This window comes from Oryctolagus cuniculus, chromosome 3, assembly GCF_051225735.1.
Source record: "Oryctolagus cuniculus isolate XC-2025 breed Fujian yellow rabbit chromosome 3, ASM5122573v1, whole genome shotgun sequence".
Classification (NCBI taxonomy): domain Eukaryota; kingdom Metazoa; phylum Chordata; class Mammalia; order Lagomorpha; family Leporidae; genus Oryctolagus; species Oryctolagus cuniculus.
Genome location: NC_142869.1, coordinates 47784081 through 47905976, shown reverse-complemented (window position 1 = coordinate 47905976; position 121896 = coordinate 47784081). Strand labels below are relative to the sequence as shown.

Below are 121896 nucleotides of genomic sequence, written 5' to 3'. Positions count from 1 at the left end.
CTGCCATGTAGTATTTTATTTGTACATATATTTAAATTTATACATGCATTTTTATGTAGATTAATCTATGTACTTTTTTTTGACAGGCAGAGTGGACAGTGAGAGAGAGAGACAGAGATAAAGGTCTTCCTTTTCCATTGGTTCATCCCCCCCAAATGGCCGCTGCGGCCGGTGTGCTGAAGCCAGTGTGCTGAGGCCTGCTCATTACGCTGATCCAAAGCCAGGAGCCGGGTGCTTCTCCTGGTCTCCCATGGGGTGCAGGGCCCAAGCACTTGGGCCATCCTCTACTGCACTCCCAGGCCACAGCAGACAGCTGGACTGGAAGAGGAGCAACTGGGACAGAATCCAGCGCCCTGACCGGGACTAGAACCTGGGGTGCCGGCGTTGCAGGTGGAGGATTAGCCTATTGAGCCGCGGCGCCTGCCAATGTATGTACATTTTACATAAAGACCAAAGTATATCTATAATTGGTATCATACTTTTTATCATCTGTATTTTAAGATGGTTTTACATGTTAATTAAAAAGTCTTCTTGATTATAAATTTAATCACCAGATTATTTTTATTTATGTACTATATTGTCCTTAAGAAATGCTCTGATGACAGAATTTATTTTCTTCCAATTTTTCCCCAAAAAGGGTAACATACTGAATATGATCACAAATGTTTTCTTTAATGCTTCATTTTTTGTTATAGAATTATTTTTTTTTTATTTGACAGGTAGAGTTAGACAGTGAGAGAGAGAGAGAGAGACAGAGAGAAAGGTCTTCCTTCTGTTGGTTCACTCCCCAAAAGGCAGCTCCGGTTAGCGCTGCGCCTATCCAAAGCCAGGAGCCAGGTGTCTCTTCCTGGTCTCCCACGCGGGTGCAGGGGCCCAAGCACCTGGGCCATCCTCCACTGCCCTCCTGGGCCACAGCAGAGAGCTGGACTGGAAGAGCAGCAACCGGGACTAGAACCTGGCGCCCATCTGGGATGCTGGTGCCGCAGGCGGAGGATTAGCCATGAGCCATAGCGCCGGCCCGACATTATGTTCTTTAAGGTATTTTACTACTCATTGCAAATTGACTTTATGAGATTGAACAAAATTTTATTTCTACCATTTCTACATAAAAATGGGTTTGTATAAGCTATCTCATAATTGAATGTTGAAAAAATACGCAAACAAAATGTTGCTTGAGGCCGGCACAGTGGCACAGGGGGTTAACGCCCTGGCCTGAGTCACTGGCATCCCATATGCGCACCGGTTTGAGACCCAGCTGCTCTACTTCCCATCCAGCTTTCAACTATGGCCTAGGAAAGCAGTAGAAGATGGCCCAAGAAGATGGTACCTGCACCCCTGTGGGATACCTGGAAAAAGCTCCTGGCTCCAGGCTTCAGATTGGCACAGCTCCGGCTGTTGTGGCCATTTGGGGAGTGAACCATCAGATGGAAGACCTCTCTTTCTCTCTCTCTGCCTCTTCCCTCTCTGTATAATTCTGACTTTCGAATAAATAAATAAATCTTTTAAAAAATAAATTCCCCGGATCAAAACTAGTAATTAAAAAAAGTTTTTGTTAGACAAAATTTGCATTTGATTGTTAATTTCATTTGCATTAGTAAAATGACCAACATTTTTAAACTTGTTTCTTCTGTTTTGTAATATGTCTGTAAATATAATTTGTCCATTTAGTCCTTCTGCTTTCTTCCTTTTTTAAGGAACAGGCAGGACTACTTATTCTTCAGTGGCTCATTCGATCACACAGATGGTGCCAACCATAAAATGGTTTGTTTTCTTGAGCTGAATTGATTACTTTCCCATGAAAGAACTCAGGGAAATGAATTCTAAGTGATGCGACTCGTCCAATTCCCAGAAGCATAATGATTTTAGTAGGATGAGTTATTTTTGGTGATGAATTTTTCAGAAGAAAATATTTATATAACTCTGGAAAGTCAGTTTTCACATGCAAATTTACTCTTCTATGTTGTATGGAGTCCAGTTGTGAATTGCTTCATATTTTTTCCATCACTGACATTTCATCCTTTTATTTCTTTTTAGTTTCTTTTTCTGCTCTACTCAGCTTATGCAAACCAACAAACATTGGACTGGGACCAAATTTCTAAAGATATTTACTTACCACCTTTCTCCTCTAATAGATGAATATAAGAATTGCTTTCAAAACCCCAGCTATGTAAGTTGGCTCTTAGCATTAACATTCATGACACTCACTTTCCTAATGAGTTCTCTGATATTCCTACATGTTTTAAACTACTCCCATTTCTACTTAATGAGTGCAATAAATTTTATTTAATTATACTTCATTTTATTGAAAATATTCATTAACAAATAGAGATTTTTAAGCATGTTCAAAAAGGTTATAAACTTCAATATTTTACTGACATTTAGTTCAAGGACATTGGAGTCAAACTATCTTGGATTGACATCACATTTCTGCCACCTTTGTGCCATCTATTAACTCCTATATAACACTGGGAACATCTGTGAGGTTCAGCATTGTGAGGATTAAATGAAATAATTTTAAAAAGAGTTTATTACAATAGATAGCAAAGAGAGAAAACCCACTGACTGGTTTCTATCATAAGTCATCTAAATACTTTTAGTATCCTGTTGGCTATATTTGGGAAAGGGTACCAAAACACATTTTAGAAAAGGAAAAAACTTAGAAAGTGAATATCAAATCGTTGGTTTAATAAAATATGTACAAATTCTAGTTGCTGTATTGGTAGTTACTTTCTGTATACTTATATTTTTTTCAATATTATTTGGGATCAACCCCCAGCAATGGTGTCTAAGCTGTTTTCAAGTTCTGAAGATTCTTTAAAGTGGGTAGATTCAGTATCTGCTCTGTCAGAGCAGCTTCACTTTTAATGTGCAAAACATATTTTGTTTCTAAAAGAAGGTTTCCACTTTGCTAGCAGGTAAAACTTCTGACAATACAGGTATTTTGTGCAGGGTCCCTTGTTCCAAAATTACTAGGAATTTCAAGACAGTGAGAAGAGGTCATTAAACTACCCCTAATGGAACTGCACAGGTTGCCAGCCTAGAAGCCAGCCCTGGAGACAGGCCAGGAAAAGCCCTCTGTGGACATTTCTTTGTAAGATTCTACTGCTGGGGCTTGGCAAAGGGCCATAGGGAGGGAGGTGGCCTGTGGCCAAGTGCACATCATCAGCAGCAGGTGTCTCCTCCCCACTTCTGCTACTGTGCTGCTGAGGTTCTCAGTCATTAACTAGCACGCTGGCATTGTTTGCTGAATCATACCACTGTAGCCCTGTTCTGATGGAAAGCGAAGAGACTGGAAGTCAGCTCCAATATCACCTCAAACCAGGAGAAATGGAAAGTATTGGAATAGCTGTTTAGGTGTAGGTTACACATATTCTTAAAATGTTCTCCACCTCACTAAAAAAATGAATTAGATACCTTATAACACATAGAGCGACTTGACTCTGGGTGGTATTCATCCCCTAGAAGAGTCACAGTTGAACGGGAGAGTGTCCAATAAACTGCTGCTCCGTGTTTTAGTGTTTTTTTTTTTTTCCTATTTTTTTTTAAATGCAGGCATAGCTCTTAGTCTGTGTATTGCATGCAATTGATAGTCCAGCAATGTCAAAGCTGCAGCCCTAATGAACCAGAGCATCCACGATGATGTGAAAGCTTTGATCATGTGTCTCTGCCTCAATTTGGGATAAAAGCTCTCAAGGCAAAACAAAATGGATAAACATAAAATAGTTTTTTTCAAGGATTCGTTTTTTCGGTCTCTTTCCCTGGTGTCCACTTCAAGGATGCAATAGCTGAGCGATTTTCAGGTTCCACTATCTATAAGCTTCGATTTAGGAGGCGTTTCTCTCAGGGATATCAGGCTGCCAAATGTCAGGTGCCTTCAGATTTCCCTTTCTTTCACGATTTCCCTGCAGTGTGAAAGCTGTGTTGCAAGGGATCAAGTTTGTCGAAGGACTGTCGTAAAAACAGCACACATTCGGAGAGCAGTTGCTTGAAGTGAGAACGCTACAGTACAGTAATGTCCGCCACAAGACCCAAAGCCCCTGTGTATTTATCTGGACGTTGTGTAGCTCTGCCTCCGTCTCCGCTCCAGACTCAGGCAGTTGCTCGCCAGCTGTTGAGAAGGATGCCAGCTCCAGGCTTGCAGCCCATTTCCTCTCTGTGAACTGCCGTGGGCTACAGCAGCCTTTCCCAGGGCAGCCTGACTGGGGGGGGGGGGGGGTGTCTGTCAGACACAGGATTAAAGGCCTGATCCTCTCGCTCCAACTGGGAACACCTTTGAGGGCTCTCTATGCCAGTTTGAATTTCCTGTGGAGTTGGCCCAGGCCTCTGTTGTCGCTCTAGCACAGACTTCTCTCTGAGCCTAACTCTGCTTTCTTCCCTTTCTCCATAGGTGTTAATTACAACAGCAGGAGTGGCTACATGATTTGAGGGACCCAATGCAAAATGAAAATGCAGGTCCTTCGTTCAAGAATCAGAGAAAAAGTGTCCCTAAAAAGTACTAAAATACAAAGCTTTACCTTTCTAACATGGTATCTCCTTTGATTTGTTCGAATGTTTTAAAATTTAATTTTATTTTGTGTTAGAAGCAAAGACACAGGCAGATGGAGAGAGAGAGCTGCCATCTGTTGCTTCACTACCCAAATGTGAAAGACGGCAGGAGATGGGCCAGGTCAAAGCCAGGCGCTGAAGGCTCAATCCAAGTTTCCCATGTGGGTGTCAAAAACCCCATTAGTTGAGTTGTCACCAGTAGCTCCCAGGGTCTGTACTTTCAGGATCAGGAGCTGGAGGTGGGTGCGGAATCCCTGCACTCAGATACGGGAAAGGGGTATCTTTACTGTTTGGCTAATTGCTTGTTTTTGGGTGTGTGTGTGTGTGTGTAAATTTGCTACTTGATGGCACTCAAAGTAGTGAAAATAAAACATTTATATTACTAACATGGACAGTACTGTTACTCTTTATGCTGGACAATGCCTGTTTTCAGTTGGCATACAAGAAGGTTTAATTCATGTTCGGAATCACTGTGATTATACAATTCAGTTTACTATGATCTAGATGCTTAAATCATCTCCAGATTCACATGTTGTGGGGGAGGGCATTTGGCAGTGGTTCAGATATCACTTGGGATTCCCACATCCCATATTGCAGTGCCTGCAAATCCCAGCTCTGTTTTCAATTCCACTTTTCTGTTGACGGGTACCCTGGGAGCCAACAGGTTATGGCATGAGCACTTGGGTCTCTTCTCCTCACGGGGGAAACTCACCTGGAGTTCCTGGCTCCTGATACTGACCTGGCCTTGCCCTGGCTGTTGTAGGCATTTGAGGATTCTGGGCAAATGGAGAACCTCTCTCTGTCTCTGTGTGTCTCTCTTTCTGCCTTTCAAACAGAATAAAAATGAGTCAGTAAAAAACTGAAAATTCACTTGTTTGAACCTAATTGGCAATGTAATGGTATCAGGAGGTGGGGGGGGGGGTTTCATGGGGTGATTAGTTTATGATGCAGAAACAATATGAATAGATAAATGTCCCTCTAAAAGCAGATCGAGAGAGCTACCTTTTGAGGACACATGCAGGTGCCCTCTGCAAACCAGAGAGCAGCCTCCCATCAGACACCTGGATCTGCTGGTCCTTTCCTTACTGTTTCGCTTCTCAGCCTTCAGAACTGCAAGAAATAAAATGTCAGTTTATGACGTTTTGTTACAGCAGCCTGGATGGACTAGGACAATATTTATACCTCTCACATAGTAGGGGTATTTATTTATTTTAGCTTTGTGCTCTCCCTTTGTATGCACCTGTAGACAAGACATGTGACCCAGAATTATGCAGGGTAATATGAAGCCATGATTTAGATATCATGCATTTGGTGGTATGTGGAGTTTACTAGTATGTAGGATTTACTAATTTTGTTCTGATACAATTTTGTCCACTGCCATCCCATGGTGAGAACAGCTTCATCAGAGAGCAAACATATTAGTTCCCTTTAAAAACTCCATGGCAACACCTAGCACACTGTGTTGTTTATAATAACCACTTAAAATATCCAACACATTTTGTTGAACATAATATTTAGTTAATGTGATCAGTCTTGAATACAATAATCATCTTATCAAAGTCATCCAATTTGGAGAGTAGGAGTTTCAATTATTTATATACTAGAAGATGATATGGAACTTTTTCTACCGAGGTAATAGATATCTTTGTGAAGTCCTTCTACAGGTCTCAAAAATAATGAACCACTTCCATTACCATTTGTCACCCATTACATGAGTCAGAAAGTTATGAGAGTTTTCCAAGTTTCAGAGCTACCTACATTGTTTCTAAGTCATGTTCTTAATATTTATATATATATATATATCATTTCTATTATACTTAACTAACAAAAATGGAAAGATACTTATCAAAAGCATTACAAAACAGCTTTAATAGAAAATATGTGATGAAAATATTTTGATAAATATTTTAAGTTATTTTATTTGGTAAATGTTTTTATGCCTCATTTAATAAACTTCAAATGGCAACAAAATATAATAATCCTCAGCTCATAGATCCGTAGTATTTGTTATTGAATTAATTGATTAAAGTGTTTATATACTGCTTTTTACCTAAGTCCAACAGAGGTATTGTAATTGCACTCCTCTCTAAAATTAAAGACTTTCTGCATTTTATGAGTGAGAAAAGGGAATCCTTCCAAAAAGTATTTTACAACCTTCTACACATCTCTTAGAAGGAGGCAAATGTGAACATATCTAACCCTTTGGTGTTTTTTTATCTTCCCCAATGTGCTTGGATTTTATTGATGGTTCCAATCACTCAGGAAAGTCTTCCTTCACCTTGGCAGTATACAACCATCTTTCACTAGATTCACAAACAGAATCATAATTACTTTGTGTCCTGTTTATAGAAAACTACAGAATTTCTTCAGTTTCAACATATTTCTGGGAATTTTTAGGAAACATTCAGTTCCAGTTTAATGCTTTATTTGCAGCAGCCTGGTTTTATTTAGAGGTTTATCCTATGGCTTCATTGATCCTTCCAGAGCATTAACCTCACTTCTTCCTATTTTTTTTTTTATTTCTGAGATTACAGCCTATTTCCATAAGTCATGCTGATTTAATCTAGTAGAGGGCCCTGAGGACAAGGGTTTCTGCAGAGAGATAGGAATATGAAATAAGTCCAAACCATCCTCTTGTCTATCTTTGCTGAATCTTAGGTCTCAGGCTATCCATCTTAACACAAATTGACCTATTTATGGATAGGTAATAGTAACAAATTCAAACCTTTAAAAATGTACTTATAGAAAAGAGTATTTTAAGTTCCCATTATGGGTAGGGCAAAATTGAATGATATGACTTATTTAAGATACATTAAAGCCATCAGGTTATAAAAATACTGGCCCAGTGTCATGCAAGAGGTCATGTTCAATTGCCAGGTTACTAGAAGCAACAAGGAAAGGAGAAATAGATGGCCAGAATCTGAAGCTATGACCAGCTGATGAGGAAAAGCTATGAAATGTATTCATATCTGTTTCTGCATCTATATACGATGTTTATGTTGACAAACCACAGAGAACAATGAGTGTAGGGTAAAAGGTTGGTGAATATTAGGCATATATGTTGCCAATCCAATATACTCAATAGAAGACAGTGGATGAAATCAAGGGATTTACTCCCTGTAATTGGTGAGAGGTCAGAAACAGAGACTGTAAACTTTCTTACTGGCATTAGACAGTAGAGATTAGAAGAGACAAGAGTAACATCTGAGATTCAATATATGTAGAACATTTTATTAAAAATATAACCAGGCTTGAATTACCTTATTTAGAAACTATGTACTGAGGGAGTGGGAAAGGGGAGGGTTGTGGGTGGGAGGGACGGTATGGGGGGGAAGCCATTGTAATCCATAAGTCGTACTTTGGAAATTTATATGCATTAAATAAAAGTTTAAAAAAAAAAGAAACTATGTACTGTGGTAATTAGTAACTCACTTGGTAAGTATGGTCAATGCTGAGAATCAGTCTCTTCTTGGGGTGTATTCAAAGACTACAGTGTGTATAAGGGTAGCCTGACTGTGCAGTTTAGACATATGGAAATGTGGCAACTAAGAGTTAATAAGCACAATGGTCCTGAATGGCCTTGTGTTGAATTTGGGACAAGCCACTGATCCCTCTTAGATAGATATAATCCCACCCACAAGCTATAAAATAACTATAATGCATTATAATTAGACACAAAAGTTAATACACATTCTTATGGACCTTTAGACATTACAACTTATTTGTGACAATATCTATTGAAAAAGAAAACACTAGTTTTATTTTCATTTTGTGGAGGAAGCTGAGAATAAATACTAGAAATTTGTTTTCTGATCATTGGTCAAATGCTGTTTATATACAATAAGCTTTTATTCACAAATGCCACCAGATCTTGTTTAGCACTCACTTTTTCCTTGCTGGCTTTCTGTTAATGAAAGCTATATGATAAAATCAACTCACGCTATTTATGATTCAGCCATTTTTTTATATTCAAGTTTTGATGGAAGATTTGGCAATGATATCTATTTCATCAGTAGAATGGAAGTAAGGAAATGCTAGCTCAGTCTTTGGAAAACTATTAAATTTGTAAATGCCAGAATTATTTGCTGTAAATGCAACAAAATAATATAGGCTTTTTTGAATACAAGATATCTTTTGCAACCACTTAGCTCTGCACAGACAATGCTTAAACAAATGGTCATGGTTGTGTTTCAGGAACATTTACCCAAAAAAACAAGACTTTAGGATGGTGAAGTAAGCACCTTACCTTACTGAATGTCAAATATCAAATGGTCCCCAATATAAAGAAAATCACTTCACCTATCTATTAGGAATGATTTTAGTGTTAAGTACCTATATTCAATATTTTGTATCAAGAATTTGATTGGAAAAATAAGGCTGATAAATAAAGAATGAATTCAGGTCAAGCAGCAAGAAAACAAATACATTGTAGAGTTGACTTATGCATGGTTACATGAACATTATTGATAGAATATCATTTTGGAAATTATAATTTTATTTGAAAGGCAAAGAGAGAGAGGGATAGTAAGAGAGCAGAGACAGATCTTCCGTGTGCTGGTTTGCTCCTCAAATACCCACAACAGTCAGGGACAGGCCTGGTGGAAGCCAAGAACATTGAACTCCATTTCAGTCTCCCACCTGTGTGGCAGGGACTCAAGTACTTAAGACATCACCTGCTGTCTCCCAGGATATGTGATGGCAAGAAGTGGATGATAACCTGAACCTAGGCACTCTACATATGTTGTAGAATCCCAAAGTGGCAACTTAGCTGTTGTGCCCTATGCCCACTCTGTATATTTTCTTTTGAGTAATAAGTTATTATCTGAAGTTAAGGTCACTTTAACGCTGAAAATGGAATTTCTAGGAAAAGTTTGGAGTAAAGTACATGAATAATTGTATTTCCAGAACAATGTATCCTTGAAGCATTGAAAGTATTATAAATTGAAAGAATAAATTTTAACTGTGGAATATTGGTTAATTCTAATGATAGATCAATTTAAAAAGCTTTCATGATATATATATATATATATTCTTACAGTTTTGAAATTAATTTAACTTGTTTGCTATTTGATTTTTTTATAGGCCTGTAAGGTCACCAACTCTTTTTTTTTTTTTTTTTTTTTTTTTGACAGGCAGAGTGGACAGTGAGAGAGAGAGACAGAGAGAAAGGTCTTCCTTTGCCGTTGGTTCACCCTCCAATGGCCGCCGCGGCTGGCGCGCTGCGGCCGGCGCACCGCGCTGATCCGATGGCAGGAGCCAGGAGCCAGGTGCTTTTCCTGGTCTCCCATGGGGTGCAGGGCCCAAGCACCTGGGCCATCCTCCACTGCACTCCCTGGCCACAACAGAGAGCTGGCCTGGAAGAGGGGCAACCGGGACAGAATCCGGCGCCCCGACTGGGACTAGAACCCGGTGTGCCGGCGCCGCTAGGCGGAGGATTAGCCTAGTGAGCCGCGGCGCCGGCTAGGTCACCAACTCTTGAATACTTTAATTCTCTCAGTGATTTTAGCACAAGAATAGCACATTTGCATTTAAAATTCTAACAGTAATTTTCTATGAAATCTTTATAATCAATGTTATTTTCTTTAGATGTTCCTTAAATATAAAGCTGGAAAAAGTTGACAGAATTTAGTAGTAATGTCCACCTTCACATAAGTCATTGGGCATCAACATGAAAGAAATGACTGGGATATATAGTTAAAAATGAAGAAAATACAAATATTTTATGGAGGTTTTATACATTTACATAATTTGATTAATGATCAATTTTCTACCTATTTTAATTTAATATACTACTTTTAGCAATATAACTTACATTAAATCTGGTAATATGAATGTATGTCAAATAGTGAGAGAACCCTAAATGATCCTTCCCTAGTGTACCCACATGTATCTCCTTCATGGAGTCTTCTGTTTTCAACATATGTAAAAATATATTTGCTAATTTATTCATTTATGCCTTTCTGATTTGAAATTATTTGTGTTCATTTAAATGAAAGAGAAATATATTTATATTGAGAAATATAAAAAAGAAAAATAATTAAATACACACATATATATATAAAATCTTATTGTATTTTATATTATATTATATGTATTTTATATTATATTATATTGTATTTTATATTATATTATATTGTATTTTTTATATTATATTTTATATTATAAAATCTTATTTCTTTGCTGTTGTTTATTGGTTTTTCTGCCCAACAGCCATTCCTCTTGATTTTCTATAGAGGAACAACTCAATGATTTTTCCAGAGGAATTCATTACTTCCCATCTCATTTCTTATAGCAGAGGAGTAGGTATCTGACCCAGCCTAAGCTCATCAAGTTTATTCCTTTTCCACGCCACATTGATTGGTTCAATACAAAGATGAATCAACTGGGACAAAGGGGAGGGAGTCAAGCTTGGACTTGCTGGTGTTGTCCTTTCGATGGTGTTCTTCTACAGCTAGCATGTGATCTTGCTGTGTGGGGCCAACATAGGACTCCAACAATGAAGTTAAGAGAAGGAAGAAGAGAACTGTGTACTGATGGAGAAATTTAAATTTTCAGATAATCAGCAAATGAAACTCATCTTCCCTAACCCACTTAACTCCCTGCTTGTTTTCTGTTTGCTTCAGCAAGATTGAGAATGCTTTCTGTCACTTACTACTGGAGGTATCCGGACTGGTACCTCTAGTACCTACAGAAGGTCACTAGGAGCCATTCATCTTATTTCCTTTCAGTGTTTATATATAAATATACACTCTTATAATTATGATATTTTATGATGCTATATGATAGTTTATGATAATTAGTAAATTATATGGGCTTATTATTTTCTTATATAACTTTCAAGAATATGGTAAATTTATATGAAAAAGTAAAATTTTAAAGAAATTTTAGTTGTTAAAGAAATACAAATGTGAATCTCTCTTTAATTTAGTAAAATAAAGAAAATGGGACTGGCGCTGTGGCACAGTGCGTTAATCATTTGCTTGCAGTTCCGACATCCCATATGGGCGCTGGTCCTGGTCCTGGCTACTCCTCTTCAAATCCAGCTCTCTGCTGTGGCCTGGGAAAGCAATAGAAGATGGGGCAAGTCCTTGGGCTCCTGTACCCGCATAGGAGCCTGGGAGGGAGCTCCTGGCTCCTGGCTTCGGATCGGCTCAGGCCCGGCTCTTGCGGCCATTTAGGGCGTGAACCAGTGGATGGAAGGCCTTTCTCTCTGTCTGTCCCTCTCATTTTCTGTAACTCTACCTCTCACATAAATAAATAAAATCTTTTAAAAAAAGGAAATAAAACAACAAATAATAAAAGACAGCGGACAAAAAATACATTAAAAAAACCCTACAATCTAATATAATCCCTTGAGAAGACAGAAAAGGAACACACACTTCAATGATTAAAATAATGTAAGTGGAGAAAAGTACTTGAGCCTAGCAGTTCAGACGTCAGTTAAGACACCTGTGTCCCATACTGGACTCTGAGTTCATGTCTCTGCTCTGATCCCAACTTCAGCTTCCTGAGAACACACACCCTGGGAAGCAGCAGGTGATGACTCAAGTACTTGGGTCCCTGTTACCCATGTGGGAAACTTGGATTGCGTTCCCAGCTCCCAGCTTTGGCCTGGTCCAGCCCTCGCTGTGGTGAGGATTTAGGAAGTAAACCAGAGGATGAGAGGTTTTCCTGTTTGTCTGTCTCTCTCTGAATCTCAGATAATAAATAGTATTAATGGCTTAAAACTTCTTTTAAGAAGGAGAAATTCCATAATGAAGACATTTCATTTTACTTACTTTGAAAATGGTTTAAAAAACCATAGTATTAAGAATTCAATGAATTTGCCATTTGTGCACTACCATAGGAAATTAAAATTGTTTTAACCTTCTCAGAGTGCATTACATAAAGGATATGGTAATCTAGAGGTTTGATATCTGTTTCTACTTCATATCTAATAATCCTTTCCCTTGGAATTGGGGACAGTTATAATCTACATAACAGATTTAATAACCATGATCACTCCTACACCTTATGGAACATGTATCTAGTACCCCAAATTGCTTCTCTCTGGAAATTGGCTTTCAAATAGTATATTGTGTATAATGTTAATTTGATACTAATATTTTAGATACAGAAACTTCATGTGAACAAGATATTTAAATTATTTATCAATCAACAGAACAATATTTTATTCAAGACCAAAATATTTCAGTTCAATTAGATTCATGGGATTTGCAGTATAAATTTAGATAAAACACTTTATGTTATATTTGTATAGATATAGCTGAGAATTTTACAATTGAAAATCAGAAAAAATATTTTATTTCAAATAAGAAATTACAAGACATTCTACAAAAGGACTTTTATATATTTTATCACTTAATTTTCTAGTAGGTAAATATAGCTGTCATTATGCTTTGGATAGTGGGACAGAAGTTAGAAAAAAACTGGTGGAATTTGTTCGCTTTACATGGTTACTGAAAGTAACCCAGTCATTTCATTCTCAATTCTGTACTGTTATCTCAATAAAGCCGCAATACTATTATCCTCTGGCAAATACTCTCTGTATTGCACAGTGGGTGCATGTATCATTTTTAATACATCATAAACACATAGTTGATAGGAGTAATGTCAACAGGTTGATGCTCTTTAGTGATGGTCTCCATGTATTGATATAAAACTGTAATTGCTTAATTGCATATTTCACAGTTATAGTGATACTTACATAAACCAAAAAATTACTTGAAATATTTATTGTTACATTAATAAATAGTGTAATTATTAGAATAATTAAAATTAACACAGAATAATGATGTGATATTGATGTAGAATAAACTGGAGATGTGGAAGCTAGTAGTAATAGTTGGAAAAGACTGGTAAAAGTCATGCTACAAATCTCAAAATGATAGCCATGGGCTTTGCTAAAAAACAAAATGTGGCTGGCGCCGCAGCTCACTAGGCTAATCCTCCGCTTACGGTGCCGGCACACCGGGTTCTATTCCTGGTCAGGGAGCTGGTCCTGTCCCGGTTGGGTTGCTCCTCTTCCTGTCCAGCTCTCTGCTGTGGCCTGGGAGTGCAGTGGAGGATGGCCCACGTCCTTGGACCCTGCACCCCATGGGAAACCAGGAGAAGCACCTGGCTCCTGGCTTTGGATCAGCGCAGTGCACTGGCCACGGCACGCCAGCCATGGCGGCCATTGGGGGGTGAACCAATGGAAAAGGAAGACCTTTCTCTCTGTCTCTCTCTCTCTCACTGTCCACTCTGCCTGTCAAATAAAATAAAATAAAATAAAAGATCACTTTAACAAAATGTAAAAGCAGTTCACTTAAAAAAGTTAATGGTACTGGGGTGTACAATAAGAGTAATTTTCAGAAAATGGTGAACTTAATACAACGTCTTTTCTCAAAAACATAAAAATAATAAAAATGTTTATGTGAAATTTAAAAATCTCTAAAGAACTTTTCAAATGATTACTTTTTCTTATCTACCAGGCTGTAATTTTTTTTAAATGTAACTTTTTTTATTTTTTATTTTTTATTTTATTTTTTTTTATTTTTGACAGGAAGAGTGGACAGTGAGAGAGAGAGACAGAGAGAAAGGTCTTCCTTTACCGTTGGTTCACCCTCCAATGGCTGCCGTGGCTGGCGCGCATAATGCTGATCCGAAGGCAGAATCCAGGTGCTTCTCCTGGTCTCCCATGGGGTGCAGGGCCCAAGGACTTGGGCCATCCTTCACTGCACTCCCAGGCCACAGCAGAGAGCTGGCCTGGAAGAGGAGCAACCAGGACAGAACTGGCGCCCCAACCGGGACTAGAACTCAGGGTGCCAGCACCGCAAGGCGGAGAATTAGCCTAGTGAGCCGCGGCGCCAGCCCCAGGCTGTAATTTTTAATTAGAATTAACTATCAAAGATATTGCACCTTTCAAGTCCATGGCTGAGCTTAACAGTGTTTAACAGTGGCTTAATTAAGTGATTGCTTGAAAGAATTAACATTAAATTCAGTGACTTCACATTAATGTTTGCAAATACATAATTAGCAACTTTTTAATATTTCAAATCAACCAACTTGAGGTACAGAAGACTTGCGTTCAAATAACTCTTCTAAGGTGACATGAAGACCGAAAGAAGCCTCTGACTTGAGTCCAAATCTCTAACCAACCACCACCACATCAGATGAGATTGGGCATGTTCAGGGTGGTATGGCTGTAGACCCACCATATCATCATTGGTGAACTCATAGGAGGGAACTTCAAGATTGGGGGGTGAAGGCCCCTTCCTGATCCTGCCAGACACATCATAGTGTGACCTACGGCAGGGGCAGTAGTAACCATGAAAATCTCCTGAATTTGCAATGAGTACACAACCAAGACAAGGGCAAACACCTGTCAGGATAACCCACTTAGGCTTCTTTACACAGTCTAAATCGTGCTGTGGGTCCCTCAACTGGCACACTTCAAGAACAACTTCCTGGTCAGTTTCTTTCTGGGTTCTATGGAACACAAACAGGGGTTTGCCTCTGCATTTGAAAGCCATGTTGTTGCCTTCTGGAATACCAGATAACTTGGTTTCAGCTTTTAACATGGCCAGCACATCAGCTGAAGCACTCACGCTACAGACTTGGAGACAACATGGTTGGCAGCACATACAACACCCACAGTATCTGTTGCAGTTAGCAAATACAAGAAACCTTTTCCGGCTTCACTGCTCTCTTTTGAAGATTTTGTAGTATCTGAAACTTCATTGTGTTGATAGAGAAGCCAGGAACTTTGATGTCTGTGTGGGAATAAGGAACAGCAGTAGGGACATTGAGGGCCATGTAGATGAACAAGGTTGGCCGACGGCCTGGCCATAGCGACTCCTGGCACAGGAAAGGTGACTTCAGCTTCATCACAGGCGGTTCCCCAGGTGGCAAGCGCTGCAGCCTGCACCAGGGACCACAGCGTGCCAGCCACACTGCAGGACACGGCAGACAGGATCAGTATGGACAGGCCAGGACTCAAATGATTATTAAGAAGGTTCGATCTTTCAACTTGGACCAACTATAAAGTTATTTAGATTCTTTTTGTGTATGCACACACATACATACACATTTTTACACGAAGAGATGACAACTTACTTGTTAATTGTGAAAGTTTAATTCACATAAATAATACAATTGGGGCTGGCATCATGGTACTGTGAGTTAAGTTGCTGTCTGTGTTGCTGACATCCCTTACAGGCACTGGTTCTCTTCCCACATGCTCCACGTCTCATCCATCTCCCTGCCGATGTGTGGAAAGCAGCGGAAGATGGGCCAAGTGCATGGACCCCTGCCACCTACGTGAGAGACAGAGCTGAAGTTCCAAGCTTCTTGCTTGGACCTAACCGAGCCCTGGTCATTGCAGCCATTTGGGGATTTGGGGAGTGAGTCAACAGGTTTAAGGTCCTTCTCTCTTTCTTACTCTCACTCTCTAACTTTGCCTTTGAAATAAATAAAATAAACACTTAAATGATAATAAAAATTATTGTGAGAGACCTAGAGCTTACATCTGCTGATTCTCTCCTGAGATGCCTGCAGCAGCATCCCAGGAAGTTGGAATTAAAAATTGGAACCAGACATCCAACCTGGGTGCTTTCATGTGGGATGTGGTGTTAGCTGCTAAGACAGAGACCTACCTCTACAAAAGTTTTATTATGAAATTTCAAGGATAAGACTAATATTTCTGTTTTTCAAAAACCTAAGAGATCTTACTCAAACTACCAAAAACATCTGTTTGGGGAGTATAAAACCTTTGTAACCATATCAGGATCAATTATTCCAGAAATTTAAAAGTTTATAAATAGCTAATGAGCTATCTCATTATAAAAGATGATACTCCATATTGTTGGTTGTTTTATCTTACAGAACATACAAATGTAAGTTGAAATGTAAATTTATTATAGCAAAAGTAAAATTTGTGGAGTAAATGATTTGAATTTTCATTTCCTAACAGTGAAAACTTTTACCTAGATATGAAAAAGAGTAATTCTATTCTGACAATGTTTCAGTTATGTTAAGGGAAAAAAGGAAAATTAATATCATATAACAAGAGATGTAAGTAATTTTCATTGTTTCATGGCATATATGTAATTTACTTTAAAATATTGGTGCTCAGTTTTCTGAGGCAGGTCCTGGGAAAACTTTATGGTTACAATTGTTAAAAATCGCTCAGCAGGGCAGATGTTTGGCGTAGTGGATTAGCTGCTAGTTGGGATCCCCGCATCCTGTGTCAGAGTGCCTCAGTTTGAGTTCTGGCCCTGCTCTCAAGTCCAGCTTTCTGCAGGTGCGTATCCCAAGAGGCAACAAGCAATGGCTCAAGTAGTTGGGTCCCTACTACAGACACTGGCAAACTGGATTGAGTTCCTGACTGCTGGGTATGCCTAGGCTCATCTTTGACTATTGAAAATCTTTTGGGGTGTACAGTAGTGAATGGGAGTTCTGTCTGTGTCTTTTTCTGTCTCTCTGCTTCTGAAAAAAGAATTGCTCAGGATATGTGTAGAAAGCTATGAATCTGCCAGTTTGTAGAACTGTTGAAAGAAATAGACAATGACTTTAATGATCTGTGCTCTTTGCCAATACTTATTGATTGAACTACAGAAAATTTTTACAACACATTACTGACTACTGTGCTGTTATTCTCATTTTCAGATTTGTTTTTACAACAAAAGGAATGATTGCCGAATATTCAATAACCATGGGTGTAAAGAAAAGGTCAGCACGGTTTATGTTCTCTCGCTGGGAGCACACTGTATCTGAACACAATAAATGTGATGCTCGAAGGAAAGAAACAACTTGTCTGTCACTCAGCTAAGTAGTGTGAAAATTTATGTTGAATTTAACTTTTTTATAATGGAAATCAACAATAAAGCATTTACACATTTTCTGCTATGAATCTATATATGGAATGGTAGCATTATAATCAATAGTGTCATATAGATAGACTGAATAAATTAGAGGAAAATTTGAAGAACATATGTTAATATCAGTACACTGGAAGTTGCTTTTCAATTCAATCAATACCCTTTGAAGTTAATGTTAATAACACTGAATTAATAAAAAAGTTAGTGAAATTACTTGAACAGATACAGTTTTGAAACTGGTGTACTTTCGCCTCACAGTGAAACAAAATACTTTTTAAAAATGCTTTGAATATATTGCATGGAACAACATATATTATTTAAATTAATTTCACATATATCTACATTTTCAAAATGACCACCTGAAAATTTAAAATAGCATAATAATGTAATGTGTTTAGTTTGTATTTATCCTGAGTTGTTCTAGTTTGTAATAGCCACAGGAATTGTTCTTCTCACAGGGACTTTGGCTGTGTCTTTGTGCTCCTTTAGTGATATTTGACTGGATTATCTGACAAGATGGTGCAGATTCCTTTCCATTCCACCCTGAAGTATTCATCAAGCAAAAGGGATCATCACATGATTCTAGCTCTTCCTTGAAAAGTCATTATTGAACTTTTCCAAAGTGCTGTACAAAAGTACTTTATAAACTAAGCAATATTATACATTATGGTGTAGGAAAAGTCCTATGTTTATTTATATGCAAATTTGCTGTAATTACTTTAAATTATCTTCATTAAGTTGTCTGATTCTCTGTGGATTAGTCTTCACCTTTTAAACTTTTGTCAACCTTCTTACTTAATCCCTTTGTATCTGCTGTCTAAATTGGGAATTTCCCTCTCCCATTCTTCCTTTTCTTTCCCTGATTACAGTTCCTCCATGTATTTGGTTTTTAGAACTCAGTTACATTATCCCCATATGAAGATCAGGAAATATGGCACAAGTGCATTTTGTAAATGTGTGTCTGTATGAGTTGTCAAGTGGGTGAAATGTACACACTTGCTTGCTTGTGCAACTCTCAGGAACTCTCAGAGGGCGTGCCACAGAACCTCATTTCTCTCCATTTCCTTTCTTTCCACTAAGCTGAATACTTTTGAAGCCATAACAAAGCGCTCTCTCTCTTTGTATGTGTAATGCTACTTTTCCACTGAGCAATAAGGGAATACGTTGGGGAGCCTATTTCAGTAGGTTATATTTTTCTTAGCTACAGATAAAATAATCCCTTTCATTCCTTTCAAATCTTAAAGGGCACCATATTTACACTTCTTTTATTTCAGTACATCTTTTCTCCTGGCTTGGTTACCAACCATAACCCTCCGGTTTTCTGTGTTGAGTAATTTTTCCACAGATAAGAATTTGCAATTTGAAACTATCTTGAAAGTATGCGAACCTACTGTTGTGCTCACTTACCTTTTTTTTTTTCTTTGTTCGATTCCCATCAAGTATTAATGTTTAGCAGGTATTGAAATGCACAGTATCCAACTGGTTTCAAGTGTGTACAAAGGTGATAATGTAAGGTCACCAATCTTGCTTTCAGTTGTTTTTAAATCATTGGAAGCTCACCTGACCAATATATATTCTGCATAAACACATACCCCCTCCAGACACACAAATATACTTTATGCAATTCAGATCCTCCTGTATCATCCTGCATTGGCCCCTTGGGTCTTGACTTCCAATTATGGATGTTGTTGGATGCTCCATTTTAAAACATGCTTTGCAATACCAAGTTGACACAAAGGGAATTTTAGGCAAAACTGCCACAGGGGATCCCTTGACATTTTCTTTTTGAAGCCTTGGGGATGCATTAAGTAGTATTCATAAACTGTGTCTAAAAGCAGAGTTCTATTTTGAGAGTTACCAAAGGACTGCCCTCCACTAGTTTCATTTAATAAGAGCATGCAAATTCTAATTGTGTTTCTAAGGAGACTGTGCCTAGAGTTCTGGGAGAATTGACAACCATAGCAGTATTTGCATTAATGTAGTACTTATCAAGAGTTTAAAGTATCTGAATAAACACCATTGTGTGAGCCCAAATAAATTCCGGAAAATAACATTACAAAAGGGTCTAATTTCATCTGTTTATTCCCCTGTATTTGTTAAGAGGTTTTCATTTCCTCGTAGGTCTAAGAAATTGAATTATTCTGCTTATTAAGAAAGAAGAAAAATGAATTTATTGTTAAATATCATATAGTAATAGGAAATATCACTGACAGTATCTTATAATTTAATGGCACAATAATTAGATAAAATAAAACTAAAGACATTTTTATATGATAAGTTGGCTTCTTATAGGATCATGTGTAGATGGTAGATTATTATACTGTGAATTTTTGAGATTGATCTTATCGTTTCATTAATGTAACTTCTGTATTGCTATAAATACAGAAATATCACTATAGGGTCATTTCCTTTCTATATTTTGGATTATTTTATGTCTTTCTTCTATCTCTATGAATACATAGACATTTTATACTGTGTTGGGTATCATTTTGTGATACAATACATAATCCACTTTATGAATGAGGATATGCTGATGGAGTTGTTAGAGGTTAAATGGTGGTGAAGAAAGGAGATCTCAGTTCTTGTCTCACAGGAAAGAAAAATTTCCGCACAAACAGGGCAGTGAACAAAGCAAGAGTTAAGTCAGAAATCTCCAGCCACAGCCGCCAGGAGGGGGCTCCAACAAAGGCAGACCTGAGAAGCTGGTGACAGTGGAGGCTTTTAAGCACAATTTTAGGGGAAAAACCGAGCAGCAGCTGTCATTCAGAGGGTGGGGACAAATCCCATCAAAAGGCCAGATCTTTAATCTTGTCTATCCTGTGTAGCTTGCTCAAGATAAAACAAAAAGCCATCAGAAAGGTGTGATTGTTGACTTCTCCTTTCTATTCCTGTGGTAAACCAGAAGAAGGGTAGAACCACTGCTTCCTTGCTACAACCTTTTTTTTTTTTTTTTTTTAAGATTTTATTTATTTATTTGATAGGTAGAGTTACAGAGAGAGAGAGGGAGAGACAGAGACATGACTTCTGTCCGCTGGTTCACTACCAGCTGGAGCTGGTTCAATCTGAAACCAGGAGCCAGGAGCTTCCTCGGGGTCTCCCATGTGGGTGCAGAAGCTCAAGCACTTGGGCCATCTTCTACTGCTTTCCCAGGCCATAGCAGAGAGCTGGACCAGTAGAGGAGCAGCCGGGAGTAGAACCGGTGCCCATATGGGATGCTAAAGCCACAGATGGAGGCTTAGCCCACTACTCCACAGCACTGGCCCCTTCCTTGCTACTCTTGTGAGTAGCGCAAAAAACTGGAAACTCAGGCTGGGTACTGTGGCATAGTGGGTAAAGCCACCACCTGCAGTGCCTGCAGCCCATATGGACACCAATTTGAGTCCTGGCTGCTTCACTTCTGATCCAGCTCTCTGCTATGTCTGGGAAAGCAGTAGAAGATGGCCAAGTATTGGACCCCTGCACCCATGAGGGAGACCCGGAAGAAGCTCCTAGCTCCTGGCTTCCGATCGGCACAGCTCTGGCTGTTGCAGCCAATTGGATAGTGAACTAGCGGATGGAGACCTATCTCAGTGTCTCCTCTCTCTCTGTGTAACTCTGACTTTCAAATAAATACATAAATCTTTAAAAACAAAAAGAAACTGGAAACTCAGGGGTGGGACTCAGCACTCTTATCTTGCTAAAGGTAGATTTTTTTAGGAGAAGCAAGTATTTGCTTAAAGGGACTCCCTCTTTCTCATTCTGACCAGGACTATCGAACTGCCTGTTAGTGTATCCACCTCCTTACAAAATCATAAAGTGACATTTATAATAATGATCATAAATATAGCATTGATTTCTAGTTTGATAACTAGTTTCACTTTTTTTTCTATTACATTGCCCTGATATTTTTTAACTTTTATTTAATGAATATAAATTTCCAAAGTACAGCTTATGGATTACAATGGCTTTCCACCCCATAACATCCCTACTACCCACAACCCTCCCCTTTCCCGCTCCCTCTCTCCTTCCATTCACATCAAGATTCATTTTCAATTCTCTTTATATACAGAATATCAGTTTAGTATATATTAAGTAAAGATTTCAACAGTTTGCTCCCACACAGAAACATAAAGTGAAAAATACTGTTTGAGTACTAGTTATAGCATTAAATCACAATGTACAGCACATTAAGGACAGAGATCCTACATGAAGAGTAAATGCACAGTGACTCCTTTTGTTGATTTAACAAATTGACACTCTCGTTTATGGCGTCAGTAATCACCCCAGGCTCTTGTCATGAGTTGCCAAGGCTATGGAGGCCTTTTGAGTTCGCTGACTCTGATCATATTTAGACAAGGTCATAGTCAAAGTGGAAGTTCTCTCTTCCCTTCAGAGAAAGGTACCTCCTTCTTTAATGACCTGTTCTTTCCACTGGGATCTCACTCGTGGAGATCTTTCATTTAGGTAATTTTTTTTTTTTTTTTTTTTTTGCCAGAGTGTCTTGGCTTTCTGGGCCTGAAATGCTCTCATGGGCTTTTAAGCCCGATCCAAATGCCTTTAGGGCTGATTCTGAACATTGCCCTAATTTTAAATGAAGGTTCAACTCAATATTATGGTGGAATAGTTTATTTGAAAGTCAAAAGAAAATAGACTAGAGAATTAGTGTTTAGTTTTTGAGGCATGCAATATTGATATAAGAAGGCAGATAGGATTAAATCAATTAGATTTTTGAACTGGGACCACACCTTGGCCCTGCTCCCTTTCATGATCTCACATCCCAACCTGAACTCAGCTGTCCGCACACCTGCCAGTCACACACCTGCCAATCAGATTACATAACCACTCCCCTTTGAAAGCGAATACAAGGCCTGGAGCACAGTGAGCCTTTGTTCTCTTGTTGTCCAGCACCTCTAGGCACTTGGCCTTCTGGTCGCCCACTCTCTGCTTTCCTGCCTGTGCTGTTACCTGTGGCCACTCCTAACTGCATGCTGGCTCCATGTGGCCCCTGGCCTGCTCTCTGCCTGGTATGGAGCCAACTTTCATTTCTAGACGCTTTCTTCCCTAAATAAAGCCCTCATTTTCCCGAGTATTTCTCTCACTGAATAAATACTAGAAACTATACCATGTTACCTGTTTCATTTAGAATTCTTATCTAAATATACAGCAAGAACCGGCGAAAATATTAATATTAAAATAATTAATAAAATTTGAGCAAAGGTCCTAATTTCTTTTTTTTTCTTCTTTTTTTTTAACTTTTATTTAATGAATATAAATTTCCAAAGTACAGCTTATGGATTACAATGGCTTCCCCCCCATAACATCCCTCCCATCCGCAACCCTCCCCTTTCCCACTCCTAATTTCAATATGATATTTAAATCCACTGTTATTTAAATCATTTCAAAGCAAACAAATATTGTATAACTTAGATATCTATCTCTATATAACTAAAATTTTCTTACAAAGACTCAGAGAACATAGCAGATTTTTTTTAAGATTTACTTCATTTTTTTAAAAAAACTAGAGAGAGAGAGAGAGAGGGAGGGAGGGAGAGTCAGAGAGAGAGGTCTTCTATCTGCTGGTTCACTACCCAATTGGCCACAATGGCCCGAACTGAGCCAATCCGAAGCCAGTGGCCAGGAGCTTCTTCCAGGTCTCCCACATGGGTACAGGGGCCTGCATTAGTAGGGAGCTGGATCAGAGGTGGAGCAGCTGGGACTTGAACCATCCCTCATAGGGGATGCCGGCACTGTAGGCCAGGGCTTTAACCCCCGAGCCACAGCACCGGCTGCAATGCAGCAGATTTTATGAAGTGGATAGTATAGAATAATTCATAAAGGATGGCTTTGTGAGCACCTGAACAGATGGAGGTGCAATCTGCAAATTGAGAAGGATGTTTGAGAACATCATGAACTGGGAAAGCGGCTGCCCAGTGCTTACGGAGCATGAGCATCTGTGGGACATGCTTGCTTGTAATAAATATTACTATGCCAAGGACTTGCAGGGGCATTCCACCAGAAGCAGGCTGGAATTACCGGGAAACGTGCTGGCACAGGAACTTTGGTCCATTCGCTTTTCCATGGTGTGTTTTAGACACTGACCAGAAACGTAGGAGCAAGCTTGCACTAGAAAGCTTTTAAGTGAAATTTTTAAGTGAAATCATTGCAATGCTAATGATGACTGAATTAAGAAACAAAAACTTTTAAGGTTTAAATTTTGGGGTGCTGTATCTTCTTCAAATATCTGCATCATATACACTGTTACTTGTTAGCCACTATGGGTTATAGAGATCAAGAAGCTAAGTGTGAGAAAATTAGATTGGTTGACAGTAGTAGGATTGATTATACCTAGTGTTAGTGAGGCTATAGAGCAACCATAACTCTCATACTAAAGAGTTAAAATTGTATATGTGTGGGTGTAAAAAGTTAAGCTTAAGCTTACAGGTTTAAACCTTCCTGGTGCAGCTGTGAAAATAAGACAGAGTAAAGTAGCACCTTGACAGTAGGGACTCCATTTTGGAGCACTTGAGACTGCATTCTGGGAAAGCAACCCCCCTCCCCCCCCCCCGTGAGACTCTGGTCTAAAACTATGATCTCAAATAGTCAGACAATAGCAGTGCACTACATCACCCTTGACAATGCACAAAAACCCCCTAGCATGATTGCTCAAGCTTAAAAGTAAAAAGGTTGCACCTGGGTTACCTGGGCTAATAATGAAGATGTGATTTGTCTATGTCTTAAGATCATAATTGCTGATTGTAAGATTTTAGCAACCGCTTAGCAACCGTGTATTCGCTCCCTCCTCCTGATTTTGCGGTTTTTGCCTTAATTAACCCTACACTGTAGTTCCTCACTGCTCCTCTGTCCTTGTCAGAGGGCCCCAACATGTTGGATCAATAAATTTAACCCTTTGCTGGTTGCATGAGAGAAAAAGTCTCTTGGAGTCGTTCCTTGGGCGGTGGGCTTTTTTGGACCCTAACAATACAGGATTACAAAACAGTAGACATTTCTGAAAACTGGTAGCATTTTTAAAAGAAGTAAAACATTCATATAAAGACTTAACAATAGTCTAAAACTGAAAACAACACGAATGCCTATCAATAGATTATGCATTAAAAGATTATGGTATATTTCATAGCTGAATAATGTAAGTAAAAAGGAAGTGAACACTAGCACACACTATCATATGGGAGAAACTCATTATTTTTCTAGGTGAAGTAATCCAGATAAAAAGTAAATATGCTATGTGTTTCCATTAGTGCGATTTTTAATGCAAAATAAGTAATAATATGAGAAAATGGAGTGTTGTTGCCAGACATAGAGAAAGAAAAGATCGTCAACCTGATGGGAGGAAATTTTAGGAGTGATGAAAAAAGACTTTTTCTTTGGAATTTTGATTGCAGAAATCATTTTACAGGTGTCCCTATACATTAAAACTGATTAAACTATATAATTTAAATATGTGCCAGCTATGATACTTCAAATAAACATCAATGAATCTTAGAAAAATACACTTACAAATTTCATTGAAGACATAGAGTTAATGAATTTCTAATCTACTTGCAACTTAGTCTTAATATGGTATAACTATTCTATTGAAAGTAGTAATTATTTCATACAAATTCATAACATTTATGTTCATATCTGAATTACAGTTCATTTTACAGAATCTATATTTTATTAATATTATAAATATATAAATCTTCCTTCTTTCATGCTATATCCCTTCTTTGTAGTCTATCTTTTAGAAGATTTTAAATTAAATTGGCTAATTTTCTAATCTTAAAATGTAAGATCTTTTACTTAAATCTTCTCTGTGGATCAAATTTCTTATGTCCTATTTAAGAAATCTTGGCCCAACTAAAGTTGCAAAAAATTTTTCCAGTACTTTCTGGTAGAAATTTTATAATTTTTATTTACAATAGTTCAAGATATAGGTTGGAGTTTGTTTTTATGGATATTTAATTGTTGTAACACAATTTATTGAAGTGATTATCCCTTTTCTACTGAGTTCTTATTTAATTTATATAAATAATTAGTTGAACACTAATTTGTAACATCATTTTGACTTTTTATTCCATTTTATTGATCAAGTTGTCAGTCTTGACAGAAAATCTACACTGTATTGATTACTGTAGCTAAAAAAATCTTGCAATTAGTTAGTGTAAGTTGTATAACCATAATATTCTTTTCAAAATTTGTTTAATTTGTCATTTTATACAAAGGAATGTCTGCTGACATTTTTATTCTAATTTTGTTGAATTTATTGATTATGAATTTCTTAAATTCATACCAACATTAAATATTTTATAACTTATCTTTTTTAGTTTCCTTCAATAATATTTTGTAGTTTTATGTATACAGGTTTTGCACAAATTTGTTGGATTTAATGTAATTATTTTATAGTAAATTCTATATTTTTTGTTTTAAAAATTTATTTGAGAGGCAGGGAGGAGAGAACACACAGCCCTGCAGACAGGAAGAGTGAGAGAGAGTACTCCCATCTGCGGGTTCACCCTCCCAGGTGTCTACAACTTAGACAGGCCAGGCCAAAGCTGAGGGCAGGAAACTCAGTCTAGGCCTCCCACCTGGGGAGCTGGTACTTAATCACTTGAACCTGCTGCAATTAGGAGTGGAACTGGGACTCCAACCCAGATAATTCCCATGTGGGAGGTGGTCATCTTTACTGGCATCACAACTATTTTGTCAAAGTCCTGATCCATCTGAAGTTTCTTAAAATTATACTTTCTGTGTGTTCATTGATATCTTATAATAATTCATTATATGTTTATATTGATCATTTTAAACAAGATGTATTTTATTTATTTGAAAGACAGAGTTACAAAGGGGGGAGAGATATGGAGAGAGAGAGAGATCTTCCATCTGGTGATTCACTCCCCAATTGCCTGTTGTGGGACTCGAACTGCCTGATTGGGTGGCAGTGCAGCAGGAGGTGGCTTAACGTAATATACCACAGTGCTGGCCCATGCATGATTCTATTTTTATAAAATTCTAGAAATCTCAATCAAGTAACTGATGGTGACACAAAGCTAATCATAAGTTGCTGAGGGAGATCCAAGATGACTGAATAGTCAGAAGTTGCCCTGGCCTCAGTCACAAAAGGATCAGAGAAAAACAAAGGAAGAACCACATTCCCAGGGGAATGAGTGACAGAAAGTTTCGGTGGAGAAGTGACAGAGCAGCCTGTCTGTGGGACAGCGAGGCCTGAGGACAAACATGCTGACACAGAACAGCCAGCCACACTGCCAGTCAAGTCTGTGTCTGTGCAGCCAACTGCCACCTGGGAGACTCCATCTTCCTCAGGCAAGGTAGGAAAAAAGTTGCTGTGGTACACAGACAACAGCAGCTTAAACTGAGGGAGAATTCCATACTGCCCTACTGACTTCAAGTCCAGCCTGGGAAGCTGACTGAGGTCTGAGAAACTAGTTTTGCTCAAAAATAAAATCAATGTTACCTCCTTCTCCTCCCTCACCCTCCCAAAGTGCTAGTCCCAGTTGGGTGTGACAGAGTCCTGGCTAAACTGTGCTCTGACTCAGAGGAAAGCACACTATCGTGTTGCTACCAGAAGCGACCAGAGCCACAGTCGTTGCAATTTACAGGGTGAAGAGCAGATCCCCAGCAGGCTGCAACAGTGCAAGTTTTGGAATTAGGCAACCAAACTGCTCTTATTCAAGGGTGCCCTTCAGTTCCTTGGAGCTAGCAGCAGCAGCAGCCCATAAAAATTTTGGACTAGACTTGAGGAAATTCTCTCTGCACCTTTGTAGTTCACAGAGCTGGGAGTCCTGAGCACAAACCTTGGCGCTGCCCTTGCAATGCTACATGAGAACTGGGGGCAGTTCCACCTGTGCCTTGCAGCACTGGGGATGTTGATGTTGGTATTACAATTGTTGGGGTAATTCTCATTCACTTGCAGTATCTGTAGTGCTCTGCTGCATCGCTCTGCTTCAGGCACGTGGTTACTACCATCCCCTGGGAGATCTGGGTAATGACGCACTGTACCTTGCAACACCATGACTGCAACAATCAGCACTAAATTCTTCAAACTCACTGGGATCTACTCCGTGGGACCTAGGGAAGAACCTGCCTGCATTCCACTTCTCTGGAACCGTATCTGCCTGTGCAAAATCTTCTTTTACCTGTCATCACCTTGGATCAGAGTTCAGTTCATGTCCCCTGGTCTTGTGACTAGGAGTTTTGGTTTTATACACCCCAGAACCAGTTGCATTCTTCCAGGAGGATCTGGAGAAAATCCCATGCAAACCACACAGTCCCAGAAGCACAGGTATTAGTCGCACATGCCCCGCATCACTCAGACTGGGGAAAGGGAACAGCCCTCTTTGTGCACCAAAAACAAGGTCCTGACTACCAAAATCTCTAGTGTAACTGGCACTCAACTCTCTGGAGACTGAAGATATATATATATATATCTCGTAGGAAGCCCACATTCACATCAAATTCACACTACTACCCCTATGAACTGCTACAGACTAGACCCCTATGTTACTTACAGACACAGTTGACACTGATTAAAGGACAAGAAATCACTCAGAGGTTACAGGCTAGTCTCACCTCAATCCAAAGCCAAAGCAACAAACCTACCATTCTAGCCAAGCCATAAACTCTTTCCCAATAAAACCTATTCCACCGAGAGGAAGGGATTATTATACCACATGTGCCAAACATCAAGGTAGGGACACAGGAAACATGAAGAAAGCCAAGTAGCATGACACCTCCAAAAGAACACAGTAGTTCACCAGAAATCTATCCTTATCTGAAGGAAACATATTAAATGGCAGAAATAGAATTCAAATTAATGACTGTAGAGAAACTGAATATAATGCAAGAGAATAGATATAGCTTGAAGAAATGTGGAAAAACATAGGTTATATGAAGGAATAGTATCTAAAGAGATAGAAATCCTTAACAAGAATCAAATAGACATTTTGGAGATGAATTCTTCAATCAATGAACTAATAAACGTGAACGAAAGCTTCAACAGAACATACCAAGTGGAGGAAAGAATTTCTGATCTGGAGATGAAATAATAGCTGAAAAATTTCCAAGTCTTACAAGTGACATGGACATCCAGGGAAGCTCAAAGGACCTCAAAGAAACTCAACCAAGTTTTTCAAGGTATATTTTGGGTATATATTTCCAAGGTATATTTTGGGCAATTTGAAACACAGTTAAGGACAAGGAGACAGTCCTAAAGACAGTCAGAGAAAAGAATCAAGTTGCATATAAAAGAAAACCAATTAGACTAACAGCAGATTTCTCAGCAGAAACCCTAAAAGGGGAGATGTGAATGGAATGACTTATTTAAGGCTTTGAAAGACCAAAAAAAAGCACTTTCAATCAAGAATATTATACCCAACGAAGCCATCCTTTAGAAGAGGAATAGAAACAAGATATTTCCCAGATAAATAAAAACAGAGAATTCAGCACCAAGAGGCCAGCTTCACAATAATTCTGAAGGAAGTCCTACATTTAAATTAAACAGCAAGAAAAGCAGATGAAACTACCAAATTCACTAACGTAGCAGGTAAATAAGTAACCAATCAACAAAATGTCAGGTGTTAGTTCTTATCTATCACTACTATCCTTCTATGTAAATGGGTCAAATTCTATTGCCAAAAGACTTAGGTTGGGTGACTGGATAAAAATACCGAGACTCTTTTTCATTCTGTTTGCCAGAAACTCACTTCATCAATAGAGGTACACATAGGCTGAAAGTTAAGGACTGGAAAAAGATACACTGGGTAAATGGAAAATAAAAATGAGCAGTAGCTACATGAAATGGTATTCGTATCAGATAAAAAAGAATGAAAAACTGTAAAAAGAAACAAAGGGCATTATGGCTTTAACCAGAGAAATAAAGAAAAGAAAAGAAAAATTCAAATAAATAAAATTAGAAATGAAAAAAGAGACCTTATTTTCAATACCACTGGAATACAAAGAATCATAAGAAACTATGAACAACTATCTGCTAACAAACTGGAAAAGAAGAATGGATAAATTCCAAGACTTAAATCAAGAAGATATAGAAAATGTAAACAGATCCATAACAATTAATGAGATTGAAGCAGTAATTAATATTCTTTCACCAAGAAAAGGGCAGGCTGGATGATTTGAATGCTGAATTCAACAAAACATTTAAGGAGGCTGGCACTGTGGCGCAGTGGGTAAAGCCGCTGCCTGCAATGCTGGCATCCCATATGGGTGCTGATTCTAGTCCCAGCTACTCCACTTCCTATCCATCTCTCTGCTATGGCCTGGGAAAGCAGTAGAAGATGGCCCAAGTTCTTAGTCCGCTGCACCCATGAGGCAGACCCGGAAGAAGCTCCTGGATCCTGGCTTAGGATTGGCTCAGCTCTGGCTGTTGCAGCCAGTTGGGGAATGAATCAGCAGATGAATAACCCCTCTCTCTCTCCCTGTGTAACTCTGACTTCCAAATAAATAAATAAATAAATGAATCTTTTTAAAAAACATTTAAGGAGGAATTAACTCTACTACTCTTCAAACTATTCCTACGCGTTGAAAAAAGATGGAATTCTTGCCAAGCTCTTTTTATGTGAGAGCAACATCACTCCGACACCAAAACCAAAGACACAACACGAAAAAACAAAAGCAAAAACAAAAACAAAAACTGAAGATCTATATCCTTGATGAATTTGGATGAAAAAATTCTCAACAAAATACTAGCAAACTGAATCCAAAACCACATTAAAAAAAAACATACATCATGATCAACTGGGATTTATCCAAGAGATGGAAAGGTGGATCAACATTCACAAATGAATACACATCACATCAATAGAATGAAGAACAAAAATGATATGGTCATCTCAATACATATGGAGAAAGCATTTGATAAGATTTAAAATCCTTTCATAATAAAAAAGGCCCTCTGCAAATTAGGTATACAAGGAACATATGCCAAAATTAAAAAGACTATATATGAAAATCAGATATTCAATATTCAATAGTGAGCAGGGAGTAGCTGAAAGCATCGGATCTTGAACGGTACAAGGATGTCATTTTACACTGCTATTCAATGTAGTATTGGGAGTATTAGCAAAAGCACATAGGAAAGAGAAAGAAAGGGCATCAAAATTGGAACAGAAGTTAAAATATCGATTTCTACAGATGACATGATGCTTTACATTGAAAAACCGAAACACTTCACTAAAAAGCTTTCAAACTGATAAACCAATTCAAAACTTTGTAGGTAACAAAACAAATATATGAAAAATCAGTAGCTTTTCTGTATGCTAATAATGAACTCACCTAAAGAGAAATCAAAAATGAAATCTCATTCACAATAACCATAAAAAAGTTAAGTATTTAATATTAAATTTAAGCAATCAAATGGATATCTACAATGAAAATTATAAAAACACTGATGAGAAATTCAGCAAGGACACAAAAAATGGAAAAATGATTCTTGCTCAGGGATTTGAAGAATTAATATAATTAAAATGTCTATATTACCTAAAACAATCTACAGAATCAATGCGATTCCTATCAAAATACTAATGACATTCTTTACACAATTAGAGAAAACAATCCTAAAATACTTTTGCAATCACAAAAAACCCACAGTAGCCAAAGTGATTCTGAATAAAAAAAATCAAACTAGAGATATAACAATACTTGACTTCAAAGCATACTACAAAGCCATAACAGTTAAACAGCATGATACTGGCATAAAAATCAACCCATACATCAATGGAACAGAATAGAGAGCTCAGATATTAATCCATGTAATAGTCAACTGATTTTTGACAAAAGTGCCCTGACCATGCATAGGAGAAAGGATAATCTCTTCAATAAATGGTTCTGGCAAAATTGGATGTGCATATGTAAAACAATGAAATTAGATCCCTATTTCTTGCCATATACAAAAATCAATTCAAGAAAATAATGAAGGAAGGAAGGCAGGAAAGAGAAAAAGAAGGAAGGAAAGGAGGGAGAGAGGGAGGGAAGGAAGGAGGAAGGAGGAAGGAAGGGAGGGAGGGAGGGAGGGAGGGAGGGAGAGAGGGGGGAGGGAGGAAGGAAGGAAGGAAGGAAGAAGGGAAGGGAGAGAGGAGAGAGAGAAAGGGGGCAGGGAGGTAGAGAAGGAACAGAAGTATTATGTTCTTAGAATTGTATCAGTGAACTATGTTAAATCTGCTTTCATTATATTAAAAATAATTTGCTGGGTGATGGGGTTGGAGGAAATGTAGGTGTGAGTCATGATTACAAAAGGGCATTGAATAATGTATAAGCTCAGCATGGAGACTATAATGATGCTATGCATGTGCAAAATTTTGTCATGTAGTAAACATGAAAAATTGTATGTTAATTATATACCAAGAAAAACTGATAAACTCATGAAGCTATTTCAACATTATCAAGGTTGTGGAAATACAAGACTAAGTATGTCATCAACAGAAAGAGCACCATTAGTATCTTGGTTACTTCTCACTTTTGTATGTCATGAGCTACTGAAAGTCAATATATTTATTATAAACTTCAAGACATCATTATAGTTTCATTTTTAGGAGACAGTAATGTTAAGTATTTCTTCCTGATCAATTTTCTTGCCAGTAAAACATTAAAATAAAATACTACACAGAAATAAACAGGATAGCTCATGGAAAGTAGAGGCTGGAATCGTTTTATTTATTTATTTTTTGGACAAAGTATAGGATTAAGTCACATTCACTGCATTATTTAAGAAAAGTATCAATAGATCAAGGTATTTCTATCAATATATATTATGGGAGTTAATGGCTCATGCTAATTTGAATATAAACACTGAATTTATCTATAATGAATAATATTATTCAAAAATTTAAAAATAAAGCCAAATCATATTTGTATGATACTTTAGTGATTTCTGTTCCCTAATTACTTTAATAGCACCATTGATAGTGCCAAATTTTCTATGAGACCATTGGCAGAAATTTTTTATTTCAGAGGATTTAGGATGTGATTAGTTGAAATTTGCGTATGTACGTTAATGAACAGTAGTGAAGTAAGCAGTCAGGAAAGTATTTAGAAACATTATATATTATAGGTTCTTAGTATATTCCTCTTGGATTTTACTTTAATAGCTAGTACTTCTAAGGTACTTCTGTTTTCATATTGGAAATGATAATTATTATCAGATTGATAAGAAATTTATCCTCAAAATGTGCCTAATTATATTGGAGAAAATTACTCCTACATGGATGGAAGATATTTATTGTACTCAGTATAAATTTTGCAAAAAAGAAAACAAAATAACATAAAAGCATGATTTTGATATTTTCATTCCCAGTTAAAATATATTTTTCATAACTACAGTTTTTGAGTAAAATGATTAATCATATGCTATTTTTCATAAAGGTGCATGAAGTACATTTAAAATAATGAGGCAAGATGAATGTGGGGACTCTGCCACCGTCATAAATCACTGAGCACACTGACAGGTGCTTAAGAAGCTAACAAAAATTCTACTTAATTCCCATAATTATAAAGTTATAAAAATTTATTTGACTAAGCATACAATAGGGGACATTTTGACATTTATTTTATTGGTTCAACTCCAATTCAAGTTAATAATGATTAAGAGTTTCAGTTTTCATGAACCATGGAAGTTTTTAAACATAGTGGCCCTTTTGCATTAACATTTTTTTCATTGCTATCTTTCAATTTAAAGTAGCTTTAGGCTATTCAAACATCCAGTATTTTCTGCTTTTCCAGTGTTTAAGACTTAAATTAAATTGTCAAGGAATAATTTAATACTCTTAAGAACTATCTGGTGGATATTAGTTTTTCTGCAAAACATATTTACTTTCTAAATGATCATTTCTTGGCAAAGCACACATTTTAGTATAATTGTTGAAAATAAACTATTAAACAGTGTTAAATTTACTTTTGAGATTATTAACTTTTTTCTCTAAATAATGGAGAAATAAGATTTTGATTTCTGACAGAATATTGTAATTTTAAGTTTACAAGGTTATATAAGGATTGAAGATTTTCTTTTTTAAAACTTTTATTTAATAAATATAAATTTTCAAAGTACAGCTTTTGTATTATAGTGGCTTCCCCCCCATAACTTCCCTCCCACCTGCAACCCTCCCATCTCCTGCTCCCTCTCCCATTCCATTCACATCAAGATTCATTTTCAATTATCTTTACACAAAGAAGATCAGTTTAGTATATATTAAGTAAAGATTTCAACAATTTGCACCTACTCAGAAACACATAGTGCAAAGTACTGTTTGAGTACTAGTTATAGCATTAAATCTCAATGTACAGCACACTAAGGACAAAGATCCTACATGAGGAGTAAGTGCACAGTGACTTCTGTTGTTGACTTAACAAATTGACACCCTTGTTTATGGCATCAGTAATCACCCTACGCTCTTGTCATGAGCTGCCAAGGCTATGGAAGCCCCCTGAGTTCACCACTCTGATAATTTTTAGACAAGGCTATGGTCAAAGTGGAAGTTCTCTCCTCCCTTCAGAGAAAGGTACCTCCTTCTTTGATGGCCTGTTCTTTCCACTGCGATCTCACTTACAGAGATCTTTCATTAAGGTGTTTGGTGTTTTTTTTTTTTTTTTTTGCCAGAGTGTCTTGGCTTTCCATGTCTGAAATACTCTCATGGGCTTTTTAGCTGGATCTGAATGCTTTAAGGGCTGATTCTGAGGCCAGACTGCTGTTTAGGACATCTGCCATTCTATGAGTCGGCTGTGTATCCTGCTTCCCATGTTGGATCCTTCTCTCCCTTTTTGATTCTATCAGTTAGTATTAGCAAACACTAGTCTTGTTTATGTGATCTGTTCGACTCTTAATCCTATCATTATGATCAATTATGAACTGAAACTGATCACTTTGACTAGTGAGATGGCGGTGGTACATGCCACCTTGATGGGATTCAATTGGAATCCTCTGGCATGTTTCTAACTCTACTATTTGGGGCAAGTCTGATTGAGCATGTGCCAAACTGTACATCTCCTCCCTCTCTTATCCCCACTCTTATATTTAACAGGGATCACTTTTCAGTTAAATTCAAATACCTAAGAATAATTGTGTGTTAATTACAGAGTTCAACCAATAGTATTAACTAAAACAAAAAAAAAAAATACTTAAAGGGATAAAGTATTAAGTTGTTCCTCGACAGTCATGACAAGGGCTGATCAAGTCATTGTTTCTCATAGTATCCATTTCACTTCAACAGGTTTCCTTTTTGGTGCTCGGTTAGTTGTTACCAATCAGGGAGAACATATGATATTTGTACCTTTGGGACTGGCTTAGTTAACTCAGAATGATGTTTTCCAGATTCCTCCATTTTGTTGTTAATGACCAGATTTCAATTTTTTTTACTGCTGTATAGTATTCTATAGAGTACATGTCCCATAATTTCTTTATCCAGTCTACTGTTGATGGGCATTTAGGTTGATTCCAGGTCTTAGCTATTGTGTTGAGCTGCAATGAACATTAAGTTGTGGACAGCTTAAGGTGCCAGCATCTGTTGTTGGTAGATTTCTGTATGTGAGCCATTCTAACTGGGTTGAGGTGAAACTTCATTGTGGTTTTGATTTGCATGTCCCTGATTGCTAATGATCCTGAACATTTTTTCATTAATTTTTATAATAGTTAATTATAATTTAACAATATGCACTTTAAAAATTATGAATATTTTAGGCACAAGTGTAATAAATAGAATGTGTCTTTTTGTCTTTGGAAATCTAAATCTGAGATAAGCATACAATGCAAATATGAACTTATAAGAACACACACATATTTTCTATGGTAGCTGTGGCTTAAACACATGGGAGGATTCAACAAATTTGTTCCCTATTATATTCATTGGAAGTATATGTTGCAAGAATGGAATAGTTTGCTTTATATATCAAAATAATCCCATGAGACATATTTTATAATGTTAAATTTGTGAATATAGAAACTGAATAATGACTTTTGTCGGGATTCCAATATTTGTTACTCAAACCAAGTTCTGCTTTGTGTCCAAATTCCACACTGTCTAGTTTTTTCTTCTAGGAGTTTCTGGAATTAAAGTCTAAAAGAGATGAATTTCTCACCCTCTAGGAACTTACGTAAAGTGGTTGATTCAGATAATAGAAATAAAAAAAGGGAGCCTAATATATTTAACCTAGTGATTAAGAAAAAAGAAATGCCTGGTGGGAAAGCACAGAGGAGGCCATGGACTTAGATATCAGCGGAGAGTTGTAAGGTGAATGTGGAAGTTTCCTTGGTGAAGTTCTGAAGGATGAATGAGCATCAACCATTCTAAAAATTACAGCTGTGCAATATTTGGGGAAATAGTAGGTACAATACAGGCCGGCACTATGGCATAGAGGGTAGGGCCGCTGCCTGCAGTGCTGGCATCCCATATGGGCACTGGTTCAAGTCCTGGCTATTCCGTTTCTGACCCAGCTCTCTGCAATGGCCTGGGAAAGCAGTGGAAGATGGCCCAAGTTGTTGGGCCCCTGAACCCCCGTGGGAGACCCAGAAGAAGCTCCTGGCTCCTGGCTTAGGATTGGCACAGCTCTGGCCATTGTGGCCAACTGGGGAGTGAACCAGTGGATGGAAGACTTTTCTCTCTCTTCCTCTCTTTCTCTTTCTGTGTACCTCTTTCAAATAAATAAAGCGATATTTTTTTTAAAAATAGTAGGTACAATACAGACAATAAAACCAGACATTTGGTTCTTGCAACTAGACCAAACCAACCAGAATATCTCATAGTAAGGATGAAGTACAGATTGCAATCTGGAGAGATTGCTTTTTTTCTTTTTTAAAAAGATTTATTTATTTATTTGAAAGTCAGAGTTACGTAGAGGAGAGGCAGAGAGAGAGAGAGGTCTTCCATCCACTGGTTCACTCCCCAATTGGCTGCAGCGGCCAGAGCTGTGCCGATCTGAAACCAGGAGCCAGGAGCAAGGAGCTTCCTCCGGGTCTCCCATGCAGGTGCAGGGGCCCAAGGACTTGGGCCATCTTCTACTGCTTTCCCAGGCCATAGCAGAGAGCTGGATGGGAAGTGGAGGAGCCGGGATTCGAACTGGTGCCCATAGGGGATGTTGGCGCTTCAGGCCAGGGCATTAACCCACTGTGCCGGCCCTTGGAAAGATTCTCATGTTTGTAATACAAAGGGTCACATGTGCCGTAGTAAGTGGATTTGACTTTATTTATCTTGTAAGTTCTGACAGAAAAATAAAATGGACTTTTAGCCAGGTATGCATTGGAAATAAAGTACTGGAGAGAGATACAGAGGTCATCTAATTATGCTTGTGAAATAATGACCTTGTAGCCCTGAGGTAGATGTATGGGAGATGACAAGGAAACTGATGGAGAGGTCAGCTGATTCACAGGAGCCAAAAAGGACCCTTTGTGGGTGGCCCGCAACCTCAGCTATCATACTCTAGTGTGCAGACTCACCAGGGCAATGCATATTCTGCTTAGGGAAGCTGTCTGCTGATTAGTCATAAATAGGAATGTATCAATAAAAGTTACTGCTAGTCACATATTTGCATCTTTAAAAAAAAGTGTCATGGTTTAAATCTCCTTCCTTTTTCTGCATTATTTACTGAATTTCTACTACATAGCAGGCAATCTTACGGACTCTTCCCAATCTTACCAGCCTTACAGCTGAAGTAAACATTATGCAGGCTTCTTCCCAACTCCAGGATCCTGACCTGCCCTTCGCAAGAGCATTTACTATAGAAACCTGGGAATTCTAAGTACTTTCTGCCTCTTTAAAATGTCCATGAATCTTCTAGCCCCTTGCCAGTTTTCCAACCCAGGAAGCATCTTTCTCAAAGACCTGGGGACCACCCCTTCAAGATGTAATCCTTGAGGAAGACAATGCCCACATCTCCCAGTTTCTGTGGGAGAACAGGAGCTCAAGTTCAGCACAGCAGACTTCTGCCTCCAAGTTGTAAGCCGGCCTCCTATCCTGAGTACAGGAAATTCTTTTTTCTTTTGGTAAGGGCAGTATACAAATACAGATGTCCCATGATCACCACACCCAGCTCTTAAAATCTCCCCAGGTCTTTGTTTTGGTAGGGACTTAACTATCTAAGCTTGACCTTCATTCTCTCTCTGTTGGTATCCATAGTATCCCAAAAAAAATCAATTTCTTTCTACCACTCTTATTTTTAAAATACTGATGTTATAACAAGGGGGAAAACAATAAGTTATAAGGGATGAAAGATTTGAGGGTATAAATATATAAAAGATTGGTTATTATAAATATTGGACAGTCGACTTAAACTTGAGTCATAAGGAAGAAATGTCGTGAGATGGTGAGTGTTTAAAAAAATGTTGGTTCGAGAGATTACTGATTGTAATTGAGTTGAGACATTTTTGGAGCTGAACTTTAGACATAATCTGGTGGTCAAAAAAAAAACACTCACAAAAATGAAATTATGAAAGCATTGCCAGGGTTGCTGATGTGCTGTCGTAGGTTAAGCCTCCACTTGTAGCACCTTCTTCCCTTATGGGAACTGGTTGGTGTCCTGTCTGCTTATTTTCCAATCCAGCTCTCTGCTAATGGCCTGGGAAAGCAGTGAAATATGGCCCAATTTCTTGGGCCCATGAACCTACATGGGAGACCTGGAAGAAGCTCCTGGCTCCTGGCTTTGGATCAGCCCAACTCTGGCCATTGCAGCCATTTGACGAATGAACTAGCAGATGGAAGATCTCTCTGTCTCTCCCCCGTCTGTAATTTTGCCTCTCAAATAACTAAATAAATCTTTAATAAAAAAGAGAGAAAGCAGTGCCTTTGTTGAAAGCCGTAAGGTTTAGAGTCTGACTCTGGGAACAAACAGAGGAGGAAATGCAGAGGGCATGATCAATTGAAGGAAGGAGTTCATGGAACTGTGTGGTGAGTGTGTTGAAGAACTCTTTGCAGATACTTGTAAGTTAAAGAACACACTTGAAAAGGTGTCAGTATCGGAGCCTCATTTTATATAGGTCATCCATACTTATTTCAGAACCCTGGAGAGCAGAAGAACATGGGAAGCACAGTCTCTATTTTTTAATTTTTTTTCTATTTATTTATTTGACAGAATTATAGACAGTGTGAGAGAGAGACAGAGAGAAAGGTCTTCATTCTGTTGGTTCACCCCCAAAGGGCCACTACTGCCAACACTGCACCGATCTGAACTCAGGAGCCATGTGGTGCAGGGCCCAAGCACGTGGGCCATCCTCCACTGCCTTCCTGGGCCACAGCAGAGAGCTGCACTGGAAGAGGAGCAACCGGGACTAGAACCCGCCGCCCATATGGGATGCTGGCTCTGCAGGCGGAGGATTAACCTAGTGAGCCAGGTGACTGCCCACACAGTCTCTATTACAATATCTCTATTACTATTTGAAAAAGTGTGATGGGTCTGAGATTTTGTCCCCTTTGCATGCTAACACATTAACTCATCACCCTTTCATGAATGTTGAGGGAGAAGGGACAATTATCAACAGGCAACATAAACATATGAGCCATCTGAAGCTTGTTCTTTGAGCTGTTAATTTTCCCAGGAAAACACGAAGAGCAAGCTACTTATGCACTGGTTTGAGTGATAGAAGATTCCTTAGCTTGGTGAACTTGAATCTTTTCTAATATGCAGTAAATATGTCTGGCTTTTGCTCCTGAGGGATGCACTGTCTCTATCTTCCAAGGTGATCTGCTATACAAATAATTCAGGACAAATCTAGTCAGAGCCTTACTCACAATATGTGAATAAATGTGAGGGCCTTATGAAGAATTTTCTTTTTTTTTTTTTTTGGACAGGTAGAGTTATAGACAGTGAGAGAGAGACAGAGAGAAAGGTCTTCCTTCTGGTGGTTCACTTCCCAAATGGCCGCTATGCCTGGTGCTGCACCATTCTGAATCCAAGAGTCAGGTGCTTCCTCCTGGTCTCCCATGAGGGTGCAGGGGCCCAAGGACTTGGGCCATCCTCCACTGCTCTCCCGGGCCACAGCAGAGAGCTGGACTGGAAGAGGGGCAACCGGGACCAGAACCTGGCGCTCATATGGGATGCTGGCGCTGCAGGTGGAGGATTAACCACATGAGCCATGGTGCTGGCCCCAAAGAATTGCCTTTGAACACAGACAGGTATCATAATGTATTTAGCTGTTATCAGTCGTGATAAACTATTGATATGTCTGTGGGTAATGGGTGCATTGATTTTTTAAAAAAATTCATTTAAGTTATATAATTTTCATGTATTTCATATTAATTTGTTAGCATAAAATGAGATAGATAATTCTTTAATGGAAATGAAACCTGCAGCAGTTCGTTCTTAACAGTACACCCTGGAATGCTATAAAACTGGTTTAAATGTTGTTGGCAGGGCCAGCATTGTTGTAAAGCAGGTACATCCGCCATCTGCAATGCTGGCATCCCATATGGGTGTTGGTTTGTGTCCCAGTTGTCTCGCTTGCCACCCGTGTGGGAAACCTAGAAGAAACTTGGCTCCTGGGTTTGCCAGGGTGTTTTGGTCATCTGGGGAATGAACCAGCAGATTGAAGTTCTCTCTCTCTCTCTATCTCTCTCTCTTTTCAAATAAATCTTTAAAAACATCCATTAATAGCAACTGATATTTTTCATAATCTACCTGTTCTACCTTTCTCATTTATTGAACTCTTCCTGCTTTTTAACAATGTAACAACAGCAAACACAGATTTTTCTCATTTTTCTTGGTGTAATAAAAACATTCAATTATATTTTTTTAAGGTCTTTTTAATCAAATACTGAGATTTGATACCTTAGTATTAAGTGTCTAGGGCTCCAAATTTTCACAACTGATTTTGCAGCTGTTAGATATTCACTGTGAATTGGAAAGTTTTTTTTTAAATTTTTTCAATTTTTTTATTTTTTGACAGGCAGAGTGGACAGTGAGAGAGAGAGACAGAGAGAAAGGTCTTCCTTTGCCGTTGGTTCACCTTCCAATGGCTGCCGCGGCCAACGCACCACGCTGATCTGATGGCAGGAGCCAGGTACTTATCCTGGTCTCCCATGGGGTGTAGGGCCCAAGGACTTGGGCCATCCTCCACTGCACTCCCAGGCCATAGCAGAGAGCTGGCCTGGAAGGGTGGCAACTGGGACAGAATCCGGCGCCCCAGCTGGGACTAGAACCCGGTGTGCTGGCTCCGCAAGGCAGAGGATTAGCCTAGTGAGCCGCGGCACCGGCTGAATTGGAAAGTTTTAATAATGGATGTTACTGGGCTTACACAAGAATTCAATGGAAACATCATATGCAATATGAAACAAAAAACAAGGCCGAAAAATATTTAGAAACAAACCTCTCAGGGTGACAGCCAATCCCTTGAATACATTTGAGAAAGTGACACAGTTCTAATTAGAAACACACATTGTAGTTGGGGAACATGGGCAATTCATCTAACACTACAGAAAAGACAAAGTATCTCATTGTAGGACCTGATGTCTTCAAAGCTGGGAAGAGATTTCTTACAATTTATACTGAATGCAACTGGTGTTCTTTCCGTGGCATCTGATTTCCTTCACAAAGCAGTGGGTCAGTAGCATCTTCCGAAATATCTTATTATAATAATGCTATATTTAGAAATCACCTTGCAAACAGAAGGGTCTCAAGGCATTTTAAAAAACGTTGACAGCCAATTTACAATACACATATTATAGGAATGTCATTGCTGGCTTCTGGAACACAGACATCTCTTGGGTGAAACATGACAAGTGATTAACAGAGGATGTCAACATTGACCTGGTGGTAAGAATCCTCTCTACTTAATAGAAACTGGGGAGGAGGAATCTTAAGAAAGAATGTATATTAACAGTTAATGGTCAGGCCGACGCCGCGGCTCACTAGGCTAATCCTCCGCCTTGCGGCGCCGGCACACCGGGTTCTAGTCCCGATCGGGGCGCCGGATTCTGTCCCGGTTGCCCCTCTTCCAGGCCAGCCCTCTGCTGTGGCCAGGGAGTGCAGTGGAGGATGGCCCAGGTGCTTGGGCCCTGCACCCCATGGGAGACCAGGAAAAGCACCTGGCTCCTGGCTCCTGCCATCGGATCAGCGCGGTGCGCCGGCCGCAGCGCGCCGGCCGCGGCGGCCATTGGAGGGTAAACCAACGGCAAAGGAAGACCTTTCTCTCTGTCTCTCTCTCTCACTGTCCACTCTGCCTGTCAAAAAAAAAAATAGTTAATGGTCAGCCGAGGAACTGGCATCAACTTCCTCGTTTCTGAGAAGTGTCACAATATTAATAAATACAAAAGATTTTAATCCCTTAAAGGAAAGAATCTGTTATTGGACATTATACCAAATAAATCAGAAAAAATAACACTCTGTGAGCCACTACAATTTGAGGCATAAGTTGAAATTTGTGAGTCTCTTAAAAACATTTCTTTTGTCAATGGACTCCTAAGGCAGGTGGTTATGAGATCCAGTTCTTATACCAATAAAAGTCAGCTCAATGATTGCGCATTTAAAATGTGACAGGCACCTTAGAGGATACTAAGACTATAAACATATTTAGCTTAGATTCTAAGCTTGAGAAATTCATCTAACTTCTACATTTTTCTGGAAAGATTTTAATGTTAGGACCTTCATATGCTGTTAAAAAACTTTAAAGAAAATATTCATTATAATAATTTAACTGTAAAATATTAGTACTGGCATTTTTAGATAAAGTTGATGACAAATACAGGATGAAAAATATTGCATGTTCTCTGTCATATGTGGAACTTAAAATTGTAAACATGATTTATATAATCCATATATAATATGAATTACAGAGTTTAATATAGAACCTATAATAGTGTTTACTAGATGCTGGGAAGGGAAGATGGGAAGACTGTAAAATGGGTACCCAAGCACAGTGACCATAACTGGTGCTGGTACTTTGTTGCACAGTGGGATGACCATATTTCCACTAAGATTTATTAAATTCTCCATGAAGAATTGGAACTGAAGATCTGATAGGATCCAAAAAAAGAAAAGGTAAGAGCCGGCGCCGTGGCTCAATAGGCTAATCCTCCACCTTGCGGCGCCGGCACACCGGGTTCGAGTCCCGGTTGGGGCGCCGGATTCTGTCCCGGTTGCCCCTCTTCCAGGCCAGCTCTCTGCTATGGCCAGGGAGTGCAGTGGAGGATGGCCCAGGTGCTTGGGCCCTGCACCCCATGGGAGACCAGGAAAAGCACCTGGCTCCTGGCTCCTGCCAGGATCAGCGCGGTGCGCCGGCTGCAGCGGCGGCCATTGGAGGGTGAACCAACGGCAAAAAGGAAGACCTTTCTCTCTCTGTCTCTCTCTCTGTCCACTCTGCCTGTCAAAAAAAAAAAAAAAAAAAAAAAAAAAAGGTAAGGAAGTGGAAGGGTGAGTGGCCTGTTATGAATGGTTTATGTCATGTGTATGTATTGAAACATTGCATCATATCCATTCAAATGTATAAAAATAATAATTCTAAAGTTGAAAGACATAAAGTAACTGTAATTTAAGGTTAAAATAGTTACAGTGTTATTATGTTGTGTGTTTTTGACTGACCACTCACTAGGTAGATTTTCAAAGATGAAATATGCACACCAGAGGCAGGTGTGAGGGTCTAGAGTTGAGATGCTGGTTATGCATCTCATATCAGAGGAATTGAGTTTGAAGCCTGCTTCCTGCTCCTAACTGCAGCTCCCTGCTTACGAGAACCCTGAGAGGCAGTGATGATGACTCAAGTAGTTGGGTTCCTGCCACCTCCACGGAGATCAGCATTGAGTTCTTGGCTCCCAGCTTTATCTCCCTGGCCCTTAACAGCCTTCAGGGGTTGAACCAGCAGATGAGAGCTCTCTCTCGTTCTCTTTCTGCTGCTCAACTAAGTCAATAATTAATGAAAAGTAAAATATACATATTAACAGTAGCTTATTATATCCTCCTAGTATGCAGTTTTTAAAAAATCAGGATTTGAGAAGAAATTAAAAGATTTTTTTAAAATCTAAGATTACATAAAGTAATAATTATTTGCTAGCATTCACCCTGAATGTTTAAAAATGAAGACAAGCATTAATTGAAGTAAATTCTTAACAGTGTGCAAATTTCAGATGTGAATGCATCTCACTGAGGCCTCACTATAAGAAGAGCTACTTCTGACTTGATTGTCCCACTCTGCAGACTCAGCATTTGATAGCAACTACATGCTCTGTCCATTTGGCTATTTGGGGGAGTCTTTGCTTAAGACAACATAAATAGATACATTAATAAAGCTTACTGGGAAAATTGAGCCTTTATTCTGATTGAAACATAGAACGTTTTAAAAATGTGTTAACAGTATTAATACAATTTTCAACTTATTGGAAAATAGTATCTTTAGCTACACTTAACTACCCTGGTCCCATTAGTTAAATAAATAGTTAATTTTGGTCTTTGCGTTTCTGCATAGTGATGACAAGATGATGATGATATGATTCAACATTTTAATACCACTTGTAAAGCATTCATTAATCTGTGAAAGGAACATCTCTGAACACAAGGAAGGAAGGAAGGAAGGGAGGAATGGAGGAAGGAAGAAAGGAAGAAAGAGGGAAGGAATAAAGGAAGAGCTCTTTGAGATTTATTTCTCTGTCATTTTCTACTACTCAAATCCCAATCTATGGTCTATGCTTTAGAACAATCTTACATCTTTAAGTTGTCTGCTTTTGTTTGAGACATTTGAGATGAGAGAACAGAAATGAATTAAAGATTAATATTTGTGTGATTGATTGGACGTGTGCCAAATCCCCTCAATTCTTAGAACCTGTGAATATGCTCCTTTATGTAGAAAAAAAGGCTCTTAGCAAATGTCTTTAAGGATCTTGAAATAAGGAGATTATGCTGGATTACCTGGTTGGGCCTAAGATAGTTGCATCCATATTTACAAGAGGTGGGCAGGAGAGCCATTGTCAGAGGTGATGTGTTGCGCGAAAAAGGATGCAGAAATTGAGGTGATTCACCCACAGATGAAGGAATGCTGGTGTTGCAGTCTGTAGATGCTGCGAAAGGCAAGGGAATAGATTCTTCTCTAAAGCTTCCAAAAAGGATGTAGTTCAATTAACACTTTGACTTTTGACCCCTAGAACTATAAGATGGTATATTCACCTTGTTTTAAGCCACTACATTTTGGGCAATTGTAACAGCAAACAAAATATATAAGAATTATCGATGTTAAACTCTCTTCATTGCCAATCCCGAAATTCATTTACTATGACAATCAGATACTTTCATTTAAAAAATGTGGTTATAGCTTCCCAGAGAAGTTTTATTTCACAAGATTAGGCATGGGAAGAAATTCCTTTTTCATATATGAACAGAGAGCTGGCTCAAAGTATGACTCAGACATGTGATTTTTTTGCCATGAATGGTGTTTGGACTTGTGGAATGTCCTATTACTCTACTACTTATCCACTCTTTAAGACTGTATCTTTCTTCCAGCTTTCCCATAAATAATCCAGGTAGGACGAAACTTCTATAAATTGCTTGAGGAGTCAAGCTCAAAGTCACAGCAATTAATATAGGATTCAAACAGGAAGAATTGTAACATAGTTGGATTTCGAACAGGACTTTAAAAATAATGACTTCACATTTTGTTAGCATAGTAACATTAGTATTCTAGAGTTGGACACTAATACACCAAAATAGTCTAAAAGATTAATGAGTAACTTCAAAGAAATCCTAGTGACAAAATGAAAATCACTCATTATGTTCTCTACCCTTTCTTCTGAGTTTTCCACATCACAGTTGAGAGATTTTCAAATGAGAATGGGTATACACAGCCAGATGTTTTCCATTGAGGGTCTTTTTTTCTTTGGAAACTGCAGATGGGGTAAATTTTAACACCTGCAGCAGGTACTCCATTTACTTTCTCTTTTTTTCACTTTCCCCTTGAATAATGAAATATTTGAACAAAATATGTAATCTTTGTTCCCTGGCAAATTCATGAATGGCTTTCTGAATTACTAAATATCTACATAAGTAATCTGAAATTTTGAGATACAAGTTCACCAAATTTGTTAAGGTTCTTATTAAGAAACACAGTTATTTTCAAACTTTGCAATGGGAAAGGTCCTATCTGAAGGGTGGATTAGTGTCAATGTATTGTCAGCTGTATGCTGAAAACCATTCAATGTACTGGAGGTGTCGAGGGGAAGTGAAAAAATCAAATTCAAATACAGTGATGGAAGCTTGCAAAAAAGGATATGATAAAATTCAGACAAGATGAATTGATATTAGATGAATAATAAGTTTATTATGTGACCTGGACACAACAGTGATGATATTGCAAGGATAATAGAGATCAATATGTCATAATTTATTTTTATTTCTTTTACAAATACTATTTCTCTCATTGGTGGAAAAAACATTCTTACCATTTTTGATTATGTGTAGTCATCAGTAAATTCTGTGTATATACAAATTTTTACCTATTTAATTTTCTTCTGCTCCCTTAAACTTTTCAAACTTTAACTTTTCAAACTTAAACTTTCAAATCCGCAATAGGTTGCCGAAAGTAATACTTTGTTTAGAGTAATCTGGGTAAAAGGGAAGGGTTAAATAAAAGGAGATGCTCGATTTTTCTTCACAAGCTGGTATACAAGAAGGAGACTTCTATGCAACAATTCATCTACCTTTACTCAGCTGCCTTTCCTATTATTTTCTGCCTTTGTCTCCGTCTTTTTCTTCTCTGGGGCTAGGAGTAAGAGTTATTGAAAAATTTAACACCCTTCCAAATCTGACTGGGGACATGAGCAATGAGCTGTGGTGATAATAGATTCCTAATCTTTCATTCCATGAGACAAAGATGCTGAGAAAGGCGGAACTGTAAACGAAAGAAAATCCTAAATAAAAATATCACCTTGTAATCATTTTATGAATCTTGTCAATTTCCTTTCTGTTCCCCATTTCTCACAAACCTTTGTCTCCCATGCAACTTCATTTTATTCTACAACATTCTTGAACAACTGAAGAATTTTTAAAAATTTATTTATTTTGAGAGACAGAAAGACTGAGAAGAGAAGGAGGGAGGGAGGGAGGGAGAAGAGAGAGAGAGAGAGAGAGAGAATAATCCTATTCATTGATTTACACTCCTAATGCCTGCAATGGGGTGGGGCCAAAGCCAGGAGCTGGGAACTCAATCTAAGCCTCCCATGTGGGTGTTAGGAATCCAACAGCTTGAGCCATCTCTGTTGCCTCTTGCATCTGCTTTGTCAGGAAGCAGGAACCAGGATTTGGAGCTGGGCATAGAACTCAGATACTCTAAAATGGGATATAGGAAGGAGCTGGCATTGTGGTGCAGTGGGTTAATCCATGGCCTGTGATGCCAGCATCCCATATGGATACAGGTTAAAGTCCTGGTTACTCCACTTCTGATCCAGTTCCCTGCTAACATGCAGGAAAGCAGTAGAAGATGATGGTGTGAGTACTGGGACCCTTGTCACTCACGCGGGAGACCTGGATGGATTCCCAGGCTCCTGGCTTTGGCCTGGCCCAACTCTGGACTTTGCAGCCATTTGGGGATTGAACCGATGGATAGACGCGTTCTTTCCCTCTCTCTGTTACTCTGCCTTTCAAATAAAAAAATGAATCTTGTTTTTAAAAAATAAATAAATAAAGTGGGGCATGGTGGTCTTAATAATGTCTTAACTGCTGAGCTAAATATTCACTCCAAGAAGTAAATTAAAGTAAGGCAGGACTCACGGAAGATTTGGCTTCTTCCTAGATATGATACTAATTGCTGTGTGAACATGAAGGAATTGCTATTTCTGGTCAATGGGATTGAAACAACTTGATATTAATTATAATAATTAAGGGTACCTTCATATCTGTACCCTGTTTCAGTAATTCACCCATTGCCTTGTTTCTAAAGCCATTCTTTCATGACTGACTGAAAGTAGCTAGAGGCTCATGGAGATGGAGAATATGATTACATGCACAAATGTGTGATATATTTATGTATGATTTGCAAGTTCATTTACACTACTCTTTAAAGCATCAAAGTATCTTAAAACTATTAGAAATTATTTACCTGAGAATTACATCAAAGTGTATTTAAATCATTTTCCCATTTCTGTCTCTTAATTTTGTATTAGAGACCAAACTGCCCTTAAGAATCTCCTCTCCAATCAGGGAGAACATATGATATTTGTCCCTTTGGGACTGGCTTAATTCACTCAGCAGTGGAAAGAACGGGTCATCAAAGGAGGTACCTTTCTTTGAAGGGAGGAGAGAACTTCCACTTTGACCATAGCCTTGTCTAAAAATTATCAGAGTGGTGAACTCAGGGGGCTTCCATAGCCTTGGCAGCTCATGACAAGAGCGTAGGGTGATTACTGATGCCATAAACAAGAGTGTCAATTTGTTAAGTCAACAACAGGAGTCACTGTGCACTTACTCCTCATGTAGGATCTTTGTCCTTAGTGTGCTGTACATTGAGATTTAATGCTATAACTAGTACTCAAACAGTATTTTTCACTTTACGTTTCTGTGTGGGAGCAAACTGTTGAAATCTTTACTTAATGTATGCTAAACTGATATTCTGTATATAAAGAGAAATGAAAATGAATCTTGATGTGAATGGAAGGGGAGAGGGAGTGGGTAAGGGGAGGGTTGCGGGTGGTAATGACGTTATGGGGGGGAAGCCATTGTAGTCCATAAGCTGTACTTTAGAAATTTATATTCATTAAATAAACGTTTTTTAAAAAAAAGAATCTCCTCTCCCACTCCAATTTCCTCAAAATTCTCTTCGAAGAGCTCATAGAATCTTTCCTGCTTTCCTAAAGTTTAAATCTTCTTTTCTGTAAGTCATGTACATTCGAATATAAAACACTTCTGCTTTTCCATCAATCTTATTCCTACATCTACATAGTAATATTCAAGACCTGATTATCCCATATTTTAGAAGATATCAGAATTAAAGAGAAATGTTTAAAGGCTACCAATGGATTTTCCATTCATGCATGGGAAGAAAAAGAATTGTTATAACCATTTAGACTGATTCCTTTCCTTCCTTTTTTCCTCTAAGATTTATTTTACTGCTTTGAAATGCAAAGTGTCACAGTTACAGGAAGACACACGGAGATTTTCCATCCATTGGTGACTGCTCAAATGACCTCAATGACCAGGGCTGTACCAGGCCAAAGCCAGGAGCCTGGGATCCCATTTGGGTCTCTGAGGTGGGTAACAAGGGCCCAAGCACTTGAGTCATTCTCCACCGCTTTTCCCAGGCACATTAGGAGGGAGCTAGATTGGAAGTGGAGCAGCCAGGACTCAAAGCCAGTGCTCCCATTTGGGATGTTAGTGTCACTGGCAGTGGCTTAACCCACTGAGCCACACTGCTTGTCTCCTATCTTTCTTTCTTTACTTTTTATTACTAACTGCTTTCCTCTTGTACTATTTTCAAAGTTTTAGGTAAATTTATTTCCTTTTATAAATTGTATCTGTTTAAATCAATCATAATTATATTTACTTATACTTATACTTATACTTATATTTGTACAAGTCATTATTTTTGATTATTAAGTGTCCACTTTCCCTATTTGCTCATTATTAGACTTTGTATGTTCTTATTCCTTACCCATAGTCTAAATGATTTGAGAGGGGAGCCATGCTTTTGTTTTTCTATGCCAGAAAATGCTTACCACACAGTGATTAATATAGTTTTACCTGGCTTGTGGAAACATTGTTCAGGGTGTTTACTGAGTGATTGGAGATCTGTAGTCTCTGACTAGTCCTGGTTAATTATATGCTCATGAATATCAGCCTTAAACCACAGCTCTCTTTGACTTATTGAAATAAAAATTGCTATTCTTTCTTTTTTTTAATGAGCTTAATTTACAGGCTTAAATCTTAAATCAGTGAAATAGATTAGTTTATAATTAGAATTATAGAAAATATTGGGGAAGGATAAAAGTAGAGAGGCTGCAGAGAGAGGCATGCAGAAGGAAATGACTTTGTGATACACTCTAGCTCTGGCTATAAACAGTGTCAGAATCATTTCCATTCTCTCTGTCTTTTATATTTTCTCAGACATCTAATTGAAAATGAGAAAAGGTGTTGAAATAAATCTTTTGAAGAAAGAAAGTTGCAACTTCTCTCTTGTGTGCAACTGAAAGGACAACCCAATTAGCCCCTTCCTCTCACTATTCTATCTTCCCAGAATGAAGGGCAAAGTAGCCCAGCGTTTTTTAGATGATAAAATCCGCCATAGGTGTTTTAGAGAATCTTGCAGACAAAATATTTGCATAGTGGAAGGAAAATATAATGTTTGTGTAATTCAATTTAGAATTCAATTAGGTACTTGATTTGTACTACTAGAAACTCATGAAATTGATTCTTTTCCTTCCTGATGGATAATATATCATTTCTCTCCACTTTGCCTTTAGAAAAATTGTCTGTCATCTTATTTTTTATGTTAGACTTATTAAATCATATTATAAGTACAATCTTTACCAAATTAATTCAGTTGAAAAAATGAATATCAGTTCTTTCATGTAATTTATGGTTGATAATGGCTTCAGGATTATCTACCGTTAACCTCTGTGACTCAAATACAACTGAATGATATAGCCGTAAAGGATATCTCTAATTTTAGCTAATTGAAATGATGAGTAAAACTCTTTGTAGAAAAGGGCTGTATTGCATGAACTTCACAGGTATAGAGAATTTTTGTAAAGAAGTTTCATCATCGCCTTAATTTTACTCTATAAAGTTAATGTTTCATTCAAAGCTTTATGGATACACAACTTATATGCACAATACCGATACATTGCTCATAAAGACAGTATCTGTAACAGGATTTCTTCTTTATGTAATATTGGATTAAAGTTTTTAGAAAAATCCATTTGTCAGGCCAGTTGTAATGAACAAAAATAGGATATCAATAGGTGCAAAAGCAAAGAGGCTTGTATAAAAATCAACTAAAACTAGACCTTCAAAAGCCAAATGGCCTTCAATACTAGTGATCTGATAGAGATGCATAATAGTGGAGGGAAGAAAAGTCACAGATGTAAAATGAAGCTATCACATAGCAGTGGGACCTCTTGTAAATTGAGCCATAATAGTTGCCATTTCCCATTTAGAAAAAATGCTTTCTCTCTTCCTTTCTATCCCCAAAGTACATCTTCTGGAAATCTTCTGTAGAACCACAGGGCTTTCTGCTTGGTTTTGAACTTATATTTTTAAAGCCGTCTATGTCATCCAAAATTGATCTTATCTGTCCTTTTCATCTTTCATGCTTCTGAACTTCTATTATAGTTCCATATAATATAGTGACTGTGGGTCAAATTTCTAAGCAGGAGACAATAGGGAAGGAGACTTCACAGTGAAATGGACTGAGTCAGGTATTGCAGGATTATTGATACACTTTGTGAAATAACTAGAAGACAGATGAATGAAAATGGCATTGTATAACTTCAATAAAATAAAAGATCTAGTTTGCAGCATTAATTAGAAAAAAGTTTACTTGCTTATTATATAATAGTAGAACAAATTATAAAAGGATAATATAAAAATAAATCAAATATTTTGCTCTGCTATTCTGTTATCTATTCATAAGTGTTTTCACACATGTAGTCTCATTTGACATTGACAATAAAATAATTACTTAAACTTAAATACATTTAATAAATGAACGCATGTAAGTACTTTAAAGTTCAAAAATTACATCATTAAAATCATTTATTGTCCCATTCCGTGAATGCTCACAAAGGAAGAGGGGTGAGAAAAAGTCACGCTAGCAAAAGGGACAAGGAGAATAAATGTTGGGGTATGGGAGTGAATACAGTGTTGAGTGAATATATAAAGAGTGGATCACGCAATTTATGCCTTCACAGTACAAAAAATGTTCTCTCCAAGATGAAAAAAAACTGATTTGGAGTTGAGGGAGTAGCAGATAGGAAAAGGCCAAATATATCAGACAAAGTGTTATACCTTAATATTTTATTACTTTCCTTAAGTAAGAACTAAATTAATTTTAATTTATTAATCTAAAATAGATTTTCTCATGAGGGGCATGTTTTGAAAATTAGGATGATAAACACTGAATACAATGTATAAAACTTTTTTATAAAAAGGATCACAGCAGTGTTATTCCTCTTTGTTATAAAATTCAGTAGCAAAGAATTTAAGGAAAATCATTAATTTAGACTTCCTCAATAGCACAAATATAGTAGGAGTTTATTGATTGGAAGTTACTGTATCTCGCCTTAGGTGACAATTATCTGTGGGAGTGTCTATGGTTGCAAAAGACTCAGCCCATTGGTTTTATACGGCTGGGGAAGCTCGTCCATCTTCGCCTGCCAATGAAAGCTTGTTGACTGAAAAAATTCACTCCATAATAGCACTGTGAAATGATTGTCTAGTCCATATCTCAGCTAGCAATCACTGATAAGCCTCCAATTCCCTTAACAATTTTGACTCTACACCATTGTGGCCAGGTTTTAATTTGTTAAGGGCTCTCTTGAAATGGGCTGTACACTGAACTGAGCATAGGACTCCCATTTAGAGATAAAATATTTGAAAAAATCAAAGAACAATGCTTAAGACTAAAATGAAATTTCAACTTACAAAATTCTGTCCAATATTCTAGTATGGTTTGGAAACTTTTTTCCAGTGTAAAGCTTCTACATATTTACCTCCTTTGAAGCATTGTGCTCTTTGATCATTTGATAAAAATCCCACTCATGCACATCCAAAGGAGTTATAAAACATGATATAAGAAACCTCCCAATGCTTATTTCCTTCCAGGATTACATCCACTCATTAGACATCAATTTTTGATAAACAGAAATAAATTAAAAATGCACAAAATCATATTATCATGTCACCTTTATCCATTTAAATCTCAATTATGTAAAGTGACTTTTTTTTTTTTCAAATAACTGAATCTAGACATCACGTTTATTGCAGCTGGCTGATATACCAGTCCAACAATAGCCCTTTCTCCAAAAAAGAGCTAATGTTCTTATCACGTATTTAATGAGTACTTTCTTTTCTTACCTACTTAAAATGTGTTAAAAAATGATACACCTGGGGGCCTGTGTTGTGCCACAGCAGGTTAAGCTGCTCCCTGCAATGTTGGCATCCCATATAGGTGCCAGTTTGTGTCTCTGCTGCTCCACTTCCGTTCCAGCTCCCTTCTGATGTGCCTGGGAAAGCAACAGAATATGGCTCATGTGCTTGGGCCCCTGTACTCACATGAGAGACTCAGCTGATGCTCCTAACTCCTGGTTTTGTCCTGGACCAGCCCTGGCTGTTATGGACATTTGGGGAGTAAACCAGCAGATGGAAGATTTTTCTCTTTGTGTCTCTCACTCTCTCTGTAATGCTGCTTTTTAAATAATAATAATAATAATAATAATAGAAAAGTTACCCTAAAATAATTCTCCTGTGTGCACATAATTCACCTTCCTGCATTTTTTTTAAAGAAAAATTTTAAAAAGCAACATGCAACATTTGTAAAATGGCAGAAAAGGTCAGGACTGTTTCTAGAGCCAAGAAGCACCAGGAAGATGACAATAGCATGAAAACACCACGGCCATATGGGTAGAAAGAAAAAAAATGAGAAGTCCAAAATAAGGAGCAAAAATTATCAGCAATGTGTTCAATACTACCATGAAATTGCAAAGATTCTCAAATTTTGCTGCTTTCACTATTCCCCCCAAAAAGGAAATGAAATAAATGTAGCCATATAGTATTTTCTATCTATCTATCTATCTATCTATCTATCTATCTATCCATCACCTACTTGAACAAATTGTGACACAAAGTTGAAAGGAACAAAAATATAAAAAAATTAAATAGATAAAAAGGGAACTGGTGTTATTGTGTAGTAGGTAAAGCCACCACCTGCGATGCCAGCATCCCATATAGGTGCCAGTTCATGACATGGCTGCTCCATTTCTGATACAGCTCCCTGCAAATGGCCTGGGGAAATCAGTAGACGATGGCCCAAAGCGTTTGAGTCTTTGCCATTCACATGGGAGATCCAGATGAAGTTTCTGGCGCCTGGCTTTGACCTGACCCAGTGCTGGCTCTTGTGAATATCTGAGGAGTGAACTAGCAGATGGAAGGTCTCTCTGTCTCTCTCTCTCTCTCTGTAACTCTGACTTCCAAATAAATAAACAAATCTCAAAAAAATAAAAAAATAAAAGGGAAACTATTGTAAAATTCACAAATTTTAATGCTAATATAAAGTTAAATATAATTTAAGAAAAGAAGAGTCATTTTATTGGAATGAAAGGTGTATGTATCTGAAAAATATTAACATTATGCAGATTTTTATCACAATAAAATATCTGTAATGAACTCTTATACAAAACCAAAGTAGCAAAATACCAAATCTCATTTTTTATTTTGTCATCATTGGTTTTGTTTTTAACTATCCCCAATGTGAATTTCATTCCTGTTATTGTATTCTTAGGTTAATCTGTATGACTTCCAATCTTCTTCATTTGTATTATTGGGCTAGTACCCAGTTTACTACTGAGACAACAGTCCCCTCTGGCACGCATCTGTGTTTGCACTGAGAGAGTTCTTGTTAAACTGTGATTTCATGCATGCACTGCTATGTGGTTCTTCCCTTATCTCCCCCTTGTCAATGGTGCTGTATATGTGGCTACCACCACTATGTGCAGATTATGCAATCTTACTGTTTCTTTTCTGGTGCCATCTGTTCAAATGTTTTCTACTTAATATGATACAGTGATAGGAAGGGGTATGAAGTATCAGGACCTGCAAGCAACCAACTGTCTCACAGAGATGGACAGCAACAGTGGTTTGTTCTCTTGCTGGTCAAGGTCCCATCCTTCTCAGCCTCTGGCTCATGAAAAGATTTGAGGAATGGTAGATGTTACTTGTTCTCAGGTCTGGTTAGATTTTTTGTTCAGTTACAAATTCTTTATCCTTAGAGTATGTTTTCTCCAGAATATTACTGTTACTTAACTAATCACAGTATACATAAATATACTAAATGCTCTGAGGGTTTCTGACATAAAACAGACCAAAGTAAAACCTCTCTAACCCAGAATTTATCAGCTGCATTTTCCATAGTCTCCTTTTGATTAATAAAACTTATTAGAATCCTAATCTTAAAACTAATGAAGCTCACTTTGGAAAAGTCAGATTCAGAATAATTCCTTTCTTAAAATATACCCTGGAATATTTAACACTTGTCTCTTCTTACCTGATCGATGGCTCTATTCTTGAGAACGTCCGTATGGAACTGGTAAGAGTTCATTTCATAATTCTTTTCCACACAACACAGAAGAATTTTTAAACAATATCTGACAGATGGCTGTATATCTAGTTAGGAATGTTTCCCTGAGAAGCTACTCCGTAATCTTCTGCAACCACCTGTTCAAATATCCAGCTGTCCTTCCTAATCAAAAAGTATTTATTTAGATTTAACCAAAGAAGAAAATTAAATCTTCAAAAGTAAAAAAAAAAAAAATCACAATTATTCCTTCACATGACATTCCCAAGAACGGGTCCATGGAAAAGTGTGGAGTTATTTTCTGGGGGATTTACAGTGTTTGGTTCAATTTTAAAAGTTCATTTCCTGATTCAGCAAGTATTAATATTGAGATTAAGCATAATGGTCATATACATTCACACTAAGGCTATGTAGAAATCTGTAGTCCTCACTGTGTGCAAAGTTTTGTCATATTTCATGGAGTGGTGCTTGAATCCAAGGATCAGAGGTAATAACTTAGTGTTTAGTACTTTGTGAATCCTAGGAGAGTCCTAGCTTGTCAAAATAGTGGAATGTGATCAGAGCAAGGGCTCATGAACCACTTACGTAACCCAGAACCTGGTGTGAATCAAACCTCAAGTTACCGCGGTGACAGGAAGGAACGATGAACTGTTCAGTGGATTTCTCATAACTGCATTTATTCTCATTGATGCTATCAATGTTTCTTGATTCCTGCAGAAGTTTTATTTGCCAGTATTTAGATCAGAGAAGCAGTGCTAGAAAATCATTTCTCTCTCAGATTGCAAAATTTTAGCCATGAAATCTGCTCTGAAATCTGCTTTCTACATTTTACCCAGATATTTATGTATTTTCATTTGAAAATAAATTTTTCAGAGATAAATTATCCCCTTATGAATGTTGGATTTTAGACCTCTATTTGGCACTTTGCAAAGCATTATATGTTTAAGATTTAATATATGACATTTAAATTATTCTGATTCTAAATCATTCTTATTCAATTTAAACAATTTATTCTTTGGTCTCCAGAGACAGAAAAGATTAAGCTATTCAATTCAACAAACATTTGTATAAGCTCAATATAAGCTCCTTGTATTTTAACCTCTATTATTCCAAAACTAAGGAGTCAATGCGTTATTGTCATCTGAGTTCTTCTCTTTTATTCAGAACTTCTAACCTATCCCTTTCCCTTATATCCAATGTGTCTTAAAGTTCCTATGCAAAATTTGGCTTTTTCAAAAACAATTTTCTGAACTAATTTATCAACTCCAATCATCCTACTCCTTTTGGTTTTAGAGCATATGCACTTTGCTAAGCTATGTATTTTCCTTCTTAATACATATAATTGATACAGTTATAGCCTGCAGTTTATCTGGACAGGAAACAAAAAATTGTCGGTGTCCCAAGGCTTTTTTTAAAATGAGTGTCCCATATCTACATGTGTTACTTACAAGCACTATGCCCTACATTTCCTGAGGATATCCAAGCATTTCTTTACAAGTTATGTAGTCCCCTGTTTTCGTTATTAGAGTGATGGATGACTCAAAATCAAGAGAACAGATGAGTTTTGAGAAAACCCAAAATATATATTCTTGAATCTAAGAGTTTATAAAAAGTCCTTGTGAAGTCTTGTCAACTTCCAAAAATTAGTGTGCTGTGTCACCAGATCTCTTTCTATCTCTGCTAGTCAAGGAGATTGCAAAAGCACTCTATACTTTCAAGAGTTTCAGGATTTAAAGGCGGGATTGGTGTTGTGGTATAGTGGGTAGTGGGTAAATCACTGTCTGATGCATGTATCCCATATAGGTGCCAGTTTGTGTCCCTGCTGCTCCACTTCTGATATACCTCCCTCATAATGCCCTGGGAAAAGCAGCAGAAGATGGTTCACATACTTGGGCCCATGCCACCCAGTGTGAGACCCAGAGGAAGCTCCTGGTCCTAGCTTTGGCCTGGTCGAGTGCTGGCTGCTGTGACCATCTGGGGAGTGAACCAGAGGATGGATGATTCTCTCTCTCTCTCTCTCTCTCTCTCTCTCTCTTTCTCTCTCTCTTCTCACACAGCAACTCTGAGTTTCAAATAAATAAATCTTAAGTTACAACAATAACAAAAATAATTTAAAGGAAACTTAATTATCAACCTTCTAAGAACTAAATGCCTCCATCCCTGCCCCACCTGTAACCCCAATACTAACTCAGCTGACTTGATTACATTCACTCAATTTCAGGAAAAACAGCTGGAGAGCTGCAGACACAGAGGCGCCCTGGTAAGCATATTTTATAGAGGACAAAGTACAGATGATGGTCACTTGAAATTAACCATGAAGTAAGCCTCAGACACAGAGTCACAAGTACCAAAACCCTAACACATTTATCTCACTTGATAGATTGACTGGGACTGCCAGCTTCTTCAGTATTAATCAAGGTTGGGTTGACTGAAGAAGCTGGATACAGAGCCCAGGGATTTTGCTTTCAATTTCATTCTCTACTGAGAAGTCTGTTTATGAAAAGATGAGAAAGCAGGAATAGTGTTTCCTCTAACAAAGCGCCAAAGGATATCAATGGTTAGAGTGGGATAAGACTATCTAGGACTCTCTGTATTTAAAGATAATTCAGGGGGAAAAAGAAACAAAATACATAGTAACAAAACAAAATTGAAGCAAGCTATAAGAATTGCAGTGTATCACATAGAAGATTGACTAGAAAGCAACTGGAAATACAATTCTCAAATAATTTACACTTGCAAGATTAATGAAAACATGGGCTAAATGCAAGAGGAATTAATAAAGACATGGAATTAGGTGATAAGAGGATTTGCTATGGGTATGAAATAAAATAGAGAAGTAGACACAAGGACTAACTAAAAAAACTTAGCAGCTAAATGCAAAATTGATGTGCAAAAAATCATAAATAAAAATAATCATATGACGACAACAAACAAGGCAGAGAAGTGGCTCACAGTCTGAAGGACAATCACATGGAACACAGGAATAAACTGCAAATGGTTGTGTTAGGTAAAAAGTCAGATATGAGCTTAGGTGTGTGTGACAAAGGCCTAAGGAGACATTCAGGTCCAGCATATACATCTCAAAGTCATCCCGATAAGATTTTAAGGGCAGCCCAGTATTTGCATCCTGCCCTGCCCCCTTCTACCAGATAGCCTGCCAGGTGGGAGTCCCCGCCCCTTCTGCATGGTATCTGTATTTCAAATATCCTTCTCTGGATCCTGATCCTCCAGGGGGCCTTGCTCACCCTTCCTCTAACCCAGGGTGGTGACAGCCAGGCTACCCCCTGTCTGATAACTTCAGGGGGGAAACTCAGATAGGAGTTTTTTCTATTTACATCCATAAAGTCCTTTGTTCCAAGAGGAGCACAGGTGGGGAGGCAAGACCCATCCCCTTTAAAACCCCCGGCCTCAACCAGACTGCACACTCAGCCCTCTGCCTCTATGCTGAGCCACCCACCTGGCCTGCCCAGGTGTACTCTCTATGTAACCCCGCTCTCCCCCAGTCTGAGCAACTGGGCACTCTCTCTCAGGTTCTGTCTGGAGAGGTGCCCATCCATTCTTGCGGATGTCCCTTCCCTAATAAACCTTGCTATTTTACTTTCCACTACTCTGTTTCACGCCTGAATTCTTTCTTGCATGAAGACAAGAACCCTGCCATTCACTGGTAACAGTCGGAAGCAGAGAAAAAAAAGAGCAGAAAAGGCAGAGGATGAAGGTAGATAATAAAGGACCGATAGTCAGACACCTGTAGGTTTGCAAAAGGAATCCAAACAAACGAAATAAGCACAACCCCGAATATAATAAAACACTTTTATATAATGAAGGAAGCATTAGGTGGAAGAAAACTACTGTATATTGGGGAAATCAATGCCAAAGCAATCTCTACGAAAATATTTTAGCTTGATTACAAAAATGTCAATTTCTGTGAGCAGTCTGGGCACTGTGGCAGGTCAATAAAAAGGACATATTTTCAAAGCACAAGTATAGGTTTATTGCAGTTAGCAGGGAGGTTAAATATGCATACAGTATTGCTGGAAAGACGGTGCTCTGAGAACTGTGTGGATGGTTCGGGCACATGCAATGCCAACAGCAAGATGCCCTTTCACCCACAGCTCTGGGACAGCACCCCCTCATTGAGTGTATCTCACTGTGCTGTGTTGTCTACAATCTGTGACCCTGTTTGTGCTTTGAAGTAAAGCAGAAAAAAAATCACAGTAAGACATTACCCAGACAACCATGAGCTGTGGCACCTGTATCTGTGTGCCTGCATCTCCAGAATTGACACAGGGGGTTTGCCCTGTGTCCTCTGCTGTCTTACGCACCCAGGAAGAGTCGTGTTAAATCTATCCATCTTCTTGCTTGTGCAGATCAGAAAATACCACTTTAGTGCTTTTATAATAAAAATGTGGTCACTAAAACTTGTCACTAATTCAGAAGGAAAATATATAAAGAACAGAGAAGGAAGATACTAAACAAAAAACATTGAAAATTAAACAAAAAGAATAAGAAAACAGACCAGTCATGAACTTAATAACTAATTCTACAAAAACAATGAAAGAATAAATTAATCTTTGGCTTATTCAGGAAAATTAGAAATCATATATACCCATACATAGGAGTAAACAAACAATCATCCACAGAGGGAGAGAAACAGAATTTAAAAATCACAGGCAAGTGACTTTCATAGCAATATGCCATTAGAAAGGAAAGTCTAGGTAAATTGGATCACTTTCTAGAAGAAAATAGATTTCCAAAATCAACAAAAATCCTCCCAAAACAGTAAATCAAAGTATAACTATTTTATTTTTATTGGTATGTATTGATAAGTTATTACCAGGAGTTTTTTTTTTTTTTTAATTTTTTTGACAGGCAGAGTGGACAGTGAGAGAGAGAGACAGAGAGAAAGGTCTTCCTTTGCCATTGGTTCACCCTCCAATGGCCGCCGCGGCCGGCGCGCTGCGGCCGGCGCACCGCGCTGATCCGATGGCAGGATCCAGGTACTTATCCTGGTCTCCCATGGGGTGCAGGGCCCAAGCACTTGGGCCATCCTCCACTGTACTCCCTGGCCACAGCAGAGAGCTGGCCTGGAAGAGGGGCAACCGGGACAGAATCCGGGGCCCCGACCGGGACTAGAACCCGGTGTGCCAGCGCCGCAAGGCGGAGGATTAGCCTAGTGAGCCGTGGCGCCGGCCTACCAGGAGTTTTACATTTATAATCTTTTAGTCAGCATAATTGTAAAACTCATTCTTTTTTCTCATAAGTAAACCAGGATACAAAACATTTCAGTAAAAGTTGCGGAAGCTCAAAAAGAAAGTTATGAAGTTAAAAGCTAAATCCCCTAATCTCTCTACTGTTCCTCACAAAACAAAGGAAAGCTTTTCCTTGTGACAAATGAAAAAAGTTTTGTAGAGATAGAGATTTTCAGTAATTGTTGGAATATTGATGGGAAGGAATACAATGTAGAGCCATTAGTAAGCTCACTTATCTATGCACTCAGCTGCATCTCTTGGTATGCATATTGTATTTCAAAAAATGTTTTAAAAATGAGAAGCCAAAAGGAAATGAAAGTTGTAAAAGGGAGGAAGGATGAAGAAAAAGGAAAGGAGGAATCGTGAGAAAACAAAATGGCATAAATGATAGACATTTAAAGGATGTATAACTATGTTTAATGCTGCTATTAATCAGCCCCCAAACCAAAAGGTACAGCAAATTAAATCTTACAGAGAGTGTCAAATATTTAAGCAAATTTGTTGCTGTTTAATAAATTTTAGAGCAAAGAAGGGAAACTTTTCATTTGCTTTTAAAAAAAACCTGTGAGGCTTTGATATGAAAATAATATAAAAGACAATATAAAGATCTTTAAGTTTTAAAAAATAATGAACAAAATACTAGATAATAAATTCCTGCAACATGTGAAATTCCACTCCATTTGATTCTACGCTATCTGGAGAATTACATGGTGTCTTACTATTAGTGAAAAATATTGTAATTACTCATATTAATGAACTAAATGACAAAGATATGTGCTGCACGATCAACTTTTCCTTGCCAAAAAAAAAAAAAAATGTTTAAGACTATTTCACAACTAGGGCCAGTGTTGTGACATAACAGGGTAAGCTGCTGCCTGTGACACTGGCATTCCATACAGGCACAGGTTCCTGTTCCGGCCACACCACTCCCATCCAGCTCCCTGTTAGTGACCTGGAAAAAGCAGCAGAGGATGGCGCAAGTGTTTGGGCCCCTGCCATCCATGTGGGAGACCCAAAAGCTCCTGGCTCCTGGCTTCTGCCTGACCCAGCCCTGGACATTGTGGCTATCTGGAGAGTGAACCAGCAGATTGAAGATCTCTCTCTCCCCCTCTATAATGCTGCTTTCAAATACATAAATAAATCTTTAAAAACAAAAACAAGCACACTCTCCATGTAACTGACTTTCAAATAAATGAATTAAATAAATCTTTTAAAAAAGCAACAAAAGAGTATTTGACAACAAATATTGGCAAAAATCAGTAATGAAATATGGCTAGAAAGATTTTTACTCTATTCAATAGGGAAACAATAGGAATAGTTCCTGAATAGCAGAAAATTTATTAAGACACCCAGGTAATAATTTTCAGCCATATGCCACTAGATAGAATGAAATTTAGCAAGCCAAAATGAGCATGTAAAATATGAATTACTTTCAAAGAAAACAACCACCAACCAAAAAAAAGCAGTGTAAGTTTTAAAAGAATACATTAAACTAATTGATTTTGAAATAAATACATGTAATCCTATAGTACTTTTGCTTTCATAGTCTATTTCATTAAAAATTAGATGTGTATGTATTTATAAAAGTTAACAGTCATACAGATCTCCTTAGAAACAAAATAGAGGCATATCTTGTTACTTGAATTAGCTGATTATTTAATGTTTATCTGCATTTATCTATGGAATATAATGCTTTTCAATTTTGGGTGTACGTTTTTAGTTTACCTTTCGAACCCCTAGTATGGAAATAAGGACTTATCTCATTTCACATTCCCATGTGCCCACATGTTCCCGCTCTTTACATCCCAATATCCTCCTAGCAGATTTTATGGTAATTTCGGTTAGATTGAAATGTAATATTTTATTAAAACTACTATGATTAAATAAGTACAATATACTGTTCAGTCAGGTACTAAACCATTATCACTCTCATTTTGCTGTGTAAATCTTGGGTCACAAAGGTCTTTCTAGATAGAAGGCTAAAACCAGAAATCGTAAATTATATATTTGACTGATTTGAATACCTAGAATGAAAAATGAATGATAAATAAATGTATTTATTTCAAACACACATAGAAAATATTTCAATCATTTCTTTTGTATACCACGATATTTCTTTTTTTTTTTATTATAAAATTTATTTGACAGGTAGGGTTATAGACAGAGAGACAGAGAGAAAGGTCTTCCTTCCGTTGGTTCACTCCCAAAGTGGCCGCTAGCCGGCGCTGTGCCGGTCCAAATCCAGGAGCCAGGTGCTTCTTTCGGGTCTCCCACGCGGATGCAGGGACCCAAGCACTCGGGCCATCCTCCACTGCCTTTCAGGGCCACAGCAGAGAGCCGGACTGGAAGAGGAGCAACCAGGACTAGAAGCCGGCACCCACATGGGATTCTGGTGCCACAAGCGGAGGATTAAGCAAGTAAGCCATTGCGCTGGCCCCACCATGATCTTTCAAATCAATAATACATGAATTATGCACTTAAAAAGGATAAGTGGACAATGTAGTCCAATAAAAGATGCACTTGAACAACAAGCAAGAAAACATGTGAACTTCTCTAATAATAAAAAAAGACACCAACAAATGGTCTATAACATGTCATTGTTTCTTCACCAAATTGTTAATTACTTAAAAAAAAGATAGCATCCATTGTTGAGGTAGGTTGGGTACGGCTGATGCTGTGTCACTGTGTTCTTCCGGAAGACATGGATACAAAAATGTATGCACAAGGAATCATTTTGAGAAGTTGTCCCAGGGTTCCCTGGTGGGAAAATCCTTATGTGAGATGAGGACCATCTGGATATGGCAGTAGGTGCTGAAGATCATCTCTATTGAGAGGACTATGAATACCTGCATAGTTTATCTCAAAGTTTTCTTAACTTGTGGAGCGGGAAGCTGAGGTATTTATCTTTCCAAACTTCACGGATCACTTACAGAAGTATGCTCCCATAAGGATTATTTCTTTATCACTAGCATGACCCATCTGGTATGGATGGGCCTAGAGAAAACCCTCACTTAGAGTCACAAATGCTTGCAGTTGAACACCATTAACAGTGAATGTCAAGGAAGTGTGAGTAGAGCTGCAACAGTGTTTCACGGCGTAGTCATGCAATGCAGGTGGGCTTATAAATTGGTGTGGGATAATGGATAAATACCTGTGCATTCACCACCCTACCTACCTAGGTCCACCTGCTTGTTCCTACTGGGGAATTAGGCAGATTAGTCAAACTTGCGCCTGTTTTATGGTCATTCCTTGGGGCTCATTACACTTTATTTTTTAATGAAATTATGCTTTTGTGATTTTCTATCTCATAACCTATACAAGTTTTTTTTCTGTATAAGCATGGATGTTAAGGCACCTTTTTCTTAATTTTTATAGCAATTTTCTAATATTCTATATTTTCTGTATGTAAATATGTACCTATTAATTTATTAATTATCATTCAATCACATTATGTTCTTCCCAAAGTGGGATTTTTTTTTTAAACCAAGACTATTTGGGACTAGTTTATTTCATGTATTTATTTTCTATTCCTGTAAGTATAGCATAAATAAAATTCTTGCAAACGCATGCATTTCTGCTTTTCCACATGCTAGATTTGGAAGTCCTTCCCATTTGTCACTTTTTATGGCTGTCTCAAACATATACATTCTTTTTATAATGAAATCCAAAATGATTCTTTAGTGTAGCCATTTTATTTTTACATTTTTGCCTTGAATATTTTTATCTAAAAGTTATGCTGATTAATTTTAAAATAATTTGTTACTTCAAAGACTCAAATAATTTTTGGGAAGTGAATATATTTGTAATGTGCTCAAGAAAATATTTTATTGTTCAAAAGTATGCAAATGAGATATCAGACTTGCATCTCCTAAATTTTTTGACCTCAGATTTTTACTTATAAAAGATAATGATTTCATTTTTCTGCAGTTATTTTCTTTTATCTTCTATTGTACTTGAGTTCTGTTATGTCTTTTCCCCTCTGACTATCATTGTTTTCTTGCTCTTTATTATCATGAGTTACATTTGCTTTTGCCCTGTCCTGTATTTTCCATCAAAATGATGGACTTTTCTTGTACTTATTTCTAAAGAACTTGAGTTAGTTCCAGGTTGACGTTTCAGGCTTTAATAGAATCAGCTTTCAATTTAGCTGTTAATTTCTTGTTATACTTATTTCTTTGTCATCAGTGAAGATTTTCTTGCACGTCCTTCTTAAAGAACGCATTGGCTGCATGAATTATTTTGTCTCTCAGGCTCTTTCTTGAAAACTGTCCCCATGTTCCCTGCATTTCTCATCAGTTAACATAATGAAATTCAACTTCTTAGCATTTCTATTTCTCCCTGTTCATAAAATCTCAGCATTAATTAATCTGCAGTGATGTAAACTGAGATCACTTCTTTTGACTTTAATCGGCATAAACCCTGGCAAAACAGCACAGAAGGGCACTTTCCATGAAGGAACTTGGGCAACTGGACAAAGGACATCAACTCAACTCTGTGTCCTCCCCCCCAGTATTTTTTCAGTATGGGGTAAATTGCTGAGGCATTCTGCCCTAACAGAACATTATTTTATGCTTTGTCTTGTCTCCCAGGCAGACTACAAAATTCTTAAACAACAAATGCTTGATTAGAGCATATATCTACTACTGCACTACAATTCAAGGTGTGTATCTAGACTTTTGCTTCAGGCATCCCCGGGAAACTAGTTAGAAATACAGAGTACCAGATTCCACTTCAGACATACCGAGTCGGAATTTGCATGTTAACAAAACTCCTTATGGACATGCATGCGCAGTATGGATTGGGAAGCACTGCTGTGTAACCTGTCTTGCACTATGAAAAGCATTGATAGGACAATTGTGAGAGATTTTTAGTCTGACTTAATGAGGGTCCCTATAATCAAAATTTAAATATTCTTAAGATAACTAGGATATTTATATCCCCAGTGGCCAAACACCTGTGTCCAATAAGCTTCAGGTTATAAAGTTCAATCTGCAATTTTGATTTAAAATATTCACACTTTCACAAATTTATTTGTAAGCTTTCTGCAGTTATATTTGAAGTTTGCTATTATAGAGTTGGATCACGAATTTCTCAGCACCTTCGAGTGATATGAATTATAAAGCACGACACTTTGGGGGATACTCTTTTTCCTCAGACATTTTATTCTTTCCTTCATAGGCCTTATATTCCTTATCAGGTCTGGATTTAGAAAGGTTGGTCATGGGTTTATCACACAGGAATTTGAAGTCATCTTGTCCATTTCCTTCACTTACTCAATTCATGGCCCAAATTTAATCTCAAAAAACTAAATCTAATCTATAATTCTTAAAAGTTATTTTACTTACTATTATGTCATAATTATGAAACAACTATGAAAATACCTACATTATTTAATCTCTTTTTCCTTGTTTCATTATTTAATTTTTCTTATATAGTTGTTGAATCAATTACAAAAGCGTTATCCTTAGGTTATTTTGCATGGACACTCTCTTACTAATTGCACTGTCTCTTTATAGCTAGTTTTAAGTGATTATTAATTGTTTTGTACATAAATTGTTTTTGTCTTTCTTTCACTTTTATTTTATAAAAATAATGATTGATCTTTAAGAATGAATATATTTTTGTTGAAATATTGAGAACATTTTATATTCATATAGAATTGTATTAAATAGTAAAAGACCCCCCCCCCAATGTTAACAGTTTGCAAAATTAGCTATCAATATCACAACCAAGAGACTGATTTTTTTTTTGACAGGCAGAGTGGATAGTGAGAGAAAGAGGCAGAGAGAAAGGTCTTCCTTTTGCCGTTAGTTCACCCTCCAATGGACGCCACGGCTGGTGCGCTGCGGCCGGCACACCGCGCTGATCCGAATGCAGGAGCCAGGTGCTTCTCCTGGTCTCCCATGGGGTGCAGGGCCCAAGCACTTGGGCCATCCTCCACTGCCTTCCCGGGCCACAGCAGAGAGCTGGCCTGGAAGAGGGGCAACTGGGAAAGAATCTGGCACCCCAACCGGGACTAGAACCTAGTATGCCGGCGCCGCTAGGTGGAAGATTAGCCTATTGAGCCGTGGCCACCGGCCCAAGATATTGATTTTGATACAATCTATCAATCTTATTTAGGTTTTTCATATTTTACTTATAGACATTTGTGTGTCTCTGTGTAAATTTATGTTTTGTTTATTTTAATAAACAAAAATAGGAGAGAAAGATAGACTTTTCTATTCATTGGGTCATATCCCAAATACTTGCAACAGCCAGGTGAAGCCAGAATCCAGTAACTCCATCCAAAGCTTCCATGTGGGTTGCAGAGACAAAATACTTGGGCCATCGGCTGCTGTCTCCCAACGTGTGCATAGCAGAATGCTGGATTGGAAGCAGAGGAGGTACTTGATCTCACATACTCTGATATGGGATGCAGGCGCCCCAGCCAGCTGAAGCCATGGTGCCAGAATACCCACTCCCACTGTGTGTTTAATTCTACACAATTTTATCTCCTGTGCAGGGTCATGTGTCTACAGCTACTGTCATCATAGGGAAAACTCTATCACTAGAAGGATCCCTTTAAAATGTCCATGTTTTCGTTAACCCCATCATTCCTTTCTTGTTCTCCATTTCGAAAATTTTGTCATTCAAAATGTTGCATAAGTGGAATCATACAGTATGTTAGCATTGGAGATTGATTTTTTTTTTGACTCAAGATGGTTTTCTGAAGATACACCCAAGTTGCTACATGCATTATAATTTTCTTTGTTTTGTTATTGCATAGTGTGCTATGTTATGAATGTACTATGGGTTCCTTAACCATTCATCTGTAAAGAGGACATCTGGCCCATTCCCAGATTTTGCTTGTTAGAAGCTTCTAGGAACATTCATGTACGATTTAGTTTTTTTAAAAAAAGTATTCATGTTATTTATCCTAAAGACAGAATTATAGAGACAGAAATAGAGAGAGAGAGAGGGAGAGAGAGAGAGAGAGAGAGAGATCTCCCAGCTACTGGTTCACTCCCCAAATGCCCACAAGAGTCAGGAATGGACCAGGATGAATCCAAGAGCCAGGAACATAATCTGTGTCTCTCATGTGGGTGGCAAGGACCCAAGTACTTGAGCCATCACCCACTGCCTTCCAGAGTGTGTGTTAGGGGCTCTGAAATGAAGAGTGGACTCGGGACTCAAATCCATGCACTTTGAGGTGGGATGGGACACAGGCATCTAAAGTGCAGCTTAACTGCTGCCCATAGGCTTGCACAGTTTTTTTGTGTGGACATATGTTTTCATCTTATAAACTTTTGAATTTTTTTTTTTTGACAGGCAGAGTGGACAGTGAGAGAGAGAGACAGAGAGAACGGTCTTCCTTTTGCCATTGGTTTACTGTCCAATGGCCGCTGTGGCCGGCGCGGCGCAGCGCGCTGATCCGATGGCAGGAGCCAGGTGCTACTCCTGGTCTCCCATGCGGGTGCAGGGCCCAAGCACTTGGGCCATCCTCCACTGCCTTCCCGGGCCACAGCAGAGAGCTGGCCTGGAAGAGGGGCAACTGGGACAGAATCCGGCACCCCGACTGGGACCAGAACCCGGTGTGCCAGCGCTGCAAGGCGGAGGATTAGCCTAGTGAGCAGCGGCGCCGGCCTAAACTTTTGAATTTTTCTTCCATTATATGATAACCCCAACTTATATTATACATGAGAATATTTTCACTTCATTACACCAAAATGTCAATCAGATAAGAATAATTCTGATACATGCTTTGTCCATATGACATATTAAATGGATTAATTAATTACTAATCTATTTGATTGCATGATTGTCTTTTGTACAAGTTTGATGTTTAATATTAATTTGGGTATCTAAATAATTAAAGGCATAGGCTAACACTGAACTGAATATCAAATTTTGTCTAAACATTGTTGTTGGTTGTTGTTATTTTCCTAATGCTGAGAGCAAGCCTGAATACTTGACACCATTTACCTGGTAACAGTTATGTACATTGCATGATTAATTCAAGGTAAAGAATATAGGAGGAAAAATGACTCTGTTTTGCAGCATCACCTTCAAAAACCTCAAATAACTCTGCGTGTGTGTGTGTGTGTGTGTGTTTGGGTATGTATGTTTGTATCTGTGTCTTCAGCTCCCACACTTAACTCATCCATCATCCACCCATTCTATTAAGTTACTATTAATTACCTGTCATATGGCAGACCCAAAGCTAATGCTTGTAATTTAAAGATCAAATAATATGATCTTTACTCTCAAAGAATTCATTGTTTAGGAACTAGATCTGTATGGCTGAAATAAAACATGCCATGCTAAAATTATGACTAATATTTCTGGTAGATGGTAGTGGATGAATTTAGCAAACTTATAAAGATATAGGGAAAATTGTTTTTTATCAGAAAGTACAGGAATCCCATTTTGTGTAGGAGTGTAACAGAGAGAGAAAGAGACTCACATTTATCAAAAATATATTTTCTGGGTGTATATGTACATATATATATTTCCAGATATTAATATATTCCCTTTTAAGAAAGCTTCTGTTCCAGTTATTGCTGATTTTGCCTTTATAACATTGACTATGTGAAAGGCTATGTGTTGTCGACATTTTAAGATGGAGCTAAGGTAATGAAAGTAGCTATGTTTTTGATAGTCACTGCTAGAATGATCTATGGAGTTTCGTATCACTGAGCACCTACTGGGCCCTTTGATTGTGTGCAATGATATAAAAAACTGCCATTTTTTCACAGTAAGTTCATTGGAGTCTGAGCCTTGCTACAGCTTTTATAGTATTATCATTTGTATTATAAACAAGAGGTTTAAAAAATGCAACAGTGTGGTGCTGATTTCTTTCTGGCCTCAGCAATAAAAGAAAAAGAACATGTGCATTTTCAAGCTGCAGTGCCTAGTTGCTGTTGCTCTTATATTTTTCTTCTCCATTTATCACCTGGAGAGTTTGACATTTACAGTTTGCCAGCAAGTGAGTCTTGGAGGAGAGAGATGGGTCATTTTGATGCTAAAATCTGCAGAGACTATAATGTTAACACTGATGGAGTTGTCAAATACTCTTGACACTCTCCTTCTTATCCCCTTAGTTTTTACTTTTAGGAACCCTTTAATGCATAGATTTGTGCAGTACACACCAGGGAAATCACTTAATGAAGCCAGGCTTGGTGTTCTGGCATCTTGTTTCACCTTCATTTAACCTTACCTTTATGTGATGGGCGGACAAAATATGAAATAGAGTTCTGGGTCTGATTTGAGACAAATCTTTGCTCACTGATACTCTTCACCACCAAAATTTTTCAATCATCTTCACAAAATGTTCAAATCTGACTTCCAAGAGTAAATCTTGCCCAATTCCTAATTTTTCTAAATAGCATTGGGCAATTTTGTTTAATTAGCATTTGAAGGGGTTGCAAGAAACTAAATTGGTAGGGAAAGCAAGAAAAAAGACATGTTTTAGAGAAATTCCTGGGAGAAAAAGTAAGTGTAGCTCTTAGGGATATTAAAAAAAAAAAAACAGAAAAGTATAGAGTAGAAAGTAACTCATATGCTAACTACGCAAGTCCTCTGGTCAATGGACACAGCGCTGTTTACCAGGTATTCACTGAGTTTCTATTGACTGTCCACTAAGCTGAGAACCTTAAATAATTATAGTCTAGTCAGAGGAACAAAACGTTTGCAGGTAAAAGGAGTTAGACAATGATTAAAGTCATATTAACAGAAATTAAGAGTAGTGACAGATATTGAATTCATAAGGCTTTGCAGGGATAAGAGAGTATTTGAATGCAAACTCTTCTGGGGAGCAAAGTACAGATATCCTCTGTACAGCTCTAGTGTGTAGTCTTTGAAGGGAGGCAAAAAACTTTTAAGCAGTATTTCTTCCCACATTAAATTTAATACTGTATTTTTGCGCATTCTTGAAAATGAGTAATAATAACGAAATAAATGTCACTGTAAGAAACAAATCTTTTTTTTTTATTTTTATTTGAGAGGTAGAGTCATAGACAGTGAGAGAGAGACAGAGAGAAAGGTCTTCCTTGCGCTGGTTCACTCCCCTAATGGCCACTATGGCCGGCACTGCGCCGATCCGAAGCCAGGAGCCAGGTACTTTCTCCGGGTCTCCCATGAGGGACCCAAGCACCTGGGCCATCCTCCACTGCACTCCTGGACCACAGCAGAGAGCTGGACTGGAAGAGGAGCAACTGGGACAGAATCTGGCGCCCCAACTGGGACTAGAACCCCGGGTGTCAGCGCTGCAGGCGGAGGATTAGCCAAGTGAGCCACGGCGCTGACCAGAAACAAATCTTAAGACGCTACAGGCATCATACAGAATTATATAGCCAGTTAAAGCAGATCATGACAAAAGAATGAGAGAAAATATTATTTTAATTATCTTGCTTGCCTGTGAAAAGCAAAACCCATTCCTGTGTCGGGGTCTCATTGCTGGGTGTCGAGCTTCACTCCACTCTGATCTGAAAAGCATTTTTTGGGATCTGCAGGGCCCTGCACAATGGATGGGGCCACCTGTGGCCATCTGCCTGGCAGAACTCCAGAGAGTTCTTGTGTCAGGTCGGGACACCAGAAGACCTTCTCCCTGAGACTTCATGTCTCTGCTGGAGATGGAGGCTTTTTTTATTTTAATTTTTGTTGTTCTGATTTCCATTTAACACTCAAATTTTAGCATTCATTTTTCAGTTGCTGGATATTCACTCAGAGGAGACACTGATCTACATTCCTGTGTCGCCTTTTTTTTTCTGACCCCCATCGCTGACCTTTGGACTTAGAACCTTCATGCTGAGACTTGTCATTAAGGATTTAAATAGGGTATAGTGAATGGTAAAAACTGCTTTCTCCTTTTTATTTTACCTGCTATTAATGGCTTGGATCTACCTTTGTCTTTGGAAACATGGTATTTTCATATTCACTTTGTCTGAACTTTCCTAGTTCTCAGTTGTGACTCTTGGCTTGTGTGCATGGCAACAGCTCTGCTTTGATTGTTCTCCACTGACTTGAATCCAGTCTTCTCAAGTTGCTAGCTGTCTTCTGATTGCAGCTTGTTTATACCCATCTTTCTTTCTATAAATACTTTGGGTTTTTTTTGTTAGGGCTTTTTCTTTGGAGGATTTTGTTTTGTTTTGTTTTGGATTTATTGGTTTATTTAAAAGGCAGAGCTACAGTGAGAGAAGGGCACACGCATACACACACACACACACACATACACACAGATCTTCCATTGGCTGGTTTATTCCCCAAAGGGCTGCAATGACCAGAACTAGGCCAGGCTGAAGCCAGGAGCCAGGAGCTTCTTCTTGGTCTCCTACATAGGTGCAGGGGCCCAAGGACTTGGGCCATCTTTTACTGCTTTCCCAGGCACATAAGCAGGGAGCTGGGTGGGAAATGGAGCAACCTGGACATGAGTTGGCATCCATATGGGTGCTCGCATCACAGGTGAGGCCTTAACTCACTATGCCACAGTGCCACCCCCATTTGAGATTTATAGTGTACCTTTATATGGTGGGTGTCTCAATCATGTCAAAAACCATTTCAAAATGCACTGAATAGAGAAGCATTTTTGTCTGTTTATTTCAAACTGCCATGCAAATCTTTGTCAGCAGATTTACATAAATTTAAGGCACACATTTACATTCATTTGTGATTCAATTCATTCCAAAGTTGATTTAATTATTTGAATGTATGACAAGATGAGCTTTTTAAAAAAATCAAAAGAACATTATTATGTTCTAAATTGTTGGTTAGAGATTGGACACATAAAGAATGAGCAAGAAAGAAACATATCAGTTATCAAAATCAAAGTATTACTGGGACTCGATGCACATTCCATTTATGAATGTACATTCAACTATGAAACTCAGTATGCAATATAAGGCTTAATATCCTTAAGAACACTTTTACAGTAATCATTTATAAATTCTTAATAAATAACATAATTAATATTTATTCCTGTTATGCATTTCTTTCATTTTGTAGGTAGAGAAAATTGAATTTGGAAAATATATTTAACACCAAATTAAATTATATAATTTTTTAGACTATTTTTGAGAAGCACTACTTTGAAAAATATTGCTTTTTAAGGCAAGATTTTTGTGCACTGGTAATGTCATGGCTTGGGATGACAGCCGCACATATCAGGGTTTGAGTTCAAGGTCAGCTACTTGCACTCCAGCTTCCTGCTAACGTGTACCCTACAAGGCAGCAGCTCATAGATTCGGTATTTCGGTCTGTTCCACTCAGTTGGGAGAGCCAGATGGAGTTCTGAGCTCTTGGATTTTACATGACTTGGTTTTGGCTGTTCTGGTTGTTTGAGGAGTATACCAGTGGATGGAAGATCTTTGTCTTTGATGATCTCTGGACTTTGCATTTTATATTTAAAAAAAAAAAGAAAGGAAATAAATGCTTGACATTTAAAAAATTAAAAGGAACAAATAAATAAAAATACAACTTTTATTTTAGCAAAAGTTAAACTTTAAAGATTAAATGCAGGGGCCCATCGCTGTGCTGTAGAAGGTAAAGCCTCCACCTGCAGTGCAGGTATCCCATATGGGCGTCTGTTGGAGACCTGGCTACTCCACTTCTTTTTTATTTTTGGCAGGCAGAGTGGACAGTGAGAGAGAGAGAGACATAGAGAAAGGTCTTCCTTTACCATTGGTTCACCTTCCAATGGCTGCCGCGGCCGGCGACCTGCTGCCGGCACACCGTGCCGATCCGAAGCCAGGAGCCAGGTGCTTCTTCTGGTCTCCCATGCAGGTGCAGGGCCCAAGCACTTGGGCCATCCTCCACTGCACTCCTGGGCCACAGCAGAGGGCTGGCCTGGAAGAGGGGCAACCAGGACAGAATCTGGTGCCCCGACTGGGACTAGAACCGGTGTGCCAGCACCGCAGCCGGAGGATTAGCCTATTGAGCCGCGGCGCCGGGGTACTCCACTTCGGATCCAGCTCTCTGCTACGGTCTGGGAAAGCAGATGACTCAACTACTTGGGCTTCGGATTGGCCCAGCCCCACCATTATACCATTTGTGGAGTGAACCAGAAGATAGAAGATCTCTCTCTCTCTCTCTCTCTCCCCCTCTGCCTCTCTGTAACTCTGCTTTTCAAATAAATAAATAAATCTTTAAAAAAAAATGAAATTGCTAGGGACAGTGTTGTGACATAGAAGGCTAAGTTGCTACCTGTAACACTGGAATCCCATATGGGTGCCAATTCAAGACCTGGATGTTCTACTTCCAATCCAGGTCTTGCTAATGCACCTGCTACAGAGTATGTCCTAAGTGCCTGGGTTGCTGTCTCCAGGTGGAAGACCAGGAAGAAGCTCCCGGCTCCTGGCTTCAGATTGGCCTTTTCAACCATTTGGGAAGTGAACCATTGAATGAAGATTCCTCTCCCTCCCTCTCCACTCCCCTCTCCCTTCTCTCTGTAACTCTGCTTTTCAAATGAATAAAAAATCAATCTTAAAAAAAAATTAAAATCTGAGTCAAGAACAACTCTGAGACAAAGACAATTTAAAGAAAGCAAACAATAAATGGTCAAAGATGATTTTTAAAAATATTTTTCCAAGATCGGTGCTAGCAGTTTTCCTTTCGCAAAAATTCTTTCTATTCCTTTGGCTGATTGGTCAAGTCTGAGTAGAAAAACTAACGATTTACTACACTGGCCCAGTGAAAGAGCCCACTCTGAAAAGAAGGCTAACAGTCCAGGGACAAACAATGGAGCCATTGGGCAGCCTCCCTGGCAGTGCTTTCACTTCCTGTAGGCATCTGGGCTTCTCCCTGACTGGGACACTGAAAACCAACAGCTGCTCCTTTATCAGAAGCCAAAGACGGAGAAGCATCGATCTGTCTGTCTACTGATACATATGCCAGAGACAGACATACATAGATTTCATTTTCTTTCTTACAGAACTCATCAGGAGGAAAACCCACCGCAGGAGCTGAACCATTAACTGGTTTGCTTTGCTGGAATGTAGATATAAGTGCTTGTTTCTGAAAATATTACTGAGGCTTCTTAAAATCTCTGGGCTTGAATTCTCTTTGCAGTTGGACCAAGTATTCAAGTCCAGCTACACACTTTTTTTTTTCAGTGCTGATATTTTCAGCAATAATTTTGTTCTTTTTTTTTAAATCAGAAATGTAATTTGTAAGCCATGGAATGATTCAAATTGATCATTTAGTCCTTAGCTATAGAAAGATAGTCCTGAAAGCTAGACTGTGACTTAACCAGTTTTATATTAATAATAAACAGAAAAATCACATAGCCAAAATTGTGCTTGATACCCTCTCTCTCTTCTCGAGGACTGTTTTCAAATATTCGATTTTGAAATACATAATTATAGAATATTTCTATATTCATTCATTCATTCATTATTTTTGATGGCTTCCTATCCAACTCTGAGTGAAACCCAAGTGTGTCTCAGATGTAAAAACCACTACCATATAGTTGCCCACCACTGCTCTATTCTGAACTCCTGGGCTGCCCTCACTCCCCTTGTTCCAGCCACACTGATCTCCTTTTAGCTCTGTGAATACTTGAGGCCAGACCACATCTTGAGGTATCTCTGGCTTCCTTGTTGGTTCTGTCTACAGTGCCCATTTCCTAGGTCTGCCTGCCTTGTTTCCTCCTAAATATTCTCTAATCTTATAAGTGCTTTTACTGTCCTACAGAAATAGCAACTGTCTTACCTGAGACCAATTTTTATTCCTCCTACCCTGCTTTATTCTTCTTCATAGTTCTTATCTTTACCCAAAGCATTATCTACTTATTTGTTTATAGTCATCATTACTAGTAGAATCCAAGTTTCTTTAGGATAAGGACATCATCATTTTTTTTTCATTGTAGGTTCTCAGGGTAAAACAGCAGTGCTGGACACGTAGAAAATTTGCATCAATGATTTCTTGAATGAATAAATACATGAGTTTGCTTATCCATTTAATTACTCTGTATTGAATATGTACTGCCTAACAGGTTCTGTTTTTGTGCAGGAAAGGGGAAACAAAACCAATGTGATGACTGCCTTCAAATAACATTGAAAGATGAGAGTGAGCAGACACAGATTAGGTCTGTTAAAACACATCTAAAATGCAAAGAAAGAGCAATGAAACAAAAGAACTGGTAGCTGTGGGAAAAATCTAAATGTGTGGTCTAATTTAGATTGAAATCAAGAAGCACTTTCTGAGGGTGTGGCATTTAAGCTCCTATCTGGGTAAAGTGCAGAGAAATGTGCAAAGAGTGAAAGTAAGTATGCTGTGTGCACAGGGAAAAGGAACGTGGAATGTTACAGAGGGAAAAGGAAGACTGGGCTCACTGTGCTATCTGGCAGTTTGCCACCTGGACTAAAAGTAGGTCATTAGATAGCAAGTCTGGAATCCAGAGGAGACATGTGAGTCTGTATAAATTTGGGAAATATTAGCATAAAGGTGGTGTATAAAACCCTGAAAATGGATGAAATTCTTTAAATAAAGATTCTAGGAAAAATTCAGACTGGAGCTGAAGACTTTTAACATTTACTAATTAGCATGTGAAGTGTCAAACAAAGGAGATGGCAGTGAGACAGCCTGAGAACGACACTGAGGGTAGCAGATATTATGAGAGACAAAGGGGCAGGTCCTCAGTGTACTGCTGCCCCACTGATTGAATGAGCCAGGGGCCCCTGAAGAAGGCCCCAAATCCACAGTAGATAAGAACCTACTGAGGCTCTCACTGCTTTTCCCCAGGGGGTGTTCCTGCAGTGTCAGGGAGAAGGCAGGCAGGTGTCTGTGAGAGAACTTAAAAGTGGGAGGTGAAGAAGCCAAGCTTGTATGTGTGCAAAATGCATCCCTAGAAATGCTCTAGGAACAGGCTGGAAATACAGCAGAAGATGAAACAGACGAAGGGGACTTTTGTGTTAGTGCGATTGTTCGTCAAGCTGAAAAGTCTTGTAAAGGGGGAGATTCTGCTTTATAAAAAAGTGCATGCACGAAAAAATCCGGCCTTGGATTGCAAGAAATTCATGAACCTCATTAAACCCTTTCAGAATTCATGGATTCAGTTTTAATAGCAACTGCCCTAAGATGCACTTCCTGAATTTAAGAAAAAAGATGAAGTTTCACATATAATTCGAAAATTTGATACCGGTGCCTTCATTCAGTTACCTTTCCTGATATTTATTTATTAAGAGACACGCTTTCTCTACTTCTTTATGTTTATTTTCTTGCTGTTACCTAGTTACTGCAAGATAGAATAGATGGCTCATTTTGTTTTTACAACTGGAGTAAAATATTTCCCAAATAGGATTGTTTGAAATAATAATTCTTTCATCAACTTTGGACTCAGGATGAAAAAAAAATGCTGACAACTGATTAAGCAATTGCTAGTATTTCTGGTCATTTCTGTAGTTCTGAGAAATCTACAGAGATGGAGATAAAGTTTAAAGATGTCCTCTGCATTTTTAGGAGAGTGATGCATGGTCCACAGTCAGTATCCTGATCACTTTAAATGATTTTTACTGGTACTACTGGCTGAACTGATTGTAAACCGAGAATGCACATGATCAATTTCTCATCTTTTTACAAAGTAGTTCTGCTTCTATGCTATGAGAGTGTAATAGATAAACTGAGAATGTCTATAGTTTTGTTGTTTTCTGCTCAATCTAAGTACAAATATTACCCAAGCGAAGACAGATAAAACTTTCATAGAAGTAGCAACGATGGCAGTTATTTATTTTAAAAAACAGAAATTATATGTGATCTGGGAAAGGAAATGAGAAGATAGAACGAAGTTATATTTTCTGTATCAGTCTAAACATTTTCCACTAAGATTGGGTTGAAAACTTCATGCATTCTTGAATGCCACCAGAAATTATTTGGAGAAGAGAGGATAAACCATTATATTAATGGAACCGGCAAAGTAAGTAACGCACACACGTGCGAGCATTCAAAAAGTGATGAGGGCAGAGAACACCAGGTGGCAGGAGAGATGGGGACTGACCCTCCCATGGAGCGCTCCGGCCTCAGTTTTTTAAAATTGCCTACCATTCTCACAACAGAGATACGAGTAGGAATCAAGGCTTGGCCAGGTTGTGTTAAGTCTTTCATCCATCAAACATGTTATTTCGCTTCTGTCAGTGACTTATACCTGATAAAAATTCTTATCATTTTCCCAGCACTTTCTATTTTCAAAGTAATTTACAGTCATTAGTGAAACACGAGTGTCTCCATGTAAGGCTCAATTTATATTAAATCCATTATACTCTGTTCTCCTATTGTGTGCCCTTTCTCTGATAAACAAGTCTCCCCCAGTAAGGTTTGCAACTGGAGTATGTTCATCTGACAAGTGTATGTGAATATTTTGCTTGTAGCAAGGTTGAGTATTTTTAGTGCTATCAGTTTTGTTGTTGTTGCATTGACTATTCAATTGCTCTGTCTGCTTTTCTATAGGGGTAACTAGTCATGCTTATTTGTTGGAGGAAGTTTCAGCATACATAACTTTCATGTATAGTGTTATTTTTATTGTCATCCTTGGATATAAAATATAGAATCAAACATTAACTTACTAAAAGTATGTATAGGAAATATAGAATCAAACATTAACTTACTAAAAGTATGTATAGGATAATCTTTTCATCAATTAAGTGATAAATATTTAGGATTTTACATTCTGATGGGAAATACAATTCTAGTAACTAGCTGCTACAGACAAAGGCTTATGTTATCAGTGGAAGTTAATTATAAGTTTTCTCTGACAGAGAAATGTAGATGACTTAGAATGTCATAAGACTACAGAATAGCAGAACTGGGAATAGAATTCAGGTCTATGGAATCCCAGTGTAATACTTTAGTAAGTAGACAAAGATGACTTGTTGTGAAATGATAACTGTTAATTACCCTACATATGACCTTCATCCTTAAAGATAAAATAATGAGGCCGGCGCCGCGGCTCACTAGGCTAATCCTCCGCCTTGCGGCGCCGGCACACCGGGTTCTAGTCCCGGTCGGGGCACCGGATTCTGTCCCGGTTGCCCCTCTTCCAGGCCAGCCCTCTGCTGTGGCCAGGGAGTGCAGTGGAGGATGGCCCAGGTGCTTGGGCCCTGCACCCCATGGGAGACCAGGAAAAGCACCCGGCTCCTGGCTCCTGCCATCGGATCAGCGCGGTGCGCCGGCCGCAGCGCGCCGGCCGCGGCGGCCATTGGAGGGTGAACCAACGGCAAAGGAAGACCTTTCTCTCTGTCTCTCTCTCACTGTCCACTCTGCCTGTCAAAAAAAAAAAAAAAAAAAAAAAAAAAAAAAAGATAAAATAATGCTCACAAGTTCATAAAGGTGTTTTATTTAATAGACAGCAATACCTCATAAGATGATTTTTACTTAAAATTATGCTAAAGGAATCATTAGCCTTTGATTTTTTTTTTCCAGTAATAGCTCTGCCTGAACTGTCTGATGAGAAGTGTTGACATTTTGCCTAAAGGTGTAAGGAGAGTATGCACCAACAAAGGGGTAGGTGGCCAGCATTCATGGTCTGATTTCAAAACGTCAGGCATTTGCCAAGGTTTCACATTCCTTCCCCATAAAATTCCAAGCCATGAGAGTTTTATAGATTTTTGGAACTATAACTGATATTGTTGGTCCAAAGTTGAATGGATCAAATAGGAAAGAAAAATTTGAATTTAGATCAAACTCCAAAGATCCCATTTTTTCCATTTCACTACAACAAGTCATTATAAAAGAGTATATGACAGTTTATCTTCCATTTTAAACAGCCATTGATGAGCACAGTAGCAGGAACTGATAAGGAACAATAGGTTTGGTGGGATTTACTTTTAAAATGTCATCATTAGTTAGAAAGCAAGGATAGGGCTAGTGCTCTGGCATAGCAGGAAAAGCCACTGCCTGCACTGCTGGCATTTCATATGGGCGCAGGTTTGAGTCCCGGCTGCTCCACTTCCGATCCAGCTCTCTGCTGTGGCCTGAAAAAGCAGTAGAAGATGGCCCAAGTACTTGGGCCCCTACACCCATGTGGGAGTAGCTCCTGGTTCCTGGCTTCGGATCGGCGCAGCTCTGGCCGTTGCGGCCAACTGGGGAGTGAACCAACAGATGGAAGATTTAGCTCTTTCTCTCTCTGTCTCTCCTTCTCACTGTGTAACTCAGACTTTCAAATAAATAGATCTTTTAAAAAAAGAAAGCAAGGATGAAAGAAAGCGTATCTGCTGATGATGTAATAAAGTATCATTTAATTTTACATTGACATCTTTATCATGGCCTTTGCGTTGGTAGGGACATGGAGTTTCAGAAAAGGTTAATGAACGGTCCAAGATCACAAAGCTACTTAATGGTAGAGCTGTGTTTGACAGACAAGTGTATGACCCCCAGAATTCAAGATTTTCCACAATTCATTGGTTTGTCCTCTATTGTTAAGACAGCTTTTTCCAAATTAAATATGCTATTTAAGAGCCTGAGGGAGCTACTTCTTGTTAATAAATGTATCAATTTACCAGTCATGAACATTATAACTGTACAATTTGGAAAAAGGCCTATATTTTTAAAATTTATAATTTATTAGCCAATAGTCAATGATCAGCATACACAAGCAATTATAAATAGTTTACTATAAATCTTAGAGACAAGTATAATTGTGGCTCTAGCTATCCAGCTCTCTGCTAATGGCCTGGGAAAGCAGTGGAAGATGACCCAAGTGCTTGGGCCCCTGCACCCATGTGGCACAGCTGGAAGATGTTCCTGCTTCCTGGCTTCTGCCTGGCCGAGCCCTGGCAATGCGGCCATCTGGAGAGTGAACCAGAAGATAGAAGATCTCTCTCTCTTTCTCTCTCTCTCTGTCTCCATCTCTCTCTGTAATTCTGATTTTCATATAAATAGATAAATCTTTAAAAAGTATGATGACTTTAAAAATATTCATTTATGATTATGAAAAGCTTTATTATCTGGACTATGAAAAAGCAAGGTCAATAAATATTTTTTGGTCACTCTTCTCATTGCTTATTTCAGAAAACCATGATAAGTCCCTGTATGGCAGGATGGCTTCCGTATTCTTTTACATATATACATCTCTCCTGGGTGTTCTGGATAGTACTAAGTCAGGATTCTCCCATAATGGACTGGGAGGAGAGTTAGGTTTAAATGATTTTAACAGAGGAGAAAATTCATTCAGATAGCTATAACTGGTAGATGTGTGTCATAATAAGTATTTGCATAACTGAATGCAGCCCTTATTAAGCAATGTGCCAAACGCTGGGCTGTTTTGCATAATTGATGTGGGGGAACAAGTCACATACGCCAAAGTAATGGAACACATTAATAAAAGTTTGCACAGTGTGCGTCCTTCATGCTGGCTGTGGTGACAAATATCCATGCCTTTACAAACTACATGACATTATGTTGTATGGTCCTCCGGGACTCGCCTGCCAATCTGCTGTCCATCATTTATGTTTTGCTGTGGTGTGTATGCTTTGAGTGATCCCAGTAGAAGGTCACAGTCAGTGAAGTTTCTTGACCAACATCTTTTGTTTCTTTTCCTGTCTAGACTTTGAGTAGTTTGCTTTTAAGGTTTATTGTACATCATTTTGGTGAGTGCCTGGAGAAGATTCAGAGTGGATCCTAGGACCAAAGTCTTCCATCAGTGTGCTGGCTGCGCATGCTCCTGTGACTGTCTGCATCCCTATTTCCATGAATAACTGCTGAAACAATTGCAGTAACATTTTTATTGTCTTTAACCTTTCCTCTTGTTACTTTTAAAGTTCTTCTAAAAAAATACTTTTCTAAGTCTCTCTACTTTGATGCCTATTGGTTAAAAAGCTCATGTACAGTGGTGCTGAAATATTACTGTCAAAACTCCATTGCTTTCCCCATCAAAGTTCTTTTCACTCAGCTCAATCATCAAAGTAGAGGTTGATGACTGATAGTTAAACAGCATACCACCAGAGATCAGAATACTGTGTTCTCACTACAGAAGATAACATTGCCTGTTTAAACTGAAGAAGTATATCAAGTTATCCTTTCCCGCATTTTTATTTCCAAGCCAGTATTTAACAATGAACCTTTACAAAGGGACATATTGAAACACCACCCCATCATTTCAGGTCTAACTTTCCAATGCTGAAATTCAAAGAGAGCGCACACAGAGGGAGGACACTGTGCCTTTTCCAGTAAAGACAAGCCTGCAATCTGGTCTAAGGCACTCCATTACAGCTCTGTGATGGGATGGTGGACATTAACACCAGGGCTGCTCTGAGCACCCCCAAGGTACCAACACCTGCATAGTCTTTTATTCTCTGCTTCATCGTTTGCAGTGTGGTATTTTTAGCACCTCACAAAGCTGACATGCTGGGCATCTGGCCCTCCTACTTCACTATCTCTTAGCCTCTCTCATTTTGAGACAGGCAGGCACTGGTGTGAGAGCTGAATAGTAAGCTAGCTCAGGACAGATGTCTGCACTATTTTTCTACCTCCTACGCTTGGCTAGAACCGAGAAACAAAGTAGAGTACAGAGAGAATCTCACCCATTTTGAGGCTGGATTTCAAATCTTTTGGGTGTGGTGCTTATTTAATTTAGAAGAGAAGAGGTGATAAGCAGGCCCTTGATAAAACCCCACTACTTCTAGCATCTCGAGGCTTTTCTTTTTGTGAGCACAGAGAACCAGCGCTACCTGTTGCTATGCTGTAGTGCTGTTGAAATAGAGCATTTTTAAATATGTCAAAAACTATAATGAAGCACGAAGGGTGAAGTAAGGGATTTTATGTTAATTGTGTTATATTTATTTTAAAAGGGACTTTCAAAAATTGCTTCTACTTTTGACAATTTTTAACTCAATCTATTTGAGAAACACAACTCTTCATTATTGTCTATTTTCTACATGTTCATTAATACTGAGTTCATGTCAAAATTAACCAATTGTGAAATCATTTTGACCTGTGTTCTTCAAACTATGAAAACTAATTCATAAAAATCAGCATGCTTATTTCTTTTTTAATTTTTATTATGATATTTCTTTTTTAATTTTTATTATGATAAAGAGAGAAGATTTCATGTACTTCACAGCTACAGTTCTAAGCTAACCATACTTCCCTTTCCCCCTTCTCCTTTTCCAACCCCTTCCTTCCCTCTCTTTTTTTTTCTTTGATTTTTGCAGACACATAATTGTAATTCACTTGATAATCACAGGCTTAATTCACCACTACATGTTTTGATCCAGTATATGGCAGTTAATATAGAATATAAAACAATGTGTAAGAATGAAATGGATGTGTTTTGATACAACTATTATTATTAACCCTTGTTTATACTTCTGTGGAATCTTCCTACTTTTTACTTGTTGAATAGCATGCTTATTTCTTATACAGTTTTTTTAACAACATTAAATATCTAATATTCAAAAATACAAAAACTATTGCTTCTTCCCAGTATCAATGAAAAGATGATTGCTATATTGGGTTTGTCTTTCTTGGTTCACATATTACCAATCTAAAGTGGACTAAGAAACTTGCAGACACTGAGCTACTTTTTAAAAAATTTTATTTAGTTGAAAGTCAGAGTGACAGAAAGAGAGAGGGAGACAGAGAGAAAGAGAGATTTTCCATCAACTGTTTCACTTCCCAAATGGCTGAAATGGCTTGGGCTAGTCTAGGCTGAAGCCAGGAGCCAGACACTCCATTCTGATCTCCCATGTAGTTGGCAGTGGCCCAAGAATTTGCAAATATGTTGTTAGTCAACATACTGATTTATTAATTCAGTATAAATCCAGCATGTTTAGCCACATGATTTGATGTCCTATATCTGGGCTGAATTCTTCCCAGATCCATCGCCAGGACTAGTCCTGCTCTGGTCTGTATTGCAGGAGACTGACCTCTGCAAACTAATTTCTCAAGGTATCTTACCAAGCAGTTTCTATTTAAGTGTGGGCAATAGGAGGAATTGGAAGGGAGATAGCTAAAGGAAGAGGGAGAAGTCTCCTTTCTCTTTGCTTCTCACAGGCGCATGAGAGTAGCTTAGCCTCTGCTCTGAGTCCTGCTTTCTGTAGGCAGTCTCCCCGAATGTGGTATCTGCCCCTTCTAGGCAAAACCCGTTGTTGCCCTGGGTCCTGCCTGGCCCCAGCTCCAGGTAGCTACTAAAATCACTTCGCCTCTTTGCTCCTCAGGGTGGTAGTTCCTTCCTACTGCTCCTCAAAACTGGTTTGTTTCATTGTTCCATGACCGTTCTCCATCTCAGTCAGTATCATTTTAACAATTCTTAGGGTGTAGACATAGACTTGCTCTTCAGTTATGCTGTGGGCAGCACAGTTGACAGACGCTACATCTTTGGATTCAGGATTCATTTTAGCTTTAATTCCAAGTTACACTTGTACAGAGCTGTTATCAGTCAATGATTAAGAATATGGGATCATGAAATTAGGCAATTACTGCATCAGGCAAAATTCCTTTAGTGGGCAGTTTTTGCTTTTGGGGCTCCATATTTGCCCAACCCAGACATTTCCGTGAACTGTGATGTGAACTGTGACTTTCTATTCAGTCCTCCTCCTTCCTTCCCTCCTCTCATAGTTGCAGACCTGCATCCTGTCCTGTTTCTTATTACCACCTCTTTCTGTTTTTTTCCTTAAACAGGAATTTCCCCCAATATTTCCCTTGTACGTTAAATCTTATCTTGGCATCCATTTGTCCTTTTCTACTGAACAAACTAGTTGGGCTCCATTTTGAGGTGCATAAGCACAGTTTTTGTTATGGAAGAGCTTCTGAACCCTTAGTTTTATGCCTATTGTGAATCTGCAAGAAAGATAATATCGAATTTTTCCAGTGCAATATGTTCTCTGAAAACCTTTGCGGATATTGTCCTATGCAACATACTTTATCTTTTTTTTTTAAAGATTTATTTATTTTATTTGAAACTCAGAGTTACAAAGAGAGAGGAGAGGCAGAGAGAGAGGTCTTCCGTCTGATGGTTCACTCCCCAGTTGGCCACAACGGCTGGACATGCACCAGTCCAAAGCCAGGAGCCAGGAGCTTCTTCCAGGTCTCCCATGCAGGTGCAGGGGCCCAAGGACTTGGGCCATCCTCTATTGCTTCCACAAGCCATAGCAGAGAGCTGGATTGGAAGAGGAGCAGCCGGGACTAGAACCGGTACCCATATGGGATGCAGGCGCTTCAGGCTACAGTACCAGCCCCAACATACTTTATCTAACTTATCACCCTGACACTATTTTGTTTTCACTTCTTTTGTGGTTAATCAGGATATAGAAGATGAAATTGTAGAATTTACTGAAATTAATTCAGCAAGTATTTCCTGTTGAATTGATATTAGTAGCTGCATGGAGAGATAACTCAGCCTTAAAAAAGATGGAATGTGGTCAATTCAAAGTAAAGAATTGAGACTGTTAAGTATTCTTTTAATGTGTCAGGTTTTATAGTAGATTTACCTGCTATAAAACTTGACAAGGCCTTTCAGTAAAATCTCTAATCCTTATTATTATAAATAATAGCCACTTGGTCTTTTCAGCCTGTGTTTTATAGCTTGGTTTCAAGATGTGCTATTTTGGGGGCAGCATTGTAGCGCAGTGGGTTAAAACCCCAGCCTGCAGCGTGGCATCCCATATGGGCACCGGTTCAAGTCCCAGCTCCTCCTCTTCTGATTCAGCTCTCCTCTATGGCCTGGGAAAGCAGTAGAAGATGGCACAAGTCCTTGGGCCCCTGCACCTGCGTGGGCGACCCAGAGGAAGCTCCTGGCTCCTGGCTTCAGATCAGCTCAGCTCTGGACATTGCGGTCATTTGGGGCGTGAACCAGCGGAATGGAAGACCTCTCTCTCTCTGGCTCTACCTCTCTCTGTAACTCTGTCTTTCATAGAAATAAAATAATTCTTAAAAAAAAAAAGAATTTGCTATTTTTGTGCTGGCACTGTGGCGTAGAAGGTTAAGCCTCCATCTTCAGTGCCAGCATCCCCTATGGGCTCTGGTTAGAATCCTGGCTGCTTTACTTCCTATTCAGCTCCCTGCTAATGAGTTTGGGAAAGCAGCAGAAGACGGCCCAAGTGCTTGGGCCCTTGCACCCATGTGAGAAAACTGGGAGAAGCTCCTGCCTCCTGGCTTTTGCCTGGCCCAGTCCTGGCTGTGACAACCATTTGGGGAGTGAATCAGTAGATGGAAGATCTCTCTCTCCTTTTCTCTCTCTCTCTGTCTATCTCTCTCTCTCTCTGTATCTTTGCCTTTCAGATAAATACATAACTCTTTAAAAAAGTTCTATTTTTATTTTAATGGATAGTTTTTTCATATCATCAATGTAACTTTCTTTATTACTATAAAATAGAAAGAACTTTAAATATTTTGTTTGTTTTTATTAATTTGAAAGATACCATGAGAGCCAGGGAGAGAGAGACAGAGAGAGAGATGGGGAAAAGAGAGAGAAATAGAGAGATATTCTATCCACCAGTTCATTTCCTAAATGCCCACAACAGCCAAAGATGGGTCAGGCAGAAGCCAGCAACTCCATCCAGGTCTCTCATGTGGATGACAGCATCCCAAGAATTTGAGCCATCAACTGCAGCCTCTCAGGGTACATGTTAGCTGGAAGCTACATCAGAAACAGAGGTGAGACTCATTCCAGCTCACTCTTTTTTTTTTTTTTTTTTTTTTGACAGGCAGAGTGGACAGTGAGAGAGAGAGAGAGAGAGAGAGAGAAAGGTCTTCCTTTGCCGTTGGTTCAACCTCCAATGGCCGTCGCGGCTGGCGCGCTGCGGCCGCCAGCTCACTCTTATATGGGATGCAGGTGTCCCAGTTGACAACTGAACCCACTATAAAACAATACTTGTGAAACATTTATTTTAACAAGCTGGAGATACATTTTTTTTATCATTTATGTCCTTTAGAAAGGTGCTTTTTCATTCATTTTTACTTCCTATTTTGGAAACTGGTTATGAATTCATATTAAATGCATTTGAGTCTTTAGTTTCCTGAAATATATCCACATAATAACCTCTTGTTTTCTTCCTAACATGTTTTGTGGTATCTTGTTATCTTTTGCTCCCATATGTCTAGATTAGATTTTGTCTATAGATCTATTAGAAGATGAAAATCTGATGTTTGTCTTTATTTGTTGGTTGAACTAACAACTGCGGTTGTGTCACTGAAAGATAAGAACACTGAGCACTTTGCTAAGTAGCTTGTTGATTATAAGTCAACAATCAAAATTAATGCCAAGCAAAATGTCATGATCATTTAAATACATGTACAAATACAAGATTTTACAGAAAGTAATGTATTGCTTCATAATGTTTTCCATTTTACTTATTTAGAAGTGACCCGCCATTCATTATTCACTCATAAGTAAAAGCTGAATGGTCTTGTATTGAAAAACATATTGAGGATAGACTATTCATTCATTCACTCTAGCTATGGAGGTGACTCACAACTATGTACAGATGCTCATGCCGAGTGACTGTGAATATACACAAAGTAAACACGAACTAACCCTGCTGGTCCTAAAATTTATCCAGTGGATTTCCCTCAAATTTTTCTGCTTGGAAATTTTTTTTGGATTTCTATAATTTTTTTCTGTACTTTTACATTTTATTTACTTAATTACAATATTAAACAGTTTTGGTGAACAGTAAGTGTACATTTTTATAAGGTGTAGTGTTACACCGAATACATGTATTTAATGTGTGCTGATCAAATCAGGGAGTCGATGTTTCTCCTTCTTGGGCATTACTTTATGACTGGAACCTTGGAACTCCTCTTTTCTATTTGCTCAGAAAATATACGATAAGATGTTAACTCTAGACACCTCACTATGGTGATGCAGCACAGGAATTTATTCCTACTGTCTAACTGTGATTTGGTATCCATTCCCCAACCTTACTCCATCCCGACACCTTTCCCAACTCCAGTAATTATTTATTCTAGGCTCAGACTGAATTGTTTTAAAAGCTCCAAGTATAAGAGAGAACATACAGTGCTTGTCTTTTTTGTGTCAGAATTATTTCCTGAGGGGGCATGATGTGCCCTCTCGACCCTCTGCATAGCTAGGTAGGCAGTTTTCCAGCCAGGCACAGGAACACCCACATTACTAAACACAATGTCCCCCAGTACAATCATTCTGTTGCAAAAATAGGATTTGATTATTTTTATGATTGGATAATATTCCATTATGTGTGTATGTATACACACACATACACACACACACACCATTTTCTTTATCCATTCATCTGTTGATATTCACTTTGGTGGATTCCACTATCTTGACTCTTATGAATAGTTCCACAATAAACATAATGGTACAGATGTTTCTTTGGTACAATGAGTTCATGTCTTTTGCACATATACACAGTAGTAGGATTGCTGGATCAGGGCAGTACAATTTCTAATTTTTAAAGAAATCGCTGTACTATTTTCCATGATGGCTGTATTAATTTACAGTCCTACCAGCTTTATATGAGTTCCCTTTGTTCACATCTCCTCCAGCATATGTTACTTTTTGTCTTTTTGAAATTAACTTTCTATCTGTGGAAAGTGACATCTCATCATGGTTATTATTTTCATTTCCTTTTTAAAAAAGATTTATTTATTTATTTATTTGAAAAGACATAGTCAGAGAGAGGCAGAGGCAGACAGAGAGAGAAGTCTTCCATCTGCTGGCCCACTCTCCAGTTTGCTGCAATGGCCAGAGCTGTGCTGATTCGAAGCCAGGAGCCAGGAACCTCTCCCAGGTCTCCAACGCAGGTGCAGGGGCCCAAGGACTTGGGCCATCTTCCACTGCTTTCCCAGGCCATAGTAGAGAGCTGGATCAGAAGTGGAGCAGCTGGCCGGCGCCACAGCTCACTAGGCTAATCCTCTGCCTTGCGGTGCTGGCACACCGGGTTCTAGTGCCGGTCAGGGCACCGGATTCTGTCCCGGTTGCCCCTCTTCCAGGCCAGCTCTCTGCTGTGGCCCGGGAGTGCAGTGGAGGATGGCCCGAGTGCTTGGGCCCTGCACCCCATGGGAGACCAGGAGAAGCACCTGGCTCCTGGCTTCAGATCAGCGTGGTGTGCCAGCTGCAGCGCGCCGGCCGCGGCGGCCATTGGAGGGTGAACCAAGGGCAAAAAGGAAGATCTCTCTCTCTGTCCACTCTGCCTGTCAGAAAGAAAAAAAAAAAAAGAAGAAGAAGAAGTGGAGCAGCCAGGACTTGGACCAGTGCCCATAAGGGATACAGGCACCACAGGCAGCGGCTTTACACATTACGCCACAAAGCTGGCTGTAGGCAGCTCCTGAGCATGTCCAGGCCAGTCTTGGCTCTAAGGAAAACATAAGAGAAGGAAGCCAGGAAGTCACATATACCTGCAAAGGAATGTGGAAGGAGGATGTTGGCCGAGGATGTTCTGTTAAAATGAACTGCTGTTGCAGGAAGGTGGATAAGTCGCTTACCTATGTAGATGTCTGCTGACCCTTTGTACTCTCTTGGTAAGCAGCCGGCTATGTGTATTAATACTGCCAAAGCACTGAAATAAACGAGCCTTGATCAGCCTTGTTGTCTTGGCTCCACTCTCTGCGCCCTTGTCCCGCCTTCATTCCCACTCCCTCCTTCTGCACAGCTGGCCCCATTATTTGCATTTCCATAATGGCTAGTGATAGAGGATATTTTCATTTATTTGTTGGTCATTTGTATTTCTTTTTTTGGAGAAATATCTATTAGGTCTTTTTTTTATCATTTGTTAACTGGATTGGTTGTTCGTTTGTTTTTAATTCTTTATATATTTTGCATCATGAATATTTGTCATTTTAGTAGCTTGCACATATTTTATCCCATTCTGTGGGTTGCCTTTTCACTCTGTTAATTATCTCCTTTGATGTGCACAACCTTCTTCCTTTGATGCAAACTCATTTGTCTCATTTTGCATTTGTTGCCTGAGCTTTTGGGAACTTATAAAAAAAAGAATCATTGCCTACACAGTTTGAAAAACTTGCAAATCAAATAGTGCACTTAGATTCCTCAATAATAATAACTTATTTTTAGTTCATCTAATAATTTCACCCTGCCTCATTCTTTAGATTCTTTAGTAATTAAATTAACCTTTGTGCCTGAGTTCATGTAGCATGCTAGAAGGTTCTCTAAGGGCCTCACTAATTAAGTGGATTTATAAATCTATAAGGGGTCATACAGTAGAGCAAGAACCACCAGGATTCACAAAGGTAAGACATTTTATCTCATTTGTTTCCAATTCAACTACAGAGTCAGGATAGTATCTTAGTGTAGTCCTTCCCAAGATGGTTGCATGAAAGACATGGATTCATGTAGTGAGAATTATTTGAAAAAGTATAAATTTTAATGAGGATCTACAATGTACTGGAAGCCTTCGTGAACTGAGATTTCAGTTAGTCCTTGCAAAACACCTATGGAGCAAATGACACAAGTAGACACTCCTAACATTTACATCTTGCAAAGCTGAGGTTCCACATCTTGCACAGCTGAGGGTGTAGCTGCATCAGTTTCTCTACATTTGCGTATCAGGGACTTTACAAGCCTCTGATAACTTAGTGGTAGGCATGTATTTCCATTTTCATGTTGACCAGCACTTTGGAGGACAAGGAGAGAGGGCATTTAGTTTCTGAGGATAACTTTTTTGCAAGTCCAACTTTAAGTTGTGCTAAAAAAGGAAAATTGTGAATTTAAAATAATGTGATTGAGAATTGAACTATGGAACATCAGTGACATCAACTCAAACTGACTCTATTTGAAATGCCAATTATCAAATACTACTGAAAACTAGCTGTGGGATGGCATGATATAGCTGAGGTAATTTTATTTTCTCTAGGCATTTTTTTTTTGACAGGCAGAGTTAGACAGTGAGAGAGACAGAGAGAAAGGTCTTCCTTCTGCTGGTTCACCCCAAAAATGGCCGCTATGGCTGGCATGCTGTGCTGATCCAAAGCCAGGAGCCAGGCCCTTCCTCCTGGTCTCCCATGTGGGTACAGGTGCCCAAGCACTTGGGCCATCCTCCACTGCCTTCCTGGGGCCACAGCAGAGAGCTGGACTGGAAGAGGAGCAACTGGGACAGAACTGGAGCCCCAACTGGGACAAGAACCCTGCTCCACAGGCAGAGGATTAGCCTAGTAAGCCGTGGCGCTGGCCTCTAGGCATTATTTTTTAGTATGATATTAAAAAGGAAGCTACAAAAGGGAGAGATTTCTGATTGCCAACCTGCAGGTAAGGGGTGTTTGTGTATTAAAAAAATTTGGTCAAATCTGGTAAATAAAATATGATAGATTTCATTAGTCATTATTGGAGGAGATCATTGTTGTCTTAGATTACACACAACACAGTCTTGGCAGCATTTAAACAATTAGTGAATTGTGTTTTGTGAGATTTTGTATTTAAAAATGTTTCTTTGAAAGACATTTCAAGATATGGTACATTTTCTGGCCTCTACGACCATCTGATTCTTTGCTCAATTTTTCTATTTTGAGTCTGGTGAAGAAAAGGCAAGAGAGGCATTGACACTACACTTTATAAAAGGCATAAAAGAGCCTGGGAATAATAGAAAATTTCTTTGGGAAGCACATGTTTCCCCGGATGCTGTAAAATAGTTTAAAATTGAAAAAAAATTCAGCAACATACACATGGCAAAGCAAATGAAATGAATGAATAAGAAATTAACAGGACATCTACAATAATCTAATGGGTTACAAGGATTGATTCCAACCCTATTTCCAGAATGATTCACCTTGGCTTCTTCTGCTCCTGTGAGAAACAAAAAGTAGGAGTATTTTATCACATACTTTTCTTTTTCAAAGAAAAAGGGGTATGGATAGATGTGTAGAGCCACATTTATAACACAGAGGTGAATTTGCAAAAAGGAAGTATGGAATGCACTAGAAAATGATTAGAAGAAATTAGGAAAGAAGATCATTGAGAGAGTTATGATGAGATAATTTAGTAATCGATTTTTATTTAATCAGCATCCATCACATGTGAAAAAATGATTTCCATGTATTATGGTGGTATTTTAGTTTCTTCCTCAAATATTGGATAAAATCCTTAAACAGTAGGTTGTCAGAATAGGTTATTGCCACACTGAGATGAAATTAATTACCAGTTCTTCCTACAAGTATTTTGATTTTTTAAAATATAGTACACAGTGCTTTAAAAGGCAGGTTTCAAGTATAAATTTACTTCAGTTTTTTATGGGTTCTATTTGGTGATGGTATTATTGATCCAGGATGATACCATAAATAACAGGTAGCCACTGAACACTGAAAGGCAGCAGTAAAAAGCAAATAATTATGAATCTGAATCATAAAGAAAAAGAAAGGAAAGTTTCTTACAAAACTAAAGTTATTGTCATTTAAAATAACTAATTGTGAAAAAATAACTGATAATGTAAGTACTTTTAAAATAGAAAATTTACATTTACTCTTCTCAGACTACAGACAAGATGTAGACATTAACCTTACAAGTTCTGGAGAGAATTAAAAAGTGTTGACATCAGTGTGAGATCTTTGTAAACCTAACTGCCTAATCAGAGTCACAGTACTATTATTGCATGTGAGTGTACTGAATCAAGTTGTGAAATGAAGTTGGCCTGCCTCCTTTATACATAGGGACATAGGGAAGTTGGACTACACTGAGATGACTACCTTGGTTACACAGTCCTGGAGAGTTAGAGAGAGAGAGAGAGAGAGAGAGCTAGAGAGAGAGAGAGAGCATATTAGCTTTGTGTCAGGTAACTTGAACACTTTTTCTTTTACTTACCTGTTAAGTCTTTGCAGAAATTGTTATTCTTTGCAGATATAGATGTTTGCACAAATAGGAATCCTTTGTTAATTGAAGCACGAAATTCTTGGAGATGGGAGGGTTATAGTGATAATGTTGATAAGATCACTCACTCTGTCAGAAAAGTGTAAAATAGGCTGAGTCAAAAAAGGGCTTATGTTTGAATAATTTGGGAATTTTCTAGTTTGGCCATCGCAATTCAAAATAATATATATTTAATGAAAATGATTCAACAGAGAAAGAAGAAAATGCTAAATACTGTTATTTTTCATTTATTTAAAAAATGTCATATCTAAAAATGTAAGGTTTAAGTCTCACTTCATATTTTTGAAGGTATACTAAGTATTTTAATTTCCCTGACAAAGTAGCTCCAGAAGTTATAACTGTATTTATTTTACTTTCATGGGTGTCATCACACTTTGAGCAGCTGTGACAATTTACTGCTAGAATAACTCCATCCCAATATTATCACTGTAAATTAAAGTCCTATTTTTGTGCCCCAAGTGTATTCTTAATATTAACAGTTGGTAATTAGTCTGTCCTTTGGAGATACTCTGAGCAGCTTTGAAGAGTGTCCTGTACATTTAATCAGAACACTTTAAAATCAGACAATAAAAGAAAGATGATTCATTGAATTGTGATAGTTTTCACTGATTGATGATGCCATCTCTGTTTTGCTATTTTGAAAATACATCCTTTTTTTTTCTTTTAAGATTTATTTGAAAGACAGAGTTACAGAGAGGAAAAGAGAGAGAGAGAGAGAGAGAGAGAGAGAGAGAGAGAAATGGTTCATCCACTGGTTCACTCCCCAAATAGCAGCAACGACCAGGGCAGGAACCAGGAGATTCTTCTGGGTCTCCCACATGGGTTAGGGTCCCAGTCACTTGGGCCATCTTCTGCTTTCCCAAACTATGAAATGTGGAGCTGGATCAGAAGTGCAGCAGCCAGCACGCAAATCAGTGTCCATATGGGATGCCAGCGTCACAGGTGGCAGTCTCACCCACTGTGACACAGTGCTGACCCAGAAAATACATTCTTTAATAGTAAAAGGACAATCTATTTATTTATTTATTTATTTTCCTGCAGTTCTTTCTAGAAAACTTGAGTTGGGGAAACTACAAGATACTCATGGATGCAGATACGAAGAGTAAGTTATTTGAAACTTTTTTCAATAGAATATATACAAAATATTTTATTTTAGAAGCACTAAATAAACTGATCATTCATTACTATAATATTTACCTGCTTTTCTCCTGTTTGAATGATATACAAGTGAACACATTTTGCTTCTTCATATCAATCCATGTAATTTCATTCACTATTTGGAGATCATGATTTGGACTTAAGCATCAAAAAGTACTCTAGTTATTTCAGAATAGTTCTGTCCTTTCATTTGTCATCATTTCATATTCCAGAATCATGAAGATCTGCAGGCATTCTTATTTAATGTTTCCCTGTAGTTTCCTTTCTTTGCTTTCATGAGACTTATGAAGTGGATGCACATTTGCAGTATCTTTAAATAATTTTGTTCCATTGGAGCAGATTTTCTTGTAATGGATTTCATTTCTTACTTATGAGTGCCCTTTCCAAATTGCTGCTTCTTAAAAATAAACTAAGTATCAAAAATCTTTTCATTGAGATCTAAAGTAAAAATCTGCTCCAGAGGATGATGGTAGGTTATGACAAATTAACAAGTAGAACAAAATACAATGAATGAGATATAAGCGATGTTTAAGTGTATCATGTTCGACTAAGAAAATGGGTTTTTATGAGTAATTCATGGTTGAAATAAGTTTTCTAAATAATAAAATTAAATGGATTCTAGTACAACTTTGTGTTTCATATTATGTTTAACCTGCAGATATCACATTTACATTTGTCAAATCCTTCCTTCCTTCCTTCCTTCCTTCCTTCCTTCCTTCCTTTCTTCCTTTCTTCCTTTCTTCCTTTCTTCCTTCTCACTCACTTACTGATGTCCTTTCTTTCTTTTATCAAACCTATTGTAAATGATCATTAGCCAAAAACTTGATAAGATTTTATCAAAATGCAGTATTTGGGGATAGTTGAAATGCTTAGTTTACTTTATATTCATTGTTTAAAAGATGTGAGAGACATAGAAATTTAACTCATTAAAACAGTTCCAAGTGATTAAAAAGTCCAATTCACATGTCTGTGCTCACAAAATGGAAAATCTTCTTTTATTAGAATAATAGAACTAATAACAATGGGTTCTTTTGCAAGGTCGTAGTAGAGAAATTTAAATGATTTTGCTAAACCAACGCAGCAAACTTACATATGAAGGAATTATCAAAAATTGGTGTTGAAATTACTGTCATGCATGTATACATTACTGAAATACACTTTATTGGAGGCAAATAGGACATTGGGGCTCCGTAATCAATGTAAATGATACATACTGCTTTCTTTATACCTAAAACATGTTAATTGTAATTTATTTGGATAGAGGTTAGTATCTCTTGGATATGAGCCAGAGAGAGAAAGAGGAAGAGAGAGAGAGAGAGATTATAACAGTACATTCAGTTACTTAATAGGCTGAATACTTCCAAGCTTCCAATGATACAGCTGTTAATGACACCGGTTTTGCTAGTTAATCAGATGTTTTGCCCCTGGGGATTGCCCATGCGAATTGAATCAGACAGAGGCTTCTGCTTCACCTCAAATATAATGACACAAGTGTGTCACTTATTAGAGACTCCAGGAAAAATGCATATGGCATTTACCCTCCAGCAACTAGAGCCCCTACACAAGTACCATCCCCGTTTATGGCATGCTAATAAGTCATTCTTTAATTAAATAATGATTCAAGAGAGAAAACAAGTACTTTGCATATTTAATAGTGTATATGTTTGGGTATCTGCTTCAGTTTGAGCTATCAGTATTTTAATGCCTAGGAGTATAGACCACAACATTATAAAAAATGAGCTTGATTCGGTGGCATTCCCCAAAGTGCAGATGAAAAACTCATTTGTTAGTAAAGCGTGAACTATGTTATCCATGTCTTCCTAATCATAGCACCACGTGACAGAACAAAATCTGACTTGAATCTACTTCAAATTATTTGAACTATTTTATATTTCAATTTACTTTTGCTTTAGATTTTTTCTGAGAATGTGTGTCCTTTAATTAACCTGAGGTGTGCTTTACATAAACATACTTGTGATCTTTGTATATTGAACAAGATTATGTTCTTGATGTGGTAGTTTGGACCAATAGATTTCCTGCAGCAAATTTCAAGGCTGTAGAAGAAAAAATAATGACAGAAATTGCATATTGTGGGTTGCCACTAGAAGCCAGACTCTCCTACTCTTCACTTAGGATCAGTCAGCTGCCGGAATACTGAGTTTGAGACGATGGAGGAGTGGGTCTTTGAGTTCAGATCTGCCTTTAGGAGGGAGGGGACAACTTGGGAGCAAGCAACATATTGTTGTGACACAGCATTTGTAAGTCCTTGAAAACAGAAATAATCCACAGAAAGGAGACCAACACCTAAGGATTTTATATCGATACAAAAAACAAACGATTCTTCAACCGTGCTCTGGAAAATCAGCAATATGAATGTTCATTTTGAAAGATGAATCTCAATTTCCTTTGTTACTAATGATATCCAACATCTCAAATTCACAAAAAACAAATAAACAAAGTGAAATGAGAGCCAGAATAGGTCAAACGAATTTATTTCTATGTCCTTAGGATATTATTGATGAAAAAAAGCATATCTTGAAACTGGCCGTGTAATACTATAGGGCAAATATCATCTACAGATTCTTTCTCTTTTCCATCACTTAGATTGATTGCTGTTAGTGACCTGTTAGTCTCCCCTGAGTCTGTATTATTCAGACTAATCTTTATGCAGACGTAACTAGGTCACCTTAATTACCTGTGGAAATACAGATGCTTGTGAAAGTTCCACAGTGATAATTACTCCAAAATGCCAAAATAGTATATGCAAACCTTGGAGGTATGTGCTAGGAATTGTTGTGCAACTAAGATCCATCAAACCAAATGGTTCATTTTTTCCAATTTTACCACCTTCTTCCATACCATTTTTTACCATAATTAAAATGCAATCCTTGCTCAGAAATACAGTGAGTACGCATCCCTTCATAATCACTAGTTAGGATTTTTTTTGCCTCCATTTCTCTTCATTCCTTTGTTGTATTTAACAAATCAACAGATCATTGTAAAGCAACAAAAGAAAGTGAAAGCTAAATGCATGCTTTGTTTTCTTTTGTTTATCTAAAATATAGCAAGCGATCCTTAAACAGCATGTTTTTTTTCCTCTTGTAGCAATTTTTGTGTCTGTCATATTGTTATAGAAATAAAGTGAAGAAGACTAGGAAATGCATGGTCTTTTTAAATGTTGAAGAAATGAGAAGTGAAATGCTCTGCATTTGCTTATGAGTAGTTACAAAATATTGGTTCTCAGTTAACTGATGCATTTAAAAGAATAACAATTCCATCGAAGTTTCAAAACATTGTAGAAACTGAACAATGATGGAATGTGATGAAGACTAAGCCTTGAACAGAGTTTGAGTAATATTAGTAACTTTGAATTCTGAAAATCCTTTGAAACCTTTTTATTTTTTAAGATTTTTAAATTTATTTCAAAGTCAGAGAGAGAGGATTTTTCATCAAATGCATGCATCACCAGGACTGGGCCAGGTCAAAGCCAGCAGATAGTAACTTAGTAACTCCTTCTGGATCTCCCACATGGGAGTCAGGAACTCAAGCATTTGAACCATCATCTACTGCCTCCTAGGCACCTTAGCAGGCAGGAAGTTGAATCACAAGTGTGGAGTAGTTACATCTCAATATGGCATGCAGAAGTGCCAAACAGTGGCTTAACCTCCTGTGCCACAAGGCCTGATCCTTCTTGCAAGCTTTGATGATTTTATCTATGGGGCTGATATTTAATATTGGAGATAATTTTTTTAACAATTCATTTATTTATTTGAAAGGCAGAGTTACAGAAAGAGAGAAGGAGAGTTAGATAGAGAGATCTTTTATCTGCTGGTTCATTCCCCAAATGATCACAACAACATGGGCTGAATCAAAGCCAGGAGCCAGGAGCTTCTTCTAGGTCTCCCATGTGAGTGGCAGGGGCCTAAGGACTTGGGCCATCCTCTGATACTTTCCCAGGCACATTAGCAGGCAGCTGGATTGGAAGTGTGCCAGGACTTGTAACTCTGCCTATGTGGGATGTAGACTTTGCAGGCCATGGCTTAACCCACTTCACCATAGCACCAGCCCCAGAGATTATTTTTAATAGGAGTAATGAAATAAGAACTTTTCCATTATTCCACAAAATGTCAGTAACTAAATATTTAAAGTCAATCAACTTTATATAAGAAGTGGTTATTACATATGAATTAAAACACATTTTCCTGAATTTTAAGAAGTTAATGAAATAAAACTGGTAACATCAAAATTACAAACAACTATGAAAAATAAATTTCTAAATTATTTTTAATTTTCAGCTTAGAAGAGAATGCACTTATGAGCAATAGAAGGTTAATGAACTAGTATTTATATAAAGCAGTAGCTACTATAGGTAATGCAAAGTAAGCTACAGCATGAGGATTCAGAATTTTAGCTTTCTGATATGAGATGTGAGACCACAAAATACTTCAACTTACTTTTCCCTATAGCTAAGGATTCATACACAGACTATCATCCCCTCCAGGGTTTTGCTGTTGTTCTTTTTCTGAGTCTACACTGGAAGTGATACAGCACAATTCTCCTAAGGGAATATAGAGTCTTCTTTCAGTTTCCACAAGTAAGTGGTTCCAGGACTCCTGTGGAATCAAAATGCACACACTCAAGTCCTTTATATCAAATAGCATAGTAGTTCATATAATTTACATATCCTTCTGGGCACTGTAAATCATCCTTAGATTAGTTTTAATACCTAAAGCAATGTAAATGCTATGTAAATAGTTGTTAGGCTGTATTACTTAGAGTACACAGAAAAGGAAAAAAAAATACATACACGTTTTATACAGACAAAATTTTTCTGTTTCTGTTTTCAGCATACTTGGTCTGTCATTGGTTGAATCTGTGAATGCAGGACTGCGAGATAGTGAGGGCTGAGGCACTGAGTACATTTCTGCTTTGTTGGGTGCCTCTGAGCGATATAATATCATTTGGTTTCTGAGCATGGGGTTATTTTATATTTTACAAATCTTTTCACATTTCCCAAGACTCAACAACATGCATGATACATATTTATCACTTATAAAAACACCATTTAGGTATTGTCTGAAGATCTGAACTGTAGTTTGAGCTGTAGTGACTTTATTGATTTATTCAAGTTTGCAATATTCATCTACCTAGTCATTTCCTGAGGCCAAATTAGCAATTCATGGTAGATCTCTATGACTCCAATCCCAGATACCACCTTAAGTGCTAACACTTGTGAGAAAAAAAGTGATGCTGAATGTCCCAAATTTTAAGAAATCATAATTATTTAGGGGGAATATCTGATGCATCAGTTAAGACACTTCCTGGGACACCCATGTCCCATATCAGAGTGCCTGAGTTTGAGATCTGTTTCTGCTTCTGATTCCGGATTCCTGCTAATGAGCAACCTGGGAGGCAGCAGCTGATGGCTCAAGTACTTGGATCCGTCCCACTCATGTGGATGACCTGGGTTGAATTCTTGCCTTTAGCCTGGCTCAACCTTGGCTGTTGCAAATGTTTGGGCAGTGAACTGATGAATGGGAGATTCTCTTTCTCTCTCTCTCTTTCTCTTTCTCTCTCTCTCTCTCTCTCTCTCTCTCAAATAAAGTCAAACAAAATGAATACAACACTTTAAAAACAGGAATCATAATTGGGATCTTCTACCAACCATTTATTCTATACATTATTAATTCAATGTTAGACAGTTTTTTGAATCTGAGACTCCCAGGCAAGAAATATGTCCAAGATTTCCCTGTCTGGGCTGTGATCCGTCCTCGAATTCCCTGATTCCACTCTTGTGACGTTCTCCAAAAGTGCTGCCTTCCTAGTAAAAGAATGACAAACCTTCGAGCTACTCACCAGCTGTTAGGAGCATCTGCATGCTGGGCACACTTGGTAGAAGTCATTCTGGGCAATGAGTATGAGAAGTCAGGCTTTTTTAAAAGACTTATTTTTATTTATTTGAAAGGCAAAGTTGAGAGCTAGAGAGAGAGAGAGTATGTGAGAGAGAGAGAGAGGTCTTCCATCTGCTGGTTCACTCCCCAAATGGCTGCAACAGCTGGGGCTGTGCTAGCTTGAAGCCAGGAGCTCAGAGCTTCTTCCAGTCTCCCACATGAGTTCAGGGGTCCAAGCAATTGGACCATCCCCTGCTGCTTTTCCAGGTGCATTAGCAGGAGCTGAATCAGAAGTGGAACAGTAGGGACTTGAACTGGTGCCCATATGGTATGCTGGTGTCGCAGACAGCAAGCAGCTTAATCTTCTACTCCAGAATCCTCTACTCTGGCCCCAGAAGTCGGACTTTTAAAGAGAGCTTTATTTTTTTGAAAGTCGGAGGGACAGAGGGACAGACACACACACAGAGACCGGGGGGTGGTTAGAGAGAAAGAGAGAGAGAGGGGGAGAGAAACCTTCGATCTGCGGGTTCACTCCCTAAACGAATGCCACACTGGGGCAGGACTGACTGAAGCCAGGAACCAGGAACTACTTCCAGGTGTTTATTTAAAAGATTTATATGTGTGTGTGTATGTGTGCATATATGCAAGTATGTATTTGAAAGAGCCACCAAGAGAAAGAGATAGATAGATGATAGATATATAGATACATAATAGATGATAGATAGATAGATAGATAGATAGATCTTCCATCTACTTGCTCACTCCCCCAAATGGCTGCAACAACCAGATCTGTGCTAGGCTGAAGCCAAGAACTTCATCCTGGCCTCTCCCATGGGTGGCAGGGGTCCAGGTACTTGGGTCATTGTCTGTTGCTTTACCAGCTACGCTAGCAGGAAGCAGTGTAGCTTTGACTCACCCTGACACCCTGCTATGGGATGCCAGCATGGCAAGTGGTGGCTTAAACGTCTGTGACACAATGCAGGTCCTGTTTTCAGACCTTTTGTCTTATTCAAGGTAATATCTCATTTTTCTCAACAGTTATAGATTCCACAAATAATTCTAATAGATGGCACACTAAGAAGAAAAAAGTCACAGTTTTTGTGTGCCAATGGCATTTAATTTGGGTCTCACCTTCATATACATGACGTGAGATGCTGTCACTACCTTTTTTTGCTGGTTTCTCAATGCATTTGTTACAAAGGAGGCGTTGCTCAGGCGTGTCATCTGAGCTTGTGGAACAGCTCACAGGAGTACGCTGCTGCACTTAAATCCAGTTACAGAAAACCATTTGAGAGATATGATGGATTATGTGAGTCTTTATAGTAGAGAAACTTACTCATTAATTTCTTTCCATTGTCATATTGCTTTTCATTTCTAAGTGCTTCCATCTCCATTATCTCCTGTGAGCAGTTCAGCAATGTTCTGAGTCAGGAATTATTATCTCCATTTTAGAGATGAGGGCTTTAAAGATGAGAGTGTTGATGCGATTTGTCCAAAGTCACAAAACTAGTAAGGGGAACACTGTTCACTGGATCAAGTATTTTTCTACTCTGTTACAGCTATTGTTACCCGTGTAGGAGTGGTGAGTGTGACCAGTGTTTTTGTATCCCAGCCACATGTAAAAAGCTTCAACCTATAATCCAGAATTATTAAATCATAGTCTACAATGTTGGGATTTAAGGACCTGCATTTTCTGGAAAAAAATCTGTGTTTTATATATTCTCATTTAAGATTGAGGTCTTGGGGATGGTGTTACGGCACAGCAGGTTGAGCTGCTGCCTGCGATGCCAGTATGCCATATGAGAGTGTGAGCTGGAGTCCTGGCTGCTTTGCTCCCAATCCAGCTCCCTGCTAATAAGCCTAGGAGGACAGCAAACAATGTCCCTAGTGCTTGGTCCCCTGCCACTCAAAGGTGAGAGAAGGATGGACTTCCTGACGTCAGATTAGCCCAGACCTGGTTGTTGCATCCTTCTGGGAGAATGAACAAGCAGATGGAAGATCTCTCTCTCTTCTCTCTGTCTCTGTCTCTCTGTTTCTCTCTCTCTCAGTGGATCTGAGTGATTCTGCCAAAGAAAGAAAGAAAGAAAGAAAGAGAGAGAGAGAAAAACAAATCTTGTAAAAAATTAAGAGATGAATTACAATTGAGAACTCATCAGTTGTTCAAGACTCTTCCTTTTTATTTGATTAATTTTTACAAGATTTTTATTGTTAAAATAATGCAATAGTTAATTTACAGTCTTAATCACTTTTAGGTATATAGTTATATGATATTAAGTATATTTACATCATTATGCAACAGGTGTCTAAGATTCTTCCATCATGTAAAAACTGAAACACTATACTCATAAAATAGTAATTAACACTGCCTATTTCTGTCATTTTATTTTGGAGTACTTTCAAATTCAAGCAAAATACTAACCCCACCCCACAGCCCAAATGTTTGAAAGTCAATTGCAGGATATTGACTACAAACAAGGACATTTTCCTGAGACAGGTGTTTGGCATACCAGTTAGGACACTGCTCGAGACACCCATAATGGAATGCCTGGGTTTAGGACCTAGCACGGATCCAGATTCCAGCTTCTTGCTATTGCACACCCTGGGAGACGGCAAGGGATGGCTCAAGTGCTTGGATCCCTGACACCCATGTGGCAAACCTAGATTGAGTTCCTGGTTTCTGGTTTAGGCCTGGACTAGCGCTAGCTATTGAAGGCATTTGGGTGGTCAATCAGTGAATGGGAGGGTGCTCCCTCCCTCCCTCTCTCTCTCTCCCTCTATCTGTCTTTTTGCATGTCAAATAAGTAAAAATGTATAACTAATAATTTGTAAAAACATGTACCTGTATGACCATAGTATGTCCATCCAAGCCAGGAAATTAACATTGCAATATTACCACTATCAAATTCACAGATCCTGTTCAAGGTTTCTCTAATTCTTCTTCTAACAATAAGATCCACTGAAGATCTTATGTTGCATTTAATTGTCATGTTTTTCTTCATTTCTTCCAATTTGAAATAGTTCTCTAGTATTTATTTAACCTTTATGTCTTGGTTCTTATAAAAACTAGCAGTCATCTGTTTTGCAGAATTTCTCTTAAGTTTGTTTTGTCTGTTTTCCCCTGAATTTGGAATTAGGTTATGCCCTGCAAGAAACTCTTAGAAATGGTGCAGTGTTCTTCTTAATTAATCCTGTCAGAGGGTATATGACTTTGAATGACCCTGTTACTGGTGTTAAAATAAGGTGTGTTTCTATTATTCTCCACTTTAATGGTTTACTTTATTTTTAATTTTTATTTATTTATTTTAGTTATTTGAAAGGCACAGTCACAGAAAGAGGTAGAGAGAGAGAGAGAGAGAGAGGGTGAGGGAGGGAGAGAGATGGAGAGAGAGAGAGAGAGGGAGGGAGAGGTTTCCATCCACTGGTTCACTCCCCAAATGTCCTCAATGGCTGGAACTGGGCCGATCTGAAGCCAGGAACCTGGAGTTCCCTTAGGTCTCCCATGTGGGTACAGGGGCCTAAGATCTTGGGTTATCCTCTACTGCTCTCCCAGGCACATTAGCAGGGAGCTGGATTGGAAGTAGAGCAGCCAGGTCAGGATCCAATGCCCTTATGGAATGCCAGCATTGCATGCTGGGATTTTAACACATTGCACCACAGTTCCGGCCCTCCATGTACTTTATTTTAAACTTTGCAATTAGCAAATGTTATCTGGGAACTACTTTGAGACTATATACATATATATATATATATATATATACATATACACATTTAGATGCTATATAGTTTTAGCATTCATTGATATATATATATAGATTAAAATAATTATGATTATGAGATTAGTGAAATGGTGATTTTGTAACTTTAATTTTCACCCTGCTTGCATATATTGGCATTCTACTGTAAGGAAATGTTTTTTTCTGTTAGTATTTATTCTTTTATTTATTCATTTTTTGTTCAATGGCTTACAATCTGTTGATTGCAATTATTATTTCTTTTGCTATTGTAAATGCCCCAGATTTGGCTGTAAGAAACTCCTTTACACAGGCTTCTGAGTCCTTTTGACATATTATATTGATTTTTGGCAGCTTCATTCCTTTTTTTGCATAAGTATGTGCTCAAAGTTATTCTGTCATTCCCTGGGCCATTCCCTGCCCTCATAATCAACAATTTTTCCATGAAACCTTGGCTTGTTTTCATCAAGAACATATTTGGAAGCCAAATCTGTGTTTCACTTCTATGCATTGCTTTGGGGAGGTGAGTTATTGTATACAATTCATCTCAGTATACAACTATCTCTATATTTTATTTCAGTTTCTCCATGTACACTTGGAAAATCATGCATTTATACCAGTGTTTCCAAACACAGTCTATCATCACATTATTTATTGTACTTTCTTCCTTCTGTGAATGCAGACCTGCTATTTGGAGCAGTGATAAACTCCTTTTAATATAGTTATGTATTATAGGAGTCCTCTCTGTGTGTAACTCACCTTCCATTATTAGTGCTGTCCCCACCTCCCCTTGCAGATGCCATTTTCAGCTCAGCTTGGGCTGCAGCACCCTCAGCTACACTACCCCTCCTCCTTTTCCAAATTAACGTCCACGTTCTTCAGCTCCACTAACATTTTGTGTGTGAAACATTTTCAGAAAGGAAATACATTTTCAAGAAAGAAAAGGAAGGGACAAAAAGGGGGAGGAAAGAAAGTGATAGGAAGGAAGGAGTAATGGAAAGAGACTGATCAGGAAGCATCTTAAAAACATGACTCATTTTTTATTTCACACCCTGTCTACCGCAGAGACTTGTAACTATTAGTTGAGCAAAAAATACTATGTGAAAACTGAAAGAATGAATGAAGGCAATTCACTAATATTAATACTGTCTAAAATGTGGTGATATCTTACCATTTAAGACAAATTATTTACTTCCAGTACTAATCAATTTGACAGCAAACTTTTTTTTTTTTTTTTTTTTTTTTTTTTTTTTTTTTTTTGGACAGGTAGAGTGGACAGTGAGAGAGAGAGAGACAGAGAGAAAGGTCTTCCTTTGCCGTTGGTTCACCCTCCAATGGCCGCCGCTGCAGCCGGCGCACCGCACTGATCCGATGGCAGGAGCCAGGATCCAGGTGCTTTTCCTGGTCTCCCATGGGGTGCAGGGCCCAAGCACCAGGGCCATCCTCCACTGCACTCCCTGGCCATAGCAGAGAGCTGGCCTGGAAGAGGGGCAACCGGGACAGAATCCGGCGCCCCGACCGGGACTAGAACCCGGTGTGCCGGCGCCGCAAGGTGGAGGATTAGCCTATTGAGCCACGGCGCCGGCCTAGCAAACTTTTGAAGATTTAAAATTTGAAAAAGGAGGCACAGTGTCTAGAAAAAGAATACTAACTGGTGCTAGCTCTAACTTGAACAAATGTCTCTATTGCTTGTCCTTATCTGGAGGTGAGTTTTCTGAACTCGTCCTTTCTTTCTCTCCTTTTTCTCACTGTTTGAATGAACTGAATAATAATAATGTTTGTTCTCACAACATATATTTGAAGATAGATAAATCAGAAGTTTGAGTCTTATTCTCCCCAGTGATTATATGAGGTATTAAAACAACTTGATAGTTAAATATTGATCTATTCATATACAAAAAGATGAGACATTTTTCACTTATTTGAAATTAATCAAACACCTTGAGTGTTTCAAAATACTTGGTACACACAAAATGTTCCATTTCAGAATTCAATGATCTGCATAATGAACTTTAAAATTGCCCATTATTATTAATATTGTTCAGTCCCTTTTTTAGTGACACATTGAATCTGTTGCTCAATTGTCTACATTTTTACCAATAGAATTCCTACACAGTTGAATCTTTATTCTGATGACTTTTTAGTAGAATCAAGAAAATTAAACTATTTCCATGAGTTCATTTGCTTAGGGATTCCTCAAAAAACGATATTTTTGAGGCTAACATCTCATGATTATATTTAACTTTGGAAGTTGCATGTTAGCATGGTTTGAGTTTGGAAAATAACTGATGAGATTCAGGAAAGAAGACACATGTCCTAAAATGTTCATGCGCAAGAGTTATAGAATACACACATGTATTAATAATGAAGAGAGGAAGTGACACATGACAGCTCACTGGACGAGTCCATGTGTATCACATACAAACACTGGTGAAACGTATCCATGTTGTTGCATACAGGCTTGTGTAGGCGGTGGCCGGAAAGGAACAAGAGCATACTTCAAAATTTGTTCTTTTTTCATTTCTTCTTCCAAGTGCTGATTATAAAGTGTGTTCAGTTTGTTAAAATTCAGTGAACAAGATGCACAATACCTGCCTGCACTTGTTTTTGTATGTTATCCTTCAAAAGCAAATTTTTGGGAAAGAAAATCACATCTATGTTCCTTAATACAGAGACAAGTCTTTACTTGGCAATACTCACCTGAGTATCAACTTTCTAATTCAACCAATATATAAAAAGTAGACTTAGTTACAATATCTCAGGGAAGAAATAATTTTTTCCATCTAACACAACTTGTAAGTCATCCCTCAGGAGATGTTTTGATGGTGCCAAGAACTCAGTAAAGTCTGTGGTGAATTTGGCAAGGTCATTTGTCATTTTCACATCAGCATGGTTTTGGCACCTGCTTGTCAGTAAAGAAATCCATTTTTGGAAATCTGGATTAGCAAATATGGTCTGCTTCCAACCAAATAGATTCTGATACAGCAGAGAACGTTATTAAAGCTGCCCTTGGCCCTATTGATAATCAATACACGTGGCCAGCTCAATAATTTCATGATTGATATGACCCGTGTATTTTATAGTTTATGAAGACAGACTGTGACAAGTAATATTGTCTGCTTATATGAGTACAGCTTCTGTGAGCCTACAGGTGTGTGACTCTTTTAAAGCTGTTCAAATTCAGCCTGGACTTAGAATGAAAATATTCTGCATATTTATTTTTAAGTATGATATATTTCTCTTTCTGATCTAATTCATGTTTTGTCTTTGGTGGTGGTGGTGGCGATGATTTTGGTTTTGTTTTGTTTTGTTTCTCATGATTTTTTTTTAAAGTTTTTTTTTGTATGAATTAGAGCTAATATCCTTATGGGCTTTATCATCTTTCATATTAGCTCTCAATACAAAATGACAAGTTTGACAGCTACAAAGATTTCATCCAGGTTTCTATGGAACAATTTGTGACTGAACTGGTGAATATGTTACGCCCTAAGGTAATGCTAAATATGGTTAATGTTGAACTTTCTCTCATTTCTCTTTCTTTTTTATGCACATATGTAAAATAAAACTACACATAAAAACTGGGCAGCAGAAGAGCTGTTCATAAAAATAATCAAGGCAGGCATCTGGCTAAGACATGTGTTCAATTGTTTTGTTCAGCTTATTTAGAGTTTAGCATTTTCAACATTTCTGTAAGTAATTCTCTAGTTTTTATGAAGCAAATCTCAGTCTGTTATTTATTCATCCCCAAATAACTCATTAAAATGAATTTTCTTGCTGAATATTCCCTATTCCTTTTAAAGATTTATTTATTTATTTGAAAGGCAGAGGTACAGAGAGGCAGAGGCAGAGGCAAAGAGAGAGAGAAAGAGAGAGAGAGAGAGAGAGAGAGAGAGAGAGAGAGAGAGGTCTTCCATCTGCTGGTTCATTTCCTAGATGGCCGCATTGGCTAGAGCTGAGCTGATCCAAAGCCAGGAACCAGGAGCTTCTTCCTGGTCTCCCATGCGGGTACAGGGGCCCAAGGACATGGGCCATCTACCACTGCTTTCCCAGACCATAGCAGAGAGCTGGATCAGAAGTGGAGCAGTCAGGATTCAAACTGGCACCCATATAGGATGGCACATTGCAGGTGGCGGTGGTATTACCTGCTATGCCACATCACCAGACCCCTAATATTTCCTATTTAATTTGTTTAATGAGTTGATCTCATGTTCACTCTGAATTAAGGCAAATTTTTGAGATTATTCCCCCAATTTTCCCCGTTTCCTTAGGTCTCATAGATTATAAAACCAATTAATTAGTGTTTTCTAATGAATGATGTAAATCAAACCTATTGAATAAACAAGCATGCAATTGATACTGATCGTTAGGGTGATTGACCATTTTTTTATTTATTTGACAGATAGAGTTAGACCATGAGAGAGAAAGACAGAGAGAAAGGTCTTCCTTCCATTGGTTCACCCCCCAAATGGCCGCCACAGCCTGAGCTACGCTGATCCGAAGCCAGGAGCCAGTGCTTCTTCCTGGTCTCCAACGTGGGTGCAGGTGTCCAAGCACTTGGGCCATCCTCCACTGCCTTCCCAGGCCACAGCAGAGAGCTGGACTGGAAGAGGAGCAATCGGGACTAGAAGCCGGCGCCCATATGGGATGCCAGCATCACAGGCGGAGGATTAACCAAGTGAGTCACGGTGCCAGCCCTGACCATTGTTATTATTTTACTATCATATCTCAGTGGCCATATCTAGTGTGTTTTGGCCAGTCAATGCATAAAAATTCAATAATGTCTTACCTGCTTGGGTGCTGTGTCTTATGCACCAAATCCCAGTCTAGTAGTGTTATATTGAATGTTAAATGGATCCTTGGCTTTTGCATTTTTCATATTTATTTGAAATATATTTCTGTAAAAATGACTATGAAACAACTCTAAGAACATGGCTATATTTGGCTAGTACCCCATCACCACAGACACCTAGATCTGGGCAACACTGAATGGACACAAGTGTAGTAGGAGGAACATTTAAATAAACCAAAGAGAACAAGAGAGTAAGCTTCGATGAAGTAGAACATTGATCAAGATCCTTTGAATAGTTAGACATGTAGATAAATCAGAAAGAATAAGTGAGGTGACCAGATGCTTCAAAAATGTTTAGAATTATTTCCAATTTTTTTCTTTTAAAGGTAGCTCCGAATCAGAGTTCTAGATTCTACTTTTATTTTGTTTGTTTTTTAAATTATGAAAAATTTCAGTTACATCAGAAACTATAGAGAAAATTTAACATTCTTATGTATGAAACAACTTTTTAAACAATTAATGCTGTTATTTTACTTCAGATATTTTATATTTTTAAATAAAGAAAACATTATAGACAGAACTGAAAATATTTGCATGCCTCACCTACTTCCATCATCTTTCCCATCTCAGAGAGGTTATCACAAAAATGAGATTCATGAGTTACTAATTCTCTGTTTTAATTATTGTGTATTTTTTTCTGTGTGATTTGTAACTGAGTTTTGTGCTTTTAACATTCAGCATTATTTTATTGTTCAGAAATTATTTCATGAATTACTTCATTGATATATGCAAATTTTGTCTGCTCAAAATCCTGTTCTGTGAATATACCAAAGCCATTTTTCCTATTGAACTTGCAGCCATCAGCATATAAACTTGTTTGTGTCTAGAATATACATTCCATGAGACCAGCATTTTGTTCTTTACTATACAGACTTTGCTTAGAAATATTCCTGGCCGGCGCCGTGCCTCAATAGGCTAATCCTCTGCCTGCGGCGCCAGCACCCAGGGTGCTAGTCCCGGTTGGGGCGCTGGATTCTGTCCCTGTTGCTCCTCTTCCAGTCCAGCTCTCTGCTGTGGCCCAGGAAGGCAGTGGAGGATGGCCCAAGTCCTTGGGCCCTGCACCCGCATGGGAGACCAGGAGAGGCACCTGGCTCCTGGCTTCGGATCAGTGTGGTGTGCGGGCCACAGCGTGCCGCCTGCAGCAGCCAATGGGGGGTGAACCAATAGAAAAGGAAGACCTTTCTCTCTGTCTCTCTCTCTCTCACTGTCCACTCTGTCTGTCAAAAAACAAACAAAAATATTCCCAACAATAGGTAATTATTTCATTCAATGAGTAAAGAAATGCATGAATAAACGTTTATTTATTTTGTTTTTTTTTTTTTTAAAGATTGATTTTTATTTATTTGAAAGAGAGTTATAGAGAGAGGTAGAGACACACACAGAGAGAGGACTTCCATCCACTAGTTCACTACCCAGATGGCTCCAATGACCAGAGCTGAGCCAATCCAAACACAGGAGCCAGGAGCTTCTTCTAGGTCTCTCACGTGGTTGCAGGGGCCCAAGGACTTGGGCCATCTTCTACTGCTTTCCCAGGAGTAGCAGAGAGCTGGATTGCAAGAAGAGCAGCTGGGACTAGAACTGGCGCCCATATGGGATGTTGGCAGTTCAGGCCGGGGCTTTAACTTTCACAGTGCCAGCCCCTATGTTTAGACATTTACATTTACCCAATCTTTTATTATTGAGGATCATAACATAAATTCTGGCAGGAAGAAAAATGATGTGTTCAAACTGGATTATTTAAGGAAATGTTTGATAAAGAAATTATTTAAAATAAATGAGCAGGGTATAGGAAAACCTCAAGGGTTACTTCACAAGTTCAAGGTTAATTATTAAACTTACTCCTGAAGGAAAAAAGAGGAGCGAAGACTAACTAGAAACTGGGTAGAAAAAGTTCATGGAAAGGAATGTCTCATTGTGCCCTTTAGGGAGGGTCAATTTATCAAGAAAGAGATCTGGGGTAGTTGGGGTAGGGCTAGATCCAGACACTATGTTCCTTCTCTGTTACCTTCCTCTGATGTTTCAGAGGTACTCCTCTTTAGATTAGAAGATAGGGGACCAGGAGCCCATCCATACCATCCACACAGTTTTGCTATCTAGGGTGAGCTGAAGATGTTGAGTGGAACTGAAGTGTCGTAGGACATCCAGTTCCAGCACAGTGCTTTTGTGAACATTCTTACATGTGTTTAATTGTGATGCTATTTAGAATTTCTTTAGCATACACATCAAGAAATGAACTTATTGTATAATAGAATTTGCATATCCTCAGCTATACAAATAACACAAAATTACTATCTCTACTGCTAACAAGTGATTGGCAACAGATACTGTGTTACTCATGGTGTGAGGCAAAGGAAGCAACCAATATCACCTATAAAGTATTTGTACCAAAAATGTTGAATGTTAACTCCAAAAAGCTGAAAGATCTAACTGGTAGTCAGTTTACAAAAATACCCAGGGTGTGGAAAATTCGAGACTAATGAGCCAATTTTCCAGTGTACTAAATAACAAAAATAAAAATCAAGGAAAGGAAAATTTTATTGGTTTTTAAGAGATTTAGGAAACATAAGCACTGAATACAATAGTTAGACTTCAGATTTAATTCAAAGAAACCTATCACCAATATGATCATGTTAAAACAATTTTAATGTGGCTTGGGATTATATGATATTGAGAAGTAACTGCTCATTTTTAAGTGAATCATAAAATTAGAAATATATGTAAAATGCCCATAACAGTAAAGAATATATAGAATAGCATTTACAGAAAAAAATATCAAAACTTATAAGGGAGGGGCTGGCACTGTGGTGTAGCAGGTAAAGTTGCCACCTGCAGTGCTGGTATTCCATATGGGCACCAGTTTGAGTCCCGGCTGCTTCACTTCCAATCCAGCTTTCTGCTATAGCCTGGGAAAGAAGTAGAAGATGGCTCAAGTCCTTGGGCCCCTGCACCCAAGTGGGAGACCGGAAGAAGTTCCTGGCTCCTGGTTTCGGACCAGTGAAGCTCCGGCAGTTGCAGCCATCTAGGAAGTGAATCAGCAGGTGGAACACCTTTCTCTCCCTCTGTGTTTCTCTGCTTCTAAGTCTCTGTAACTCTGACTTTCAAATAAATAAATAAATATTTAAAATCAAAATTGTAGGGGAGACTTAAAGTAAAATAGTAAACAAAATCTGGAGGGCAAGATAGGAAGAAATACATATGTGTGTATGTGGGGGGGGTGGGCACACGATATAACTGGCAAAATTTTGGTGATTGTTGAAGTTGAGTTAGGTGTGTATAGAAATTAACTTCATTATTATCTCTTTAAGTGTATTATAATATCAACAATAAAGTTACTAAAATGAAAATATTAAAAGGAGATCTTGACAATATACACTTGTCGATTTATTTTCGTGTTAACAGAACCTAAAGTTTCTCATTGTATTGCCACATTCTCTACACTATCTTAATGGATTTTTGTATTGGTTGACCTTGTCTGTATAATACCAATTCACTTTTAGTTAAATTTTCTTTTTTCTATGGATACTAATGAGTTTAAACACTTATTAATATCTTTACTGACCATTTGGGTTTTCTCATGTGTGAATTGAATTATTTTATGCTATATTCATATTTTCTATTCAAGTGATTTTTATTAATGATATATAACTACCTTGTGTTTATTTTGTGTGTTGCTTTGTCAGTTGTAAATATCTTCTCTAAGTCTGGTAGTGCCTGTTTACAGTCACAATCTTTTAGAAAAGTAATCACATTTTCAAAGAGAAAAGTATACTTTCTACGCCTGTTTTTGCAAATGATTTACAGTTTTGTTTTTCTGCATTTTACTTTGCATAAAACTTGAAGAAGAAACCTATGTTTTCCCCACAATAAGCTAATCTATCATCTATTTTACAGAAACATTCATTAATTTGTACTGGCCAGTAATACGATATTTCCATGCATAGAATTAAAAACCACGTGTGGGTAGGACTAAAAACTTCTATTTGAGTCTCTGTATATCACTGTGAGTTTAGTATTTGCTGAATTACTAAAGCTTTACCATAAAATTAATATCTACTGTGCACATTCATTTATTATTTTTCTACTTCAAAGCTGTTTTACATATTTCTGTCTCATGCTTCCAGTGAACTTTTGGATCAAATTGTCAAGTTATATAAAATATCTGCTGTTATTTGGACAGGACTTCTTGGAAAAACCCCAGAGGCACAGGCAGTCAAAGCCAAAATTAACAATGGGATTACATCAAATTGAGAAGTTTCTGTGCTCCACAACAACAAAACAAACAACCCACTTAAGAGATGGGCCAAGGACCTCAATAGACATTTTTCAAAAGAGGAAATCCAAATGGCCAACAGACACATGAAAAAATGTTCAGAATCACTAGCCGTCAGGGAAATGCAAATCAAAACCACAATGAGTTTTACCTCATCCTGGTTAGAATGCCTTTTATAAAGAAATCAACAAACAACAAATGCTGGTGAGGATGTGGGGGAAAAGGTACCCTAATCCACTGTTGGTGGGAATGCAAATTGGTAAAGTCACTATGGAGGACAGTATGGAGAAACCTCAGAAATCTGAATAAATACAGACCTGCCATATGACCCAGCCATCCCACTCCTGGGAATTTACCAAAACGGAAAGAAATCAGTAAATAATTGAGTTATCTGCACCCCCATATTTATTGTACCTCAATTCACTATAGCTAAGACATGGAACCAGCCCAAATGCTCATCAACTGAAGACTGGATAAAGAAATTATGGGATATGTAAAATACGTAATACTACACAGCCATAAACAAGAAAAAAAGAGATCCAGTCATTTGCAACAAGATGGAAGAATCTGGAAAACATAATACTTAGTGAAATAATCCACTCTCAAAGGGACAAACACTGCATGTTCTCCCTTACCTGTGAGAACAAATAGAGTACCTCAAACAAAATCTGCAGAAGTGAAACTGACACTTTGAGAAGGGAAGACTTGAGCTGCCCTTGTCTTGACTGTGGAGGAACAGGTTTTTTTTGTTGTTGTTGTTTTCTGTCTTTAAACTATTTGTTGAATTCTTTACTTAACATAGAGTTACTCATGTATATAAAGTCAATTGAAAATAGATCTCAGTAAGAAATAAGAGTGAGAATAAGAAAGAGGAGGAAGTTTGTAACTGCAAAGCTGTATAGTTCTGCATACATTTCTAAGGACTAACTTCTAAGGGTACAGTTTAACAACTTGTCATGGGACCCCAAATCTCATTAAGCTGGGTGATAAAAATGTAATCTTAAGTGTTAAATTGATCATATTAAGTGTTAAAGTGAATATATAGACAGGATCAAGTGTTTTTGTTTTTATTTTTTTATTTTATTTGAAAGACAGAGTTACAGAGAAAGGTAGAGACAGAGAGAAAGGTCTTCCATCTGCTGGTTCATGCCTCAGATGGCCACAATGGCTGGGGCTGCACCGATCCTAAGCCAGGAGCTGGGAGCTTCCTCCAGGTCTCCCACATGGGTGCAAGGGCCCAAGGACTTGGGACATCTCCTACTGCTTCCCCAGGCCACAGCAGAGAGCTGAATTGGAAGTGGAGCAGCCAGGACTAGAACCGGCGCCCATATGGGGATGCTGGCGCTTAAGGCCAGGGCTTTAACCCACTCCTCCACAGCACCAGCCCCGGATCAAGTGTTAAAATGACCCTATTAATAGGATCAAGTGTAAGGTAATTATAGTAGATAGAATTTAAAAGATGAGAATGTTCCAACATGGGAAGCAGTCCACAGAGCAGACTTATAGAATGACAATTGCTTTAAGCAACACTCTGACCTCAGAGTCAGCCCTTAAGTCTTCCTGGTCTGGCTGAAAAGCCCATGAGAGCATTTCAGGCATGAAAAGCCAAGACAATGTGGCAAAAAAATACTATATGAAGGATCTCTGTGAGATCCCAATGGAAAGAAGTGGCCATCAAAGAAGGTTGTACATTTCTTTAAATGGAGGAGAAAACTTCTATTTTGCTTATGGCCTTGTCTAAATATTGACAGAGATTATGAATTCAAAAGGCTTCCATAGCCTAGGCAGCTCATGTCAAGAACCTTTGGTGATCACTGACGTGTTAACTGTTACATTAACAACAGGAGTCACTTGCACTAACTCCCCATGTAGGACCTCTGTCCTCAATGAGTTGTATTATGAGAATTGACTGTGATACTTGTTCTCAGTTTTAGTATGTGTGTGTGTGTGTGCATGTGTGTACAAATTGTTGAAATCTTTATATAGAGTTGGTGTTCTGTGTACAGTTAATTGAAAATTTATCTTAATGGCAAATGAGACTGGGAAGGGGGGGGAGGGAGGAGGAGGAGGGGTGGGGTGCAAGTGGGAGGGCAGGTATGGTGGGAAGAATAACTATATTTTTTGTTTGTTTGTTTGTTTGTTTTGTTTTTGACCGGCAGAGTGGACAGTGAGAGAGAGAGACAGAGAGAAAGGTCTTCCTTTTGCCGTTGGTTCACCCTCCAATGGCCGCCGCGGCCGGTGCGCTGCGCTAATCCGATGGCAGGAGCCAGGTACTTATCCTGGTCTTCCATGGGGTGCAGGGCCCAAGTACTTGGGCCATCCTCCATTGCACTCCTTGGCCACAGCAGAGAGCTGGCCTGGAAGAGGGGCAACCGGGACAGAATGCGGCACCCCGACCGGGACTAGAACCCAGTGTGCTGGCGCCGCTAGGTGGAAGATTAGCTTTTGAGCCATGGCACTGGCCTCAGATGGTTTCTTAACAGCAAGTCCAAGTGCCTAGCCTTGTATTTTGTTGATGATACAATAACAACTTTGGATTTGGCTCCTACCTCCCTCCAAACTAGATTGTTATTTTTTGTTTATAAATTTATTGAGGCTGGAGCTGTGAAGAGCATCTCCCTGGTAGTGCACAGATGTGGATCACTGTTCTATTTTTTGCTTAATCTTCCTTCCTTCCTTCCTTCCTTCCTTCCTTCCTTCCTTCCTTCCTCCCTCCCTCCCTCCCTCCCTCCCTCCCTTCCTTCTTTCTTTCTCTCTCTCCTCCTTCCTTCCTTCCTTCCTTTGATTTTTGCAATAATACTTTAAATTTACTTTATAATCACAAGCTTAATGTACCACTATGAACCATAATGTTCAACAAGTAATCCATGATTTCTGTGTTGGCGTAGTTTACAGATAACCCACATATTCGTCAAAGTTTGTTTATTTCAAGCCAGTAAAACTTCTACTCTCTGCTGACCTATTTATATATAGCTGCAGTGTATTTTAGGTCCTTTTCAAATCCGCCAGGTTTTTGTGACTTCTGAGTGTTCACCTGACTCCATCATTCCTATTCCCCAGATATGGGTAGATATTGTGTGTCTATTCTGACAAGTTTTGCAAATGAGCATAGCGCCAGCTGGGTCAAGAATAGGTGCTGAGCTCATTGAGCCCTCCATATCTGTCTTGCTTCCTGGAACTTCCTGTTGAATTTCCAGTTAGTCCACTTCCTTTCCTGTTTGAAGTGTCATCATGACAGACCGGATGTGAGTAGCCCCTGTGAAGAATGCCACAAACGTGCACTGTTGTTCCCCAAAGTTCATTAATTTGGACTTTGAATGAACAGATTGTTTTATACCACTGGTCAACTTGTAGGGTACTGAAATGAATGATGTGGGCCGGCGTCCTGGCTCACTAGGCTAATCCTCTGCCTGCGGTGCCGGCACACCGGGTTCTAGTCCCGGTTGGGGCACCAGATTCTGTCCTGGTTGTTCCTCTCTGCTGTGGCCCAGAAAGACAGTGGAGAATAGCTCAGGTCCTTGGGCCCTGCACCTGCATGGGAGACCAGGAGGAAGCACCAGGCTCCTGGCTTCGGTGTGGCAGCCCACCTGCCACAACGTGCTGGCCATAGTGGCCAATTTGGGGGTGAACCAATGGGGAAAAAAGGAAGACCTCTCTCTCTCTCACTGTCTAACTATGCCTGTCCAAAAAAAAAAAAAAAAAAGTAAAATAAATAAAAAAAGAAATGGATGCATACATTTTTTCCCTGCTTTATAGTTGTTTTTTGATAAGTGTTTTTGTTGACCTCTTCTCTCTATCATGTGGAAAGTCAGACCTCTATTATAACTTTTTAATACTTCATGATTTATAGGACAATCTCATTTGCCAAGTGATTATGTCGTTTGAGTTTATTGATAAGTGTTCAAGCAACTCCAAGGTCAGAACACTTCTCTTTTGTTGAGAGTCCCTGAACCAGCAGGGATGTTTTACTGTCCCCTAAATTGTTTGTATTTCCAATGTGGATTTGACCTATATTTGCTCATTGTTGGCTAAGCCAGAGATTTGTAGGTAAATCAAACTTGGTTTCTACACTTAACAGTTCTAGTACATTTAAGATGTTTATCAGAAAAGCATTTTATCTTGAAGTTTTTTTATCATGTAAAAAATTCATAATTCTCAGCCAGCTGCTTTACCTCTGCCATGGTTGTCTCACATGTTTTGTTTGGCCTTGTTTTTAATATACAATGTTCTAGTGACAAATATGGACTGAGCTGTAGGAGACACATCTTTATTGACTACATGTAATAAGTCCCTTTGCCCCCTTTCTGGAGTTTCTGTCTTGATATTAACACATAATTTATTACTCCTTTACTCTCCAGATCTGCATTACAATGGCTTTGCTTTTCATGAACAAATGGTTCCTATATAAAATTTCAGGTAATAATATCTTCACAAGAGAGCACCTCAGGTGATTACTCAGTAATAAGTGACAAGGAAAATGATTCTGAGGTTCCTGGGTGATAATAAATATCAGTTACTACCTTACCCTGATGGCTAGTTCTAAAGATCTGGAGGGATAATGGGAAAAGAGTAATAGCTATTACTTTTGGACTACTGACTATATACCAGATGCTATGGTTTATTTGCATTCTTTGAATTATATTATGCAGTTCTCAAAAAATACTATGAAGTAAGTATTGTTAGTAGTCATTTTTTTTTAAAGTTAAGGTGCGTTTGAAATCCTGATGCTGAAACAACCAGTGAAGTGTGATAAGTGACTAGTCAGAAGAGACAGTGATTGCACATGATGAGGATGACTGTGCTGGTTCCTACTGCTCTTGTTTTCTTGGGAGAGATTTGAAAAGAGGGGGGATCAGTATTCTATTATCTACAAATAGCAGAAACTTCGAATATGCAGTTAAGAAGTAAGCATAATGGGCTAGAATTGTGGGACAAGGGGTTAGGCTGCCTCATGCAGTGCTGGCATCCCATATGGGCCCCAGATCCAGTCCTGGCTGCTCCAATTCCATTCCAACATGCTGCTAATGAACCAGGGAAAGCAGAGGAGAATGACCCAAGTGCCCTGGCCCCTGCAACCACATGGGAGACTTGGAAGAAGCGCCTGGCTCCTGGCTTTGGTCTGGCCAAGCCTTGAGTGATGAGGTCATTTGGGATTAAACCAATGGATAGAAGCCCTGTCCCTTTGTCTCCTTTGTCTCTCCACCTCTCTTTCCTCTCTTTCTCTCTCTCTCTGTAACTCTCCTTTCAAATAAATAAAATAAATCTTTAAAAATAATTAACCTTATATTATTCTTTCACATATATTTTTATTATTCTTTCATACAGTAATAAAATCAAGGATTACACTGGCCTAAATTGCATATGTCTTCAGAGTTAAAATATATTCAGCAGATTTTTTTTTTATTTTTATTTTATTTTATTTTTTTTGGATAGGCAGAGTGGACAGTGAGAGAGAGAGAGACAGAGAGAAAGGTCTTCCTTTGCCGTTGGTTCACACTCCAATGGCCGCCGCGGCCAGCGCGCTGCGGCCGGCGCACCACGCTGATCCGGTGGCAGGAGCCAGGAGCCAGGTGCTTTTCCTGGTCTCCCATGGGGTGCAGGGCCCAAGCACCTGGGCCATCCTCCACTGCACTCCCTGGCCACAGCAGAGGGCTGGCCTGGAAGAGGGGCAACCGGGACAGAATCCGGCGCCCCGACTGGGACTAGAACCCGGTGTGCCGGCGCCGCTAGCGGAGGATTAGCCTAGTGAGCCGCGGCGCCGGCCCTCAGCAGATTTTTTTAAGATTTAATTTACTTGGGGTCCGGCGCTGTGGCACAGTGGGTTAAATCCCCGGCCTGAAGTGCCGGCATCCCATTTGGGCGCCAGTTCTAGTCCTGGCTGCTCCTCTTCCAATCCAGCTCTCTGCTGTGGTCTGGGAAAGCAGTAGAGGATGGCCCAAGTCCTTGGGCCCCTGCACCTATGTGGGAGACCCGGAAGAAGCTCCTGGCTCCTGACCTTGGATCGGTGCAGCTCTGGCAGTTGCGGCCATCTGGGGAGTAAACCAGCGCATGGAAGACCTCTCTCTGTCTCTACCTCTCTCTGTAACTCTGTCTTTCAAGTAAATAAAATAAATCTTTAAAAAAATAAAAAGATTTTTTTTTTTTTTTTTTTTTTTTTTTTTTTTTTGCCAGAGTGTCTTGGCTTTCCATGCCTGAAATACTCTCATGGGCTTTTCAGCCAGATCGGAATGCCTCTAGGGCTGATTCTGAGGCCAGAGTGCTGTTTAGGACATCCACCATTCTATGAGTCTGCTGAGTATCTCGCTTCCCATGTTGGATCACTCTCCCCTTTATTTATTCTATCAGTTAGTATTAGCAGGTACTAGACTTGTTTATGTGCTTCCTTTGACTCTTAGTCCTTTCATTATGATCAATTGTGAACTGAAATTGATCACTTGGACTGGTGAGATGGCATTGGTACATGCCACCTTGATGGGATTAAATTGGAGTCCCCTGGTATGTTTCTAACTCTACCATTTGGGGCAAGTCAGCTTGAGCATGTCCCAAATTGTACATCTCTTCCCTCTCTTATTCCTACTCTTATGTTTAACAGGGATCACATTTCAGTTTAATTTCAACACTTAAGAATAACTGTGTATTAATTACAGAATTAAACCAGTCATATTAAGTAGAACAGACAAAAAAACTACCAAGAGGGATAAGGTATTAAGTTGTTCATTAACAGTCAGGGCTATGCTGATCAAGTCACCGTTTCCCATAGTGTCCCTTTCACTTCAACAGGTTTCCTTTTTGGTGTTCAGTCAGTTGTCACTGATCAGGGAGAACGTATGGTATTTGTCCCTTTGGGACTGGCTTATTTCACTCAGCATGATGTGTTCCAGATTCCTCCATTTTGTTGCAAATGACTGGATTTCGTTGTTTCTTACTGCGGTATAGTATTCTAAAGAGTACATATCCCATAATTTCTTTATCCAGTCTACTGTTGATGGGCATTTAGGTTGGTTCCAGGTCTTAGCTATTGTGAATTGAGCTGCAATAAACATTAGGGTCCAGACCGCTTTTTTGTTTGCCCATTTAAATTCCTTTGGGTAAATTCCAAGGAGTGGCATGGCTGGTTTCATTCACAATTCAATGACACAGATAAATATAATGAAAAATTAAAAAACAAGGATTGGTAAAATTATGTCCCATTAAATAAGGTGTGAGATAATTTACAATCAAATGCAATGATCAATATTGGCTTGGATTCTGAATCCAAGTGGCAGTTTTTGAAAGAATTAGGAAAATTTAAATTAGCCTGAATTTTATATACTATTAACCAAAATACATTGATTTTTTTTGGTGTGGAAATCACATTATGATTTTAGAAAAAATTTTCTTACCTTTGAAACATGCATATGAAAATAGGGTGAAATGATGCATTTGTATACTAGCAACAACAATAAAACAATGATAAATCAAAAATCAAGATGAAAGAAATTGTGTATAAGGAGGGCAGGGCAACAAGTGGGTTCCACGGTGTAATGGTGAGCACTCTGGACTCTGAAGAGGGCAGGGCATATCAAATGGATCCACAGAATCTACACTGGTATACATCGATGTGTATAGTGAAACTGAAATGTGAGAGTTAGAAAGTGGCCTGAGAAAGGGAAACTAGAAACTGACCAAAAACAACTAAACTAAGGAAACATAACCCAAAGACCCACTAGTTTCTTTTTCTTTGCAGTTTCTTTTCAGGGCTATCCTTGGGCTAATTTGCAAATTCTCTGGGAACTCATTTATTTTTGCTGTGCTACTGAGACGTGGCAGTTACTTACTTACCCTAGATTCACACATAGGTTTGAGTATGGAGCCAACTTTCCTGATGCTTGGGAACATAGCAGATGTTCTTATGGTAGACATGCAGACGATCTGAAATTAAGCTCAGACTTTGGCCTCCCATCCCATTTCTCAGTGTGCCTGGTTCTTCTCTTTGCTCTCTCTTGCAGTCCCTAGGAAGGTATCTGTGCACTGCTACTCAGAACAGTGGTGGTTATTTGCTCTCCTTCAGGTTTCCAAACTCTCCATGCATTTGGCAAATGATAGACTATGTACCTTTGTTTCCCCCACCTACCTCTGTACAATACCAGGAGGATTATATGGAGGATACAACAGTATTTACTTCCTTACTGACATCAACTTTGCTACCCCTTCTCCATCACCCCCAATACACTGGACTCCCCAGAAACTAAAAGTAGCTATAGTAATTTTGGAATATATTTACCTAGTTGAAATAACATTTATGTGTGATTTTAATTTTAGTTTTACCTTTTCTCATGCCCTTAGATGGTACTGGCAATTTTATCATTCATGTCTTTGTCAAGTTTCCAAAAGAAAAAAAGAATCTTATTTATCCTTTGTTTCTGTCACCCAGTGTGAAAGAAAAGTATGCTATATTATTCCCTGTTTCTAAAATCATGATATTTCGGAAGACTTTGATACAAAAGCTTTTCCTTACTTTGATTACTGATGCAATACATTGTCTTAGCTGTGATATTAATATTAAATATGATGCTAGGCAGGCAGTTTTGACCTCTAGATTTTCCATCTATAAAAGGAGAAATTTATAATGAATGATCTCTCATGACCCCACCAATATAAAAATTTGTTAAAACTGTTGTATTTGATATTCCAAAGTGAAAGAATTTAACAACATAAAAAGATTAATTAATATGTAAAAGGCAATAATAAGATATTTTAAAGTTGATTACTATCATATCCTCTTAATAGATTTGCCTATTAAGAGAAAATTCTGAAGATTTACTTGTCCACGCTTCAGCAAAATACAGATGTTATGTACTACCTTGTGCTATAGAAGTCACACACATAATCCAACCTTTTATATCCACAGCCAGAGTTGCAAACAGAGGGTCACTTTTCCTTTGGAGAAGAGTGACTTTAAAGAGACATCCAGCTGGGGACTAATGTCAAAGTCTACCAACTGGTCATAACGTCAGACCTGCTCAAGGCCTTTAAAAACGAAATAAATAGCTGCAGACTTTGAACCAATCTGCTTGAGCAGTATCACCTATGAGATTTAACCAATACCTGTAAACAGAGGACAGGATTCCCATCCACATTGTCTTTACTGGCACTGAGGTGAGGTTTAATGAAACACTGCTGGGCTGGAGATTTATAAAGAGCAGATGGCAGCAGGATTCTCAAGGAGCTTTTGAATTGCAATTGAAGAGGATAAGTTCAAGCAGAGAGGACAGAAGAAATGCTTTAAGGATGAGCAGAATCACAGCTTCAAGTAATGCTCCCTAGATGTGGATTGCTGGGAAACCATGATCACTACTTTAAGTTGACTAAGTCAAAATTGAAGACCTGATACTAACAGTAGGCTAAGTGGATACACTAGAGCTGCATGAAGTTAGACACATAATACAGAATATATGAATAATTTAAACACTGCTGATCTGATGTCTTCGTTTGAACTATCTGTGCAAAAACACCCTGCTTAATCAATTGCTAGGTAAATACTTAAATTTCTGAGACTATGTGAACTTTCATTAATAAAATCATTAATTTTAAACAAACAAAGTTACTCATTACAAATTCCTTTACACTTACTATAGTGGGTTTCTCAGTTTTTTTCACCTGGATACCTACTGTTAAATTGATTCATTTATAATCCAGAATGAATTAAACAATACACTTAACATTTATATTTCTATTTTATGAGAATACATTTCTAGAACATTGTCTTAATTGGCTTGATTGTATTGAAAATTCAAAGTAAGAATTATGAGATTATTATGCACCATACACTGGACTGAGAACTTTGTATGCATTATCCATTTAATATGAAAACCATCTTATTATACATGTTCTATATTCACTCTCATTTTATAACTGAGGAAGCATGAGGGTAGGTAGCTTTATCAAGTTCACAACTTTATAAAGTAGGGAATTTTACAGTAGAGAATTTTAAAGCTGAGACTAAAGCCTGTCTCCCTGAAGGCTGCATCTCTCTATCTTCCAGGTTAATTATCCATCTTTCAATATCTAATATAACATATGAAGTGCCCAAAACATGTTTCACCAGTCCAGAGAACTCAATAACTGCTTGTTGATGTTTTTACTCTTTATAAATCTTCAGGGCAAAGAGATTTTAATCATATATCACTCACCATAAATTTGGTGAGTTTCAACTAATTTTAATAGCCAGAATAAATTATTGGACTATTGTGCTTGAGTCCTAATATCAGTTAAACTCCAGCTGATAATATGGGCAGTTCAAGGTAACCTCAACACAATCACCTGCCCAGGGAACTGAGAGGTAGGTACGTTGATTGATTCTGGGAAAAACGTGAACACAGAGCCTAAACCAACTTACTCTCTCGTGAGAAACTTGTCTGG

The 121896-nt window shown here is 38.4% G+C and overlaps 1 pseudogene; it reads right to left on the bottom strand.

The window, feature by feature from the left end:
* Window positions 1-3824: 3824 nt before the first annotated feature.
* Window positions 3825-99869, bottom strand: LOC149127331 (cytochrome b-c1 complex subunit Rieske, mitochondrial-like; annotated as a pseudogene).
* Window positions 99870-121896: the final 22027 nt, after the last annotated feature.